At 34.1% G+C, this 116617-nt stretch overlaps 9 protein-coding genes, 1 non-coding gene and 1 pseudogene across 12 annotated transcripts; 8 read left to right on the top strand and 3 right to left on the bottom strand.

The window, feature by feature from the left end:
- The first annotated feature begins 289 nt into the window (after nucleotides 1–289).
- LOC145615252 (basic endochitinase-like) lies at nucleotides 290–2198 on the top strand. The gene is made up of 3 exons (XM_081670317.1): nucleotides 290–735; nucleotides 1415–1562; nucleotides 1711–2198. Exons 1-3 carry the CDS (start codon nucleotides 294–296, stop codon nucleotides 2078–2080), a joined length of 960 nt encoding a protein of 319 aa, XP_081526443.1. The 5' UTR covers nucleotides 290–293; the 3' UTR covers nucleotides 2081–2198.
- Nucleotides 2199–4030: 1832 nt separating this feature from the next.
- LOC145615072 (AP-4 complex subunit mu-like) lies at nucleotides 4031–11889 on the top strand. Of its 2 annotated transcripts, XM_081670147.1 has the most exons (13): nucleotides 4031–4220; nucleotides 6290–6384; nucleotides 7574–7777; nucleotides 8051–8167; nucleotides 8280–8408; nucleotides 8837–8963; nucleotides 9069–9172; nucleotides 9269–9373; nucleotides 10180–10274; nucleotides 10505–10592; nucleotides 10711–10771; nucleotides 10894–10967; nucleotides 11447–11889. In XM_081670147.1, the coding sequence occupies exons 1-13, from the start codon at nucleotides 4163–4165 to the stop codon at nucleotides 11543–11545; spliced, it is 1356 nt and encodes a 451-aa protein (XP_081526273.1). In that variant the 5' UTR covers nucleotides 4031–4162; the 3' UTR covers nucleotides 11546–11889. The 2 variants fall into 2 exon arrangements, with proteins under 2 accessions (XP_081526273.1, XP_081526274.1); XM_081670148.1 differs by lacking the exon at nucleotides 4031–4220 and having other exon boundaries at nucleotides 6290–6388.
- A 22723-nt stretch (nucleotides 11890–34612) lies between these two features.
- Nucleotides 34613–37767, top strand: LOC145615183 (putative E3 ubiquitin-protein ligase ARI8). Its single transcript, XM_081670254.1, has 6 exons — nucleotides 34613–34848; nucleotides 35341–35442; nucleotides 35525–35582; nucleotides 35703–35801; nucleotides 35887–35994; nucleotides 37189–37767. Exons 1-6 carry the CDS (start codon nucleotides 34748–34750, stop codon nucleotides 37477–37479), a joined length of 759 nt encoding a protein of 252 aa, XP_081526380.1. The 5' UTR covers nucleotides 34613–34747; the 3' UTR covers nucleotides 37480–37767.
- An 8487-nt stretch (nucleotides 37768–46254) lies between these two features.
- Nucleotides 46255–46417, top strand: LOC145615732 (U1 spliceosomal RNA). Its single transcript, XR_014107326.1, has one exon. It is a non-coding gene; the product is annotated as a U1 spliceosomal RNA (small nuclear RNA).
- Nucleotides 46418–55065: 8648 nt separating this feature from the next.
- LOC145615073 (AP-4 complex subunit mu-like) lies at nucleotides 55066–62226 on the top strand (annotated as a pseudogene). Its single transcript, XR_014107223.1, has 14 exons — nucleotides 55066–55221; nucleotides 56156–56250; nucleotides 57855–58058; nucleotides 58330–58446; nucleotides 58558–58686; nucleotides 58949–58950; nucleotides 59107–59231; nucleotides 59336–59436; nucleotides 59533–59648; nucleotides 60544–60638; nucleotides 60871–60958; nucleotides 61076–61136; nucleotides 61253–61326; nucleotides 61766–62226. The product of XR_014107223.1 is annotated as an AP-4 complex subunit mu-like (transcript).
- Nucleotides 62227–72411: 10185 nt separating this feature from the next.
- On the top strand, nucleotides 72412–73803 carry LOC145615107 (AT-hook motif nuclear-localized protein 17-like). Its single transcript, XM_081670182.1, has one exon. The coding sequence runs from the start codon at nucleotides 72607–72609 to the stop codon at nucleotides 73597–73599; it is 993 nt and encodes a 330-aa protein (XP_081526308.1). The 5' UTR covers nucleotides 72412–72606; the 3' UTR covers nucleotides 73600–73803.
- An 8371-nt stretch (nucleotides 73804–82174) lies between these two features.
- On the bottom strand, nucleotides 82175–90837 carry LOC145614237 (ubiquitin carboxyl-terminal hydrolase 17-like). The gene is made up of 11 exons (XM_081669253.1): nucleotides 90196–90837; nucleotides 87615–88911; nucleotides 87441–87529; nucleotides 85773–85858; nucleotides 85485–85647; nucleotides 85273–85393; nucleotides 85011–85168; nucleotides 84546–84630; nucleotides 84227–84439; nucleotides 83810–83871; nucleotides 82175–83101 (listed from the first exon to the last, which is right to left on the bottom strand). The coding sequence occupies exons 1-11, from the start codon at nucleotides 90486–90488 to the stop codon at nucleotides 82366–82368; spliced, it is 3303 nt and encodes a 1100-aa protein (XP_081525379.1). The 5' UTR covers nucleotides 90489–90837; the 3' UTR covers nucleotides 82175–82365.
- A 10856-nt stretch (nucleotides 90838–101693) lies between these two features.
- On the top strand, nucleotides 101694–105325 carry LOC145614871 (universal stress protein PHOS34-like). The gene is made up of 5 exons (XM_081669939.1): nucleotides 101694–102007; nucleotides 102106–102206; nucleotides 103778–103896; nucleotides 104077–104171; nucleotides 105011–105325. Exons 1-5 carry the CDS (start codon nucleotides 101812–101814, stop codon nucleotides 105025–105027), a joined length of 528 nt encoding a protein of 175 aa, XP_081526065.1. The 5' UTR covers nucleotides 101694–101811; the 3' UTR covers nucleotides 105028–105325.
- A 225-nt stretch (nucleotides 105326–105550) lies between these two features.
- Nucleotides 105551–107374, bottom strand: LOC145615719 (pentatricopeptide repeat-containing protein At4g15720-like). Its single transcript, XM_081670770.1, has one exon. The coding sequence runs from the start codon at nucleotides 107372–107374 to the stop codon at nucleotides 105551–105553; it is 1824 nt and encodes a 607-aa protein (XP_081526896.1).
- A 3332-nt stretch (nucleotides 107375–110706) lies between these two features.
- On the top strand, nucleotides 110707–112344 carry LOC145614770 (aspartyl protease AED3-like). Its single transcript, XM_081669833.1, has one exon. It carries the CDS (start codon nucleotides 110764–110766, stop codon nucleotides 112084–112086), a length of 1323 nt encoding a protein of 440 aa, XP_081525959.1. The 5' UTR covers nucleotides 110707–110763; the 3' UTR covers nucleotides 112087–112344.
- A 475-nt stretch (nucleotides 112345–112819) lies between these two features.
- Nucleotides 112820–114079, bottom strand: LOC145613611 (uncharacterized). Its single transcript, XM_081668708.1, has one exon. The coding sequence runs from the start codon at nucleotides 114077–114079 to the stop codon at nucleotides 112820–112822; it is 1260 nt and encodes a 419-aa protein (XP_081524834.1).
- Nucleotides 114080–116617: the final 2538 nt, after the last annotated feature.

Below are 116617 nucleotides of genomic sequence, written 5' to 3' on the forward strand. Positions count from 1 at the left end.
ATTATCATATTAGTGTCCACTTGACTACATATTCGTAGACTTTTGTTTAAAATTGTACAACGGTGTTACTTGTATATTTGAATAATGGCCCCATAATGAATGACATAACTTGTACGAACTTCCACAAACAAGATAATATAATTTGTAGCTTGATTAATTACAGAGTATTTAGCAGCCACTCAAGCCTGACTATTTCAAGTTTTCAACACATCATAATTAATCAAAGAAAATTTGATAGCTTGCCCTATATAACACCCTTCCAATTTCACCAAAATCGCGCACATTTTTACACAATGAACACGAAATTCTACGTAAAATGTGTTCTCATTTTCTTGCCTTGCTTCCTAGGAATAATATCAGCTGAGCAATGTGGTAGACAAGCCAGTGGTGCACTATGCCCCAACGGCCTTTGTTGTAGCCAATACGGGTGGTGCGGGACTACTTCCGATTATTGTGGCACTGGCTGTCAAAGCCAGTGTACCCCAGGCGGTCCTAGTCCCACCCCACCAACACCCCCAGCCTCTGGGGATGTTGGATCGATCATTACCCCTGCCCTTTTTGATCAAATGCTTAAACACCGTAATGAAAATAGCTGCCCTGGTCGCGGGTTTTACACCTATAATGCTTTCATCGCTGCTGCCCGTTCTTTCAATGGGTTTGGCACCACTGGAGATGCTACTACTCGCAAAAGAGAGCTTGCTGCTTTCTTGGCTCAAACCTCTCATGAGACTACTGGTTAGTCATTTAATGTGATTCATTGCTCATAATTTTAAAAGTTTCTTAATTTTATGATCTAACCAACACAAAAAGGACTCTATATTAATGAATTCGTAGTCATACCTTATGCCGAGATCTTTAAAATCATATGTGGTCTATTATTTAGGAATATTAATACTCCGTAATATTATTTTCCGCTGTCGGTGGAGCAAAATACAAAAGATTATTGTACTATATCACTCTATAAAACTGTAATCAATTGAAATTAAAAAAAAAAGTGACATTTAATTGTAGTAGTAATGGTTTTTATCTTGGTCATCAGATCAATTGCTTGAGTAAATGAGTAATGCTAGTAGTTTTTATTATTCACAAAGAACCATATTTTTCTAACCAAGTTGTATACAAATTCAAATGTTTCTTTTTTTATTTTTTATTTTTTTTTTTTTTTTTTTTTTTGGTGAAGACAAATTCAAATGTTCAATTGACACAATTAACACAAATAAATGATGATTAAGTATTGAGTGGGTAAGATTGATAATGAAAAGTTTATGAAGAAATATACATTGTCTATTTGTCTTGTATACTTTAACATATACAGAGTATAAATGTCGCGTACCAAATAAATTAATGTATTCTCATGTGAAGTGTTAAACCGTTTATAATAAACACAATTTTATTGGGTGCATTTTACTTGTAGGAGGATGGGCTACCGCACCAGATGGCCCATATTCGTGGGGTTACTGTTTTCTCCGAGAACAAGGCAACCCACCAGCTTATTGTGACCCTGGTTACCCATGTCCGGCGGGTAAAATGTACTACGGTCGAGGCCCCATCCAATTAACCCAGTAAGTGCTAGCTTTGTTTATGTTGCAACAAAAGAAGAAACACTGTAACTACACCTCCGTTAATTTTTAGTTGCAATAAAGAAATTTTTTATATTGATTTTTTTTAAGTAATTGAGTGGTCGCTTATATTGTTGCATGACTTGTGCAGCAACTACAACTATGATCTAGCAGGTAAAGCAATAAAAGTCGACCTTATAAACAACCCGGATTTAGTAGCCACTGATGCGACCATATCATTCAAGACGGCAGTATGGTTTTGGATGACAGCACAAGGCAACAAGCCCTCGTGCCACAATGTCATCGTTGGAGGATGGAACCCATCAGCAGCGGACCAGGCTGCAGGCCGTGTACCAGGTTATGGCGTGATTACTAATATCATTAATGGTGGGATCGAATGTGGTAAAGGTCAAAATCCTAAGGTGGAGGATCGTATTGGGTTTTATAAGAGGTATTGTGATATCTTGGGAGTAAGCTATGGAAACAACTTAGACTGCTACTCCCAACGACCCTTTGCTTAATAACCCGGAGAAAATATAGTTATACATATGGTATACTAAGAACATGTAATAAAATCATGACAAAATAAAGTAGGTTTATGGTATACAAAGAACATGTAATAACATCATGACAAAATAAAGTTGGTTTTTACTTGTTACTTTCAGTGTAATAAAAATTCTGTTCTGTTGCAAAGACTTGCAAGTTGCAACTAATCCTTACAGTACCTTGGGGTACCTTGCTAGCATCTTGCTGTTGAGCTAACATGGCGCTATGGTGCCACGAGGTGGTTGTGGGGCCCGGGGCGCCATGTTGAACCAAGTTAGAAAGATAAGATGTGATAGCTTCATCGGTTCATCCTACTCTAATTTACATGTAAACAACCCTAGCTATTCTAATGAACAACTTTCTAACATTGCCAACCATCTATCATCTTCACACAAAATGGTACTTCATCCTTCCATTTTATTTGCTCAAGTTTCACCTTGGTTTGTCCATTTGAATTTTTTCACATCATAAGTGGATATACAAGATCATTACTACACTCTTAGATTCATTGTAATGGTTCATATTAATTTTATCCCTCGTTTACTTCAACTATCTTTTAATCAATATACTCTGTAGTCTGCACTAACAAAATTTCAATATAAGGCAAACGAAAAGGGACTCAAGGCGTAATTGATAAGTAATCCCTCCACCCTCTTTTGTTTGTGGTTTACCTCATTAGGGGTGAAGTATATTTTTACTTTTAAATTGGAAAGAGTCAATAAGAGAGAAAAGTGGTGTTATCAAGTGTGGTAGAATGGATATGACAGTAAAATTGTGGTCTCTTGTGATCATGTCCATATGTAAGTGCATGACAAACTTTGAGGAGAAAAATTGTGAGGGTAAACTAACCAGAACCTTTATCTTTGTCATGGATCTAGCCCCTCCAAAAAAACTCAACAATTAAGAATTACTCCTACGACTTGTTTGGTTGACAAACAAATTTATGGGAATTTAGAATTTCTAGGAAATGAATATATGCACACTTGTTTGGTTGTCAATAATGTAGGAATTGGAACTTCCTAGGAAGTTCTACTTCCCACAAAATGGAGGAATTCACTTACCAAGTCCCCCCTGGGTAAGTGGAACTTTCCATGGGAAGTAGAAATTCCTACCTCCAACCAAACAAGTTTTGGGAATTCCTAGGAATTATAACTTCATAGGAATTGAGATTTCATGGGAAATTCTACTTCCTACATCCAAACAAACAAGGCCGTACAAACATTATGAGACAAAGGAGTAGTTGGTTGAAATTTCAAGAAGCGAGAGTACATATTATATTATATGCTATGGAGTATACTATATATGAATAAAGGATAATGTAATGAAAAACAAGTTAATAAAAGTGAGATTCAATAGTGATTTTTATGCATAAAAGCATAAGTAATGCTAATAACACGGGGTATTATCAGATCTCAAAAACTACTCGTAATTTAAGAAATTAAATTTAGGGCTTGTTCACTTCAGCTTAATTTCAGTTTAGTTCTCAGCTCAGTTCATTTCAGTTCATAATTTCCTTCTCTCATAAAATATTCAGTTTAGTTCTTAATTTCCTTCTCTCATAAAATATTCAATTCAGTTCAGCTCAGCTCCAATCAGTACAGTTCAGTAAATTAAACAGGCCCTTAGAGTTGACAATCTCTAACATGACACGACACACATGATTGAAATCAGCATGACACAACACATGAAGTTACTAAGAAAAAACATGAAATTGACACGACACAACATAAAACCAACCCGAATATGACAAATTTAGCAAAAGTGGTTAAATTATACAATCGTCCGACATTTTACATAATTTAAGATAGATTTTGTGAACAACACGAATTTGACCCGAGACTTAACACGAACACGACGCAATTACTTTTTACCAGCTCCCGTTCTACACCTTTTCCTTTGCACATCTCACTCCCGAGTGCAAACAAATTTACTTCGTCTTACGTAAAGTCCCAAAACCCAAATAAGACGAGGGGAAGAACAAGCTCATCAAATTACAGTCTTTAACAGCAGATACCAAATTACAAGAATTCAGATTGTTGAGATTCAAAGCGACGATAATGATCTCACAGTTCTTCGTTCTCTCTCAACGTGGCGATAACATCGTCTTCCGAGATTGTAAGTTTTTCTCTCCTCTTCTAGATCTGTTAATCACTCGATTACAGTCAATTTCCATTGAATTTAATCTAAGATCTGTGATTTAATTGTTAATTTTTGTGTTATATCATTGTCAATTTCTATGACCTAATCGATTTCTGGTAGGTTCTGATGGTTGTTAATTTTGATTGATGTAATCCGAATTTTTGATGAATTGTAATTGATATTGATTTCTGCATTTACGGAATTGTTATTTATATTGTGGTTAAGCTGATTAATTGAGTTAAGAAAAGTTGCTCGAATTTGGTTGATCAGTCTGTTGTTCAATTGATTAGTCAGGTTATTCAGATTTAGCTGATAGATTTCAGTGTGATGTGGTGAGAAACTTCCTTTTGTCATGCATTGTACGTATTGTGATGAGAAAAGTTGATTTCGGATGATTGTATCGAGGTTTCGGAGAGTCCGTAGTAAATGGTGATTAGTGAAAGATTATTTGGGTTTTATTTTGTGCGTAATGAATTGATGTTGATGATCAAAGGCTCTTTGTGATCATTCATAATAGATCAAGTTTTAAACTTGTGCACTTAAGGCCATACTTTGACAAAGGTTTGAACTTTAGCGCTTCTTGAGAGATAATAGTAGATTAGGTAATGAGAAGTTTGGGAACATAGTGTCTCTACATCTGCTCACTCCCCCTTGTGATCTAGGTATTTAGAAATTCTCGATACACTTACATCCTGAAGTTAATTATCACTCCGTACTTTCTTTCATGATTTATTTGGTGAGTTTAAAACGACAGGAGTTGGTTTAATTTTGTGGAATATATAGGGTTAGGTTTGTATCAGTCTTTGAAATACATAAGTAACATTTATGCACTTAGCCTTTTGGTCTTACCAACCAACAAGTTTATCAGTTTATTCATTTCTGTGGAATACGGATGCCTTGTGTGGCTTGGGATGATAGTTCTATTTTTTCTATTGCTTAGCTTCTTTATTTATCTCCTTGGAAGACAGCCTTTGTAATTTCTCATCATTCGTATTCTTTTTCACTTTTATCCCTATCCATTTTCTTAGGTTGAAGGTGTTTAACAGTCACTTATGGGAGAGATGGAGGGTGAAACCTTTATTGGGATGGAGAGAGTGTATACATAGACAAGAAAATGTACACATCAGTCAATGTAATTTAGAGACTCAAATAGCAAACTCAACCTAGTACCCATTGAATTGCATAAGGAAATATGTTATTAACTAAGAAACATGCTCTCTTATGGAATTGATGCTACTATGGTTGGTAAAGTATCATGTGTCTGCATTCATTGCATGTCTTGGATTTGTAGAGCATGCACTGTGCTTGGTTACTATTGTTGGAATGGTAATATTTATACCACAAGTTTCTTTCTATATATTTTTTTTCTTTGGTCAAGTGTAATCTGCAACCTAGATTTGAGGGCCTCTTCTTGCTTTATAAATAAAATTATTCTTCTGAGACTTGGAGTAGTTCATCTTATTTGTCTCTTTTTCCATGGCTCCAACTGGCCAACTTCAAATCTCATGCTTGGTAATGGCTATAATCCCCTAATTCCTAAATTTGGCAGTAAATTTCTTCCAGTGCTTAGTTTTGTTAATTCTATAATGGCTCACCAAATGTACTGTTTTCTCAGCCTTCCCCTGTCTTCAGGTATCATCACAGAGACACAGATGTTAAGAAAAGTTTTAGGACGGGGCATTCGCATGTTCAAGAGAAAAAGTAATAAGAGAAAGTTTTATAAAGAGAAAAAAATTGTATCGAGGTTTCGGAGAGTCATTAGTAAATGGTGATTAGTGAAAGATTTATTTGCGTTTTATTTTATGCGTAATGAGTTGATGTTAATGATCAGAGGCTCTTTCTGATCATTCATAAAGGATCAAGTTTTACACTTGTGCACTTAAGGCCATGATTTGGCAAAGGTTTGAACTTGGGCTAATTAAGTCTGCCTAATTGTAACTGATACTGTTACTGTGCTGTGATTATGGCATGCAAAAGAACCTTTGTTTGCCAATTCTTGGGGATATATATATTGATGTTGTGCTTTCATATTTATGTTTGTACAGATCGTGGGGATGTGCCAAAGGGAAGTACTGAGATCTTCTTCCGTAAAGTTAAGTTTTGGAAGGAAGATGGCGAAGAGGAGGCACCTCCTGTCTTTGTAGGTATTCTTTTTCTCCTTCTCTCCCCTCCCCCAGTAATAACTTGATTTTGTGAAAAACTATGGTGCATCAAATAGAGGGTGTCTAGTTTTGGTTGGGACATTTTTTGGTGCTCTACACACACACACACACACACACACACACACACAGCTGTATAAGTAGTACAGTATAATGTGCCAAATTGAGCTAGTCCAGTATAATTGCAAGGTAAGACTAGTAAATCGACTCTTTAGGTATGAAACGTCACATACGTATATACATGCATATTGTATCATTCTTCCAGGCTGATAGGGCCCCCTATCAATCAGCTACCTGTAATTTTTACTGATTACCAGCTAGCACCTTATATATCTACTTTTCAATTATGGCACAATATTACCTTGCTCATGTCTGTTTATACTTTATACAATTAACTCAAGATAGGAACATATCATATTTAAAAGGATTAATGAATCAGTCTCCATCTATCTTGTTCTCCATTTACCTCTTTATTCCGTTCACATCTCATTCCAATAATCCTAACCAATTTGTTATAAGTAGGATGTTCTTTTCCATGAGCATGCATGAAGCTGTAATTTAGCTCTTGTTTTAAACGAACTGTAACACCCCGTCCATTTAGGAGCTAGAGACGCTAGTGGAAATAACGTCAGGACGAAAATGTCACTTGAATAAAATACTTTAGAACACAATTTAACGCTATAAAATAGATTAAAGCTAGTCCACTAAACAACCGGAAGGGGAGATAGGGATTTATTTATATCCAAAGACTTAGAGTACTCATAACAACTGTTGAGGCAGAACAACCTTAATTGGAAACCAAAGTTTAACATAATTTCACATAATAACCACTAGGTAGTAAGTCTTCCTATCACCCTCGTAGAAGTCATCCACTATAACTAAGAGTAGGGTTTGGGAGAACTGCTAGTTACTCCCCAATGACTGTGGATTATTCATGTTTATAAGCCCTTTTCTTTAGTAGAGATCCAATTCCACAGTGAAAATTACTTTTCAGTGCTTAGTGCATTGCTATATGATTGTGTGTAAAATCCCTCAATCCACCCCTCTTTGCTTTCCTGCCTTTCATGTCTCACTGGTATCATTAGTTTTGATGTTGGCATTGAATTAACTATTTTTATTCATTATATTAAGGAAATCTTATCTTATCTCGTCCTATGATACTGTCAACAGAATGTAGATGGAGTGAATTACTTCCATGTGAAGATTGTTGGACTACTATTTGTGGCAACCACCAGAGCTAATGTATCGCCTTCTCTTATAATGGAACTCCTTCAGCGTATTGCCCGTGTGACTAAGGATTACCTTGGGATTCTAAGTGAAGAATCTCTAAGAAGAAATTTTGTGCTTGTTTATGAGTTGCTTGATGAAGTCATAGTAAGTATTCCTTACACTTCTTCCTGTTTCCACCTCGACACAACCTCATGATATGCTAAATAATCTTTTGCAAAATTTCTGTGGATGAATATGCAAAAAGTTCACATCTTTTCCTATTTTTCTTTTGGTTTAATTGAGATTTTGATCTTTTTGGCGTGTACTGGAAGTGCCTTAACCATAATATATTGTTTATAAAGATACGGGGGTAATTACATGAAAAGCTGTTAACAGCCACGTGCTTCTATGCATCTGAATCATTCTCTCACTGTACAGGATTTTGGCTATGTGCAAACAACATCCACAGAAGTATTGAAGTCCTATATATTCAATGAACCAATTGTGGTTGATGCTGCACGGGTTCCTGCACTTGGTCCTGCTTCCATTTTCATGGTATGGGGTTAATCATAGTGTCATGTCTTTTAAAAACGAATTTTGTTCTTTCCGTTGCAAATTATTTTGTAGTCCACTATTTGTTGCTTATTATACGTTTTAATGTTTGTAGCAAGGGAACAAAAGAATGCCTGGCACTGCTGTGACGAAGTCTGTGGTTGCAAATGAGCCTGGAGGTAGGAAGAGAGAAGAAATTTTTGTTGATATCATTGAGAAGATAAGTGTAACCTTCAGTTCTAGTGTAAGCACTTAAACCCTATTTGATCTATATTTTTTTATATAGAATTGTGTGCCTTTTAGCTTCTAAAATTTCATAATTTTTCGAGTTCCATGAAATGATAAAGAAGTTTAAAAGATACTTGAGGCTGCTAGTTTGCAACTTTGCATGTAGATCAGCACAAATTTGCGGTGTGCTAAATTCCCAATTTAGAAATGTGAGTGCTAACAAAAGGCTCAAATATGCTCTGGTATTTTGCTACCTTGTTTTCCATATTTTTCTATTGGGAGGAAGGGCTTCTAGATTCATAGGCAGTCTTTTTGTCATTGTAAAGTTGGCATTATACTAATCCGTCATAATTGATACACATACTACATTTGTTGAAAGCTTTCACCTGCTCTTATTTTTGGCTTACATGTTTTTAAGTTTAAACTGCAATGTTGGCTTTGCAGGGATATATATTAACTTCAGAAATTGACGGGACAATTCAGATGAAAAGTTACCTTACGGGTAATCCAGAAATTAAATTAGCTTTAAATGAGGATGTATCAATTGGAAGAGGTGGAAGTTCAGCATATGGTAATTATGAGTTTCTTTGAATTTTAATTTGTGAAGTTGTGGCAAGTGTATCTCACGTAATAAGTTTAATATGCTAAAAGCCCTCCTTTTTTCATTGTTTTACAGGATATGGTAATTCTGTTGGTTCTGGTACAGTGATACTTGATGATTGCAACTTCCACGAATCTGTGCACCTTGATAATTTCGATTTAGACAGAACTTTAAGTCTGGTTAGTGAATTTTGAAGGATTTGTGCAGCTTTATTTCTAATTTTGTTTTGAATCTCATTCTACCAGGGTATTATAATTATACACTTATGTATGTAGGTACCTTCAGATGGTGAATTCTCAGTTATGAATTATCGTATGACACAGGAGTTCAAACCTCCCTTTCGTGTCAATGCTTTGATTGAAGAAGCTGGAGCCCTCAAGGTGGTGTATAGTATTCGTTTCTGAGTGAAATATCTATTATATCCCTTCTCCTCTGAGATGATAACTCAGTCTCCTTCATTTTTGGCTGTGAGTTGAATGTTTAAATGATCATGGTTGTAATTGCATCTCTAAGTTTTGAATCTTGGAGAAGGGAACTGCAGTAGAACCACCAATGGCTGATCTTAAGATAGCATGGTTCTATGCATGTTATTGATATTTTTTGTATGAAAAGGTTTACAAAAATTGTTATTCTGCATATGTGCCTGTATATGTGAGTGGGTCAGTAGCTGTGCATTTTTCCCAGAAATGACAATCTAGTTTCATTCTTCGAGATGTTGATTGTTTGGCTGTCTTGCTTCTTCAGAATATTTCTTATGACATTAGATTTAGTTTTGCGCCACTATTTTTGTGTGGTGGAGATGCTGAATATCCATCCATACTAGGTTCTTTTTTCTTGAATGTCTGAATGCTGATGCTTGTGTATGGAACTACTATGGATATATTTTTCAATTTTTTTATGTCCTGTTCATACAGAAAAGACAAAATGCTTGACATGTGGTTCAGTTGTATTTGTTGGCAGATTTACAAAGTGGTGAAAGTTATTGTTCATAGTCTATGTCATTCTTATCCTCTATTTTTTAGGTCGTTTCCTCTAACTTGAAGAGATGGAGGATTGTCTTTACATCTGCTGTCGTGTGATCATCATCTGCTTCATATTTGTATTGTCATGTAACAAGTGTGCCTTGCATGATAAGTTATATTGTCATTGTATTATCTGACAATCGCCTTCTTCATTTCTTGAATAGGCTGAAGTAATTATCAAGATACGTGCTGAATTTCCTTCTAGTGCCACTGCAAACACTATTCTAGTTCAAATGCCTTTGCCAAGTTATACCTCAAGGTAGCACTGTTGCTTTGATCCTGACTTGCACAGAACTATGCATTATTTCAGATAGTGTTTTTCTTTTTTAATTAAATGACCTAATATCTGAATCCCAGTTACTGCTCTTTACAAGCTTACCTCATTTACATAACTACGAAACTGTTGGGCATGCCATGCGATGACCAAATTAGACCTTGTATGATTTCAAAGACTTTGCCTGAGTGTTTGGTGGTTTGAATACTTTTCAGAGTTAGCTTTGATGTGGAACCTGGTGCTATAGGGCAGATGGCTGATTTCAAGGAAGCTAACAAGAGATTGGAATGGAGTCTAAAGAAGGTGAAGCTATTTCCTTAATTCCTTGTCCACATAATTGTGGGCTGCAGCAATTGAAAGTTGCAATATATAGAACAGTTATTTAAACCTTTTCCAGTTGCTAATCAAATATTGTCAACAGATTGTTGGTGGAGCTGAGCATACATTACGTGCAAAACTGACATTTTCACAGGAATCACACGGTAGGAAATTTTCCTTTTTAGTTGCTTTCTCTATGTATTTGAATGGTCTCATTTCTTTTAAGATTATGCTGTATATATACTAGTATATGCAAATATGATAAGTTGCCATCCTTTCATTTCAGGGAACCTAACAAAGGAGGCTGGACCTGTCAGTATGAATTTCACAATTCCAATGTACAATGCTTCTAGACTACAGGTAACACTTTTGCTCATGTGTTTGCGAGTTCTTTCCATGGAACTTTTAATTAAGGCCTTTTCTGCTGTGCTTTTAATTGTTGATTGGCCTTGCTGTTGGTTTCTATAATTCTATAATATGTGACTGATGCTGCTTCTGGGGTAGCAAAGATTTATCCTTTTTGTTCAATTGCTCCACATTGATTTTCACATTAGCCAATATCGTTGAATACCGACTTCTATATAATGTTGATGATGTGAAATTATACATTGAAACAAACTCGATACATAATAACGTTTTTAAAATAACTGGTGAAATTTGGGTATGTGAATACTGAATAGAAGTCAGAAGGGAACAGCTAAAAAAAACCATTCCAGCTTTAGGTCCAATAACAGGCCAGTTGAAGGGCCTTTTGATACTCTTGCAATGTTATTTGGTTTGATTGGATTTAATTTTTTTTTGTTTTCCTGTTCTAATTGTTTCCCTTAATTGTTACTCAGGTAAAATACCTGCAGATTGCAAAGAAATCAAAAACCTACAATCCCTACCGCTGGGTAAGATATGTTACCCAGGCCAATTCCTACGTGGCTCGTATGTGATCAATAGGTGTTCAATGTTCGTAAGTCAACTACGCTGAAACTTCCGGTCTGAAGGCTCATCCACTTGCACCTGATGCCTTTGTTGCTTGCCTTCAAAGTCAAGAAAAGAGCTGAGCTAGTTTAGAAAACTTATATCAAGTACGTTGTCTTTAGAAAAGTTGTTTCTTTGTAATACATTGTACATGTTTTTGTGTTTGGAGTTGAAAGCTCATGGAATTCTTATTTTCCATTTCAATTCAAAATGTCTGCATCTTCATCAGATACCTTGATATGATATTGCTCTTGGAATTTTTCACAAGTAGCTCAAAATAATATTGGAATTTTCTGAGAGTTGAAATGCTAAATCCGTTGGCAGATTAATGCATCATCACCATTTGACCTGATTCCTTGTTTCAATATGTGGGTTAGCAGTCACCAAGTATTCATGAATCTTCCCAATATATATCTTGTTCAGTTGTTTGTCTAGAGTAAGTATGTAGGCAGGTTGCCAAGCCATATCATAGCATAGACTTGCAATACGTTGCTATCCATATGATAATTTTGTGCTTTATCAAGTGCGCAGCATGTCAAACCTCTGCTTCTGTAAACAACCAGTAAACAACCAGCTAATAGTACCTTGTATTTGGGCTACAAGAAATCTGCAAGTAACAAGATTTATCGAGTCGAAATTATACTAAATTGACATTTGCTGCTTGTAGAAAGTGATACTGTTTGGCTATTAGGTTTTTAATCTGTATAAATTGGCATCAGTAAAATTGCACCAATTGGAGGTTTAGGTTGATATGCCTATTTTGAGAGTGAATTTGTTCCATCCTAATAACCCTAATTAATCTCCGAGCAACAACAAAATACAAAAGTTGATGCAATTTTCTAAAATAAATTATTTATTTTTTTTTTCAGAATTTCATGTTACATTTTTGTTAGGTAACTTCACCTTTAATTTGGTTTTCAATTTTAATTTTTACCCTGAAGGTTAATGCAATCTATCTAAACGTAACCATTTTGTGTATCAAACAATTAACATGATATAATGATATATTGTGCAATATGTTGGAATTTATGTTATTGGTATCGAATTTTGTTGCTGATAATGGTTGTGATTTGCATAGCAATTTAGTAGCAGATGTGCCGAATTGCCGATAATTGCATGTGATTAATTTGGACTATTTTGAGTGAGTTGTAAGCAAATTTGGATATGCTAGGAAAGACTACATTTGTTAGAAGACATCTTCTTCGTGAATTTGAGAAGAAATTTGAAATTAAGTTTTGTCAGTTGTAATTTGATTATTGAGGTGAATAATTTGATGGTTTAGAGTGTTTTGATTGTACAACCACTTTTGGTGTAGAAGTTCTTCCATTGGATTTCCATATTTTTCCCTCCATTGAAATTATGTATAACAAAAAATAACCATCACTACGCAGCAACTGTAAAAGGAATAAGTCAATTACTAACAACTAAATAATACGAACGCCCACAACATTGAACAATGCAGATCTTATCACAAAATGATATTTAAATTTTATCATTTACTTATGTAATACTAATTTTCAATCTCATTGTAGAACACCTAAGATGGAAATGAATGAATGATAAAGACAAGTCATTTTGTTTGTTTCGGGATGAGTCTCTTACGTACAAGGTAATCTTCCACTTCCAATCTTAAACTCTGAGTACCTCATATTGTATTTTCGATCTGAAATGATTGTTTGGAATTTAATGATTATTATTTTCTAATTAATTGTTTATTTTTAATCAACTTTGAGTTTTTAAATTTTTAATAATTCATAATTGATTTTGGTTGCAGAGAGATTATTGTAATCAATAATGGCTAAAGGTAGATCATTTCAGCAGATTCTTAAGAAGAAGTTCCAATATCGTTCCACTGTAGCTATAAAAAAAATTGTTGATGTATATATTTAAAATCATTTGTTGATTAATACGGGATTTTTGAATTACTTAATGTACTTAACAACTAGCTTAGCTTTCTCTCACTTTTATCAGAGCAAATTTAATATCAAGAACAATGAAATAAGAAAAATAATTGTAATATATATAGGAAGGACTTATTGATGTATAATTTAATCAACGAATATTAATTTTATACCATTGTTAAATAACCATTACAAGTTTGTAAACTCTGAGGTCCGATTATGTAACACCCCAATAATTCTCCCTTTTCCAAACCACTTCCTTTAAATAAAATAGACGTTAAGGCTTTATCAAAGTATTGCAGCGGAAAATCAAACTTAAGTCTTTAAAATAACATAGTTTAGAAAGCGAATAAGTCAAAGCTTACAAATTGGAACCATGTAAGACCCTTATTTAAAACCAAACCAATATTAAAAATCCAAAACATAAACAAAATAGCAAAATATAAATAAGTTCAACACAAGAATCGAATACTCTCAACCACGCCAAACCCTTGACAATGCGTATGTCAAAATCCCGAACTTCACATCATCAAGATAACCTGTGTGATACTGCTCCCCAATAATACAAGTGTAATAATTGGATCATCACAGGGTCATTGAAAGGCGAAGGCCATGACAAAAAAAAAGACACATATAAAAGCACGCAATCAGCAAAGGTGAGTACATACAAGCTACAACGTACCAAACCTAGCATGCTCAATTAATTAAAGCAAATAAACATACAATGTGAATACAATAATCAAGACTCCACACTTAAACAATTCAATTGACTCAACATACTTACTAACTAATTCCAAACACTTGACTCTATATTTAATTTAATTAATTTAGTTTGGAGTAAGCAATAGACCAGGCTGTCCAATCCACCAAATCATTTTGGTCCCAAATGACCATTTGAAATAAAAGTTTAGCGCGATGCAAGAATGGGCGCGACTCCATTCTCACAAAGTTAGTCTAGGATCCCATCTAACTTTCATTATAAAATAAAATGTAAATACCAAAAGAGAAGAGGACATGTTGATCAAACAAGCCTCGAAAAGCCACGGGCTACCACCGTGTACCCCAACCCATAATTGTCAATACTCTAGAAGTGCACGCTTTCCAGAGTTTTATTGCTCATCCATGTTTCACTTTACGTGATTAGAATTTTAATTAATAGTCGACTCATTCAAGAAGACCATACATAACAATCATACATCAATTCATTTTTAATCTTATTTAGGACAATGGTGATCACATCACAAATTGACCTTTAATTCCATTAAACTTCCAAATTATCCAAAATTGTTGAACATAGTCAACCCACCTAGCCATTTCGGCTTAATCCACCTTTACTCAACATACTAACAAGTTATGATTGAGTAATAAATAAATAAATAATAACCTTGTGGAATAATTAGTAAGTTCATTCCACTTAAACCATTCAATTCCAATCCTTTAATAATCCAAATGTGGTTAACAAACCAATCCAATAAAATATGTTTGTATCAACATTCCATACAAACAATTAATCCAATATAATTCAACACACTTGCATCCATAACTCCATACAAGAATAATTAATTCACCAAAATATGCCTCATAACATAAATACATGAATTAATTAAATATATAACCAAACAATTTCCATCCAAGTGTTCCCTAATCATGAAACTAAGTTCTTTCCTTTTGGTACCTAAACATGATACTACTTGCAACGAAGTAGACATGTACGTACCTCGTATAAACAATCCTTTGAGCCACTTTTAATCACTTAAAAGTCTCCTAAGTAATAATCACTTCCTAGAAAACAACCAACAACAATAAATTAATACTTAACCAAAATTCCAGCAATATAAATTAGATTAAAATTGCTTAAAACTTTATCAAAAACATGTTTTTATGCTTAACTAATGATTAGAAATTGACTAGGAACAAAAGCCCCAAATTAATTAGTCATAAGAACCCTAAAATCCCAATTTAAATAAATTGAAACCCTAGGTTTTAAAATTATAAAATCTGAAAATTATAACATAAACAAAATCTGAAATTTATAAGTTTAAGCTATCAAAAACATGATTTTAATACTAAAAATATAATCTTTATACTACAAAATCAAAACCCAAAACAATTATATGAAGATTAAGCAAAAGTATGAAAGCAAAGGAGGAATAAGGGGAGGGAGAACAGCAGCCACGTGGCTGCTGCTGGAGCACCGGCGGTCAGGGGTGGCGGCGACCGGCGGCTGGAGGTGGTGTGGCAGCAGGCGGAGTTGGTGGTTCAACAATGGTGGTGAGTCAAAACTCACATAAAGAGAAGGAAAAAGAAAGAAAGAAAAAGAAAAGAAAAAAAAAGGAAAAGAAGAGAAAAAAATAAGGGGAAAGGAAATAAAGGAAAAATAAAATAAAGAAAATAAAGAGGAGGAAAAATAACACTAACCTTTTGTGTGGGAAAAATTTGGGGATGTATGAGGTATTTATAGGAGAGAGAGTGGTGTAGGGTTAGTTTTAAGGTTGAGCCTCATAAAATTAATGGGCCAATTAGATAAATGAAATGGACTAGCTTTGTTTAATATGTATGACATAAATGTAGAATGGACAATTAAAAATCCTTTTAGAACAAAATCAATCATCAACCCAAAAATAATTTGGAACTTTAAAACTTAAATCTCGGAAAAACACATATAAATATTATAAATAAAATAAAAATTCATTTATAATATATTTATAAATATGGGGGATTACAGATTACATAACTTTCCTATAATGGCTAATTATGAAGGAGTTATGTCTTCGATAAGTGCAATTACTAGATATATCATAGGATCACAGTTATGGAGATAATAAGTTCATACTATAAGGTTGCCAATGTCTGTTGCTAGATATGACAATTGGACTTTGGGCTTGTCAAATGGTCCAAAGCCTTATAGGATGGATCCTACAAGGTCACACACTAGAGTATTGAGTTAAACAAGTTAGAGACCCATTATTGGGCCTCATGAGTATATGACACACCTTATGTTTGGGCTTGGATTGTAAGTAGAGTTCAATTAGGATTTGGACATGGTTTTATTTCTAGATATGATCTATAAATATAAACCATGCCTAGGGTTGCAAGATAGAACAATTGACACACTGTGAATTGTCAGACAAGCAACCAAGAAATCCCAAACCCTAATTCTCTCTCACTTTCGGCCCTCCCTTTCTCCTCCCTTATTCCGTGCGTCTCCCCTCCATTGGTGGTGCGTGTGGTGGTGCGTGGGTGGTCTTGTGGTGTGCTCGTGACTCTAATCTCCGTAGAAGGTTGATTGAAGCGTTCGGTCACAACTAACTAGCATTAGTGGAGGTTTAATCCGTGCTCGTGGACTAAGTAGAGGAATCACACGTGGGGTTCTTTGTCTCCCCTGTTCTTGCTCGATCACTAGTGGAATCACGTTTCAAAGGTATAATTCTTACTTCTTTATGTGTTATGCATGAGATCCTTGGTTTGGTGCTATGTGAATATGATTCATGTAAATTCCGCATTTAGTACCTATAATCTCCTACAGTGGTATCAGTTAGCCTCTTGCATTTACATATATTGAGTAATAATTCTTTGATAATCCACAATTTTAATTCAATTAGGAGGGAGAATAATTTAATTATGGGTCAATTGTTATTTTAAATATGATTTAACAATATAGAATCATTAAAGGTGTTTAATTTGCTCCATATATTTTTTTTTAAGAACCCTAAAGCCCCAAAATTTCGAATTTGATGGTTATGAACCCTAATTTTCGATTTTAATTGTTAAATTTATATAATATAATCTATTTTTCATATTAAAAATTGTTTTGATATGATTGATTAATTAATTCATGAAAAATTGGTTTTATATGAATTGGGGATTATTTTATATGAAAAGCCCTAAATTAATTAAAATGGAGATTTTGATTAATTTTTTCTGAAATTATGCATAAAGGAGTTTGTGTTTAATTATAATTAGATCACTAAAATTAATTTTGCAAAAGTTGTGAAATTAATTTAACTCAAAAAAAAAAAGGGATTAAAGCTTGAAGGAGCAGCCACGGCTGGGTGGCAGAACAGCCACGGTGGCTGCTCCGGTGGTCGGAAAGGGCGTAGGGGCAGCGCAGGTGGTCGGTGAGGGCAGGAGCAGAGCTGAACCTGCAACTGTTGCACGTTTTCAGCTCTGCTCGAGCTGATAGGGGAGCTGGGCAGCAGCCTGGTGCGCCGCTGTGGCTAGGCGGTTGCCTGGCTGCGGCGGGCAGCTGCTGCGGTGGCTGGGCTTCGGCCTGGCTGCTGCAGTGGCTGTGACGTGGCTGGGCAGCAGCTCAGTCACGCAGCTCTGTTTTTCATTTTAAAAAAAAATTTATTTTATTTTTTTGGATAAATCAGATTTCAAAAAAAAAAAAAAAAGGATAAGTTTAATTTTTGAAAAGATAATTAACAAAATTAAAGTTGTTATTTTTGTTAAGTTTGGATAATTATGGAGCAAAAGATTCTATTTGGATAATAATTGATTAAATAATGTGATTATCTCATAATTATTTATGGATAATAATTGATTTAAAATATGTGATTGGTTAGTAATTAGGATAGAATTTCCTAAATTATTTAGGATAATCATGGAAAATAAATATGATTTATCTTCCATAATTCAAATAAGATTTGATTCTATCTCATACCTAAATTAAAATATATGATATTTTATGGTTGGTCATGAATAATATATGATATTATCTAATTACAGTAATTAATTAATTAAAATATGAGATATTTATAGCCATGTTTCCTTTATTGTGAACATTCGATGTTGTAGTTTAGGAAAGCATGATGAGTGATTTATTATATGGCACTTTATAATATATGATATTGTTTATTGCTATATATAGACTAGTATGGCCCATAGATTCTAAATACGATCTGCGCATCGTGATGTATTTTTGTAATCTAAATACGGTCTGCGTACCGTTGAGTATTTTTGTAATTTATTTTATTTTATTTAAGTAGTAGATAGAGTAGAATAAAATTACAGGTTGCAATTAATCCAAAAGCCAATGAAGTGAAGGCCCAATGGAGCAAGATGGATGAGATCCATGAAGGTTCAAGTGGGAGCATTTTGCTTTATTAGTTTTTCTTAGGATTAAGGGGCCATACTATGTCATGTTTTATTGCATTAGTAGATTATGCATGTTTAGGTTTATTTATGTTGCTTGATGATGCGCTAGAGTTCACTATATAATCACAACATAATAAATCTAGATCCCAGTAATATTGAGGCAGCTTTTCCAATTAAAAACCCGATGAAACCTTTGACATTTGTGATGGGTCATGCCAAAGCTGGGCATCATAATTTTCATTGGGGAGTGGGGGTAGGACAAATTCTACACTTTTAATTGGTTATACTCAACAGGGTTACCTAAAGACAAAGTTTAGAACCTTGAAGCTAAGGGTAATAATTATACATGTGATGATTAATTATTCAACCAAGAATTACAAGAGTTGTAATCAGTAAAGAGTTTACTCACCTTGAAAATGTAATGGTTGATGGCAGGGCCAAAGTCCGGTTAATTATTGCACAAATAAAGGATCTTGGAATCATTTTATTCAATAGGGATCATTTAAATATTGAATGAATGCTTTAAAGTTACCAATAAATTCTAAAAATTACTTATGGTACTTTAAATTTATTAAACATAATTATTGAATTTTGCCTCGTTTTGTTTTTGTTTGTAGATGAATAACTTATATGACAACACAGATTTACCAATGAAACTCAATTTAAGGTTAAATCTCAGAAACTACAGGCAATGGGAGGGCGAATTGAGAAATGTTCTCACAAGCCACAAGCTTGAAGCTCGTCTATATGTACCCATTGAGAATAAGTGTGCTCTTGGTCAGGATCCTGAAATGCATGCGAAATTAGTTTTGGATGCACAAAGGGTCAAGTTCCTAATACTGGAATCTATTCCAAACTGTTGGTATAATAGGTTCAAACGGTATGAGGTGACCAACTTGTATCAATGTCTTCGTGCTATCTGTAGAGGTGGCATGGGGGCATTGGGTAGTGGAGGTGTCAACGATCCAAATGTAAGAGAGATTGTTAACTCGATCCCTCAGATTTACTATTCCTGGGCTGACAGTTTAAGGTATGAGACTTACAGGATTCATGGTAAGATAATGGCAAAGAAACTCTTACCTGGTCAGTCAGTGAGGAACCATGTCAATGAATTGGTTGATATGATCAACCAAATGGATGTCCTCGGGAAACCGATCGATGATGATTCTGCGCGTGACATTATTTTGTTCTCACTCCATGCTGGTTTTGACATTGTAAGACTCTCTCATAATGATGAGGGATCATCAGCAAATTTGATCAATATCTTACTTAACCATGCTGAGGAGTACCTGATAAGGAGAGATTGCCAGTGCTTCTTTTGTGGTGGATGGCAAGCCCATACACCAGGGTGTCCCCATTACACACCAGTGAAAACAGAAGGTAAGGAGTTACTTGATGTTTTTGTTGTAGAGATTAATCTTACTTCATCTTTCACTTGGGTATTCGATACCGGTTGTGGTGCTCATATCGTTAATGACGTGCAGGGCTTGAAAGGAAGTAGGAAGCTAGATCCAGGGGAAGTAACACTTCGAGTAGGAAATGGAGCAAAAGTTGTTGCACTTGCTATTGGGAGTTATCATTTGAGACTTCCTTCTGGACTAATTTTAGTACTTAATAACTGTTATTTTGTTCCCAACATTACTAAAAACATTATTTTAGTTCCAATTTTAGATACTGAAGGTTTTTCATTTGAAATAAGAGACAAACGTTGTTTTATTTCGAAAGAAAATATGTTATATGCTAATGCTAAGTTAATCAATGGCTTGTATGTTTTAGAATATGCAACTCATGTCTACAACATAGATCATAAAAAGCAGAAAACAGATGGTTCAAACCCAACTTATCTATGGCATTGTAGGCTTGGACATATTAACCAAAAGCGCATCCAGAAATTACATAAGGATGGACTCCTTTCTTCTTTTGATTATGAATCATTTGAAAACTGTGAGTCATGCTTGCTTGGGAAAATGACTAAGTCACCCTTCACGGGTATAGGTGAAAGAGCTAGTGACCTTTTGGGACTCATACATACAGATGTATGTGGACCAATGAGTTCAAAAGCTAGGGGTGGGTTTAGCTACTTCATTACTTTTACTGATGATTTAAGTAGATATGGCTACATTTACTTAATGAAGAACAAGTCGGAAGCCTTTGAAAAGTTCAAAGAATTCCAGAATGAAGTACAAAACTAGCTTGGGAAAACAATTAAGGCATTACGATCTGATCGTGGTGGCGAATATTTAACCCAAGAATTTGATGAACATCTGATTAATTGTGGAATACTTTCACAATTAACCCCTCCAGGGACACCTCAATTAAATGGAGTGTTAGAAAGGAGAAATAGGACTCTACTAGATATGGTTAGGTCCATGATGAGCTTTACTGATCTTCACATATCCTTTTGGGGATACGCATTAGAAGCAGCTGCGAATATACTAAACAGAAGCCCATCCAAAGCAGTTGAGAAGACACCATATGAGTTATGGACTGGAAGAGTTCCAAAATTGTCTTATCTCAAGATTTGGGGGTGTGAAGTCTATGTAAAACGTTTACAAAATCAGACAAGTGTTTCTTTGTGGGTTATCCTAAAGAAACAAAAGGGTATTACTTCTACAATCGCGAAGATAACAAAGTGTTTGTTGCTCGCGATGGTGTCTTTCTAGAAAAGGAATTCCTCTCTAGAAAGCCAAGTGGGAGTAAAGTGGTTCTCGAAGAAATTCGAGACGAGCAACAAATGGATGTGGATAACACCACGTCAGAGGCGAGGGCACATGAAACGATTAATCATGCGTCGGAGCAAGCTAATTCCACCAGCGAGACTCCTATCGTCCCACTTGAATCTAATTCATGCGAAAATCTTCAAGAAGTTGGAGAGAAAATTTCTACTGTTGCTCCTACCCCACGTAGGTCTATCAGAATCAGAAACAAACAGTTTGTCGAGGTTCTGTTAACTGAGGATTCTGAAATCTTCTTATTGGAGAATGAGGAGCCCACAACCTACAAGCAAGCTTTGGTGAGCCCCAACTCAGATAAATGGCTTGAAGCCATGAAATCCGAAATGGAGTCGATGTCTGAAAATAAAGTGTGGACCCTAGTAGACTTGCCTAACAGCCTAATGGGGTAAAACCCATTGGTTGCAAATGGGTCTACAAGATTAAAACAGACAAGGATGGAAATGCCTACATCTATAAAGCAAGACTAGTTGCAAAAGGGTACAGACAGATTCATGGTATTGACTATGATGAAACTTTTTCCCCAGTAGCAATGCTTAAGTCCATTCGGATTCTTCTAGCGATTGCCGCATTTTTCGATTACGAAATTTGGCAGATGGATGTCAAAACCGCCTTCTTGAATGGGTTCTTGACGGAGGAAGTGTATATGACACAACCTGAGGGTTTTGAAGATCCAGAAAATCCTAGAAAGGTATGCAAGCTTGAGAAATCCATTTATGGATTAAAGCAGGCATCCAGGAGTTGGAATCTTCGTTTTGATGAAGCAATCAAAAGGTTTGATTTTATCAAAAGTGAAGAGGAACCTTGTGTATACAAGAAGTCTAGTGGGAGCAGCATAGTTTTCTTAGTCTTGTATGTGGATGACATACTTCTCATGGGAAATGACATACCAATGCTTGAATCAGTCAAGGAATGGTTGAAAAGTTGTTTTTCCATGAAAGACTTAGGAGAGGCCGAATACATATTGGGGATCAAAATCCATCGAGACAGGTCTCGAAGGATGATTGGATTAAGTCAAGAGACTTATATTGATAAGGTTCTTGATAGGTTCTCCATGAAAGACTCTAAGAGAGGATTTCTCCCCATGTCTCATTGAAGGAATTATGTCTTCGATAAGTGCAATTACTAGATATATCAAGGATCACTATTATGGAGATAATAAGTTCATTCTATAGGGTCGTCAATATCTGGTGCTAGATATGATAATTGATCTTTGGGTTAGTTAAATAGCCCAAAGCCTTATAGAATGGATCCTATGAGGTCACACAACAAGGGTATTGGGTTAAACAAGTAAGAGGCCCATGAATGGGCCTCATGAGATTATGACATACCATGTAGAGTGTTGGGCTAGAGTAGTGTGTTTAGGATAAGGGTTTTGGGCTTTTGACATGGGCTCTTATTTAGAGATGAGATCTATAAATAAGATCCATGCCTAGGGTTTGTAGTAAGCAGTCATAATTCACACACTGTGAATTTTGACATCAAGGCAACCAATCCCAAAACCCTAAAACACTCTCCTCACTCACGACCCTCTTCTCTCCCCTTCACGTCCGTACGTGCGGTGCCCCTCATGGTGGCTCGTGGTGTTCGTCGTGGTGGTTCATGGTTAGCTCATGTCTCTCTTCTCCGTTGAAGGTTGATTGAAGCGTTCAATCATGACTAACTAGCATTAGTGGAGGTTTAACTTGTGCCCGTGGACCAAGTAGAGGAATCACGCTTGGGGTTCTTTATCTCCCTTTGTTCTTGCTCGATCGCACGTGGAATCACGCTTCAAAGGTACAATTATTTGTTCTTTATGTGTTATGCATTAGATCCTTGGATTAGGTACCGTATGAATATGATTCATGTTATTTCCGCTGCGTAGTACCTATAAATCCCTACACTCATGGCATCACTCTCAGTAAATCTCAGTGCCCTAAAACGGCAGAGGAGATGAGAAGAATGAGTGATAAACCTTATGCTTCGGCAATTGGATCAATCATGTATGCCATGATATGTACAAGGCCGGATGTTGCATATGCTCTAAGCATGTGTAGCAGGTTTCAGGCAAATCCAGGAGAAGCACACTGGATAGCTGCCAAGAACATCCTTAAGTACTTGAGAAGAACTAAAGAGATGTTTCTAGTGTATGGTGGCGAAAAGGAATTGGTTGTCACAGGTTATACGGATGCGAGTTTCCAAACAGACAGAGATGACTTTAGATCTATCATAGGAGTTATGTCTTCGATAAGTGCAATTACTAGATATATCATAGGATCACAGTTATGGAGATAATAAGTTCATACTATAAGGTTGCCAATGTCTGTTGCTAGATATGACAATTGGACTTTGGGCTTGTCAAATGGTCCAAAGCCTTATAGGATGGATCCTACAAGGTCACACACTAGAGTATTAGGTTAAACAAGTTAGAGACCCATTATTGGGCCTCATGAGTATATGACACACCTTATGTTTGGGCTTGGATTGTAAGTAGAGTTCAATTAGGATTTGGACATGGTTTTATTTCTAGATATGATCTATAAATATAAACCATGCCTAGGGTTGCAAGATAGAACAATTGACACACTGTGAATTGTCAGACAAGCAACCAAGAAATCCCAAACCCTAATTCTCTCTCACTTTCGGCCCTCCCTTTCTCCTCCCTTATTCCGTGCGTCTCCCCTCCATTGGTGGTGCGTGTGGTGGTGCGTGGGTGGTCTTGTGGTGTGCTCGTGACTCTAATCTCCGTAGAAGGTTGATTGAAGCGTTCGGTCACAACTAACTAGCATTAGTGGAGGTTTAATCCGTGCTCGTGGACTAAGTAGAGGAATCACACGTGGGGTTCTTTGCCTCCCTTGTTCTTGCTCGATCACTAGTGGAATCACGCTTCAAAGGTATAATTCTTACTTCTTTATGTGTTATGCATGAGATCCTTGGTTTGGTGCTATGTGAATATGATTCATGTAAATTCCGCATTTAGTACCTATAATCTCCTACAAATTATACCGCGCGCATCCGTGCGTGTGCTGTAACACCCCTAAATCTCCCTCTACGGAAATAATTGTATAATACGTATAATTATACCGTAGAGATAGATTTAGGCGTGTTACCGCAGCGTGATTACGCAAGACTACTTAACTTACTAAAAATACTCTGCAACGGAAACTTCAATACTCTTTTTTATTATTAATAACCATAATAGTAACCAATGTTATGAGTATTCAAAAGTAAATACAAAGACCAAAAATTCCTAAATAGTGAAACCAAATCCCGAGACTGCAATGCATCATTCATTGACTCCAACCTAAAAATAAGCAACACTGCTTACCATTACGGTAAACAGGGCGAACCAAAACAAACAAGAAGTACGAGTTAGCTAGCAAAATATGCTAAGTAAGATAAGTGCAAGATAATTAAACTCAATTTATTCGCAAACATGCTTTAAAACCAATTTCCAATAATTAATCCAATAAATCCAAACTCATGGTTTAAACCAATTCTCAATAATTCCAATATCAATAATCAATAAAACCAAATCCAATTATTTTAAAATCAATTCCTCATATTAAAACCAATTCCTCTCCCAAGTGTGCACACCCCCCAAGCTAGTCTCCTTATGTTACAAGGCTATTCTTGAGAAAAAACCCGGTCATGCAAAGTCCAAGCCCTTATCAATAAACCAAATCCGCATAGTGGGATTACCAACATGCTTATAAAGCATAAATAATAATAAATCCGCGATTCAATAAATCCTCTTTTAAATCCAATAATTCAACCTTTAATAATAATCCAAACTCCTTTTTAATAAATTCAACATGCTTTTAAAATCAATCCTTTTTAAACATGAATAATAAATTAATTAATCAAAACATGTTATAAAAATCAATACTCCAATTTAGTTATTAAAACCAATCCTTTAAACATACTTCTAATTCACAAACCATAATTCAATTCAATTAACATAAATCATTCAAACATGTTCATTCAAATCGATCACTTTCAAGGTATCTAGCCACTTCACGTATCTTGATCCTTGCTTAGCAAAACATACCAAAAGAACCTCATGAATCTTAATTGAACACACCCTACAAATAAATATTACCTTAATCAATATAAGGTTAACAAATAATTAAAAACTCGGCCCCAACTATATGTACATGAACCTTTTAATTAATTTCTCATAAACATCATAAAAATATGATTTTATATAATTAAAACTACTCATAATAATTTTTTTGAATTCCCCATAATAATATTAATAATAATAATTGAATAAGAGAAGAGAAGAAGAAAAGATAAGAAACCAAGGAAAAGAGAAGAATTGGATTTGCGTAGGAAATAATAGGCAGAACTTACAAAGGCTATAACCCCTTTGATATAGCTTTGAATTGGGTGATTCTTGAGTCTAACCTCAAGGACTTTTCGAGAGGAACAACTTTGTGTGAAACGTTAATACCCCAAAAACTGACCAGAAGTGCCCAAAAATTGGCTTCAAAGATAAACGGGATGATTTGTGTAAAATTGAGGAGAAAAAAAGAAGAGAATTGGTGTGAAGAATGTGAGAGGTATGAAGGGGTATTTATAGGCTAGTATGAGCATGAATTATGGTAGGAAAATGTAGGAAAAATTATGGTAATTAGGGTGTAAGAGATTACTTGGAGAAGTGAGTAAAGAATTAAGGAAAGTTTGGATATTAAGGTGATTGTATATACTTGAATATGGAATGTATGTATTTCATGAAAAATAATAAGGAAATTAGAATTACTTGGGAAATAATCAAGAGGAACAAAAGGCAAGAGAATATGATGATTGGATACTAAAAAGATGGAGAATTAGAATTAAGGAAAATAGGAGATTCCCTTACTGGTATTTAGGAAGATTTTGCTCGGTTTAAGGAATAAAAATAATTGTGTAAATAATTTAGAATAATTAAATAATTAATTAAATACCAATTATTCACCAATAATTAACTAAGAAAATCAGATTTTCTATGCATAGAAAATCCGAATTTCCTAGCTAAATAAATGGGAATTTTCGCCATTTAATATAATAAATAAAATATAATTTTGATTTGATTAAAATATCCGAAATATGTAAATAATCCGGTTTTTAAGATAAGATAAATGGATAATAAATCTTATCCAAAATAATGATTAGTTTTCAAAATGCTTTTGGCGCCAAAAAAATATTAATTTGGCTCCAAATAATAAATTTACTAAAATACCCTGTTTATAAAATACTTCTTAACTAATTAATTAGAAAATACGTATGAAAATACGGGGTATTACATGTGCTCTCCTAGTAAAAAAAAAAAAGAGGTAATTTTAGATTTTAACACCACACAAACGCGAAAATTGATTTAAACACCCAAAAAAAATGGCTTTTAACACCAGACAAATTTCCAAAGATTTGGTATTACCACCACTTAACTGATTCTGTTGAGGAATCCGTCAAGTGAGTCCATAACGACACGTGTCGTGTTATTATTGGCCAAAAAATTAATTTTTTTTTTAAAAAAGAAAAACCTAAACTACCCAGCCACCACCACCATGCCACCACCGTCTTCCCCCAACTCACCACTTCCCTCCCCGAACCCACCACCGGCGTCGCACCACCATCCCTAACCACCTGAACCCTTCCCCTCCCTTCCCCGCAACCGCGTAGCCCCCAAAACCCTCGTCCCCCCCAAAACGGCCAAGAATCTGGCCTTAAAAGGTCGAAATCGGCCGGTTAAGGCCACTGAGCCCCAAAACCTGCCGATTTCGGCCATTTGTGGCCAGATTTGTGGTCGTGGTGGGATCTAAATACATTGGGCCCGTTATAGCCACATGCAAAAATTTGTGGATTAGGAATGAGCGGTGCCCGGTTAATATGCGTTATTAACAATGTTTGTCAATATAGTGGCAAAATCGCAATTATAAGGGGTTTGTTGTATTATTTTAATATTTTCTCAGTTTCCTGGTGTAGGGAATATTTCAAGCATCATGATCCCAAACTTGAACCCCACTGTGATCATACACTTAAGTATGGTGGCGTTCCAACGGGAAGGAAAAGAGAGCAAAAGAGTCGCCAACAAGTTTTAGGAACTTGTAAACCCAAAAGACAATCCAAAAGATTCATCAACTCCATAAGGTCTTGAACCAAACAGGGTCCGGGGATGAGGGTACGAATCCAATCTACAAAAGAAAGGACCCGCCCTATAAAAATAGGCCTCTACTTTGTTCTGCTCGTATTCATGTGCGCTTTTCGAATAACATACAAACATTATATCACTACTAGAAAACTGCTGTTTTCCGACGGAAAAAATCCCTTGAAAACACGTTGTTTTCCGTCGGAAAAGCAGTTTCCGACGGAATTCCGTCGGAAAACGTCGTCGGAAAACCCTTTGTAGGAAAATCAGCCTTTTCCGTCGGAATTTCCGTCGGAAACACTTTTCCGACGAAAATTCCGACGGAATCCTTTCGTCGGAATGCATTTTTGGGCACTAGCAAAGTCCGTCGGAAATCTCCGACGAACACAAATCCGTCGGAAACTGATTTAAAGAAATTAAAAAAAAAACACGCCACGCCACCAGGGGCGCGGCGCATCACCACCTCAGAACACCACCAACCCTTAGCCCAAACCGCCACTCCCTAAACTAACCAAGATCCATCCACCACCACCACCACCACCAAACCCTAACCCAGACCCACCCAAATCACCCACTTATCATCATCAAACCCTAACCCAGATTCACCAACCACCACCACCGCACCGTAACCCAGATTCACCAACCACCACCACCGCACCGTAACCCAGATTCACCAACCACCACCACCACACCCTAACCCAGATTCACCAACCACCACCACCGCACCCTAACCCAGATTCACCAACCACTTGAAAATCTACCCACCTAACCATAACCCACACAAACAAGCCCAGATCTACCACCCCACCCTTACAAATTCGGCCAAACCCCCAACCTAAGCAAACCACCCCACCACCCACCTAAAAACCACCACTGTGGCCACCGAAAACAATCGTTGCCACCAAAAATTAACAAAAAAAATTAAGGAAAAAATTAAATATCCTTAACCATTACCCACAAAACCTAAACTCCAACAACAACCACCTTCCACCACCAGAAATTGTAAAAAAAATCTGATAAAACAACAAAAAAAAAACAAAATTGAAAAAAAAGATACATACCTTAATTTGACCACACATAACCTTGAAATTGGGTTTAAAAGGCCAAATTCGACCATAAAAACTCTAGATCTAGAGTTTTCATGGTCGAATTTGACCCAAAAACCTTTGTTTTAGGCATGAATAGAGAGGATAAGGGCGAAAAAATGAATATTGTTGTTGATGTTGATGCCGGTGATGGTGGTGTTGATGTCAGTGTTGCTAGTGTTGTTCGTTGTTGATGTTGGTGGTTAATGTTGGATATGGTGGGAGATTTAAGGGGAAAGTAGAGTAGAGAAGAACGAGAGAGAATTGAAGGAGCAGGAGAGGGAGCAGCGAAGGAGAGGAGAGATAAAGAGAAGAAAGGGAGACTGAAGAGAAGAGAGGGAGAAGCGTTGAGGAGAGAGAGAGGAGAAATAAAGAGAACAGGGATAATGAAGAGAGAAGGGGAGTAGGGTGCGGCGAGAGAAGAGAGAGAAAGGGTAGCTGAAATGAAGGGTAATGGGTTAGGGTTAGCTATTTATACAAAGTTTTATTTTCTTAAAATAAATTTAGTCAGATGCTTTTTGTGACGAAAAAATCCGTCGGAAATTTCCGACGGATTAAAATCCGTCGGAAATTATTTTGTTTCCGACGGATTTTTCCGTTGGAATATACTTTCCTACGAAAATTCCGTCGGAACTGTTTGAAATCCGTCGGAAATTTCCGACGGAACAAAATTCCGTCGGAAATTTCCGACGGAATAAAATTTCGTCGGAAATTTCCCAGTTTGCGACTGATTTTGGGCCCGTCGGAGAGATTCCGTCGGAAATCGGCCTATTTCTAGTAGTGTATTGAACCTACCCTGTTTATCTATGTTGGTTTAATATTAATGCACAAATAAGACTATTATTGGCGATCACTTGAGTTAAAATCACATTAGCCTAAACCAAATTATTAATTATCTTATTAGGCGTGATTTCAAGTACAAATTCCCTTTAACAAGCATAAAAGGTGTGATCAAGCAATAACAATATAAAATATAAATAATATATCAAGCAACATAATAATAAATCAATAACAATAATGATGATAATAGCATGATAAGGCATAATAAAGCTTAATAATAATAGCAAGATCCTAGGCATGATACTAACAAGATTAATAACAAATCCTAGCATGTCACTAAACAATAAAGATCAAAGCTTTAAACCCAACATGGTACTAACATGATATTAGAAAGAGTAAAAGCACCCTAAACATGATACTAGAAAACATAAAATAACATCCTAACATGATACTAGGAATTGAAAATCCTAACATGATACTAGGAATCATAAAACAATAATAAGCATGCTTTCTACATTGTGAAAGAAATAGAGAGTAAGCTAATCTACTTACTTTGAAGCCTCGTACCTCTTTCTAATAACAAAATACACAAGTTAGTAAACTTCAATGAAAATCAATAAAGAATAATTAAAGAATCAAATTAAATCAAATTAAATAAAGTTTTGACTAGTTTTGGACCAAACCCTCAGAAATTATCAAACCTTGCACGTCTAGGGCGAAGGCAACTTCGAACTTGGCTAGGTGTTTCTAAATCTTGTGAATGCGGAATATTGTATGTAAAAAGGTAGTTTAGAAAGAGAGAGAGAGTAATTAAGAATTAAGTAATTCTTGATGAGAGTTGATTGAGAATTGATGAGAGTTGAGAATTTGAGAGTGAGGGATAGATCAAGTGGTTAAAGCTTCACTCCCGATTTCAGGAGATCCTGGGATCGATTCTCACCCCGCCCTTGTGACTCTCTAAACACCAAAAAAAAAAAAAAAAAATTGATGAGAGTTGATTGAGAAAATTGATGAAAGTTGATGAGAATTCATGAATAAAAAATGGAGATAAGACCTCTATTTATAAGAAAAAAGAGAAGGTCGAATAATAAGAAAAGAAATACGAATTCAAATCGAAATAAAACCCATAGACAGCAGTTTTTGCGAATTTTATTTTTATCATATCTTTTGATCCAGAAGTCCAAATAAGTCATATAATATGTCGTTGGAAAGCGCTTGAAGTCTACTTTCCAATGCAATTAGAATCAGATTAAAATATTTTGTAGATAAAAAGATATGGATGAAATAGTAAAACGGTGTCAGTTTTGGATAGAGTTTCGTATTCTTTTCATATCTTTTTCGTTATAGCTCGGAATTAATATTATAATATATCATTGGAAAGATAATTTCAAGATCTATCCAACCATATAAAATTTAGATAAAAAAATATGAGGTACGAAAATAATATCTGACTGTCTTTAAACATGTTTAAATCCGAATAGAATTAGGAAAGTTTTAAAAAAGGAATGTTTATATTCAAATCAAATTCCATGCTCTTATCTTTTCAAAAAAGGATAATTAAGATATTTTAGAAACTTATAGAAGATTCTAATCAATCTTAATTAGTTTAGGAATAGGATTAAACCGTTGGACCCTCCACATGATCATTGGGTCGTAGGTAAAATCCGGTTTGGGCCCAGTTTATTATTTTGGCCATAACTTCCTCATTATTCATCGAAATTGGGCTTATAATATATCGTTGGAAAGGTCTTTTCAAACCCCATCCAACTAAACCATTATTGGACCCTTATCATGGACCAAAATAAACTGAATTGGACGTTTTCATAAAATAGAGTGGGTTTTCGAAAACAGAAAGAAGGATTTTAATAAAAACTAACCGCAACACTTGACTTTTCACACTTTCACCTTATTCGATTATGGTTCGACGTGACAGGTATTCATCACTGGGTTTGGTTTTGGGGAGACACAAATGGGTGTCTAAACCTGGTGAGGTGGTACTTAACTTGGACATTAGTCAAAGGTTAACTCTCATTTTGAATCCCGTTTTGACTCATCCATACCCACCTCGTAAAACCGTTATTGTTGTCTTCAATCTCCATTTTTGTCAGAGCTCTAGTTCTTCAATGAGTTCAATCTCCAGCAAATTTTCAGAGGACGAGATGGAAATTCAAGGGTGTAGTCTTCCGATCGAGATTGTCGGAGCTTATTTGGTGCAGAGTGCTGTTAGCGCTGCAGGTAATTTACAGATAGATTCTCCATTGAGCAATTAAAACACGTAATTAGCGACTATATTGCCACAATAGCATGCCAAATTACAGAGATAACTAGTTTAACTTAACAACTCAATCAACAAATGTATACGCAATCACAAAAATTTATCATGTAAATCGCATATCATGACGATACACGAAATTTAACACAGAATATAATGTAGGATGAAACACAAACCAGTGGAAACCCTTGCTGAACTTGCAGACGCCAATCCTTCGATTTTTCAAAATACAATTGACCACCGGTATTGAGTTACCTCGAATTTGATTGCGCAAGAACTGGTTCACTCAGAAGACAAAATACCTCGGAATCGCAGTTCGAGGTTTTGTGAGAAGTCATTGAATTATTATGAACGGGAAATCTCGAAAACGGGGGATATCCAAAGTACGGAGCTCATTCTATTTAGAATAGACGGCCGTTTGTAGCAGTTAACGCTTGTATTTACGGTAGACATCTTTACCCCTGTGACTTACGCGGAAATGACCACCGTACCCCCATATAAATGCGGCTGGTTAATATTGCCATATTAACGAGTATTTTCTCATTAGGAATTATTCGAGCTTCCCTCAATTCATAAGCCTTATGAACGAATTTTGTTCATAAGATGGCATTTTCGAAAATATTGTAACATATGTCATTATTTTATTATTATCCCTCTTTGTAGCTGACATGGCACTTAACTAGGAAAATTTTGGCCGTTAGAGCGTGGGTAACAACACTCCAATTCCCAGTTTATATTTTGGCCGATACGCCGGAAAATAAACCAGCACCAAGGATGAAAAACTTGGATTTGTCTAACATTTCCCAGTTTATATCTGCCGGAATGTGGATTTCTTCCTTTGATTCTTCCTCTGCTGTGCCTAAACTCATCTTGTTGATTTTTCCAATTCTGGTAACTTTACAAACTACCCAGAATTTCTATTTTTTTGGGATTTTTTTTCTTTTTTTTGAGGGGATTTATATACAAAAATCAACAAAATCAAACCCAGAAAGGTAATCTAAAAAAACTACCCAGAAAACCTGAAAAAAATGGTTTAATTACAGGGGTTTAAATTTATACAGGGGAATTTGTTAGATTAATCGAACTGACAAAAAAAATTAATTAAATTTAACGGGAAGCTAGGGATTTTTCGCGTTTTCTAACCCAGATTTTAGAGCGAAATAAAAGAACAGGGAAAAGATCTAGCATTATTTTCCTGTAAAAATAAAATAAAATAAACAATCAATAAATTTGTCTGTTTTTACCAAAATTTAAGATGGAAATTAAAGAAAACAATCTCCAAAAATAAGAAAATTTTCCCATAAAACAAAATTAACACTTTTTTTTTAATTTGATGGTATAAATATAAACCCAGAAAAAGGGGTGAAAGAGAGAGGAAAAGGTGAGTTGTGAAGGGCAGAAATGGTGGGAGGAGTAGAAAGTTATTGAAGCTGGGTGGCAACGGGGTGGAAATTAATAACGGGATAAAAAAAATCCATAAACTAACGTCGCTACCCCTCAAAAAAAAAAAAAAACTAACGGCGCTATGTTGAAGCTAAGAGCCAGGTTTGACATTGACCACTTTACCCTTACTATTCTTGCGGAAAAGACGTGATTACCCTTTTCGTTCATAAGGCTTATGAACGAGGATTTTCTCCATTATTCATCATTACTAGAATGCGACTCTCACCGAATCTGTTCTTGCCTTGCTCAAGTCGTTGGTCTTCAAACAAACCTCTCGTGACGTTTGGTCTTGTCTTCAACCAAATTTCTCTCAATAATCGCTTGCTAATGCTAGTAATCTTTGCTTCCAACCTCTCTCCGGAAATCAATCTATTTCTCAATATCTTCAACATGCCAAAATCTTGTAGATTCATTGGCTGCTATCAACCAAGGTTCAAAGAAAGGGTGGGCCATTGATAAAGAATCGATTCCAAACCACAATGCTAGCAGATGGTGGGCCTCCGCTTTTATTTTCATTAATGAAACCTGCCATGCCAGTTATTATGGACTCAAATCATAAGGTAATGCCAATTCACTTACTTGGAACAAGTCAGGAAAAAAAATGAGGATTTTTCAAGCTGTTCAAAAGAAAAAAAAAGACGTGGATGGCATTATGACTGGGGTGTCAGTTAGAAAGATTCTTACAATGTTCGTTCAATCAAGCAGCATTCTTCTTTTTCTTAACTGGTCGATCAAGGATCTCCTTTATCCGGTTCAATGGAAATAAGAAGGTTTAACCCTAAGGTAAGAAACGATCGAGTATCGAACTACCTTAAACCTGCTAAACAACATCTTTCTCTCCGAACAATTAAAGGATATTGCTCTCCTAGAGAGCGTTTAAACCAATGTTAAAGAGCGAGTGCACCCGTGCAAAATGCACGGGATATATATTTTATAGAAAGATAGAATTACAAAGATCTAATAACAAAAAAATATTTTAAATACATGAAGTTGTTTGTGATATAGTAACTTTATTAGTGTTATAAGGGTTAACTGTTCAGTGCTATTGTTTTTATCTCGCCAGTGTTATAAGGGTTATGCGTTCGTTTTGTGTTATAAAGGGTTTCTACGTCAATATTATAGGGAATAAAAAACGTGTTGTTACATAAAAAACATTATGTATGTATCTTTTGTTTCGATGATTATTGATTTAATAATTAGGTAGTTAATTGATTTTAAAAAATATAATAAACAATTGGAAGAATTTTTAAAAGGAAAATAGTGCAACTTATAGTAGCAGATTACTAAATATAAAAAAAAAAAAAAAAATACACATAATTTGGAAAAAAAATGTGCAATTATTTTTTAAAAAGAAATTGGGTAATATAATAAAATGCTAAGTTCGTAGTTTTTTTGGGGTAGTGTGTGTTATTAGGAAAAATAATAGTGGAAGTTTTTTTTGGGGGTCTTTTTTTTTTATTTTAAAAAAATGATGGGTGGAAGTTTTTTGGAGAAAAAAAAAAAAAAAAAAAAAAATGAGAATTGAGGGATTGGGTTTTGGAGTGATGTGGTGAGAAATTGTTAAAATGACTCTTTTATATACTACGTATTAGATTTCACTTACTACGTAAATATTTCTCCCTTTTCTTACTCACTCCATTTTCTCTCTCTAATTACTCTTTATTTCTTTCTCTTCTCGCTCGATTTCTCTCTCTTCTCGCTCGATTTCTCTTCTAATTCGCTCGATTTCTCTTACTGCTCTTTCAATTTGTCATGGAAGATACCTGTGTTCTTTGTCACCGTCAACATTGGGCTATAAGATGCGATCTTTATGCGCGTTGGATTACTGAACAATCCGCGGTCAAGCTATTCAGGTAATTTTTCTTTAGGGTTTTATACAGATTTGATATAATTGATGTGATTTCTCACAATTTAGGGTTATACGGTTATGTAATATTTGTAATTGGGTCACGTTCTTGATAATTTGATGTGATTTCTCTGTTATTATTAGGGTTATTTGATTAACATTTGATTTATTGTTATTTGATTTGATTAGGAATTTAGGGTTTTATACATTTGTAATTGGGTCACGTTCTTGATAAATTGATGTGATTTCTGTGTTTAAATTAGTGCGATTTGATTAACACCTGATAATTTGATTTGTTTTTATTTCTCACATTTTGTAGTAATTTAGGTTTTATAATAATTGTAATTGGGTCCATTTTCTTGAAATTTTTATTAATCTTATTAAATTGTTTGATATCTCACCTTCTGTAAATTAGGTTTTTATCATATTTGAATTGGGGGAAATCCATTAATTTGATTAACATTACAATTAATCATTCGTTTTTGATATTAATTGTTAGGGATGAGGCTTTCATTTGTCGTTGTCCTAGATGCTTTTCAGTGATACCAGGATCATACAGTAGAGCACTACTTTGTGCTGCCTGCAATTATTCATTTTGCAGGTTAGTTGATTTTGAATATTTGTTTATTTTTTTTCAATTTTTTTATTAATTTTTTTATTAATTTTTTTTATTCATTTTTTAGCGTGTGTAAAGAAGAATGGGCCCTATACAAAGATCATACCATCTGTAATCAGAACATGGTATGTATTATATATCTATATATATATATATATATATATATATATATTAGTTTCCTAGGTTCTTTCAATATCAAGTTTAGTGTATTTTAATAAGTTGAATAATTACTCTTGGTTTTGTAGGCATATGAGAGTGATGCAGATAAAGAATGGAAGCAACTGATTAAAATTTTTTTGAAGATCTATGCTCAATGTGATGAAAGAATGTGCATGTGTGATAAGGTTAACATATTCATTATGAAATATGTTTTAGTCATGTTTTAATCATTATTTTTAATTTAATAATTTTCTTTTATTTGATAAACAGTTTGCTGAAGAAATTTTGGTGGACATAAATCGTCTTCAGGATTTACCTCTGCCTTTGCAATGCTTATACGAGAACCAGTTACACATCATAAAGACTGCTTTGACTGTGGTACCCTTTTATCTTCTTTGATTATATAGTATATCTTGAAGGCGCAATTGATTTATTCATAATACTAAATCAGTTATATTATCATGACATTCATAGTTGTGCCCATTAGGATAATGTGAACTAGACTCAGATTTCCATACACTCACACAAAAGATGTGAAAATATAATTCTGAATCATGTATTTAACTTTGGAGCTTCTGCATACCCTTCCTGCCTCAATGCTTTCAGGCATCATAAACATTGTTCTTTAAGTTGTTGTGAGTTATTTAGCAAGAAAGACCTTATCAAATTGTTATTCCTGCCTGCTCCTTTCCTGTGTTAGCAATTGTTACTTTGTTCCTGGAAAGTTTTATAAATGCAAATAATATTGTGAAAGCCTTGGTTGAATTGATAGGTATAATGCACCATAGGATTACCCCTAACCACCTTCATTCTATGTCTTCTTTTTTTCATGGATTTGAAGTTTGAAATGATATTGCTGATTTCACTATTCTATTTGGTGAGTACATGGACACTAAAGCTGGTAATTTTGAAATTGTAAATGTGAGCTTTGACGTGTTAGCTACTTAGACTAGAAGTTAGTGTGTTGCAGAATATGGCTTTTGATTTCTTCAACCTTTGGAAGGAAAATATGGTTCTTTGATCTACCCAATTACAGAGGGAGATATCTAGTCAAAGTTTATATATGTTTGTCGTAAATTGAGGGTGGAAATAACTGATGATGCAATAGTCTCATGATACTTTATATAACCAATGCCGCTTAGATGCTCCTGAAGTTGCTTTAAGCAGTGAGTTTTTTAGCACATAATCAAAGAGTGTTAGAGCCTGCCCCTTTGCTGTTCTAACAATCACCCTCTTGAAATATGTTTTCTGGTTTTGGTCTGTCAGTGTTAGAAAATGTTACTTTGATCAAACTTTAATTTAAAATTAAGAGAGAATAAAGAAAAGGAAGATTGGGGTTATTTGTTGTGGTGGTTGAGAGAGTAGGTTAGGAGTGGGCTGTGGGGGAAATAGGGAAATTATTGTTTGTTAACGAAACATGGATCTTTGCACAAACGCTGCTGCTGCTGCTCTTGCAGGACCCTTTTGCTACCTGTATGTACTTGTTTGGTTTTCTCAATGAGTTTTTGGGGGTTTTGACTCTTTACAGTTTATGGTCTTATATTTCTTATTTCAATTTTTATATTAATGCAGGCAGGAAATGCTTCCACGTCCCTTAAGTATTCCTATGTACACACATACTACAGCCCTCAAAATGAGAGTCTGAACGCAACACAGGAGCTTTTGGCCACTTACATTGTTGAGATAATAAGACTTGTACAGGGGGTCAGAAAAATTGATCTTACTGCAGATAATTTTGCCGAGACATTGGTGACATTGGAAGCTAGATCACGATTGATAGAGGCAGAATGGAATAAGTTGTTGCTGATGGTGAAGCCTGATGTTGTCATTCATTACCCTGCTATCACAAATGAAGCTTGTTGACATTCCTCATGTTGTAATTGAAGAGCCTGTAGATATTCAGTGCCTCTGTGCATTTTAAATTCTTTCATTGGTTTAACCAAACTATTTGGTTAGAATTGTTTACCACAGTGTAGTGTAGTTAGTGCCTCATACATTCTAAAATTGTTGGCTTGTTGGATAAAGATGTCCTGCTTTTTGGTCTGTTTGTAATTAGAGATAGAAATTAGCAGCTTCATTATTTGATACTATCATACTACTGCTCTATAACATGTTTTGCATGAATCTTGAATGAAATGTACCTAATTCATTCCTTAGTTATGTTGTGGGTGTTTTATTATATTGTTTAATTCACAAGTGGGTAATGTGATTTTAGTTGTGAGTGTACACCTGAGTATAAATCAGGTTTATATTCATTTAATTCACTTATAACTCGTTTAATAAATGGGTTAGTCTATCTCAATAACTCATTTACTCTGTTATGTTATGTTGTATCAACCTGATTTATTATAGGTGACAAACTTTTTTAATTAGTCTATTAAAGAATCTATATCTATACTATAATACTTGTAAGTCGTAACAACAAATTTTCATTGCGCTCTATTTGTTATGGGAAAGTATCAAGTATGTACTCTGTACTCTGCTATGTATGTTATACAGAGTACAAGTATTTTGTCATTTTTGTTTCATACTCCTAGCAATTTCTTATAAATACTTCGTACCGCATTAAACCATGCTTGACACCTTCGTACATAACCTTAATGCCTCACTGTCAAAACCTTTGATTGTCCTTATTTTATCTGACCTAACTTCTTCCCCCGCAACAAGGTAACTCACTGAGTGAACTCAGCAGCACACATTGCCATCCTGCAATGCAACAGCCATTGCTGCCACGTGGCGGAATTCCATTGGAAAATACCACCGTCATGCCATTCCCTAGCGAGGCCTTCCAAAGGGAGGTTTGATAGGTACCTGTACTTACATATCAATGGGCATAAGAGATATTTCGCATGAAATTTAGAGAGAGAAAATGATTTGAAATGGATTTTTTTTTTTAATATATATATATGTGGGGTAGGGGAAGTTATTTCTAATTTACCCCAGTTACTGCGGTTAGTGGGGGGGGTGAGTGGGAGCAGTTACTGATTTGTGGTGTGAAACGATGTGTTTTGATGGGGGTGTAGGTATTGGTACCTACACTTGGGTGTAGTATATACCGATTACCATTGGTTGCACCCAACAACGATGTGGGCCTTGATGGCATGGTTATAAACTTGGCTAGCCTATTGGTAATTATTTATGCCTAGACTCTAGTCTAGGCATCTTTCCCTACACCCCTCCCTAAACACATCGTATAGCATCCCTTTCCCCAAATACCCACTTTCACATAATCTGCTCATACAGTAATTGTATTATATACCCCAAACAAAAAAAAAAAAAAAATCAAACCACTATTCTCATTTCACTTTCTCTCTCCTCACCCATATTCTACATTTTCTCTCTACACCATTTTTGCAATTTCAAATCAGAAAATTTCTACGTATTTGTGACAAATTATATAAAAAAAAATGTTCAATTATTACAGAATTCAGCAAATCAAGGTTGAAATTCGAAAGAGTAAGTGATTTTGTTCAGATTTTGTCCGAAAAAAAGAGTATAAACCCTTTAATAATTTTTTGTTGCAATTGTGTTACAACAACATCACCAAAGCTTGAAACATGGAAACAGAGTATGAACTATTGCAATTTAGTAATTTTTACTAATTTTCATTTGAAAACTAATAATCTAAACAAATACAGAGTTTTTTTTTTAGTATGAAATATATTTTTTTATATTATTATTATTTTTATTTTTATTTTTAAAATTTTTTGCAGTACGAAGGAATAGTTTCAGAGAAGAACATCAAAGAATATGGAGAAAAATAAGCATTAATTAAGTTAGTTCGTAGTGGGGCTTTTTTTTTTTAATTTTTTGTATATATGTTCATTTGTATTTTGATAAATGTTCATTTATGGAGTATATATTACTACACATAGTCATTGTAATAATGTTCATTCTTATTCAAAGTTTGGAGTGGAAAATCATTTTGATGAATGTTCATACTTATTTTGGTGGATGTTTGATTATATAAATTTATATGGTTTTTTACAAATTAATATACGATTATTAGAATTTTGATAAATATTGATATTTGCTTTCATCTTAATATTTCATGCTCAATTCAATTTTGAGTTTCAATATATTTCATGCTCAGTAGTATGTCTTTCCTCATATGGATATATGGTAAATGACATATTGATAGCTTCTAGAATTATTCACGTATATATTTCATATTCATTGATTGATATCTTTCATAGGCATTTTTAAACTAATGCATGTTCATTTATATATTAATAGATGTTCATTTCCATATTCAATTACGTAAATATGTTCATTAATGTATTAATAGTTGTTCATTTCCATATTAATGGATGGTCATTTCCACACTTATATATGTTCATTTATATATATACTGAAAAATGTTCATTTCCAGATCAATCATTTAATTGTTATTCTATTCATATATTCATATGAAACCTGGTTCATTTCAACACTTACTGTTGATCAAATCTAACTAATAATCCATTTGTATTTTTTTTCTTCTAATAATTAAACAAAGAATCGTGGATATAGGATAGTGAGTTAGACCACGCAATAGCAAGATAACAAACCTTTTTTATATGCATAATGAATCATCTATTCGCCTCTTACTCTTTCCAACTCTAAATATCTAATTCCAATACCTACATTTCATAAGAATAATCTTCTAGAAATGAACATATGTATCTAATAACAACAATGTTCAATGATAATAACACATTTAATCAATTAAAGTAAAGTTACCATAGAGTATATATAAATGAATGAACATTTATCTTTACATAATTGAACATTATAATGCCACAACATAATAACAAATAACACAATGTGTTCATAAGCTAAAATGTATGTGAGCAACAACAAAACAATGATGATCATTAAAATTCACATGTACAACATATATATATTCAAATACAACTACAATAAACATATAATATACTACGTAACACTAATATAGACATAAATGAACATTTACTATTATAGAAGTGAGCATTGTGTTCATATAATATGCACATTAATACTAGTAAAAAATATAAATGATAAAATTATAAACATCTATAAAATGTTCATATAAGACACACATTACTGGAAAAAATAGAATATTAAAATGGAAATTAAATAAGAGCAATAACTAGAATTGAACAATCAAATAATAAAATTACAATCAAAATTATAAATATAAGAGCAATAACACAAAATAACAATAATGCAACTCAGCTTAACACCGCGATCGATGAGTAGGTAGGAAATCGAATAGAAGAACAATTACAACCAAAACTATATATGAATCAAATCATCATAAGCATTACAATCAAACAATAACAATCGAAAAACATATTTTTATCAAGATTAAAATCATTACAACCAAAACTATGAAATCAAATCATTGTAATCAAACAATAAAAAAAAAAAAAATAAAAAAAAAAAAAACAGAGCATTACCAAAAAAAAAAGAAAAAAAAAATGATTAATTAGCATTTACGCTATAAATTACTCACATGGATCCTTATAGGAATTGAGAAGCAACTAAGCAAGAAATCTTTATAAAAGAACAGCTTGAAAAATAGAAAAATGATAACAAAAAAAAAAAGGGAGACAGAAAATGAAATCTCTTAAGAAGAGGAGAGAGAAAAAAAAATAATGGCTTGAATGGAAAGTAAAGTAGGATGAAGATAAAAAAAATTGCAAAAGATATTAAGGACAAACAACGTAGTTTAGCAGGGGGTGTAGGGATAAGTGCATGAACTACAGTCTAGGGAAAAAGGCTGGGACCGTGACGAACCCGTATGGAAACGGGTACTACCAAGGCCCAAAAGAGGCTCTACTTGAGGCTGCAACAGCTTGTCCAGGGGTGTATGGGAAAGGTGCTTACCCAGGGCCGGAGTATGCTGGTAATTTACTCGTGGACTCATCTACTGGAGCAAGTTATAATGCGAATGGTATTAACAAAAGGAAATATTTGGTGACTGCTTTGTATTTTTCTAGTACCTCATCTTGCTCAACTTTGGTGGGACAAATTGAGAATTTTGAAAGTCGTACAGAGTATATAATACGGAGAAGTACTGATATGACTTCCGAGTTAAATTTGTTATCTTCTAAAAAAATTGTATAATAAGCTGTATAATGTATGGTTGGTGCACCCGGGTGCACCATGCGCATGGTGCACCCGGAAAGAACATTTGGAATATTTAAAAGAACATGGGCGAAAAAAAGAACATTATAGATAATTATAAAGAACGTGAGCATAATATGTTCTTTAAGTTTGATTATTATGTTCTTTAATGTATGTACATTACACACACACACACACACACAAAATTCAATCACCCGAGTAACCAGGAAAAAGAACATGTTCTTTAATATATTATCGTGTTCTTTTTGTAAAGACTTTATGTTCTTTGGCTAGTGGTGATCAAAGTTAGACCAACCCGGCCCGATTTTGGACGGGTTTAGGGCAGAAATTTTTTCGCCCCACAAATCTGGTCAGGCCCGTAAATTTAATTTTTTGGGCAAGTTTGGGAATGCGTTTTTACGCATTTTAGTTGATTTTTTTTTACTCAGCCCGAATATCCTGCACTACCGGAACACTTTGGGCAGATTTGGGCACAAAAACTTTGGCCCGACCCGAGAAGTGAGCTGCTTATTTAACCTTGGCCCGACCCGCCCAATGGTCACCTCTATTTGTCGAACACAAACATGTTCTTTTTTGTCAAATATAATGTTCTTTTTCAAACACGATTAACCACCCGAGTAACCATGAAAAATAACATGTTCTTTTTGTAAAGATTTTATGTTCTTTGTAATGTCATGTTCTTGTCAAACACAAACATGTTCTTTTGTCAAACAAAAAGTATGTTCTTTTTCAAACACTAGCATGTTCTTTTTTTTTGCCCATGTTCTTTAAAATTTGTCTAATGTTCTTTCCGGGTGCACCATGCACATGGTGCACCCGGGTGCACTATACTATTTTCATAAGCTGTATTAAGTATCACTGTAATTTGGTTTTTTAGCGTGAATATAAATAAAATAATAAATTAAAATCCAAACTCTATTCTCAATCTTTGTAAGAGTACAACTTATGCCCAATCAATTACTCATTCCATGATGAGATCATGTGGTCAAGACTGTGATCATATAAAATTCCACCTATATATATTACGAGTATTGAATTTAGCTATATGAAAGCCAGTTTGATTTCTTAATGTGTATTTATAAAATTACTATTTTGATATGTTTGTATAATTTTTTTTTTTTTTTTCTATCCTATCATGAGTCTTAAGCAATGCCCAATGACTTCCTTGCCTCTTCAGATAATTGGTTACGGAGTAATTGCTTTCTTTCTATAGTGACACATAATTTAAGAATTCATAGTAAAAAAAGGTACAGTATAAAGAAAACAAATATTCAAAAAAAAAAAAAAAAAAAATTCAAAAAAAAAAAAAAAGAAAACAATGAAAAAGCTACGGTTTGCGGGAAAAATTAAAAAGGGATCGAGGGAGTACAAATATCTCGTCCGTTGCAAATTGACATGAATGAGTCAAATAAAGATAAAATCACAACACGATGGTAAAGGTAAATACGTAGAACGTAGAAACTGAAGTTTGTATGAATTGAGCTCTTTACAAAGCCAACACCAATAAGGCAATTATGAATAATGTTTATCACTTGTCATCAAAGTAGAACCATGTAAAACTTGGGCCATAATGAATTTCCTTTTGTAAATAAACATTTTTATTTTCAGTTGACATAAGGAAACTTAGTCCCTCTTCATTTCACCTTATTTTTGCTGAACTGAAATTATTTTTATTGATTTTCTATTATAATTCTTCTTTAAAGTTACTGATTTTTACTTAAATTGAAATTATTTTTTACTAAACTATAATTATTTTTACTAAATTAAAATTATTTTACCGAGTATTATTTTTTTATGGAAAATTTGTCAGAAAAAACCTTTTAAATGCCTCATTTTGCAAAAAAAAAAAACCTTTTAAAGTATTCTTTGATAAAAAAAAACCACCACGATTATTTTTTTTGTTGAATGAAACCTGAGCCTTCTTTTCCGACATTGACTAACACTTTCAGGCATTGACTCACTTCTTTAACTTCGTTCTTGCTGTCACTTTCTTTGATAATTGCACTCCCCCTATTACTTGTTCACTTTGTTTTCCCTCCAATGTATTTCCTCTCTATTCTCTCTCTCCTTTCCTCCATGAATGCTCTACAACACTATCACATCAAATTGGGTTTTTTCTATCCCTCTCTCAACTCACCATAAATACTGATCAACAAGTACTTGAAGTAAGTGTTAACTAATTAGTTCTATACTCGAAATTCGCCCAAAAAAATTGGGGTTTTATGTAGACAAGCAAACGAACTCATTTGACGAAGGAAGACGGCGCTTGGACGCAAAACAACATTTCCCCAATTACGTAGTGAAGTACAAACCCAGCTATATTTTTCATTTGCTCAATCCGTGTATAAATTGTTAGGTTTTATATATCACCAAAAATTGACATAAAAACAAACATAATTAACCTAATTGTTGTTGGTTGTTTGATGATTTTGAGTTATGATGGGTTAAATAATACATGAAAATTGGTTTGCATTGCTGAAAATTTTGTTTGGAATTGTGAAATTGTTGCCCTAGATTGTTGAACTTCTGGAAATTTGTTTTTGTTGGTGTAAGAATGAGGGAAAAAACGTAAATGTGGGTTGCAAGTAGGAAAATAAGTGAGTCAACGCCTGAAAGTATTAGTCAATGCCGGAAAAGAAGGCTCAGGTTTCATTCAACAAAAAAAATGATCATGGTGGTTTTTTTTAACAAAGAATGCTTTAAAAGATTTTTTCTTGCAAAATGAGGCATTTAAAAGGTTTTTTCTGACAAATTTTCCTTTTTTTATACATACTTTTAACAAGAAGCTGAAAGAATTTAGTCCTGTACTTTTTGGTGCAAAATCTGATAACAGTGTACTACATTGTGCATACATGAAAGATGACGCGAGTGTCAAATGTGCCATGTTTAGGTCATTAATTAGTAAGGTGTACAGGTGCCATTCAAATACACCTTCAAGTGTAGTGAAGTTTTTACACGGGCAACAACAAAAAAAGGATGTACGTGGAGGAATGAATATGAGTTGGTGGTCTAGCTGCCGTTGTAAATGCTTAAAATTATGAATTTGGACCTCTATTTCATGAACTAACCCGGGAAGGCTCATTCTCATCTCTATGGTCAACGCCTGTTTATTTAGCTTATCCTACCTTTTGTAATTAAGGTTTAGCTTCATTTAATAGGCATTTTACCGTAGTCATAATTTGAAGAAAAAATAAAACATTAGAAAATCCTCATCAGAAAAGAGTTGAATCATGTATCAATAGTGGAATTTTGTTAAGAAGTCCTTGTAAAAGTTCTTAGGAAGAAGTGGACGTTGGTAAATAAGTACTCATATCAATATAAAGTTTAAGAATACCAACTTCTTTATGTGTTTTACTAATATTTAATATATATTTTAATCAAAATCAAAAAATTATATTTTTAAGGTTAAATTAGTATTTTGTCATATATACTAAATTTAACCGTGTCAAATATTAATGATTAAAGTTGTGCATTATCATATACTAGTATGTGACACTCAAAGTATTGTGATTATTTTGAATTGAAATAGAGAGAGTATGAACAAAACAAACACTTAGGCCTTGTTTGGTTGGCTAAATATTTTGTGGGAAGTCAAAATTATCATGAATTTCAATTTCAACCTTTTGTTTGGTTGACACAAAAAAGTGAAAATGGGGGCAATGAAAACTCATGAAAATTTTGACTTCCATCAAACATGGAAATTCACCTACTTTTATTTAAGCCCCCCTTATAAGTTGAAATTCTCATGGAAATTTACATCCTCAATTCTTAACCAAACAAATTGGTTGAATTTCCATGACTTTGACCATGGAATTCATTTTCCACAAATTGAAATTTCATGGAAATTTACACTTGCCTAATGAACCAAACGCCCCCTTAATTTGTAGACGAAAAGTAATCATCAAAGCTGTCATGTAGATATACTCGTATTGATGTAAGCCATTTATAATGGCATACTGGAATAGCAGGATCCAGATTGCTGCTAAGTGCTAACCCATTAATGAAACGTTTACCTCACCACCTACTAGCTAACCAGCTAAGCGTGTTGGCAGCATGAAACCATCCTCAAGTAAACCTGATCCTAGCTGCATTATATTAGAGCTGCTTCAGCTGGCCTTTTTTTTCTTCAACTGATCTCTAACTTTTTCCTTTTTTTTTGGGTCCATGTCACTTTCACTACTTCAATGCCATTAAAAATAACCCGGTATTGTTAATAATAAAAATTACTTTATTAATGATATTGTTAATGATATAAAGCCAAATTTCATTCTTTTAAGCTCTTATTACAACGACGATAATAATAATAATAATAATAATAATAATAATAATAATAATAATAATAATAATAATAATATTGGTGCTCGTGCAGCTGCTCACATCTTCACTAGGATCGGATTCGCTATAGCTAGAGGGGTGGGGGGCCCAAAATGTATTTCGGTTCCCCACCAATTTCTTGTAAATTCATAGAATTTGTAGATTTTTTGATGTAATAATAATAATAATAATAATAATAATAATAATAATTATATACTTACCTAGACGGGGGTCCATGGCCGATTAAGAAGGCTCATGGCCTAAGTCGATGACCTTCATTACACTTAGAAGGCACATCAGCCTAAGATCTCCCCAATGTGGGAGAGTCTACGTCATAATTTGTGATAGTGGGGGCCTGCGGCCGCGCGGCCCCTGTTTTTAATTAGGATTGGGAGCCCAGATTGTATCTCGACTTCCCACTAATTTTCTATAGCTTGTATAACTTTGTATATTTTTGAGATATAATAATAATAATAATAATAATAATAATAATTATAATAAATAATAAATAAATAATAATAATAATAATAATAATAAACAATAAATAATAAATAATAATAATAATTTATTTTTCATAAATATTTTAATATGTATATTTGTCTATATACAAATGTATAATAATAAATAATCAATAAATGATCAAATATCACTAATCCGTAGTTAAAAATCACTAATTAATAAGTTCAGCTCAGTTCAGTCAATGAGAACTGGCCCAACTAGGCTACTACTGCACTATTAGTAGCATTACGTTATTTCTTCACTTCTTTCTTCCTAGCAACTTCCTTTACTAATATTCTTATTCTTAACACACCTATATACCATCCTCCTTTACCATATTCTTCATCCCTGAACTCTTTAATTTCATTCTACCTTACTATCTTACCGAAACATTTTAACTAAAAAGTGACATTTTAGATTATATCCATGGCATCCTTTCACCTCAAAATTTTGTACCTTGCTCTTTTTCTTTCCCTCATTGGCTTTTCCTTGGCGGCAAGGCAGCTCGGTGACCCGACTGAGCCGATGACCTTCCAATACCATAAGGGTCCTCTAGCTCCTTAATGGTAAAATTACGATAAACCTTATATGGTATGGTCAATTCAAACCCGCCCAACGTGCTATTATCTCTGACTTTATCCACCTCCCTATCATCCTCCCAACATGAAGCCCAACCATAAGTTGCCACATGGTGGAATTCCATTGGCAAGTATCATCGCCTCGCCGATCCCAAGAAGCCTACTTCCACTCTCTCCCTTTCCCTAGGCAAGCAAATCATAGATGAGACATATCCCCTAGGCAAGTCCCTAACCAACACAATATCGATCTCTGCTTCAAGTGTGTCCATAGCTCGCTTGCAATATCAAAATCCTCTATGGTTGAACGCAGATTGTCCTCAAGAGTGTTAGTGATCCAAGAAACTAACATCGAGTGCACCGCAACCCAATACTTTTTCTTCTTAGGATCTGTCAAAGGTTCCGTAATCGAACCATCAATAAACCCAAATTTCCACTTTGCAATTAGAGACCTTCGAATTGCTTTTGCCCATTCGTCATAGTTCACTGCCCCCTTTAGTTTGATCGGAGTTATCACGTCCCAGGGTGATCACTTGATCCAAGGTGATACTCAATGTCAATTTGGGGTGGAGTTGAATCATCACTGTTTTTTGTCATGATTAACACACAAATCTCACGCTGATAATCTCAAGCGTGGAAAAAAAAAATTTGTGATTTTTTTTTTCCTTTTTGGAACCCTAAACCTTGGCTCTTGATACCATGTCAAATTAATGTGTAATTCTCTTACCCTTCTCATTCACATCTCAAGAATATATATAATTACACTTACACAAGATATTCCGGCCTAAATCCTAACCCTAACATAATTAGGAATAAGATAAAATATTAACATAATTAGAAAATCCAAAGATATTATACAATATTTCCTAATCTTATCTTAATAGACAACTATGTTAGTTAGGCCCTGTTCTTTTGAGCTTCTGGGCAGGGCAGAGCAGAGCATAGCAGATTTCAGCAGAGCAGAGCAAAGCAGAGCAGATTTCAGCAGAGCAGAGTAAAGCAAAGCAGAGCAGAGCAGCTCTAAAGAACGGAGCCTTACTTAATTAATTTGTTTGTTCATGTTATTTTTAATAATGTACTTGGAAATAAAAATGTGCCAACATTCATCCTCACACTCTTCTTGAATGCTCAACAAAGGGAAGGAGTTCAAACCTTTATTAGTAGTTCATTGATCGAGAATATCAATACTAATCTTAGTAATCTATTAAAATACGTACCTAAAAGCGTCGATCTGACACGTAGTCCCTATTTACATAATACCAATAACTAGACATTATTAGGATGTTTGTCAGAGACCGCTTATAAAACAAGAAATACAATGTGATCATCTCCTTTTATTATTAATCATCGCCGTCCTCAAACAAGCACCAACTAACTGATTAAGATTAGTACTCCCTCCGTCCCTAAATTACATTCCTCCTTTCTATTTTTGGTATTTCAAAATTACATTCCTCCTTTCTATTTTTGATAAGTTTTTTTTAGTAAATCAACTCTCTTTTTCTGTTTTATATTTAATGTTTTCTCACTCATAATCCTTGTGTCAAATTACAATGAATATGATTGGTTAAAAATTTTCAATTAGAGCATGTGATTGGTTCTTTTTTTTTTTGCAAAGGATTGATGACATGTCATGAGTAATAACTAATCTATATTTGTACTTCCCATTGCATTATCTAATTATTGTTATTTGTCTTATTCTTCCCTCCTTAATTTCCGTGTAAATTTCCAAACAGGAATGTAATTTAGGGACGGAGGGAGTAATTAATTATGTTTAATTTGATCATAAGATTTTTCAGCTGAAACTTGCATTGGGAGAGCAAAGTAAAGTGATATCCCAAATTCCCAACAACATCAAGCCCGGCCCCACTCTTTAACTGTGAATAGATCGATTCATAATCACATTTGATAATTAAATTGACATCCAAAGTATACATGGTAAAATTTACTCAGGGCCTCCGTCTCCAAATAATAGTCAATGAGACTACTGACTTTTATTTAGGGATAAAAGGTAGCAACAAAAGTTACGTCTTTTTAAATATTTATAATTGAAGAACTGAGGACCATTGAATTTAGAAGAGGAGAAGTTGAGTTTTGCATCAAGTTCAATTTTAACAAAAATTAGTTTAAATAATAAACACATAATAACCAATTCAAATCTATTAACTAATACTAAAACAAAAGTTTGCTTAAATCATGCCTTTCCCAAATTGTACACATGTCACTCTCAAATAAAAAAATTTCCCGCCAATTGGCTTTGATGATGTCATTAATTTTTTTTTTATTTTTTTATTTTTTCATATGTTTTATCCTTTGTCCCTATCGACTCCAAAAGTATATTAATTAATATTTCAATGTTCAAAAGCGTTCATTGTGATATATATAAATTTTCAAAAAAAAAATACTCCCTCCGTTCCACAATGATGAATCTGTTTAAAATCTTTGATTTTTTTTTTAAAAAAGATAGAATCTTCTAAATTTCTCTTAATTTGTAAGAACAAATATATATAGGCCCTGTTCTCTTCACCTTAAAAAAAAATAATATTAAGTAAAAATAATTTCAGTTCAGTAAAAATAAGTTCAGTTCAGTAAAATTAATTTCAGTTCAGTAATAATAATTTTAATTCAGTAAAAATAAGTTTAGTTCAGTAAAATTCAGTTTTCTTAAAGAAGAATTATAATAGAAAATCTAGTAAAAATAATTTATGTTCAGCAAAAATAATTTCAGTTCAGTAAAATTAATTTAAGTTCAGCAAAAATAATTTCAGTTCAGTAAAAATAATTTCAGTTCAGCAAAATTAAGGTGAAGAGAACAGGGCCATAGTCATGTGGGATTAGTTTGATTCGTTTTGGTGAGTAGATTATTAATATCTAAGTTTTATAATTTTTGCTAGTATGAGATTAAAGATATATGTAGTCAAAATGGGTAAAAATTTGCATCGATTTACGAAGTAGGAACATTATTTTGAAATGAAGGGAGTAACACGTTTAGGTAAGTTCATAGAATTACTCCCTCCGTCCCCAAATGATAGTCCCTTATGGTCTATTTTTAGTCCCAAATTGATAGCCCCATTTGCTTTTTTCAAGTACCATTAATATCAATTTTTCATCAAAATTTCCTCCAATTACAACAATATTTGTGCAAATTTAACTTTCCCATGTAAATTTTGTTTTTAAATGTACTTTTATTACTTTCTCTCTCTACTATTTTACATACCCAGTGTAAATTTATATTTCCAATGTAATGTTACTACTTTTATTTAAGTTTCTTAATTCCCGTGATTTTTGCCCATAAGGGACTATCATTTGGGGACAGAGGGAGTAGAAAGAAAAGACCTTAATAATCTCATCAATAAGGGACGAATATGAGTCAAGAAGATTTATAAATTAAAAATTCAATAAATGCCTTAGAATTGCCGACAAGCAATATAATGTCAAGGAGATAAGGATGATTTAAGCGAAAAACATCTCTCAAGTCTCAACCATCGTCGTTGGGTCATTTTGAATTTATTTTGTGTTTCATGTAATTTTTAATTTTGCTCTCTTTCCTTACTCTAATCTCAAATCTTGTGGCGCAAGGAAATTTTTTGATATTATACGGTGGTTGAAAAAATAGTCAAATAATTCTAATTAATAAATCTTGGTAAATTATGTATGAAATATGTGATGACGCTATGATTAACCACGGACAAACCTTTTACAAAATATATATTTTTTTAAACTTAATGAAGACTCAATCACAATACATAATAATAAAAGAAATATTAATCGATATAGAATAATACTGCGTACAATAATAATGCCTAAATCAGCCTAAATCACAAAAGAAACCCGGTTATTCCTTGAAGAATTACAAGTCTTGTAGTCTCAAATTGAGACGATCTATGCCCAAAAAATAATGACTAGGAAGTTCAGGAGGCCCCATATAAGTTCGGCAATGAGGACATACTGGATTTTGATAAGCCATTTAAGAATGCAAGGCTCGTGAAACATATGCTTGCACTTGCACCCCAATTTTACGATCGATTCAAGGGATTCTTCAATTCCAAATAAGCTTACTAATAAGCTCTCGTCGTTAATATTTGGAACGAAATAAGTCTTTTGAAACTCCCTATTTAACAATCCTTCAAAACAAATTGCACAAGTTTTATCTATATCATTGATGTCCGGCAATTTATTCCAATAAACAAATTCTTGGTAATGACGGGAGGTGCCGTCGTACAACCACGGCTTCAAGCACTTCAACGATACCTCCTCTTTTTCGGTGATAACCCTTGAAATACCTTCGAAAGCCAGTATGGTTCTGCGATAAGCATAGTTACCGGCGGTGATCCACGCACTAAACTCGTCCGCGTCACAAAGTCTGTCGCCAATTAAATTGATAAAAGTAATGTTATAATCATATATTATCTCAACATCATCATCTTGTTGAGTTTTGATGAGCTCCTGTATTTGATCCCTTGCCTCGCTGTTTATACGTTCTACCTCTGACTTCAAATTTATCATTTTAGGATACTTCTTGCCTTTATATAAATAAGTATTGGACAGAAACCTTATTATATCAAGCTTGCAACAATCACAAAAAGGGTTAGCATAGAGGTACTTCTTGCTATGCAAATAGCGTAAACTCACTAATTGTTCACCATTCTTTATATGATGAACTAAGCGTTCATGGTTCTCAAAAATTAATTGAACTTTGATTTTCTTTGAACAACTACGAAAAATACGCGGATGATCGCAAGGTATTTTAATACCTGAATCACTGTGCGATACAAATTGAAACGACATTATTATAGCGAATAGTAATTATTTGGTTTTAGACTTTTAGGATCTGATCGATGGTGTGTTTATATAGAAAGAAAAAAAAAAAAAAAAAAAAATTAGTTCGTTTAAGCCGGATAGAATTAGGATAGAGCTGATGCAAAGTTTATCATTATCATTACACGGTTTATATAATTTTATCTTAGATATCACTCGTATATACAAGAACATAATTTTTTTTTTACAAGGCAAGAATATAATATAGTATTATTGGAGATATTATTATCATAATTAGAGTATTGTAATCCCGTGCATTTATTTTAAATTTTTTGATTTTTTTTTTCTTTTCTAAAAATTTATGAATGTTATGAAATATTGTGTAGATGACCATTATACTCCTTATATCATTCCGGAATATTCTAGATATAGGGGTTTATTCAATTCTTATCTAAACATATTTGTGGATGTCATCTTGTACCATTTTAAAACTTTTTGAATTTTAGGATTTATTATTCTCTAAGCAAACTCTATCAATTGTATTGTATACATATGTATACCTCCATCATATAAAATACAAGGAGATTAATATTGATCATGGGTTCTGAACTTTTAATAATGAAATCACTGCACACATTTCAAGAATGTCATATCATTCCAAATCCTCATTCATTAATTTGGGACTAGAACAACGAGTCTCACGGTATTAATAATTTGGAATGTTAATGGTAGTGCCGCATTATTTAATTACAAAGAACTATTAAATTTCGGTTTGCATTGGTTTGTTTATCTTGAATCATCTTTCTCATCTATCCATAATATAATAGATTAAATGGGCTATGCTAGCAGTTGCGGACAGAAAAAAAAAATAATTATTCATTTCCAATAATGGATGACGTCGACTACATGAACTAATGCAATCAGTAATCGACGATCAGGCTGATTTTTATGGAGAGAAAGGTCCGGATTCTAGTTATGCTTGACAACCTAAATAAGGGACTTGTGTTTGATATCAGGAAAGTTCATTCTCAACTATCATTGGTAGCGTTAATTTAAAACTTTACATAATATGTTTATATTGTTTCCCAAATTTTCGTAATTTTATTATTCTGGAGTTCAATGAGCAATTTGGGGATATTTGGATTAGATGCAAAAAATAACTAATTAGTTACTGCATGTGTCTCATGGTATGAGTTTTGTTTTGACTATAAGTTTTTTTTTTCATTTTTTTATTTTTAGTATTATTATTTTTTTTTATCTTAAAGGGTATTTAGAACTATTAATGATGTTTATTTATAAAGGTAATGTTTTCATGAACTTGTAGTACATATATTTGCTAGATTTTTGGTATTACTTTTCCTATCTCTAAATGAGTTCGGTTATTTAATTTCTCCATGCTTGATAGCAAATATGAATGGTTTAGCAATTATTTACTCATATAATTTCTTTGTGAAATCCTATGTCTAATGTCTTGAACGTTTGTAAATTGTACGAAGTAAACCTAAGGCACATGTGAAAATATTTATAATTTATGTATTGAATTATGTTGTTGTAGACTCTCAAATCCAGTGATGATACTTTTCACGTTGCTTGATTATCGAATGAAATGAAGTGTGAAAAGTCTTGTGATGTGTTTGTTTTGATAAAATCTTTCTTCCTGTTTTTGAATATCTTCTCTATTTTATGAAAATAGTCATTCCAATTTAGTTTGGTCTATGATAATGGTCCATTAATAGTATAGTTGGGTTGGGCTCGTAAAGTGCTTTCCAATGAATAATTTATTAGCCAAAATCCCTAGACATCACCTTCGCTGAGTTCAACCCCTCCCCACCTTTCCACCTTAGCCGAAAACCCCTTCGTCGGCAGCCCAAACCCTCTCTTACAAGTCGCCACCGCTCAACTTGCCAAAAACCACCACCACGAAACCCCAAAACACCAAAATCGAAACCCTAGATTTTGGTTTTAGGGTTTTGGCCTTCGTGGTGGTTCAATGGGATGGAGATGGCATCGGGACGGGGCGAATTTGTTCGCCGACGCGAGGGAGGGGGTTTCGGCATCGGCCGGTGTTTAGGGGAGGGTTATGAGGGAGATAGGGGGTTTTTCAAGGTGATGCTAGCACGGTGGTTAAAGTAGGGGTTTTTGAGGGAGATGCGGGGAGCCCCGCATGACAGTTTAGGGGAAGGGGAAGAGCGCCGGCGGAGGTCCTGGTCGGGTTCCACACCGCCGAGGGGGTTCTGGTAGGGGTGTCGTTGGTGGTGGCTAGCTGGGGGAATGTTGGTGGTGGCTGGTTTTTTTTCGATAATTAATTAAATTATTATTTTAAAATTAAATTATTTAGAAGGGAACAAATCACAAGTGACACATGGCATTATTAACCTTAATGACTAACGATGTTAACGTCCGTTAGTCATTAATGGCATGTTGTGACATTAATGGTATATGGTGTATTAGAAAGTTTTCGATAGTATATGGTGAATTAAGCTTTAACTCTGTGGTATTTGGTGAAAAATCCGTATGAATAAAGGATAACGTAATGAAAATTAAAACGAGTTAATAAATATCATGGATTTTATGCATAAAAGCATAAGTAATGCGAAGTACAAAGTAAATTATTACTATTCATATAATAACACGGGGTATTATCAGATCTCAAAAACTACTCGTAATTTAAGAAATTAAATTTAGGGCTTGTTCACTTCAGCTTAATTTCAGTTTAGTTCTCAGCTCAGTTCATTTCAGTTCATAATTTCCTTCTCTCATAAAATATTCAGTTTAGTTCCTAATTTCCTTCTCTCATAAAATATTCAATTCAGTTCAGCTCAGCTCCAATCAGTACAGTTCAGTAAATTAAACAGGCCCTTAGAGTTGACAATCTCTAACATGACACGACACACATGATTGAAATCAGCATGACACAACACATGAAGTTACTAAGAAAAAACATGAAATTGACACGACACAACATAAAACCAACCCGAATATGACAAATTTAGCAAAAGTGGTTAAATTATACAATCGTTCGACATTTTACATAATTTAAGATAGATTTTGTGAACAACACGAATTTGACCCGAGACCAAACACGAACACGACGCAATTACTTTTTACCAGCTCCCGTTCTACACCTTTTCCTTTGCACATCTCACTCCCGAGTGCAAACAAATTTACTTCGTCTTACGTAAAGTCCCAAAACCCAAATAAGACGAGGGGAAGAACAAGCTCATCAAATTACAGTCTTTAACTGCAGATACCAAATTACAAGAATTCAGATTGTTGAGATTCAAAGCGACGATAATGATCTCACAGTTCTTCGTTCTCTCTCAACGTGGCGATAACATCGTCTTCCGAGATTGTAAGTTTTTCTCTCCTCTTCTAGATCTGTTAATCACTCGATTACAGTCAATTTCCATTGAATTTATTTGTTAATTTTTGTGTTATATCAATGCCAATTTCTACGACCTAATCGATTTCTGGTAGATTTTGATGGTGTTGATTTTGATTGATGTAATCCGAATTTTTGATGAATTGTAATTGATATTGATTTTTGCATTTATAGAATTGTTAATTATATTGTGGTTAAGCTGATTAAATGAGTTATTCTATATTGTTTGATGAAAAGAATTGCTCGAATTTGTTTGATCAGTCTGTTGTTCAATTGATTAGTCATGTGATTCAGATTAGCTGATAGATTTCAGTGTGATGTGGTGAGAAGCGTCCTTTTGTCATGCATTGTGTGTATTGTGATGCGAGAAGTTGATTTTGGATGATTGTATCGAGGTTTCGGAGAGTCGTTATTTAATGGAGATTAGTGAAAGATTATTGGGGTTTTATTTCATGCGTAATGAGTTGGTGTTAGTGATCAGTCTGTTGTTCAATTGATTAGTCAGTGATTCAGATTTAGCTAATAGATTTCAGTGTGATGTGGTGAGAAACGTCTTTTTGTCATGCATTGTACGTATTGTGATGAGAGAAGTTGATTTTGGATGATTGTATGGAGGTTTTGAATAGTCGTTAGTATAGTATATTGTGGTTAGTGAAAGATTATTTTGGGTTTTATTTTTTTGCATAATGAGTTGATGTCAATGATCAGAGGATCTTTTTGATCATTCATAAAGGATCAAGTTTTACACTTGTTGGCAAAGGTTTGAACTTGGGTTAATTAAGTCTGCCTAGTTGTAACTGATACTGTTACTCTGCTGTGATTATGGCATGCAAAAGAACCTTTGTTTGCCAATTCTTGCAGATATATATATTGATGTTGTGCTTTCATATTTATGTTTACACAGATCGTGGGGATGTGCCAAAGGGAAGTACTGAGATCTTCTTCCGTAAAGTTAAATTTTGGAAGGAAGATGGCAAAGAGGAGGCACCTCCTGTCTTTGTAGGTATTCTTTTTCTCCTTCTCTCCCCTCCCCCAATAATAATTTGATTTTGTGAAAATTATGTTGCATCAAATAGAGGGTGTCTAGTTTTGTTTGGATTTTTTTTTTTGTACTCTACACACACACACACACATAGCTGTATAAGTAGTATAGCTGTATAAGTAGTACAGTATAATGTGCCAAATTGAGCTAGTCCATTATAATTGCAAGGTAAGACCTTGGTTTTAAAAAGCGCGCCTCAGCCCGGCTCTGGGAAATGGGCTTTAGCTAGTCGAGGCTCAAACACCTACGGAAGGCGCGCGCCTCGTGCGCCTCAAAGCGCCTTGGGTAAGGTGCGCCTCAAGGAAAATAACTAAGGTTTAAGTTATAATTTGAAGAATGGTGGACGTTTTTTTCAAATTCAGACTGCCTTAGGTTTGCATGTATCATTATTTAATTTATAATGAATCTTTTTAATTGGTATCAAGTACAATCAAAGTAAAATCTAATTTGAAATAAATATATAAATACATGCGCCTTGCATACAAAAGGTGCGCGCCTTTGCCTTGCGCCTAGGCTGCAAGGACCATTTGCGCCTTGGTGCGCCTTGCGCCTTTTAAAACTAAGGGTAAGACTAGTAATTCTTTGACTCATTTGGCATGAACGTCACATACGTATATACGTGCATATTGTATCATTCTTCCAGGCTGATAGCGTGATAGGGCCCCCGATCAATCAGCTACCAATATTCTTTACTGATTACCAGCTAGCACCTTATATATCACTTATAAATTGTGGCACAATATTACCTTGCTCATGTCTGTTTATACTTCATACAATTAACTCAAGATAGGAACAGATCATATTTTAAATGATTAATGAATCAGTCTCCATCTCTCTTGTTCTCCATGTACCTCTTTACTCCGGTCACATCTCATTCCAATAATCCTAACCATTTTGTTACAAGTAGGATGCTCTTTCCCATGCTTGTTTGAGCATGCATGAAGCTGTATTTTAGCTCTTGTTTTAAACAAACTGTAACACCCCGTCCATTTAGAACTAGAGACGCTAGCGGAATAACGTTAGGACGAAAATGTCACTTGAATAAAATACTTTAGAACACAATTTAACGCTATAAAATAAATTAAAGCTAGTCCACTAAACAACCGAAACGGGAGATAGGGATTTACTTATATCCAAAGACTTAAAGTACTCATAGCAACTGTTAAGGCCGAACAACCTTAATTGGAAACCAAAGTTTAACATAATTTCAGATAATTACCACTAGGTAGTAAGTCTTCCTATCACCCTCGTAGAAGTCATCCACTGTAACTATGAGTAGGGTTTGGGAGAACTGCTAGTTACTCCCCAATGAGTGTGGATTATTCATGTTTATAAGCCCTTTTCTTTAGTTGAGATCCAATTCCACAGTGAAAATTACTTTTTAGTGCTTAGTGCATTGCTATATAATTGTGTGTAAAATCCCTCAATCCACCCCTCTTTGTTTTCCTGCCTTTCATGTCTCACTGCTATTATCTGTTTTCAGATTGGCATTAAATAAACTATTTTTATTCATTATATTAAGGAAATCTTATCTCAACTCGTCCTATGATACTGTCAACAGAATGTAGATGGAGTGAATTATTTCCATGTGAAGATTGTTGGACTACTATTTCTGGCAACCACCAGAGCTAATGTATCACCATCTCTTATAATGGAACTCCTTCAGCGTATTGCATGTGTGACTAAAAATTACCTTGGGATTCTAAGTGAAGAATCTCTAAGAAGAAATTTTGTGCTTGTTTATGAGTTGCTTGATGAAGTCATAGTAAGTATTCCTTACACTTCTTCCTGTTTCCAACTCGACACAACCTCATGATATGCTAAATTATTTTTTGCGAAATTTCTGTGGATGAATATGCAAAAAGTTCACATTTTTCCTAATTTCCTTTGGGTTTATTGAGATTTTGATCTTTTTGACGTGTACTGGAAGTGCAATAGCCATAATACCTTGTTTATTAAGATATGGGGTTAATTTCATGAAAAGCTGTTAACAGCCATGTGCTTCTATGTATCTGAATCATCATCTCACTGTACAGGATTTTGGCTATGTGCAAACAATATCCACAGAAGTACTGAAGTCCTATATATTCAATGAACCAATTGTGGTTGATGCTGCACGGGTTCCTGCACTTGGTCCTGCTTCCATTTTCATGGTATGGGGTTACTCATAGTGTCATATCTTTTAAAAATGAAGTTTTTCTTTCTGTTGCTAACTATTTGCTAGTCCACTATTTGTTGCTTATTATAAGTTTTATTGTTTGTAGCAAGGGAACAAAAGAATGCCTGGCACTGCTGTGACGAAGTCTGTGGTTGCAAATGAGCCTGGAGGTAGGAAGAGAGAAGAAATTTTTGTTGATATCATTGAGAAGATAAGTGTAACCTTCAGTTCCAGTGTAAGCACTTAACCCTATTTGATCTATGTGTGTGTGTGCGCCTTTTAGCCTCTAAAGTTTCACAATATTTCGAGTTCCATAAAATGATAAATAAGTTAAAAAGATACTTGCTGCTAGCTTGCATGTAGATCAGCACAAATTTGGGGTGTGCTTAATTCCCAATTTAGAAATGTGAAGTGCTAACAAAAGGCTCAAGTATGTTCTGGGTTTTTGCTACCTTGTTTTCCATATCTTTCTATTGTGAAAAAAGAAAATAGAGAAGGGGTTGGGGGGGGGGGGGGGGGGGGGGGGTTCATTGTAAAGTTGGCATTATCTAAGCCATCATAATTGATACACATACTACATTTGTTGAAAGCTTTCACCTGCTCTTTTTTTTTTTGGCCATGGATTTAAGTTTAAACTGCAATGTTTGCTTTGCAGGGATATATTAACTTCAGAAATTGACGGGACAATTCAGATGAAAAGTTACCTAACGGGTAATCCAGAAATTAAATTAGCTTTAAATGAGGATGTTTCAATTGGAAGAGGTGGAAGTTCAGCATATGGTAATATGAGTTTCTTTGAATTTTAATTTGTGAAGTTGTGGCAGATGTATCTCACTTAATAACTTAAATATGCTAAAAGCCCTCCTTTTTTCATTATTTTACAGGATATGGTAATTCTGTTGGTTCTGGTACAGTGATACTTGATGATTGCAACTTCCATGAATCTGTGCACCTTGATAATTTCGATTTAGACGGAACTTTAAGTCTGGTTAGTGAAATTTGAAGTATCTGTGCAGCTTTATTTCTAGTTTTGTTTTGAATCTCATTCTACCAGGGTATTATAATTATACACTGATATTTGTTGGTACCTTCAAATGGTGAATTCTCAGTTATGAATTATCGTATGACACAGGAGTTCAAACCTCCCTTCTGTACTCCTGTGTCAATGCTTTGATTGAAGAAGCTGGAGCCCTCAAGGTGGTGTATGCTATTCTTTCGTTTCTTAGTGAAATATCTATAATATCCTTTCTCCTCTGACATGATAACTCAGTCTCCTTCCTTTTTGGCTGTGAGTTGAATGTTTAAATGATCATGGTTGTAATTGCACCTTTAAGTTTTGAATCTTGGAGAAGAGAACTGCAGTAGAACCACCAATGGCTGATCTTGAGATAGCATGGTTCTATGCATGTTATTGATGTTTCTATGAAATGAATTTTTATATGAAAAGGTATACAAAAATTGTTATTCTGCATATGTGCCTGTATAGTGCTGTTAGTGGGTCAGCAGCTGTGCATTTTTTCCCCAGAAATGACAATCCAGTTTCATTCCTTGTGATGTTGATTGATTGGCTGTCTTGCTTCTTCAGAATATTTCTCATGACATTAGGTTTAGGTTTGTGCCACTATTTTTGTGTGGTGGAGATGTTGAATATCCATCCAGTTTATTGAATTTATCATGTTTTGTACTAGGTTTTTTTTTATTATTATTTTTTTCCCTTGAGAGTGTGATTGCTGATGCTTGTGTATGGATATATTTTTCAATTTTTTTTTTTTTTTTTTTTTTTTTTTTTTTTTTTTTTTTTTTGTGTCCTGTTCATACAGAAAAGACAGAATTCTTGACATGTGTGGTTCAGTTGTATTTGTTGGTAGATTTGTGAAGTGGTGAGAGTTCTTGTTCATAACCTATATCATTCTTATCTTCTATTTTTTAGCTCGTTTCCTCTAACTTGAATGGATGGAGGATTGTCTTTACATCATCTGTTGTGTGATTATCATCTGCTTCATATTTGTATTCCCGTGTAACAAGTGTGCCTTGTATGATAAGTTATATTTTCATTGTATTATCTGATGTTTGCTTTCTTCATTTCTTGAAGGCTGAAGTAATTATCAAAATACGTGCTGAATTTCCTTCTAGTGCCACTGCAAACACTATTCTAGTTCAAACGCCTTTGCCAAGTTATACCTCAAGGTAGCACTGTTGCTTTGATCCTGACTTGAACAGAACTATGCATTATTTTAGATAGCTTTTTTTCTTTTTGATTAAATGACCTAATTTCTGAAGCCCAGTTACTGGTCTTTATAAACTTACCTCATTTACATAATTACGAAACTGTTGGGCATGCCATGCGATTTTCAAATTAGACCTTGTATAATTTCAAAGACTCTGCCTGAGTGTGTTTGGTGGTTTGACTACTTTTCAGAGTTAGCTTTGATGTGGAACCTGGTGCTATAGGACAGATGGCTGATTTCAAGGAAGCTAACAAGAGATTGGAATGGAGTCTAAAGAAGGTGAAGCTATTTCCTTTATTTCCTTGTCCACATAATTGGAATGCCGCAAATTGAAAGTTGCAATATATGGAACATTTATCTAAACCTTGCCAGTTGCTAAATAAATAATGTCAACAGATTGTTGGTGGAGCTGAGCATACATTACGTGCTAAACTGACATTTTCACAGGAATCACACGGTAGGAAATTCTCCTTTTTAGTTTTTTTCTCTGTGTATTTAAATAGTCTTATTTCTTCTAAGATTATACTTTATAAATTATATCAAATTTGATAAGTTGCCATCCTTTCATTTCAGGGAACCTAACAAAGGAGGCTGGACCTGTCAGTATGAATTTCACAATTCCAATGTACAATGCTTCTAGACTACAGGTAACACTTTTTGCTCATGTGTTAGCGAGTTCTTTCCATGGAACATTAATCATAGGCCTTTTCTGTTATGCTTTAATTGTTGGTTGGCCATGCTGTTGGTTTCTACTTTCTAAGATGTGTGACTGATGCTGCTTATGAGGTGGCAAAGATTTTTCCTTATTGTTTAATTGCTCCACATTGATTTTCACATTTGCCAATATCCTTGAATATCTACTTCTATATAATGTTGGTGATTTGAAATTATACATGAGGAAAACGCATATTAACGTTTGTAAAATAACTGGTGAAATTGGGGTATGTAAATACTGAATAGAAGCCATAAGGGAACAACTAAAAAAAACCATCTCAGCTTTAGGTCCAATAATGGGCCAGTTGATGGGCCTTTTGATACTTTAGGTCCAATTTCCTGTTCTAATTGTTTCCCTTAATTGTTACTCAGGTAAAATACCTGCAGATTGCAAAGAAATCAAAAACCTACAATCCCTACCGCTGGGTAAGATATGTTACCCAGGCCAATTCCTACGTGGCTCGTATGTGATCAATAGGTGTTCAATGTTTGAAAGTCAACTACGCTGAAACTTCCGGTCTGAAGGCTCATCCACTTGCACCTGATGCCTTTGTTGCTTGCCTTCAAAGTCAAGAAAAGAGCTGCAGCTAGCTTAGAAGACTTATATCAAGTACGTTGTCTTTAGAAAAGTTGTTTCTTTGTAAGACATTGTACATGTTTTTGTGTTTGGAGTTGAAAGCTCATGGAATTCTTATTTTTCATTTCAATTCAAAATGTCTGCATCTTCATCAGATACCTTGATATGATATTGCTCTTGGAATTTTTCACAAGTAGCTCAAAATAATATTGGAATTTTCTGAGAGTTGAAATGTTAAATCGGTCGGCAGATTAATGCATCATCACCATTTGACCTAATTCCTTGTTTCAATATGTGGGTTAGCAGTCACCAAGTATTCATGAATCTTTCCAATATATATCTTGTTCAGTTGTTTGTCTAGCGTAAGTATGTAGGCAGGTTGCCAAGCCATATCATAGCAAAGACTTGCAATACATTCGCAAGTCGCTATCCATATGATAATTTTGTGCTTTATCAAGTGCGCAGCATGTCAAGCCTCTGCTTCTGTAAACTACCAGCTAATAGTACCTTGTATTTGGGCTACAAGAAATCTGCAAGTAACAAGATATATCTAGTCGAAATTATACTTAACTAGATGAAGCCCGTGCGATGCACGGCTTGTTTGAATTTTTTAAAACAATTTTTTTTTGTATTTATGTGCTAAAATTTCTTATATATTTAGATAAAATTGCTAATCTCAAAAGATAATATTTTGTATTTAATTGATTTAAATTTTAAAATCTCATTCGTCAATTTTGCTTACGTGACATTTGAATTATTTAATTGTAAAATAAATTAATAATTTCTTATTTAATTGGATACAACTTAAATTTATAATCCTACATGGGGCATTAAGAAAATTAAATCTAACTCCCCTTTATAAATATATATATATATATATATATATATATATATATATATATATATATATATATATATATATATATATATATATATATATATATATATATATATATATTGTTATATATGTATATATATATATTGTTATATAATATATGTATTAGTGGATGTCCATTATATCCCTAGGATTATTCAGGAATATTCTAGATATTATTATTCCACAAAACCCTAGTTGTATCTCATGTATAAATATATGTATACTCCCACATATTATTGAATACGAGTATCGATCTATTCTCTCTCCTACTTTCTTCTCTTTCTCTTTAATTTTATAACACGTTATCAGCACCAATACTCTCCATGAGTTTGATAACAATATCAACATTGTCATTTTTCAAAATATAGAATTTGAAGGGCTAGATATTTGAATACGTTGTATGTAAGTTCTTCGGGAACTTTTTTTATGCATGATTCATAACATGCTATTGAATCGTCATCATATAAGCTTTCATCACAATTATAAGCCCATCGAAATATATATAAATTTCTTCTTGTAAGCCTTCATCATAATTATAAACTCGTCATACCACAAACATTCACATATAACACAATTGTTGTATAGAACTAATTAGAATTTATGATAAAATCATGAACAAAATACATATGTGATGAGTAATGCATCAAACTACATCCTATTACAATGAGTAATGCATAAATCTAAAACTCAAACATAAAGGACTCAAAATGTAAACACAGTACAGTGTGATTTTAGAAATCCATTTTCAAATTGGACTACTAGTCCATGATAAACTTTTGATTTATTATCTTAGTTTCATGTCGACATCAAAATGGACATATATTTCTGATCCCTTATTCACAAGTCCATTCATTCTGCATATGCATATTATGTATCGGTTCCATCATATACCAGTATCATATAATTCCTCAAGATACAATTTAATTTGCATGCTATTTTGCAATGATATCTTAATACATTTCTTATTGGTACCATCATAACTTTCTTACATCATAGGCCATCTATTGTAATACTGTTCAAGATTGACATTTGCTGCTTGTAGAAAGTGATACTGTTTGGCTATTAGGTTTTTAATCTGTATAAATTGGTATCAGTAAAATTGCACCAATTGGAGGTTTAGGTTGATATGCCTATTTTTGAGGGTGAAAAATGTTCCATCCTTATAACCCGAAATAATCTCCGAGCAACAACAAAACAAAAGTTGATGCAATTTTCTAAAATAAATAAATTATTTTTTTTCAGAATTTCATGTTACATTTTTGTTAGGTAACTTCAGCTTTAAATTGGTTGTCAATTTTAATTTTTACCCTAAAGGTTAATGCAATCTATCTAGACGCAACCATTTTATGTATTAAACAATCTATGGTGGGTGAAACTTCATTTTGGTCTCTATGTTGAACAATCTTACATTAGATTTATTTAGGGTGTTAGAGGACCAACTCAACCAAAAGAGATTCGAACTCGTGACCTTTATGTCACGCTGACTCTCGATACCATGTTAGTGGACCAACTCAACCAAAAACTTAAGTTAATGGTTGAGACCCAGGAATATGTTTTACTCTATCATAGAGTATCTCCATCTAAACGAAGTTATACCACGCCACATTAACGTGAGCCATTAGGTTTCAAAATGACCTTTTTTCACTTGGGCGTAGACTAAGCTATTCATTCAAATCATTTCAAGCAATTCAATTTGACTAATTTTTGACAATAATGAATCAATGATAAAACAAAAGTTAATCCAACCATTACAAATTTATTGCCTTATTGTGTTGTCATTTTACAATTTAATGGAAGACTTTAACTCTTAAGTGGTATGTGGAAAAATTTGTGGCCACTTAAGTTCGAGAATTTCCCTTCTTTTTTCCTTGAAGTCTTTCATTTCTAGTCTTGAGCAATCGGAGAAGCACGTATTTTCAAGAATGAGAAGAGAAGGTTAACTAATAAAATACCACAAAATTTTCCAAATTTCTTTGATATTGAATCATTAAGTAAAATAAAATGTTAATATTTTAAAATTAGGTCATTTACAACTTGTGAAAGCTATAAGTACAAATTTTTGAAACAATAAGGATTGGATCAACCAACATCCATTATCCCCTAAATGACAAAAAATTACTCATATTAGTCTAATCCAATTTAGACAAAGAATAAAGGAAAATTTGATTCTAATAATCCAACCTTTCGCCGATGTTAATATATTAATCCAACCTTTCAATTACAGCTGATTAATCCCACCTTTACACCCCATTCTATTTTATCAGGCCCAACAGTTCATCCACCTTCTATAATAGGTTGCCAGTCCACGTGTCGTGCCATGATTGGTCTAAAAATATTTTTTTTTTATTTTTTTAAAAATCTTTTTACTTTTTTTTTTTCACATTCATTTCCTCTTTCCTGTTTCCCCTCTCATTCCTTTCTCCCTACTCTACCCTCTTCCCTGCCCCTCAACTTCATGAAAGCCGACACACTCTCAACCACCCCAACCACCTTTACCGCCTGTCCCAAACTACAGTAGCCACCCTACTAGTCTACTACCCTTCCCTACTTCCCTTGCCACCCCAATCACCAACCACGACCAAAATCTCCCCTCGCCCCTCTTTATATTTCGGCGAAAATCCAAAACCCCCCACCTAGTTTTCCTTTTCAGTTTCTATGGGAAGGATTTCAGATTTCAAGGGTTTAAATGGGTGGGGTTTCAGGTTTCAAGGGTTTCGGTGGGTGGGGTTTCGGGTTTCAAGGGTCTTGACCAGTAGGCCGGAAAAGGGAGGTTAGGGGGAAGGGGAGAGAGTGGCCGAAAGTTTTTATTGGGTTTTCGAAGGAAGGTCTGGCCGGAACAGGGGAAAGAGAGGGGAAGGGGGACTTTGGCTGGAAAAAGAAGTTTAGGGGGCGGGAAAGGAACCGGACAGAATTGGTTGGGTTGCTGGGCAATTTAGGCTGCCAGAATCCATGGGCGGTGGGTCATTGGTGGTTGCTGAATTTTATTTTTATTTCTTTTTAAATTCTTTTTGTTTTGTTAAAAATTGAAAAAAAAAAAATTTACATAAAGAACAGGTAACCGGTCAAGTTGGCCTAATAGAATAAGATGACCCCTAAAGGTGGGATTAATCAAGAATAATCAAAAGGTGGGATTAATAGAATAAGACCGGTGAAAGGTGGGATTATTAGAATCAAATTTTCCAAGGATAAAAGAAAGACAAAACATATATCATCAAATAAATTTCTTAGTCTAATTAAAGCAATATTGCCCAATCAAAAGATGATTTGATTAATAATGGTGAATTATTCAATAATTAATGATTGATGTAAAGCAATCAAATCATAAAGTTACCATTTACTCTATAGTTTTAACTTTTACTAATCACGTAAAATTTGAATTAATGGTAGATTGGTAGTGACCACTACTACAACTTGCTCAAAGTTGGTATCTCTTCTGACTTTCAGAGTATAACACGTCAATAAAGCTTATTCCTTTTATTTTCCAATCTTCATTTCCACCAATTCTTTACTTTCACCATAAGCTAGATGAAACTTTTTTACCATTTTAGTCAACATAATACACCTTCCACTGCCAAATATGGCATGTATGTTCATTGTATAAATGCTTCCCTTGTGATTAAAGTGTTACTGTTATTGATGATATATTCATATAGTGTTGAGGAAAGCATGCATGTCAATAGCCACTCTTTTATCTTATTATAATTTCTGCTCTTTTGATTTTATGTAATGTAAAATTGCCCACGTTGGAGGGGTTTGGTAAAGAGATTATTAGGACAAAGTCCAACATTAGCTGATTGACCACTAAATAAGCTAATTTGAAGTGTTTGGTGAAGATCTGTTTTTAAGAGTTTTTTCTGCCAAATACGATCTTTTCAATTTTAATTAGGTAATTTAAAATACCCCCATTTAATCTAAAATCATACATCTACAATCTACCCTAAAATTAGCTTATTGGTCATAAAACATACTAGAATTGTTTTTTTTTTTTGTAATCATTTACTTTTATACAAAGCAACTACTACAAACAGTTAGTCAAATTAGTTAATACAATCGGTTAGCCAAAAGTAGCTAACATAATTTGTTTCAGCTTTTAGGTTTTCACCTAACACAACCATTATATTCACCTCATTTTACATATTTCAGAAAAAATAATTTCTACGCAGTAGTAGCATAAACAAATTAAGAATAAATACTTTTGATTGGGTTAATAAAAATTACTTACTTTTAGTTTACAACTAATTTAAGTTAAATCAAATAAGTTTGATTAAGTTCTCAAATATTTAGATAAGTTTGGATTTAAGGATCATTGGCGGCTTAGTTGTGCCTTGTCGTTTTCATCTTGTTATTACAAAAGAATTTGAAACAATGTTTATTAATTTATGGGTTAAACATATTAACGCTAGTATTATTAACTCTTTAAAACTAATTATATTATATTATTCTTTAGTGTGTTTATCCTAAAGAATAATATAAAAAGAATTTGAAACAATTGCTTGCTTATTTATGAATTCAAAGTGACTATATTGGTGGAAATTAGTTCGTACTAAGTAATAAAATAATTTCTTATCAAATATAAGTACTTCTTTAACTTCATAACTCAATTAGATCGATTAAGGGCTTAGGGCCTGTTCACTCCAGCTTAATTTCAGTTCAGTTCAGCTTCAATCAGTTCAGTTTAGTTCAGTTCCTAATTTCCTTCTCTCGTAATATATTCATTTAAGCTCTATTCAGTTCAATTCAGCTCTAACCAGTTCAGTTCAGTTCAATTCAGCTCTAATCAGTTCAATTCAGTTCAAATCAATTCAATAAATGTGAACATGTCCTTAGTTTGACTGATTATTATTTTCATAGAAGAGAGGATCCTAGCTTATCCTTTTGTCTAAATCAAGTTCTCAAATTGTGACTTCTCTGAAAAGTTCACTACTTGCGAATCAATATGTGATATCTTGTATAACAAAATTACTATACTAATAAGATAACAAAATTGGACACTTTGCCGAAATCCTTGACAAAGACTAATCCCATGCATCACCTAATTAATGAGATTATCATGCGTTTGCCCACCACTCGATACTTGGAAGTTATTCCAAGTAACTTACTAATCATAATCTTTGCTAGAGCGATTAGTACATATAGCATGAGCCAATTATTTAAGAGCAACCGAGCTAAACTTCTGGAAAGATTAATGGCCACATATTTGTCTCTTATTTTTTATATCATAAGTTCGTAACCCCATACACTCCAAGAGTAATTTAACTAAATTTGAAGAGTACGCATAAATTTTGCATAAGACGTATAAAATACATGTGTCAATTTTGTAGGGTTTTAAAAACCGCAGTCAGTTATTCCTCTCGCCTGTATATATCATTGTGAAAAAATCGAACAACTATTTTATTAGGGCTTTATTTTACTCTTAATACTACATAAGAATATTTTAGGGTTAATTAATAAACTCTTTCTCAGTGAGAGTTGGTGTGCATGTGTATAGGGGAGTATATATGTTCAATCCACATATTGTCCTAGCCTTAGCCCTTTATTGAATAAATAAAGAAAAGAAAAAAAGAATAAATAAAGAAAAATTAAATAACTCGTACTTCCTATCTCCCAAATTCTAGAAGCTTCGTTTTTATTAGGTTGGACCCATTAGAGGTGATCTAACTACAAGTAAAACCTCCACATCAAAAAATTTGTTATATTACTTGGTATTAAATTCGGAGTAACGAACAAGTATGTAGTGGGTCATATATTAGATAGAATGATAGATTAAGCTAGTTAATATGGAGCAAATAGTTAATTAACATAATGTATGCACATTGTAAATGAAAAACATTCTAAAGTAAGAAATGATTAAACTTTGTGACTTTTGGAGATAATTTAGCCCAAAAAAACATGTGATGCACGTAAGCAAAGCATGGAATTGAACCACCACCATCTTAGCACATGCCTATTCTTATTGTCAAAGGCATTCAACTCCCATTTTGGGTTTCTTCAAACATAAATAAACGGCACCACAAGTATTAGGTGAATCTTCTTAAAAATTTTAAGGTTGATTTGGTGTATATTAAAATCTTATCTCATATAAATTAATTAGCTATTATATTAGCAAGCTTATAAGTAAGGGTATCTTTGTATCTTTTGAGTTTTAGGGTCTGTTCTCTTCATATTGTTTTTAGTTCAGTTCTTAAACTCCTTCTCTTATATAATATTCAGATTAATTCAGTTCAACTCAGTTTAGTTAATCAGAACAGACCCTTAATAGATAAAGTAGGGTGTTAAATACTTGGAGTTTTATAATCCGATCCAATCAAATGTTCTCAACACCTAAATATTCTAAATAATGTACTTGAATCTAATAAGTAATTTACTATGCTAGGTTATGTTACATTACATTAGTTAACTTTTCTATCAATAATTTATGCATTGACTTTCGAAAAATATTTCTAAATCTTAGAATACATTATTATAAATTCGGCTCAAATAAAGGTATACAACTCATGTATTCACTTAGATAATTAAAAAAATCACTTTATCCTACGATTCACCGTCTCGGCTTGACATATTTTCAGGAAGTTATAAAAAAGGTGCGAGAAATGGGAGATGAAATTAGCTGACAAATAGACACTGACAAAATTGTCGTTAATATTTAAGGTTTATCCTATTTAATGTCATCATTGACTCTGATTAAATAATTGTATAATTGATTAGTATATGACTGAGGGTAATTGGTAAAAATACAATTTGTAAATAAATAAATAATTGTATAATTGTTTTAGTATGCAATATTATATGTATACACGTACAATTTAGTAATTTGTGGTTGGTGCACCCGGGTGCACCATGCTCATGGTGCACCCAAAAGAACATTTAGTATATTAAAAAGAACATGGGTAAAAAATGAACATGTTTTTATTTTCTTGCAACTGCAAATCCATCACTCTGTTCCCCTGCAATTTCTCACTCCTCTTTCTCTTCCTATCACTCTCTTTCTTGCTGCCAATTTTTACTCTCCTTTACACCATCATTTTCATTTAAGAATTTCAATGAATTTGGGTAAAAATCATTTCCAAAGTACTCATTTTCTCTCTCCATAACTTTTCTCTTTTATCTTTTTCTATTTTTCAAAAATATTTCAAAATAGCAAAATTGTTCATCTTCAAAGTGAAACCCAAGAAAAAAATTGAACTTATTTCAACAATTCAACCTTCAAACTTAAACAAATGGTGGATTCAAGTAAAATGTAAGTATAAATTTTATACATGCAAATTGTTTTTCGTCAATAATTTTAAAGACAAAGTGTTTAATTTTGTGAATTTGGGGTTTTTTTTTTTTAAAAAAAAGAAATAATTAAAGCTAAAATACAAGTTGTTCAAAAAAGAACAATTAGAGGAGAAAGAAGAATAGTAATGAATTGAAGACAACTGGAAGATAATAAAGCAAGGTTAATTTTTCAAACACTAGTTTGTTCTTTTTCAAACACTAACATGTTCTTTTAATTCCATGTTCTTTAAAATATGCCTATTGTTCTTTTCGGAGGTCATGTTCTTTGTCAAACACAAACATGTTCTTTTGTTGAACGCTATTATGCATGTTCTTTTTCAAATACTAGCATGTTCTTTTTCAAACACTGGCTTGTTCTTTTTCAAACACTAACATGTTCTTTTTATTCCATGTTCTTTAAAATATGTCTAATGTTCTTTTCGGAGGGCCATGTTCTTTGTCAAACACAAACATGTTCTTGTGTTGAACACTATTATGCATGTTCTTTTCCAAATACTAGCATGTTCTTTTTCAAACACTCGTATGTTCTTTTTTTTCCTCATGTTCTTTAAAATAAGCCTAATGTTCTTTCCGGGTGCACCATGTGCATGGTGCACCCGGGTGCACTATACTATTTTCAACAATTTAGTTATGGTAAATGCATGATAGCAAGTGATTATCAATAATCAACTAGCTAGGAAGGATGATCGAGCAAGTAAAGAAACTACAAATGTACGAGAACTCAACGGATATAGCATGAGAATTCGAGTTTTATGAGAAAATCAACCAATTAAGTTATACTAGGCTACTAGCCATGAAGTTATAGTGAGGATGAATAAATGAGCTGAGTGATTACAAAGCTCTCGAGATATGACTTACTATAGTATTCGTGCTTTTAACGATTGTAGATACTAACTTGTACATTTTAATGTGTTTGATATGTGTGAACGACATGTAAATGGTAAGCTAAATTATATACGTTGTTTAAGAACTAGATCCACATGAATAAGTCAAGTATTGCAACAACCTAATTGAAAATCAAGCAAAATCTGATCTCCTCGACCTTAGTTGAATTTGATGCTCATACGTGCTAACATAAGCATTAGTTAATTGTGCTTTTCCACGAACAATTGAACTAGTTGCTCATGTGTGCTAATTATAATCATTAGTGTGCTTCTCTATGCACCAATGAGTCTAATCTATAGAATCACATAGTTATTGTTCCATGTAACCTTGAACCATCTCCACAATATTTGGTACATGCCTGATGGCATAATAAATTTCGACGAATTCTAATAAAGTTTTATATATAATGCTTTTGCGATAGCAATACAAGAGTGGGGATAAAGGTAAGGGAGAGGACATTGGAAGGTTATAAAAGTTAATGGAGAATTAAAGATCTAATAAAATTTATAATGTCATGTCATTGGACGCACCCAATACTAAAACTTATATTCCCTCTGTCCCTAATTGTTTGTTCAACTTTTCTTTTTAAGGTTTCCCCAAAAGATTGCCCCATACTATTTTTAGCATGTTTTCCCACTTGTACTCTCTATATCTCTCTCCTCATTGATGTTTGTGTCAAACTGTCAACCCATGTGCACCATTTTTTTGCCCAAAGCCTTAATAAAGTGAATTTATGGTTTAGGGAAAACAATTAGGGACAGAGGGAGCACTATCGGTCTGTCATACATCTATATTTGCCCAACATTAAAGTTAGTGGTACCCTATCCACCCACTTAATTCAAATACGTAGAAGTATACTAGTATTGTTTCATGTATTCAGACAATGACTAGAATCGTATATTAACCAACTATCTAATTTTCAACTACTCAAATAGGTATTACATTTTGAGTAATCAATCAAACAAGCATTACATTTCTAGTAATCAATCAAACAAGCCAAGTAAACCAATGAACACATCATACCCATTTGCCAAAGCCCAAAGGTAATGTAAGGGCCTGTTCTCTTACGTTGAAATTCAATTCAGCTCTTTTTTTTTATAAAATATTCATTTCAGTTCAGTTCAGCTCAATTCAATCAATGAGAACATGCCCTAAATCCTTAAATAAGGCAACGTCTTGCACTCGAATTCAAACACACACTAGAAGAGTCACGCCCACACAACACACCACTCTTTCTGTCACCTTCCCTGTCTGTATCTATGCTCTCTTCTGGACCCCACCACACCACCCCCCCTTAACCCCTTCTTTCTAACCAGCGGCGCCTCCTTTACTTTGTTTCAAAGCTCACCCACCTCCTTCTTTCTCTCTCCTCTTCATTTCCTCCCTTATTTTAACCTTCTTCATCTCCATATTATTCACCCCCCCAAAAAAAACTAAAAAAAATTCAATCTTTCTTTAACCCTCTTAAAACCCATTTCATAATTTAATAAAAAAAAAACACCCCCAAATCCCAATTTTTTTATATTATCCATTAATTTCACAAAAAAATATTGAGTATCCATCTCCATCAAACAAACAAAAAAAAATCATAAAAAAATGAAAGGAGAATATGTAGAAGAAGAAAATGATATCAACAACAACACTAATACTCAAAATAATGCTCACAATATGTTTGCAAAATTCTCTCACCACCCCAAATTCCACCCCCCTCCTCCTCCTCCTCACCACCATCAACACCAACACCACTTTCCTCCACCACATCTCCACCCCTCTCACCACCCTTTCTCCGAAGAATCCGACTCCGCTACAACAGTTACTCATCAAACTCTACAAGAATCTATTCCCAAGAAACCTAAAATCGTACCACCCCAACCTCAAACAACCACCACTACTACTAGCAATGAAGATGGTGGGACCATCGAAGTTTCCCGCCGTCCACGTGGCAGACCACCCGGCTCCAAGAACAAACCAAAACCCCCCGTTGTCATAACCCGTGAACCCGACCCTGCCATGTCACCTTACATTCTCGAACTTCCCAGTGGCGCTGACGTCATCGAATCACTCACGCGCTTCACGCGCCGCCGAGGCGTCGGCCTTTGCGTTTTAACCGCTTCTGGGGCGGTCGCGAATGTTACTCTTAAACAGCCCTCCACAACAACCCCAGGTGGGACCGTCACCTTTCACGGGAGATTCGATATTTTGTCTCTTTCTGCAGTTGTTGTCAATACGGTGCCGTTTCATGGTGCAAGTGGTGGGGGATTCACGATATCGTTGGCGGGTCCACAAGGGCAGATTGTGGGTGGCAAGGTGGTAGGCACACTAACCTGTTCTGGGACGGTTTATGTTATAGCCGCATCATTTAACAATCCATCTTATTGTCGGCTGCCTCTTGACGAACAAGAGGGGCAGCCGAATCAAGGACAAGGGAATGAAGAGGAGAATTCTGCCGTATCGGGTGGCGGAGATGGTGGTGGGACAATGAGTTTGTATAGTGGTCATTTGGGTAATGCTCCAACGACTTCTGCGGCGGGTGCAGGTGCAGGTGATGTTATTTGGGCTACTCCTACTGCTGTTAGACCAAATTACTAATGTGAGAATCAAATTAAAAGTTCGGTATATTTTATGTTACTTTATGTTGATTATTGTTACTACTACTGCAACTTCTTCATCATGGTTTCATGTAATAGGTTAGTTTTTGTTTTTATTTTGTGGGTTTTATTTAGTGAATTTTTTTTTTTTAGGAATTTGTTGTTGTGTTTAAAATGATGGATGAAATTTGAAAACTTGAAAACCCACTTTGTTTGGTAGATTATGTTAATGTGATTTTCTTAATTTTCATCTTGTTTTGTTTAGATAGGAGTGGAGTTTTACTAGATTAGTATGTATTTAGTATTGCATGTTTTTGAATGTTGAAATTTGTAATGAAAATGAAAACAAAATTATTATATTTAGGAATTGGTTAATGAAATTTGCAACCTTGCTTGATCTTCAAACAAATCAAATTCGAGGCAAAAATTGTATACAAAGGGTGTATGGTGCAAACATGTTTAGTCACCTTAAATCACATCTTCTCGAATTTTATGTGATTTAGCCATTTAGTACAGCTAACTTTTATTATATGCTAGTACAATACTGTCAATACACCCATTTATACAAGGCTTAATAGTGACTTCGTTATAGTTAATGTTGATTTAAGGTTTGAAATTGTGAGATTATGCTAATCAAATACTTTACTTTGCATAACTTTGCTAGTTGAATTCTTCTTTTATCACATTTTCTGTTTGTGGTTATTCAAACATAGCTCAAAGGTATGTTAGGGTACGTATGTTTGTACTGGGATTCTGCCTTGTGATATTTTTTTCCTCCTTTTGCTTTAAGAACTGTTTGACATGACATAAAAACTCTTAAAAGTAATCCTATGTTTTCATCTTTGGAATATAGTATTAATTTAATTAACTTGATCCCTTTTCCTTTATAATTAATCAACTTAATTTATCTCTTTAATCCCACTTTTCAACTCAATTATTTAAATTATTATTGTACTTGTATAACTTGATCAATGATCATGCCTCAAATAATGCAAATAAAACATTACACTATGTCCGTCTCTAAATGTTGTTCCTACTTTAGATTTCTTTTAACGAGTTACAATATTAATTATCGACAAAACAAGATTGAAGTAATTGCTCTATTTCATTGGTTTAAGGATAGTATATGGCAATTCAAATATGCATTAAAGCCTGAGAAAATTTTTAAAAAGTGAAAGAAGAGAGAGAAAAATAAGTGTTAAGGAGAGTGAAGAAGATGGCAGTGCTTTGAAGAAAGAGTTAAGAGGAATAGAGTGGTAAAAGAAAAGTGATGGTGTGATAATTCTGACTTTCTGATATGAATTTAAGCATGCATTTGCAGACCTTACATATTTCAGAGACTATCTTTAGCTCTCTTGCTTTAACCTTGTTGTGAATTGTATTGCATCATGTTTCATGTAATTTGTTGTTTGTACAAGTACACATTAAAGTGTAGGAACTAGGAACTAGTTTTATTTTTTGCAGTCTTAGAACGTGACTTGAGCTAGGGCTTCTTTTTTTTTTGTGCCAGCCCGATCTTTCTCTATATATTGTACATTTTTGGGACTATTACCTGTGTCGGATATTTGACACTCTGATAAAAGTACGGTTGTTACACATCTTAAAACATTCAGGGTAGCTAGAAATAGAAAAGTTGTGACGAAGTATGAAGTAGTCGAGTTTGTCACTCGGACATGTATTAACACGAATTATCAAGTTGTCCGAGAGTTGAGCCTTGAGTTAAGGTGAGTTTTCTTTGGAAATGGTGGGATATTGATTTGATGGGTCTTAAAAATCTTTCAGAATTGCTATTGGAGGCTTTATTTATTTAACTCAATTTACTTGTTCAGTTGTTCACCTTTCTTTTTCTTCATTATAGCCTATTCTCGGTTAATTTGTACTTTGCTTTGTCTTTTTCATTCATTACTCCTTTTCTTAAATTGGGTAAAAGACTGTTTGAGGTTCATCCCTTGAGTGTTACTCTCTTTCACTTCTAAGTTAGCTATAAGTTCGATAAAATTGTACCAATACTAGTCTTTAATAGTAATAAGGTACATTAAGATAGGATAATTATTACTCCATTTGTACTCATTCTATTGTAATTATCTCTTAAGTCAATAAGTCACATATAGTACTAATGTACTATGCATTGTGTGCCTTGTTTACTTCCAAAACACTCGTCGCGTCTTTAGTTAAACCTAGTTTATATGCTGCCTAGAATAGAATCATTATCTTGATATTACTAATAAATTAGATATACCCTAATATGTTTGAATGTTTGTCAATCTTGTTCATAGTATGATTACATTTAGTCTATATAAGTGTACTGCATATAATTGATGTGTTTGGAGAATTTAAGTCTATTCATTAACATATTGTGTTACGTAAGCTAGAATAGTTGGTAAAGTCTTGGTGGTTGGATTTAGGAATTAATACAGTAACTCGTAAGAGAATTTTAAAGTACTTTATTTTAATTTATCTAGCATAAGGCATGGTCTAGGTATACCCGAGAACAAAATAGACACGAAGCGGAATATTGTCCATAAGCTATAGTGATGGTTCTGGAAAGGTCATGGGACTATTGTATGGATGGGGAGTAGTGAATGGGGAATTTGGGACATGACATAAATGATGGAAATGGTGCACCGAATGCTCCCAACTTTGAAGATGACCCCATTCCCTATCCCATCCCATCTCATCTCATCTTTGCATCAATTTTGTTGTTTTCTTGAATATCTCGAGAAGCATCTGTTTTTGTCTCTAAATTTACCTTTCTTTTGTGAATAAATTTTTTAGTACATTCTTTCTTTTATGGGGAATTTTCTTTATTATTCTACAAATGTCATGAGTATAATTTTTACTTGTTTTGGTAAATTCACTTTTTCAATACATGATTATTACTAGTAAGAAGTTTGTCTTTTAATTTGTTTAGGGAAATTGGTTGGATTAACATGTATGTAAAATAGATGATGCTAATTATTAATGACATTTTTGTTAAATCGTGTGTTTATGTGCTTACTTGATGTATTAGTTTGACGAGGATTAATTATTAGTAATTAAGATGTACTAATAATTGTGCTTGTTATTGTTTTTGAATCCCTTTGGCTAATTATGCTACGTAGGTGATTAGACAGATCAAGATCAACCATGGCTTAATTTGTGGTAGAAATCTGCTATGCCTTCTCATCTTATTCCTCTACACTTGTACGAGGTGTATCTGTCACGACACCGCTTAATCCTACAAGTATAACCTAACTTCTCTCTTCCTAGCTAGTCCCTCGATCCCCTTCGTTCCCTCGCACGTCGCATTCCACTGCCATGTAATGTTTGAGCTTTAATGGATCGGCGTTGTGGTGGTGTGGAAAGGGGCTGTGGTGTAGTGGTGGTGGGGAATGAGGTAGGGTGGAAGGATAGTGTGTATTTAAGGTTAAATTAGGGAAAAGCTAGATCACCTAGGTTTCACCATGCATTTGATTTTGAACATACACAAATTTCCCTTATACTAATACAATTATACCAATAAAAGGTCTTGTTTGGGTAATTAGTTGTTAGCTTGTTGATATAGCTAATTATATTAACTGATTAGACTAGCTGGTTAAATAGCTAATGTACTATTGATTATTAGTTGTTTTAGTGTCTTTAATACTCAAAAAGCTCTTTAATAAGCTATTTACCACACACCTAAATTAGCTTTTTAAAATGGTCAAACATCTAATAGTGCTCAATAAGCAAAAAGCTTTTAAAAATTGAAAGCTGAAAGCTGAAAGCTGAAAGCTGAAACTGATTGAGTTAGCTGATTTTGACTAACTTATTGTATTAACTGATTTGACTAACTTATTGTATTAACTGATTTTATAAAAGTGTTTGGTAAATAGCCGATAGTTTAAAGGTGAATGAGTATGTGAAATGACCAATAAGCTAATTGCAAGGTAGGTAGTTTAGATATGATTTTAAATTAAATGAGGTTATAAGTGTCATTTCACAATAATTAATGAATAAGCTAATTGAAAAAGCTCTTAAAATGAGCTTTTTTGTTGAGCCCATGAACAACCCACATGTGAGCATTCTTCTTGTCTCACACTAAACACTAAAAGGGGGAGTGTAGTGGTAATAAAATCCCACATTGAAAGAATTCAAGAGTACCACCACAATATAAGGCTAAGGGGCTACTCCCTTCATTGTTATATGGTTTTGAGGTGGAACCTCCTTAGTCTTGTAAAGTGGTGGACTTGCACTCTCCCGTGACGGGTGTGGCCCAGACCCGTATCTAACATTTTTCAAAAAGAGCTTATTTAGTGAAATAAGCTCTTTCAATAAGCTTACTACCAAACACTTGTATTAGCTTGTTTGACTAGTCAATCAGTTAAAGTTAGTCAAATAAGTTAATATACTCCCAATAAGCTTACTACTAAACAAGGCCAACATCTTTAACAAACAAGGCCAAAACATGCTATAGGTGACGTTAGAATTACTTCCGTAAGTCCCATTCAAAATAGGACTTTTTTTTTCATTTCAAGATATAATCTACATCGCAACACCGCATGCCATTATTGATGTATAATTATGAGTTCAGTGAAAAAATTCATGCGTTGCGTTACTTTTCTTAAAATACCAATGTAACTTACCCATCGTAAATAATTCTATACTCCATCCGTAATTTTTTTAAGTACGTAAAACATTTCTTCTGGACATGCATATATGTCTATGCTAACTGCTAAGTTTTAACCAATAATATCTTTATTTATTAATAAGGAAAAATTATAGCAATTAAATATTAATAAACTATTCATTAAAACGATCCCAACAAATATTCACTAAAGTATATACTTCGTATTTTCTTATGTATGAATCACTAACATTAGTCAAAGTAGGTTAGATGAATAGAAAAAGTCAAAATATTAAGGTAGTATAACTTAAACGACACTTAATATAGATTAAAAACAGTACAGTAGCTCGATTGCAGTCGAGTATGACGGAAGGAAACAACAAGATTGACTAAAAACATATGGACAAAAGAAACACAATAATTAGTAGAGATTGATATAGTGTGTAACTGAAAATGATGGGGATTTGGTGCAATCCCTAAAGACTTATAATTTGTATTCAAGATGATTTCTGCTTTCTCATTAGTCATACATAGCCGAAAAGTGGACTCAATAACATTTTTTTAAAAATGTTCATATTTCATACTTCAATTTTCTTTTTTACAAATTTAAACTTTATAAGCATGCATATTTGTATATTCATTCATGTTGAATATGGTACAGATCTAGATTTTGGACCCTCCAGCAAAGTGTTGGTGCTTTTTACTACAACTTCGACAATTAAAGGACTTGTGTTATGCGGCTGTGTTATTACATACGTAATTTTCCTGTGAAGCTTTGATCCCAAATGATTATGATATAAAATTATTAATACATACTTTATTTCTTTCATACATATATTATGTATAATCTGTTTTTGGATTTATCATTTCAGTTTTATAACAATTATAATGTAACGAAACTCTCTAAATATATCTAAACCATATGCCCATACTTATTTGAGGAAAGTAAACATCTTCGATCTTTTATGTTGGAAATACTCGTATATGTACTTTATGAATTTAATATTATGGAAATTTTCGAAGTGTCTTATCTAGCTAATTTGGAATTATGGGTAAGTCAATTTTGTGGTGTCATTTTGATTTTCGTCCAACTACTTAAACATGTGTACTATCCGCATGTTGCAATGTATGAAGAACGGAGGAAGTTGTAAACCATTTGTAAATGATAATAACAATCATAACAGTTAATATTGGTACAAATTAGTCTCCACAAAGTTCCAAGAAGCTTTGAAAAAAAAAGAAGAGTAATGTAGCTTCAATGGTAGATGGCGGATAATAAGGGTAGTTGAACACATATCCGTCAAACTAAGTTGAAATGACCCAAAGTACAACGAACCTGGCTTAATCTCGTGTACCCAAAGTCAATTCATGCATCGTTATATATTCAGATTATAATCCAGATCACATCAGCTTTATTTTATTAACTTGATGTTATGTGATTGTTACTAGCTACTTCGTATGTATTAGTGTATAATCAAATTTAAGGATGTGACGATTAGATTTGTTTCATAGTAGAGGATCTTTTACCAAAACGGCTAGTTTGACAAAAGTATTTACCAAAACGGCTAACTATAAAATTTAATTCCCAAACTAGGTTGAGCAGCTTTTTCAAAACAAACTATTGAACTTTAATAAGCTCTATAAATTATCTATTTTCTCAAACGCCAGAAGTAGCTTATTATGTGGTCAAGCGTTAAATCGTCTTGTTGCTCCCAAACCTACGAATGTACGAAGTACAATCTCTTCCATCATCAATAATGTATGTGAGAGTAAAGTAGTGATCAATTATATTTTTAAGCAAATTATATATAAATTGTGGGACAGCGGGAATAATAGTAAACTTACCGAGTGATGGGTCTCCATGAAACCACACATAATTATTTTTTTAAAAAAAAACTATTAAAAAAAATTATACCTGTGCAATCGTTGAGGATTTGAGGAATGTAGGGAACATAAAATTGGTGATACAGAGGAATGTTTTGTTTTTGTTTTGTTTATTGTTTATTCACCTACAAGCTCTTTTCTTGTTACTTTATCTATGTAAAATAATTTTCGACACAAGTTATATATAGAGGCCTACTAAAAGTTGCTATACAATCACATAAAGAGTAACATTACAATTAAATGATATCAAGTTTTAACACTAGTTGAATTTAAAGGTTGGTGTTTCTAAATTTATATTTTTCAAACTGTACTAAGCCGAAAATTTAGCCAAGTTAAGCAAGCGTCTAACAGGAATTAAGATTTTTTATCAAAAAATAATGTTAGGAGAACATAACCTACCAAAACGAGCAAGTGTATCATCATTTTCTATCAATTAAACAACCGCCTTAGCATATCACCAAATCCAATCTAAATCAAGACATTGTAAATAATTCCTCTTCCGCTTAAGTTTGATAATTAAAAGAAATGGTGTATAGCCCGTGCTACTTCGTGACAACTAAATCCGAACAAATTCCAATTCTCGAAGACCTTATACTAAGTTGGGTTGGGGTCCTTAGGGAACATGGCAGTGAAAATAATTTTATTCATTAAGGCCCACACCCAACAACATATAGAAGAAGTACATGGTGTGCACACAATCTTGTACAATCAAGTTTGTTTATGAGGGTCCAAACATGAAAGAGGAGGCATGGGCTTATATTAGAAGCAATCATAAACTTAAAAACTACAAGTATAAAAGAAGGACTTCTTATCCACAAATGAATAATAGGGTGTTACCCTACAAATTAAGGGGTACCCCACAAAAATTGGGATAGTTGTCGTGGAGGAGCTGACCTTCATTTTTTCTTGGATTGAATTCAATGGTTTTGACGATTTGTACCTGTTATCCAAGTGGCTTAATGGGGACCTCTTACCATACCTTTTCTTTCGTCGGCAGTGTTTGTAGGGTTGTTTTCGCCAACGGTTTTGGAACTGACTTTTCACCGTTTTATTCTTGGTTACATTTTTTTTTGGTTCATTGTTCAAAGTTCAAACCTTAGGTTTAAAATTATGGGGTCATTGGGTGTTAGGGTAGTTTATTGACTATCTAGGTGGTTAATCCACATACACTTGTAAAGTCGTAAATATTGACAATAGTTAAAGTGGTAGTACTAATAAAATGTATTCGGCTACATATAGATTAAATTGTCGTCTCTAAAAATTATTTATGTGAATCTTTCTCCTTTACTCATTCGGAGAGAACGAGGGCATTTTGCTTACTACAGAAAGCAAGATGCCCTACTAGTTTTCTTTCACAAGAGCCCTTACTCTAAGCATCTGAACTATCCAAGGGTTAGTCTTTAGCTTAGAATTGATCACCACAAAGCAGCTTTAGCTTCCCTAAGCTCTTAGATTACCATATACTTGTAAAGCACAAATTCTGTGTATACTTTGCAGAAGGTTTCATCTTAGAATCATTTTTTTGCCATAGACAAAAGTAACACGAAAAGTAGGCAAGTACAACTCGCTTTATATTACTATCACATCAACCATACGAATCAGGCAAGTAGGAAAATTCCTAGCTATGTGATTTGATCAAATGCAAGGGGAATGTAATGGAGCTGTGACGTGTATGACTACTACATTGTTGTTACTAAGCACAACCAGGACACATTTTCTTGTGTCTTGACTTAGTCTTGGGAGTGGTCGGCCTGGTACAACACGACACGAGCACAGCCAATTCAAAAGCATGGCTCAGTGCTGAGAATGATGCATACTCAACAAGCTTGACTATGACGATGCTTCAAGGAAGCCAGTTGCAAAAGAAGGGCACTTTTTTTTCCAATCAGTTTGTAACTAAAAACAAATGAGACTATAGTCAACTGAATAGACCACCAGAGGCCAAAGCCAAAGTGCCAAACTATGAATTACAGTAAATAAAAACAGATTCATAGAGACATTTAACAATATCCTAATCACGGGATAGCAAAAAAGTTACTAGTTGTCTAGAGTTTTTCAATGTAAAGTTGCAAGAATCTGAGACAATCTGGGCTATCCGAAAGTAAGATTTGGTACAAGTGAGATTTAAATTTCCATTTTTCTTTATACCTTCTCATTAAATACAAATGTAACAACTTACATACATACAATATTTCCGACCCCCTTCCCCGCAAAAGATCAAGAAAAAAATGATGGGGGAAAAGGAATACTACCATTAATCACTTATTTCCCAACTCTTAACATTATATGATGGAATACTTAATCTGTTCTATTCCTCCAAGATCGTCTCAGATATACACCAGATTTTCCATTATCCAAAGGGTTAGCTCGTCCTAATTTCTCGGCATCAGCCTCTCTACTACTAATATTTACTAGCTTCCTAACTTGCTGGCCACTACTACTAATACTACTACTACTGTTAGAATGCAAAAATGGAACTCCACCCACTGAACCTGAATCCTCAGCTCTAGAAGCCTCATGAGGCGCTTTTGCCCAAGAATGGTCCTCTGTTGAAACTGAATGAGCATTGTCACCGGGAAGTGCAGAAGCATACCTCTCTGAATTGGAAAGGGGTGAATGCTTTGAGTACTGAGGAGAAGATGAGGAGGAAGAGGAAGAAGAGGTGTCTGAATCTGAAGAATGTCTAAAAAAGGCATTGTAACCAAAAATATACTCAGAAAAGTCATCGGCACTGATAGACTCCCTGTTGCTATCGGTGCTACTTGAGACTTCATCGGAGTGACTAAACAGGGATGAATTATCACTGGAAGAGTCAAAATCAAGAATATTTCGCACTGGTGCGATGCTTATTCCATCTTGACGTATGTAACCAATATCAGGACTGCGATTGGCATGCGCTGGTGGATCTCTCTGTCTTGAAGCCGAACTCTTCACATTGTTCCGAGAAGCATCAACCTCTGGAATTTTAATCTTACTTGGCAGATCACGAGAGACTATAGCACTTCTAATAGATCTTGGAGCACGCGGTGAGATTCTGCAAATCAGTATAAAATCTTAAGATCACGAAGAGTAAACCAGAGATATCAATGAAAAAGCATTGTAACTGGTATGTAAACAATTGGCTTTACTAGAACCCAAATTTTACAAGGACTAGAATAACAGCATTTAATTTCATCCAAAATAATAAAACACACCACATTTAACGCATTTGATTTATTGATTCAGCATTGTGCACAGGAATTTAAAAAAATACTACAAAAATATAATGACTCAAGTACATCTATGGCTCCATTAAATAAAATTAGAAAATCAAATGTAGTTGAAAAGATAAATGATGTCAAAATAGCCACTTATGACCACCAAAAAGGGAGCTCAATGATATCGAAATATGCCTCCCTCCATGACGAACCCATGATATGAATGCATTCCGTTATCAACTACATTTACCCCTGTACTGAATAGGGTTTTTTTTACCCCCCAAATTTGGCATATAAATTAGAATGTCATATTTCTTAGTAGAACACATAAATAGAACAGTAAAGTAGACATCGATCAAATTCAAATAATCAAGCAGTTGATTCAGCAAAATTCTATGCAGGCCAGCCACCTTCAACAATTTAAAGTAAGAGCTCCCAGAGTAAATAGCTAAATGACATTACAAGAAGTAGACCAGTCCCCAACCTCCAAGGACCACAGTCCACAAATAACCAATGTTTCTAAAAGCTGATATAATAAATAATACCTTGAGTAGAAGAGCATGTATGCTCCCTTGTTTAGCACTCTCTCAAGTTCCACAGCCTTTACCTGTTCAAGCAAGGTCCATGTCAATAAAAGCTTCAAGGCTTCAAAAGATAGTGTTAAAAGATCATTACAGATGCCCTAATTAAATAGCATGTGAAGTCAACATACAACAAGTTAACACTCAACAAGTACTTGGCAGTTAAATCGCAATATCACAGGCATATAGTTTGCGAGTTTTCTGAATGTACTAAGCTAACAGCGGAGAATTCTAATGGCTCATAACAAATCAAAGGTCCACTTTACGACATTCATACTTTCTAGCTCTCACTCCCCTTCAACAGACACAAGGCAACAAAGTTTCAGTATAATACACCTGCATGATAATTATGCAACTTAAATAAAATTTAACGAACCATACCGTGCTATCATCAATCTTGTACCACTTGTTTTGTGCGTTTCGAACATAACATACATAGTGACCCGAAAAGGAAGAATTCATAATGTCCAAATGAACGACGACCCCATAGAGTCTGTATATTGGCGATTTGTCACTTCCTCCCCTCATATATGGAGCTAGGTTTAAAATCTCTGGGAATCGAATAGTCTTATTGAGCTTGCCAAACTTCCCAGACTGAAATTTTAAAAAATATAAGATATTAAAAGAAAGATAGAGTTAAAATAAAAATAGCATGTGAGAGAAAAACATAAAAAAATCTCATTCTATAATTCCAAATTACCTGAAACCTCTTCAGTGCAATGGTGAGGATATTAGGAGCCTCTAGTATATTTAGTTTCTTCTTAGCTTTCTCATAAGATTTGCATCTGCAAAAAGAAAGGAACATAATCAGGAAGTTATTTTGCAATTAATCAGCAAAGAAAGAAGTTTAAATGTCTCATTTACCATTCTAGAATAACACGGAAACTACACCGTATATATATATATATATATCAGACATGTATAGAGTATAGTATAAGCAAAGCTAATACTTTTAAATTATAGCTCTATAACTGAGGAGACAACATTCATATGATGGATACATGGAATACAAAAATACTTGGCTTCCCAACCTATCATTCATAATGTTTAATAGTCAAAAGAAACTAAGGAAAAAAGCATGATACGCCCATTTTGTACTCTACAAACAGACTGCCAGATTCCATAGATATAAAGTAATTGTACCCGCATTGAGAAAAGAACCAACCTGCCACAGTGGTACTTATTTTCCCCATCAAGAGGCTCAGTTCCAGTAAATTGTCGCAAGGCATCTTCCAAAGTCTCTATATCTCCTCCAATCTCCACAGTAAGATCCATCATTCTATCCTGTTTCTCTGATTTACCACGACACCTTGCACATTTTATCTGCAGGGGAGGGGCGGGTGCAAAAAAAGGCAACAACTTTAAAACACAATATCAACTGTGTTATTATTTTAACCACAAAATTGTATTGGAAAGTTATATCCTACCTTTGAACGAAGATAACCGCCAAAAGTAAGCCCTAAGAGAGTTGTTTCTTCATGTAACGAGCCAGAAGCATTCACACCAGCTTCTTGAAGGCATGTAGATTGCATCGTGTCAATAGCATACCTATCATATCAAAACCATTAATTGGTCAAAAATTCGATAGAAAAGATTCATTCGAAAGGCAAGATAAACATATATCTCGAAAACAACCAACCTTAAAAACTCATGTGCATCTTCTTCCCTCCCATTAGAAAGATGGCTTCCTATCTTCTGAATTTGGGATAGTATACTTATAGGAGAAAGTGGAGAACCCCCTTCCTTTGCCTTTAAGATCAGCCTTTCAAACTCACATGTGAAACACCAGTGTTTCTTTGCGCCTATCATGTAAAGAAAATCAGATTAATAAAAAAAGAAATTAAGTTCAAAGAAAACAACACATACAATAGATGGTAAGCATTGTTGAAAAATAATCCAACAAGTAAGCATTGTGTAAGGAACTTACATGTTTTAGAATGGAGCCCTTGAAGAAGATAAGCAGTGAGTGGTGGGGTAAATGCCAAGCATTGAAGGATTACATTGGCATAACAGCTATACAGAGAGGGAAAAAATCACATCAGAACTATTATCAATTCCAATAAAGATTTTAAAACAAAAATAACAATAAATATATATTCAAAAAAATTAAAAAAAGATAAAGTCAGCTATCATTGTTAATTTGTTATCCTGAAGCAAGCAGCTCTTCTTACAAGTGACGCTACACTGAGTCAATGACAGGCTGACAGCCCTTAACCCCCCTCACATAGACTTAAACTTATACCAGAAAGTTACAACAAACAAGATCCTGAAACTATTATGCAGGCTCACAACCTATATCCTTCATCCTTAATTTCCTCTACTTCATTTGTCTACAACACCAAGCGCACCAGATTACAATTGTCTCCTTCCAACGAATCCATAGTTACATATCTGTCGCTTATTGCATTCGTACTATAGATACTACACCTCCAATCCAGATCTAGCAGCGCAAACAAGGTGCTACCATTACCACATCCCTATGTACTCTTTCTCCCATAAATATCTATCTGCCATCCAGAATCCATTTATAATACATCTACATTTCGTTCCTTCTCTCACAAAGCAGTTTTAGCCATAGATTCCAGAAATCATATTGCATAATGTTAAGTATGATAAACTCAAACAGCTATCCAAGCACCGTCAATTGATTATACACAATTCAGACTCTTCAGAGTTCACATGAGCAGGAAGAGGAGTATGCAGTATGTTTAGGGTTTGAGTGAGGTGGAAAAAATGCCAAATAGGTGCAAGGTGCAACTGACAACAACAGATTACCAATAAGGCCATACATTAAGAAAATTAATACAAATTTGATTTGCAAAGATAAATAAATTTTTTTTTTTTTTAAACATTTTGCATCCCAAACCTTCTCTGCCATAGGTTTTCATCATATAACATGCTAATAAGCCCTCCTTTGGCCCCGCACAAAACAGGGTTCATGAAATCAATCACTGACAGCTTATCTTATGCCTGTTTTTACCTTAATCTCCCTGTAAACTTAACATTTCACCTTGATTTTCTATACCTTCTTACACACTATCAAACTTTCTACTAATGATACTTCAATGAGCATATGTGAAACTTCCTGCACCAACTTTTTTGGCTACATAGTGTGACTAAAGAGTCAAGAGAGTCATATTAATATCCAATGATTCAAAACCAACAAAAATTTCCACGACTTTTAATTGTTAATGATGACTACTCAGCTAAGTGTGATATCCAGATAATACATCGTAAATGTCTCTCCATCACAAATTGTTAGTTGTTGGTTCACTAGAACTTAAAATGAACGACTAAGGTTAATATTCTAAGTTTGTAAACACTTCCTAGTCTCTATAACAATTTATATAAGCCTTTTAGATCAGTGCAACTGATGTCTTTGATAATGGCAATCTATATATAAAACCAAATACAGAGTATTTCTCAGTCTTACATTTTTATCCTACATCTGTTCACCTAGTTCGCCAAACAATATTTCAATGTTCTAAGCCTGTGTAGTCTCATGTTTGTAGTCTTAATTACATGTGCACATAACCATGCAACACGAAGGAGAAGGAGAAGGAGAAGAAGAGAATGAAAATGATCATGTAATCACCTGTTCCCACAATTTATTAGGCCACATGGACGAAGCTCCACTTTGTTCCAATGATAAAGCTTAACGAATGACTCATATGGGAAAACAGCCTGCAAAATCAACAAGTTCATCCACTAAACAACATCACATAATCACATTGGGCAAAAAAAAAAATGGCAAGAACTGCACACCAACCTTCTCAGTTTTTCCTTCAACATCATCACTTTGCTTCACCGTCTTTGGAGCTCTAAATTGCTCTACAACTTTTAGCACTGACGTTTTCAAGCCAGAAGAAGCACTCGGGGCAGGTCTGGCTACCTGAGAAGGCATGGCAACATTTGCAGCAGCTTTAACAGGCTTTATAACTGGAACAATAGGCTCCTTCATTCCGGATGGAGTACCATTAATAGATTTTGGCGACAATCCAGCTTTCTTTGACATTGGCGGTTGCAGAACATCCTTGGAGTTTCTGTCCAGATCATTTGTCTTCTCTGAAACACAGAATGGCAGGGCACTGCCTTTCAAATTTTCAGCTCCAACTTCTACAGACTTTACCAAATCTTTGTCATTCTTCATTGTCTTAACCCTAGCGGCAGGTTCCTTAGAGCCAATGAATGTAGAGCTCAGATTCTTTGAGGGATCTCCAGAACCATTTTCTGCCAAAGCGGGCTCAGCAACAAGCTTACCAGTGCTTGAAATTCCAGGACGGGTATCAGTTGATGTTTTTGGTCCTTTCGAGAGTATATCTGATGAAAAATCACCTAATCCCGCAGAATTTGGTTTGGCATCAGTGCTTTGCATGTACTTCTTAGTTCTGCAATAATCAAGAGAACCCTCCCAGAAACCAGATGTGGCTACTGAAGGCTTAGCTAAGTTCTTGTCAGAGCGATTGATGCTTAAACCTGAAGAGCCACTTAATTTACCCGATTCTTCTTCCTTGGGTTCACTGGAAGCATACATATTACCATTGGATGATACTCCTGAAGAAGATTTTTCCTCCAGTGTCTTAATTGGCTCCAACTTCCTATCACTTGACACTGTCTCAAGGTTGTCAAGCGTGGAGCAAGAATCAGATGAATCAGAATTAAGATCATGTATACTATCAGTATCTGAGATGGAATCATCAATGCACATGCCATCACTAGAAGAAGATACATGAAGCTGAGATACTTCTGAGGTGCCACGAAGCTCTACTTGAGACACTGGTTCATCTTCTGGCAAAGAATGATGAGCTGCATTCTTGTTATCCTTCACAGACAAATCTGGTGTAAAATATGCAGGGGAGGTGAATCCAGGTTTTTCTTTTGCAGCTTGAACTTGTTCCTCATATTGTATTCCACCATTCACAGTAATTGGAACACCGCCATCAGAGTAAAGTTGATTATCGCCCACAAAACTAACTTCATCATCACTGAACTCAGAATTGTTCACTGATGGACGACATTCATCCTTATGACCTTGTCTCCAATGAACTATTTGACACTTGCCAGAGCTGAAATGATCAAACTGATAAGTGGATGTAGCAATATAGAGTTTATTAAAGAACTTCAAGAATTTTCTACTTTTTTCTTTGATTTTTCAAAATAAGAATTTTCTACTTTTCTTAGATTATTCAAAATGAATTGCAGCATCAACATATATACATACATAACAAATTACCAACAAATATATATTTACAAGAAGCCAGCTTATACCAACGAGTGAACTAAATTCAGTAAAAAGCAACACTAATTAATTAGCCGTTTCGGCTCTTCCCAACCAAACCCCAGCCCATCCATCATAGTCATGTCAAGCTAAATAAAGAGAGTCCTAATCTATAACATCAACCATATGCACATACCGCAAAATCTTGTAGAATAATCATAACATGATTCACCACCTTTGTATAACTACGAGATAAGGTCAAATCAACTAACATGTTACCTAATTAATTAGATTGGGCCAAAAAGGCAAAATTTATCAATTCGTTAGCATAAATCGCCTTTTTCTGTTCATAGTTTAGGGCCACATTAGGTAACAACATTGTTCACCACTTAGAAGGAAAAGGACTGGATTTGCGAAGGTCATAGCCAACTGTGAATGGCGGAAAGAGTAATGAGGAGGAAGATAAGAAAGAGACAAAGAGGAATGAGGATGGAGAGAAGAATGATAATAATGAGGTTGCGCCTCATAATTCTGCTGCTGCTTATCAAAGCCATCCTCTTAATTCTGCTGCTGTTAATGCTCCTAAGGGTGGTGCGAAAGATGATCCTTCAATAAGACTCTTTGCTAACAGGAATCAGTCCAATATCCAATCGATGCAAACTAACACGAAAATCTCAATACCTTCAAATCCAAATGACCGAATCACTTACTTTTGACAAAAACTAAAAACTCCACTGACAAATGAACCTTCCTTTATCCCCAATAAACTTCAATATTACTCATTGTTAACCAGTAATCAGTCCACTACCCAATTGATGTTTAATAACACCCAAATCTCAACATCCTTCAAACCCAAATCGCTTTCTAACTGCGAAAACCCGCTGTCAAACAGACTAAAATGCCCTCATTACCCCCAACCCACTAATTCTCACAATTAGATTCACTGAATCATCCAGTTCAATCATCAATCGCAACCCTGAACAAATTCTAACAAATTTTATCCATTTATCCAGTAATTTCTTCAATTTCCAACCAAAAAAGTCCAATATTATCAAATTGACCCAAAATTCAACCATCAAAAATACAAAAATTCAACAAAATTGACCAAAAAAATAACAAAAATCAAACATACCAGTAATTGACTGACTTGCATCTAGCACATCGATTAGGTGTCGGGGTAAAACAAACAGCACAAAGGCGTTGAACCGGTATCGAAACCGAAGAACTAGTATAATTATACCCAAAATTAGCCTCAATCTCAGCTCGAGCAGCCTCTTCAGATGCCAAAACAAGCAATCGATTGATCTCCTGCTGCCTAGCCACCGCAATCCGCCATTTTCGCCGGAGAACGAAGAATACCACCGGAAAAACCCCAAAAATGAAGAACACAGCAACGCGAAACCCTAGATCCCCGGGAAAGAGCATTTATGCACTAAAATTAATAAAATTAATGACATCACAATCACATAGCTTCGAAAAACCCTAGAAATTTTCCCCCAATTTCTTCCTCGATTCCCGAAATTCATAAACCACTTCACCAAAATGAAATTGATAAATTCAACACCATAATCTTCAACAATGAAGATGAAATTGCAGGAATTTGCAAAGCTTGCATGCAGATTAAACGACTTAATGGAATGTCGTTTGGAGTGAAGAGAGAGAAAATTAGGAGAGAGAAAGTTAGAGAGAGCGTGTGTTTATGTTGTTGTATGATTCTTTCTTCGTTTAGTTTGTTTTTGGTGTTTTTTTTTTTTTTTTTTTTTTGTCTGAAATTTTTTAGATCGGAAATTTAGGGTTATTTTTTCTTTTTCTTATTCTTTCTTTTTCTAGTACTAAGTCTTAGTAGTATTTTTAATTTTTTTGCTTTTTTGAAATTGTGAGAGGTAAGGAATTTTTGGTTTAGTAGAAGAGGTGTTGGGAAACGTGAGCTTATCAAATATTCGAACCGGGTTTATTTTATCATTTGGAGGCTTGGAGAAGGGTTTATTTTGTCTTGGTATTGGACTATTTGGGCATGTAATGTAACCCAATCATAGAGGATACTTCATTTTTTAATTTATTTTTTTCAATACCGTGTATACAGTACAGAGAGCCACAAAGGTCAGAAGGGTTTAATGCAGATGAGGTGTGAATTGAGACGTTGGTACCAAACTACCAATTGTCAAATATTTTTCCCAATAATGGTAGTGTGGCGTTTTTAAAGGAAATTTCAATGTGTCAATTGATAAACAGTTTGTATGGTGTGTGTTTATACGGAATACTACGCGCAATTTAAGATTTGAGTGTGTTGGAAAAACGATTTGCATGGTATGAAAGATTTAAATGATGGGGAATTGAATATTGAAGTATTGATTGAAAGGTGCTCATATTTTGTTTCCTAATTAATTTTTAGATATCGATTTGATTATTTTTTTTTTTTCATTACCATACACCATTAATTTAGAATCTAGTCATCATTATCGTATGCTAAGCATGCAATAGAAAATATTTGTTTGTACTATGTAATAAAAAGTGGAGGATGACATATCTTTTATCTTTAGTTTCTTTGAAATTTAAAATTTTACTATCTTTAATTTCTTTGAAATTGAATTTCACTATTTAGTTAAGTATATGATATGTTTATGGAAACAATTTACTTTCCTTTTAAATACCATATCAACCAAATCATTAACACGAGGAAATTTAAGAGATCATGCACGTAATACTAACAAGCTAAGCACAATACTACGATAAGTCGATAACATGTATATTATTGTGACAACCTACTAACATATTTGTGTCATCATGGTAAAAACTTTTTGTATCTAACACCTGATTTTGTAAGGGTATAGTTTTAGACATTATGTACAATTCTGTGTGTGTATATATATATATATATATATATATATCAAAGCATGTATACCCTATATGAAAGTGTAATTTTGAAGTCTGTATGTATTTTCCAATTATCAATATTCACATAAATCAATTAGTCATTAATAAAATTTTAAATTACTGTCTACTTCATATGTAGCTTAGCTAATCAAGGCATTCAATCCAACAATAGGCTTGAACCTTTTGCCTATTGACTATGTAATACAAAATGTCCATAAATCATATACAAGGGGCAAAGACTATTAACACTTCATCACAAAGCCAACCTAGTATTCTTATTTTTTATTTTTAGAAAATTGACATACAAGACACAAGAGTAGTATATTGCGCGGTTGCGCCTATTAAAGACAAATTTTCAGTGTTAAGCCAATTGATTGCTACCTCGCTCCCTAAAGATTGTCCCAATTTTCCCCCTCCATTTTCTTTATGAATGTAGGTTGTTTATAGTTTAGTATACATCTTGCACTAAATAATCGATTATAACTTAATAAATTTATGATAAAATCACACGTCAATCAATGTTAACAATACTTAATAATCGTAATTTTTAATAATTTCCTTTTAAATTGCAACCCTAATCTTACGATTTCATTTATATATTCTTTTCCTATTAATAGAATTAGAATCGTGCATTTGTGCATACACTAAAACAATACGTAGTATGGGTCAAATGTGGAGGAACAAATCAAAAAGGAAACCGGGGCAATCTATAAGACATAGAAGAGTATTTCCTATTTGCTCCTATAATCCAAATTCCAATATTATTGGTGCATGATGTAACCTATTTCCGGGTCAAACCGGACTGCAAAACCCGGTTCATTAATTCCCTAAAACAGTAAATTTCTTGCACGCGGTTTGACTGATTTTTACGGCATGTAGGAAAAATGTACTTTGTTGTATGGTAGTTGTGAGAATAACTGACTTTAGAGTTGCAAATTGCAAAAAGAGATAGAGATTGTGAGTAATAAACGGTCAAGATTTGATATAATTTTGGAAACAAATTAAAAGAAGATGAAGAGTCATTCTCATACTCCTACTTATACTATGATGATGCATGTGAAAATAATCCCTAAGTAAGGTAATTGTCACCTTTCAGAAAGAAATTTAGACCATTGAATTTTCATGATATAAACAGTAATATGATATGATAATAATGTAAGGTAAGGTTGAGTATTGGTAAATTAATTTGGTGGCATCTAGATAACTTTAGTTTAGTCAAATTCAACATCATCTACCGTTGTATATGTGTAGGATTGTATGATATCTTAATATCTATCCGATTAATTAGGTATGTAAAAAAGAGTAGGCAGTAAAAGTATGATTATTGATGGTATATGTGAAAACCTAACTGATTAGGTGCATTTTAGGAACGATCTTGCTCACGAGCGTCCCGGGGCGTTAGATAAGAAATAATTATATTGATTGAAATAGTATTAAGTTAGGAATGCATGACAAAATCACGCGTTGTTCGGTGTATATGTTAGTTTTACTATAATATTCCACTTTTAGTTCTCTTATCTAACGTCCTGGGGGCGTTCATTAGCTTTTACCTAGGAATAATAAGTAAAAAACAAAGCTTGTTTGAGATGTCTTACTATGAGATAAGGAGATTAGTGACGAATGTTTGGGGTTGATTTGCTTGTTAATGAGTGAAATTCAAACTTTTATCAGTGATAGACAGACAACTACTAAAAAAGATTGTTACACGTAGAATGTTCTTATTGATTACTAGAGGTTGGAAGTCTTGGAACAATTTTGAATGGAGAATTGTGTATACGGGGGTACTATTATTTTCATTGGATGATGATAATGTGTTAAGATTTGTGGCAATTAAATGCCACAATTTAATTTCAAGCTTAAATCTCTTTTTCATTCCCATTGTTAAAATCATGTTGACTTTTGCGCCTCTTATGAGGAAAATAAGGTAGTTACTTCATTGCAATGCAGACTCTTATAAACTTGTGCATTTACTATGACTTTGAAAATAAAAAGAAGTATACTCATCTATACCTAAGAATAGATAATTTTGTGAATATAACATTAATTTCAATTAAAACTAATGTGTGATCCACGCGACACCTCGGGTTGCTAGTTTGTAAATACTTCTTTAATTTGATAACAGTGTTCGATTGTTTGTATAGCTAGTGTACGGTTTGGGCATTGCCTCGAGTGTTACTGTATTTTTCACCTTATATGTATTGTTTTCTAATCTTGTGAATATAAATAAATTATATAACCTCTAATTTACTTAATAAATGAAAAAAATATATATAATGTTAATTATGTGAAATTAAAACACTAATAAAAGTTGACTGAGATGGTAAATGTATGACCTTTATGTGTTGGAGCTCAAGGCAAGTTTACATGGCACATATAATTTGGATAGTGACGTGGCATTGTAACATGGTGCATATACTTTGAACATGTAACATGTCACCGTTTCTCTGAAAGTACGCCTTCTAATATAAGTAGTAGTGTGTATCCCGGGCGATGCTCCGGGTTGCTAATTGTGTACTTCTTGCTTTAATTTAACAATTATGTTGGACTATTTGTGTAGTGGTCTGGGCATTGCCTTGAATGTCAACTTTATTTCTTTTATATGTATATATATTTTAATCTTGTGAAATATAAATGAATCATATTACCTCTAATTTACTTAATATAAGAAAGGAATATTAGAACATTATGTGAAACTTGAAAGATTAATAATAGTTTGTTGAGATGGTAAAAGTATTACTTATATATATTAGAGGTTATGGGTTCGAATCTTGTAGAAAACATATTTTATTTTGTTAAATAAATTGGCTAGCTTACGTTGCGCATATACGTTAGATGATGACATGGTATTGTGAGATAGGCACACATACTTTGAAGAGTGTCACGTGGCACTGTTCCTTTAAAATAAACGCCTTTTAATGTATAGTATAGATAGAGTTTTAATATATAGTATAGATTATAATTTCCATTGGCATTAGTTAATGCTTAATGGAAGACTAAGGGCTTGTTCTCTTCAGTGTAGTTTAGTTCAGTCCAGTTCCTAATTTCCTCCTCTCATAAAATATTCAGTTCAGTTCAGCTCAGTTCAATAAATTAGAATAGTCCTTGAGTGTGTAGTTGTGTACTGTGGCTAATATCCCTATCTTTAAAAAAATATTGTACTCCCTCCGTCCCTAAATTACATTCCTCTTTCTAGCATTTATTCCTCACATAATAGAGAGAAAGAGGAATGTAATTTAGGGACGGAGGGAGTATAAGATTACTCTTATGAATAGTATATTGTCTGTAACGCCCCGACTTTTAATTGGCGTTACCGGACCGTACTTAATGCGTCATTCGCAGCGGAAATTAATTAGCCATAGATAATTCTTTACTGATCATACGCAGCGGAATCAATCATATAGATAATCTCATAATCACCTGTGGGTTATGGGCCCATAAATAAACATACTCCTTAATTAGAAAACTCAACAATTAATACAACTCCAATCTTCCTTACTGTAATAAAAATAACCAATCTATCTCACCTTTCGATGATCCATAATACATAAGCATTGATTCTTAATCCCTCAACTATGTAGACTCCTTTAATTCTTTTGCCTTTGATATTAGCTTCGTATAGTTAGGTTCTGAAATAATATAATCATAAAATAAGATTAAAAATAAAATAGTCATACTGGGTAAAATATAAATTAAACTTTAATTAAGCTAATAAAATAAAATTAGAGTATAATAAATCAAGTTTTAAAATCTCGGGTATTACATTGTCGAATATATTTTTCAAAATGTGCATTTGCATGTTTACCTTCATTAATATGTATAAAATTTTTAATTAATTTTTGCCCTAATTGATGTTAATTGCTTTTTTTTTTTTCCGCCTTCGTCAATGTTAATTATTGTCTTTTTTTGCTATTTAATTAAAAGTGTGCGGACATTTATACCTCTACTGTAAAATATTTGTATTCATGTTTTCACTCAGTTTTACTACTTGTATGCATCATGCGCGTTAGCTACCCTAATTAGAGTAAGGGTTTCACTGTTTCAGACATTTGGTTTAGTAGCTGACAAAGTTTGAATTTGTTAAAGATATATATTTCAAAATTAAGGGTAAATTTTGTTTTCTTTCTTTTTCTAAGGTAGATGAAAAACTTATTTTAAAGTATTTAATTAAAATAATAGAATGCATTCATTAGAATAGAGACTATAATATGTACTGTGCATGCAAGTGATGCAACCCCAAATCCCTTGCCTGCATATAATAAGCATCAAATAGAAAATGCATAAGGAAATCACACATATATTGATATTTTTATGTTTGATTCATAGTCCTTACGTCCTGCAAATATAAATATAATGGTACAGGCGTATCTGTGTATGCATAGTGCTCAATGTACATACATTGAACATTGGCTCTGTCTTTAAAGAACATTAAGACTAACTCCAATCAAGACAAAAGCTACAAGTAAGAAGATGTTATGTAGCTATGTTCATTGAAGTTGATTTTCGTATTCTTTGAAGTTAGGCTTAGTATTCAATGTAACATTGTGCATACACATCCACCATTTAATTATTGTCATAATAATATGCCTTTGGGTATCCTAAAATACAAATTAGATTACATACCATTGAGCACCGGCTAAAAGTGTAAATAAAAAAGTTGTCTTATGAATATGTTAAGAAGTTGTCTATTATAATCGAAACTCTTGAATACACCACCATACCTAATAAGCGCGACTATTATGATTGGAATTCTTAAATACGCCATTGCCTAAAGGTTTGGTCGTGCAAATTTAGGTAATTGTAAGAATCTGAAAAAACAAAATGACAATATTGTGGTAAGCATCCGTTTATAGCTTCGAAAGGTTATAATTGAGAGCAAAGAAGAAGAAAGAAAAGGCATTATTAGAAAAAATAGTGGAGTAGATGTTATGTTAGATGTAGATTGATAGACATTTGAGACCTATGACAACCATAATTAATTGGACGAAAACTTAGTCCTAGTCATGTGCCTATTATTTTAGCCTTTTTAGTGAGTTGATGACTAGATTTACATCTAAATTGGGTGAGAATTTTTGCATCAATGAATTTGGGTTAGGGGGTGGTGGACTGGTGGTAGTGGTGGTGGAATTTGGAATAATAGTAGCTTCCTCTAAGAATGGACCATTTCCTCACAATTGAGATAAAAAAATCAAGAAATATTATCACATCTACTTTGATCCAAAATATAAAAAAAATTGCACTTTTTTTTTATCTATTTTTTATTTTTTTTGAAATGAAACATAACAATTGTTTTAAATTGAAAACGATAATTTACATCATATCAAATTATATTTTATTTTTTGTTTAATATCACCATCCATAATAATGTTATATATTTGTTCATGCATGTCAAGACAAAATGCTATACATCATCTATTGTATCCTTATTATTTGCAATACCAATGCAATTATTTTATTTTAACAACATTTTATAATACACTAAGACAATTTTTAGACCGGACACAAATTTCTCATAAACTATATCTATATATCGAACATAAATTATTGTAAGATATTGACTTGGACCACAAGTTATTAGAGCCATTACTCAATCCACACTATTTAATTTAGGAAACTGAATATATGTTCTTTTCAACTAATCTGAACTTATTGTGTGAATTTTAATTCAAGCTAATTTAAGCTAACATGACTACTATTGACTATACATGCAATTAATCACAAGCATAATTGTCCTTCTCTACATGTCTAATTTGGTTATTCAATAAAATATGATTCTCTTTGTCATTTAAATTTATACTCCGTATAATAGTCCACAGGATTAATTTGTTGCTTTATACCAAAGCGAGCAAAAACTCGTTTCGCAGGACCACTCACACCATCACACGTATATTAGGAAATTATTGCAAAACTTCTTAGAAATTTGTATGACTAAAAAAATAATATTGTAACATATATAAATAGAACAACAACCTCTTATAAAATTGTCATATTCTTGGAAGAGAGGAAATGAAAAGCTTTGTCCGTAGGAAAGGCATAACGCATAATAGTATAGTTAGGAGAAAGAATGAAAACGACTACGGCTACTTTACTTGCCATGTTAAGCTTATTCGTTTCCTAACCCCTTAAATACGCCACTTTATTTGTTGTACTTAATTTTATTTCTAATTATACTTCTATTTGGGGAAGATGATGGTTTGTTGAAGAAAAACTTTCTATTTTTGGTCGTAAAGAAGGACTTTTTTATTGCTTCCTATTTTTTTATTTGTCAAGTTTCTTAACTTCGTTTAAATGGCCCTTCGTTTGCTACCTCTTTGTTTTTTGTCTTTTCGCCTTTTTTGTCTTTTAGTATGTATAAATTTTATATGTAGTAGAAATTAAAATATTTGCGTACACAATACTTTTTTATTTGTTCTTTGTTTATGATTAATTATATTATATGGAGTTTCAAGTTATTGGGATCAAAGTACACAACTTTAACGACAAATATATTAATTATCTTTAACAAAAAAACAAAAGTAAATTACTATGTAATATTTTATATTTATATATTGAAATCATTCTAACACAAAGTTACATGGTTATATAATTTTTTTTTTTTTAGCGTAAAAATAAGAAAATTTAGGCAAGGACTCAAGGAGAAGTGCATACAAATAGCTTAGAAGTCTCAATAATATAATTAATAAAGAACAGATAAAGTTATATATTGTAAATCATATTGTACTCCAAATGAGAACAATACATTTGACCATAGGAAAATGGTTGGAGAATTTGTAAATTAAAGAGAGTGTATTCCCACCAATTTATATTAAGGTTGACAAATTAACTAATTTTGATTATAATGATCTAACTTACGAGTATCTAAGTATGATTAAATTAGATAGTGGAGTAAGGTAGACATTTTCTTTTAACAATTTTTGAGTGAAATTAACGGCATATACATCAAACTACATTGTACGGAGTACTGTACTACATACCCCCCCCACACCCCCCCAAACATTATTGACTATATACATGATACATCACAACCAATGATATATACCAGTATATATTTTTAAATAATTTCTTTTAAATAGATTAACCTTATTACTTATCCATTTAATTTTTTTGTCCGGGACTTTAAATAATTTTCTTGTTCGGTCTGCCTAGCACAATAATAACAATCACATAAAAATTTAATATTCTGCATGAAACATGACATGAGCTAAATTAGTTGCGGTTTGAATAGAAAATCATATTGTGAACATGAGAAACGTATTAATCGATACACAATAAGAATGCTCGAAGTTGATAGACTGAAAAGGATATTGTGAACATGAGAAACGTATTAATAGATTTACTAGTTAAAAGAAAAAAAAAAAACACACACACACAATTTTATAAAGTAAGCTTTTTTATTTTATGATTGAAAAGGTGGCAAGAAAAGAACCTCTTAGTAATAAGATTTGCTATATTACTTTAATATTAGGTTATGTAAGGAAGCCCATAATATGTAGTACTACAGATCACAGAAGCATAAACTGCAATGCCAATGATAATCCATTTTGCAAATTGCTTGCTGCATGCAGGTTTTATTTGTTTATTAATTAATGAGATTGTTTATTATATATTTATATTATGAACTTTATAACATTAGAGATGCTTTCTTCTTGAAAAAATCTCTTCAATTATAATGTCTTCTCTACATTCCATCACTGATGATTACAGATGAGAATATACGTAACTTAGCGAGTTAGTAGAATACGCTAGGAAGCTATACCCCTTACATTCCTCTAGGATCTTCATATTTACACTAGCTTAAGTGTTATTTGCAACGTTTATACAGTATTAATATTTATGGTTTCATCATTATTAATAAAAAAAAATTACTACCTCCATTACTTTTTAAATGCAACAAACGGGGTGTTTTTTGTGAGATATAAAAAGTTCCTTTGTTGCAACTAAAACTAACAGAGGTAGTAATTAAAATCAACTTGAGTTACATGTGATACAAGAATGCGATGAATGAAAATACACGTTGTAATGAACTATACAAGATTCATGCAATACTGTATATACTTGGATTTTCAAAAATAGTCAAAATTTTGAAAATTTAATCTTATAAAAATAGTAAGTTAATAAATAATACTACCTCCGTCCCTAAAAGTTCGACCTTTTTGGCCTAATTTTATTCCCAAAATGATCGACCTATTTGCATTAAAATTTCCACCCATTTACAATAATATTTGTGCAAAATAGGCTTTCACATTTTGTTTCCTTTCAATATACTTCGTACTTTTACTTCTTTTTATTTAACATTCTTAAAACCTGCAAAATTAACCAAAAAAGTTATTCTTTCGGAGACGGAGGGAGTATACAAATCGAGTTTCCGTACATTCATAAAATAGTAATATCGCCACTATTTACCTAATAAGCCAAGGCAAAATGTAACTCGATTGTTTGGATTTGACTTGTAGGTTAGCTGCGAATATTATGTTCCTTCAAAATTTGGATGTTATAAGGAATCAATCTCACATGCTCCATGCCATCATTTTTGGACTACTCGTATTGATCCACACATAATTATTTCAATTGGTCCCAAATACGAATCTATAGATTTAAATATCTCCAAGCTTTGTATTATAATCGACAAAATCAACCCAAAATTTTATTGAAGTTGTGTTGTCTACTTGTCTTGCATATTTTTTCTTCTTCTTCTTCCTTGTTTTTTCTTGGGCTTGTTAACTTTGGGCTCGCTTTTCCTTGGTGGGTTCATGAGCCCATTAAGAATGGGCTATATTGGGCTCTCCTGTAATTCCCTTCACGAATTGTAATGACTGGGCTAGGCCCAGGTACATTTGGTTTCCTTACATGGACCTAATAAGATGACAAACACAACAACTACAAAACAAAAACATGATTTAAAGCCGACATGAATGGAAATATTGCATATGAATGCGCCAAAATGGAATCAAGTCTACGTTTAGTTCATATGATCACTTGATACGAGTATATTTTTTCTGTATTGGTTAATATACATATACAATTAAAATTTAGTCAAATCAAATAATCACGTTAGATCGAAATGGATAGGTATAAATTAGATCATATAAGCAAAATAAGATAATCTAAACATAGCCTATGGACTTGTTCAGATAAACTAAACTGAGCTGAACTGAACTGAATAGAGTTGAAATGAATTGTTTATGAGAGAAGGAAATTAAAAACTAAACTGAACTAAAATTAAGCTGAAATGAACGGGCCCTAAGTCTAAGCTTATTAGTTTTTTTTATTAAATACTTCGCATATCATAATGAGTTAATGACCTATATAGTAGATGTGAATCCCATTTATTTAGTCATGATAGTCGGTACTTAGTTGAAATCTTAAAGATGGAAGGTTTGAGACCTAGTTTGACTTGAGTTTTCTTTGTTAAAATATACTTAATATAGCACGAATTATTAACGAGTTCACCTCACCTACAAGCCAATCAGACTACAAACCGAACGACCCAATAGCCACCTCAATGAATATATGATGATCTCATAGATCTTGGTAGTATCTTGAAACAAGAAGAAACCACATGAGTGGATGACATATAGGCGGCAAACCACTAATAGTAAACAAAACAATCTCCTAAACTTTGATTAATCATCCAAACATCGCCAGCTGTTGGCGTACTCAAAAGACATTTACCTTTTTAATCACATTTCTAAACATTAATTTATGATGACATATTGACATGACCATATCTATCAACTGACCTTTCCACTGAGAATAAAGACACAATCTTTCCAAAAAAAAAAATATCACATTCAACTTTTTCTTTTTCATTCAATCAAAAAAAAAAGATTGGATTTTTATTTGGTTTTGCTGACAATTTTGTGTATTTGCGGCAGCCATGACTGGAACTCTAAAATGTGTGGTGGTCCCAGTAGATGGAAGCGAAGAGAGTATGAACGCCTTGAAATGGGCACTTGAAAACGTCACCGTTTTATCACCGGAAGATGGTGGATCTTTCGTTGTTCTTCATGTTCAATCTCCACCGTCCATTGCTGTCGGAATTAATCCTGGTTCTATCCCTTTTGGTGGTCCCAGTTAAGTTCTTCATAATTCCCATGATTTTGATTTTTCATTTTTTGATTTTTTTTGGTTTTAAAAGATTTTGATTTTTGATTTTTTTGGGTTGAAATAGGTATGGAAGTGCCAGCTTTTGCGGCGGCGGTTGAAGCTCATCAGAAGCGGATTACTGAAGCTATTATTAATCATGCTTTGGAGATTGTTTCCGAGAAAAATGTGAGTTTGATTTTTTCTTAATTTTGTTTTTGGGAATATGAATTGATTTGGGTTTTAGGGTTTTTCAAAAGTATGATCATTTTTTGAGAAAGATGGAGTGATTGAATGTGGAATGTAAAATTGTGGTTAAATTGTTGAAATTTGTGAGTTATGTGATGTGTTTTGAGGAAAAAGAACGAACCTTGGATTGATTGATGGGAAAACTTAGTTTGAGCTATAGTAGTGCAATTTATACTGATTAGGTACTTAATTTTTAGTTTTTGTTGTTACTTGGTGGACTTAGTTGAGTTGGAAACTTGGAAATCGTTGAGATTTTAATCAATTTTCGATGCTGGAGTGTGATTTCGTTCACGGTTCATGGTGTAATGTTATGATGAACGAGCGATGATTGATCATGTAATGAATATGGCTCCTTTAGTGGAGGTTTGGAGAGAAAGGTTGTTGATTGATCAATGGGTGTTGAAATTTGATTTTGCTGTAAGTGGTTTGGCTTTTGCTTGGTTATCCTAATCCAAGCAGCCTGCCTGCTGCATTTGCCAATTACGGTGCTATGGTTTTAGGAATTGTATTTGTATTCGGGGAGTTGCGTATTTAACTTTTTGCACGAGTTGCTAATTGTAAATCGCAAGAGATACCATAACCAAGTTACAGAAACAATTATCATACGGAGTAGTTTGCTTCATAGTTTTGCTCTGCCTTTTGGCGACATTCTACCCATGACTTGTCCACCTGAAATGTAGGCACCACTTGTTTTTTAAGGAAATTGATCGATCAAGCAGAATGACTTTTTTGCATTAATTGCTTGCCAATGTTGAGGTCTTGAAGACATTGGTTCAAGTGTGAAATTTCAATCCATATTCAGTCTAGTTCTGTCCATATTCCTGCTGAACTCATTATGGCTAAATACTCCATGTATTTGCTATCAGTGTATCACTATAGTGGTTTAAATTGAGAATGCTAGGGTAATAACAAGATATAAATTCTCGTCATTAGAGAGGTAATGTACTAACGTGAAGCTACTATGTGGATATGAACCTTGGCCGGTATAGAGTTGAGGTTGCTAAGCTACAAATATACTAATTCTTACGCCGCCCTCTGGGAGGAAAGAATTGAAGGCATAGTTGTTGATACTTGATAGCCATATGATTGTGTAATAAACTAACCTAAGGAGGTTAGGAGGGGCGTTATGGGTAGTCTAGGTATTATTAAGTTAATCGTCTCCTACAGTTGCTAGCTTGCACAAACCCCCGTTTTCATTATTTTTAATCAAAGATTCGATCTAATCTCTTTGTTTTCTGTATTATTTGTGTGTGCGAGAGTCCAGCAAGCATGAGTCCCCATAACAGAGTGATGTTCACTTCTAATTCCCTTCATCTTGCTTACCTGTGTGTCCCTGTCTTGAGCACAGCTTGTTTGATTCTATTTTATGCCAATTTACTGCAATTTACCTAATGTCATATCATGACCACACTGAAATTAATATCATTTTTTTATTTTATTTATTTTATTTTTTTAAAAAAAATTTATTTACCGTGGACTAAAGTTTTCTCTTGTTGGCAACTTTCTTTTAGGTGAATGCCAAAACCCATGTAGTTATTGGAGATCCAAAGGAAAAGATATGTGAAGTTGTTGATAAAATGCATGCTGATTTGCTGGTCATGGGTAACCGTGCGTTTGGTCCCATCAAAAGGTAATTTTCTAAAAACTAAGTGATATTCTCACTTGCTTCCTAATCAGGATATTAGCATTCAAAAGCATACATGTTTCTGTTTAAACTTTTAAGTTCGCCCAAAAAGTCATGACAATTTAGGCTTATACTTATCCAAGATTCCAAACTGCTGCTAATCTTGAGAACTTTTTGTTATGGCAGAATGTTTCTGGGAAGTGTGAGTAAGTATTGCAGCAATCACGCATCTTGCCCTGTTGTCATTGTAAAGAATAATCAAGTTGATGAAGCTTTACCAGGTATTTGCCAAGGCAGTGAGGACAGGCTTTAAATCATATGCCCTTCCCTAACTAACATACACACCATTATTTCTTCTTGTGGTATTTGAGCTCTTTTTTGTCTTGTAGCTTGTCGCTGCTCAACAAGATGTACTTAGGCATGCATATCTGTTTGTTTCGCCAATTTTCATCTAATTATTTATTTTTGCTTCCAGGCATAATGATAACTAACTACATTTGAAGCTTGTTGTGATTTTGGTGCTTGTATATTTCATTGCATTGGCGTCATTACCTGTATTAGCTAAGCTCCTAGCAGTAATTTTCTCGAAAAAGGCTAGTTTTCAGTCTGTTACTTTTCAGTGGTTTTGTAGTTGAGCAGCCTTGAGCTGCTGTCGCTTTTATAGTCTCATTAGTACATACATTGAGTTTACAAGAGCTCTGATTAGGTCTTTATCAGTTATATGCAAGATAAAACAATAGCTTTATAGCTGAACTGATGTTGCTATCAATTGTGTAAATGCTATAAAGTTTCTGGTGAACCCTCCGGCTTGGTTATTGTTTCTTTGTTTGATGTCAAATCTTGTTATACTAACAAGCTAACCAAAAACTTGTGGCACCTTTTATCGTTGGTTTCTATCCTTCTAGTATCATGTGTAAGTGTTAAACTCGGGTATTCTTGAAAAACAATTCCTTGTGTTTGTCCAAAGTGAGGTCTCAAGTGTGTCAGAGTTATCCAAAATGGGTACCGTACTTGAGGTGAATCGAAAAGTTCGAGTAACATAGGTTGCCCTATGTCCTCATGCGGTCATGCCAGATATTTGTGTGATTTTATCTTATTTATGGTCTTATCTCTTCTGCAGCATATGGTGAGAAATGACACACTTGCATGGTCTAACTGGGTTTGTTTCTTCTTCCCTTGACGAGTCGGTGGAATTGCTGGACTGTGTACTTTCTATGGCTGCTCTTGGACTTTTAGTGATGTTTTCTATTGTGAAGTTTGTCATTAATTGCGATGATTGAATAGATTGTTCGTGACTGGTCTAAGCTCTATGTCACTGGACTAAGGTTCCATACTATGTTTTTAATCCAATGGTGATTGTATTGTAGAAAATGATGAAGTATGTAATACTGTAACTTTGTATAGTATCGTCAGCGTTATCTTGTGGGAAATAAAATCGAGGCTTTGTTGCAATTATTTCTTCATAATCATTCTATTTGTTGTTGATGATAAACTACTGTGTCCTGTCTTTAACTTCTTCTCACTTTTAAATGACAAGAAGAATAAAGTTATTCGTATAGTAAGATTCATCTAATCATCTTAACTAGAAAAGGAAATGAGAAGTTTTTTCCGAAGAAGGTATTTCAAAACGAAATTTAAGATTGTAAAGAGTATCATTTTGTTACCAATAATCTTTGCAACTACAAGATCCATTTTTAAAATGATGAAATCTATTTACATCTCGAACTACAAAATCTCTCTCAACTATACTACTAATGAGCTTAAAAGCTTCATGGCAGTCTCCACACATCCTTAAATTTTTCATGATTCTAATAGTTTCTCCTTTAGGTATGCTTAATAAGCTAAAACCTAAGGCAAGCCTTTCACTATGTAAGTTCACTATTTCCTCTTTCGATTCGTCTTCTACATCAACAAACACCAACCCTTTGCTTCCTCCAACATAACCTCGTTCCTTCATCCTGTTCTCCAAGTCCTTCAACAATTCCAACACCTCTGTGCCTCTTGGGCATGATGAGACATCTCGAGCATAGAATACATAGACCGAATCTTTGATCTCGACCCAGCTGCAACCAGGCTCCTTTCTTACTCCTACGCGCTTCATTTCTGAACGAATACTCTGGGAGTCATCCCAGTTGCCAGTGAAAACATGAATGTTTGACATTGAGACATAAGCAGTGTCTACTTGTTGCTTAGCTTCTATTAACCACTTACTAGCTTCAGCTGCAACATCCAATCTTCCATGAAGCTTACTAGCAGAGAGAAGGGCGCCCCACAAGAGAGCACCTTCACTATCGCGTCTTAACTCTATGGTCTTTGCCAATCGGTAAGCTTCATCCAAACGGCCTCTTCTTCCGAGCATGTCAACAACACAAGTATAGTGCTTCACATCAGGGACAACACCGTGTTTTGCTTGCATCGAGTTCAAGAGCTCAAGGCCTCTGTCTACAAGTCCTGAATGGCTACAAGCATACAAGACACCAAGATATGTGACATCAGTTGGCTCTATTCCTTTGAGGATCATTTCTTCAAAGAGCTCAAGCGACACCTCTCCAAGCCCGTGCTTTGCAGCAGACATGATCATAGAAGTATACGATATAAGACAAGAATTAAGCATTCTCCTAAACACCTTAAGAGAGTATTCGAAACATCCACATTTAGCATACATATCAGCAAGTGCAGTAGCAACAACTTCATTTGATTCATGCCCTCTTTTAACTACTGCAGCATGTGTGATCTTTCCATATATCAGCCTTCCTAAGCTCGCGCACGCATTAACAACACTAGACAGCATATACTGATTCGGCGAATCATCTGCAACTCGGCTAAATTCCTTGAAAAGCTTCAGTGCTTCATACCCTTGAGCATTTTGTGCATAACCCACTATCATAGAAGTCCAAGGCACAACATTTCTCTCAACCATCAAATCGAAAACCTGTCTAGCAGACTCCAAATCGTTCGATTTCCCATACATGTCAACCAATGAAGCACAGACAATGAGGTTTGTCTGATAACCATATAACTCAACAAAAGCATGAACCAGTTTCCCTGCTTTTACATCAGCAAGAACAGAACAAGCATTTACGACAGTCGAAAGCGTATAGGCGTTAGGAAACACAATGTTTTTGGGCATTTTTGCAAAGAGCCAAACAGCCATATTAGGCTGTTTAGCAGCAGTATAACCGCCCATGAGTGACGTCCAAGAAATGGTGTTTGGTTCAAGAATTTCGTCGAACAGTTGGTGTGCATTATTAACATACTTACATCTAATGTATGCATTGATGAGATGATTGGTGTAGAAAATTTGATTTAAGAACCCAGATTTAAAAAGCTTAGAATGGGTTGATTGCACAAAATTTAAATCTTTAGAGAATTGAAATTGATTGATGATTTTTTGGGATTCAGTATGAAAAAATGACACTTTTTGTCGCAAAGAAAGGCGGGAAATGTTGATATTGAGAAGGTTTTGTTTTGGTGGCAACCTCATGTTATTATGATTAACGTAATGTTGTGCTATGCTTTGTATTGAACCTAACTAGCAAAATGTATGTTGGTGTAGGGTTGTTACAAGGCGAGAGAGTCCGGATTGGTGAATTCGTGCAAACATGTACTCGTAAAGGTATGATAAGCCTTAACATATGGGTTAATCATTAATGTATGTACTTCAAATAGTTAAGTAGTTTTTGGCTCGAGCGATGTTTCTTATACATTCAAAACAGTTGGAGACAAGATTGTTGAATTAAGAATAAAATTATAGACGAGTCTTGGATTCATTAACTCATTAAGCTATATTTACCTAATCATGTTGTATTCAACATAACATTAGAAGCTTATAAAATCATCTAAAATGAAATCTATTTATAATATATATCCAATTTCCAAAAATAACAAATACTTTGATTCATATTGATCACACTAATTTTTAATACCGTAAAAGTTATTAATTGATTTTCTTGTGTACAACAAAGAAACTTTTGCAAAACTTGGAAGTAGCATCTAAATATTGTATTTCATGTACGATAAGATCAGATGAGGTTGAAATGAATAAAATTGGAAATGTGAATATAATTCATAACAAGAAGACTTTTCCCTAAGCTATTACGTAATCAAATTTGAAGGGTGCTTATGAGAGATTTTTACATACACTTGAGTGTACTTAGAGGTAATAAACCAAGGGTAATTTCTGCCCATTTTATATTTAATATAGGGATATATATCCCCCACCGTTGTTTTTTTTTTTTTTTTTTTTTTTTTAATTAGGGTCAAGAAAGCAATAATATTTTACAGGCTCATGTAATACGAGTTACTTGAACAACACATGGCTTAAGTCCTTAACAATTAGTACTCCTATATCTTCAGACAATTTCAAACAAAATGCGTTTATTTATTTATTTATTTTATTTATTATTTATTTTTTTTAAAACAAAATTAGGTTTCATTATTTTTTAATATGATCCTAGTGCAAGATAGTTATAGATGCTCTGCGATTTTTATGGTTGACTATTTGGCCAAAAACAAGTTCAAATCTTAGTGTTAAAAAATATTTATCAAAGTAATTGATTTCATGGACCGCTATATAAGAATAATAAAGGAAGGAAACAAAAAATGAGTGGATCGATCACAAGAATAACATTGCAAGTCCGTGAAAAAGGTGACCCCTCAATCTCGTGGGTGGTTCTTGTTTAAGGACAAAACATATTTTCAGCTTCATTATTCCCACTTTCGAGCCTAACTCCAAAGTTGTCCATTTTGTTCACGAGTTGCACTTTTTCTCATTTTTATGTCCCCCCTTATGATTTAATTGCTCTTTTTGGTGTGTTTTAATAATTGATCTAATTGAATTGATCTATTATTGTTGATATTTATTCCTTATACAAAGTATGTTTTTTAAATTTGACCATTTAATACAAAAACAGTTATATAGTACATTTAGTTTAATGTGGTAAGAAATTCTACGTGAATTTAGCATACTATCGCCGGTCCAATTTACTCGCAACATAGGAATATTTTATGTCTCACAAATAATAACCCTTTGTTGCGAGTAAATTGGACCAGAGGTAGTATATATATTTGACATGCAAATTGATGTGCATATGATGTGAAAGGCCACGAAACTTAAGTATTCACATTTAGTCATATATAAAGATGACCATCCAATACGTCGTTTAGATAGATTTCCCTTTGCTATCTAATCAAATCCGGTGATGATTTATTTGGTTTCGATTAAATAAATTTTTATGTTAATTAGATGAATCATTTAGCCGTTAGAAAATAAAAACTCGAGTTTTGTTCAAGCAAAAGGCTAGGTGATCTCTATCTTCCAGAAAATGACCCTTGAGATCTGCTCCTCCAGCCGATGAGGATAACAACTAATTTTATCCCTCGTAGTACAAAGCAATACATAGTCAACATTATTCTGATTTTCGTACAAATTAAGATTATTTTACGTACATTAATATGCATACTTCACATAATCACATGTGATATAAAGAGCAAGGCATTTTGTTCTGGTTCAATGAAGTAGTAATAGTTGGTTGATTTATTACTTCAATTTGTCTCTATGTATTCTACTTGTACTAGTTACATGTTGCCTCCAAATAGTAGCTTTGTTACCATCTTTGCAGCCATAAAATTGTGCCTTTCTATTGGTCATCCTAATTATTTACTACCTCCGTTACATATTAGTTGCAACTTTTGCCATTTAGGGGTGCTACACATTAGTTGCAACTTTCCATTTTTTTCCTTTTGTAGTAAGTTTTTTTCAATGAAAGTACAACAATACCCTTACTAAAGAGTTCATAAACACAATTAGCTATCTAAATCAGATTTCATTATATTCCTAATCTAACTTATTTAACATAATAATATCACCCAATTAATTCAACCATCATCAAAAATCATCATCTCCCACGAAAAATCAGACCCATCTTTGCCGTCGCCGTCTCTAGATCAACCACCTTCAACGTCGTCGTTTCCAAAACAACCACTACCTTCAACGTCGTTGATGCTCATCACCACCATCAAAGTCGCCTCCTTCCTCCTCTTGTGTTCCTTTTTCTCTCTTCTTTTTTTTTTAGGAAAAAAAAATTCGTTTAGATCTGAAGGTTTAAGGGGTGGGTGGGCTAGTTTGGGGTGGCTCGAGGCGGTTTCTGGGCGAATTAGGGTGAGTGAGGGTGGTTTAGGGCTGGTTCAGGGTGAGTTTTGGGGCGATTTAGGTTGAATGTGGGTGGTTTTGGGGGTGATTGAGGGTGGTTGTTTTGTGGTGGTTTGCTCTAAGAGAGTACGGTTTCGAGATGGTTGAGGGTAGTTATTAGAGTTGGAGCTAAAATTGGAGTGGTTTCGGGGTGATTTCGGGGTTGTTCAGGTGGAGAGGGAGTGGTTTTACGGCGGTTCGGGTTGAGATTGGGTGGTTTCAGGGTGTGAGGTGGGTGGTTTCGGTGTGGTTGCTGATCACGGTGGTGGGATGGCTGCTGTGGCCGACGGTGGTGGGATGGCTGCTGTGGCCGACGGTGATGGGGTGGGTGTTGTTGATTGTAGTGGGTAATTTATTAATTACTTTCACTTTCTCTCTCCTACCTTGCTTAATTACTTAGTCTTTAATTCATTAATCCACTATTATGAAATTTTGTCTTAGAATCTGTGTCAAGCTGAAAGTTGCAACTAATATGTAACGGAGGTAGTATTTATATTTGGGTGTTCCAAAAAATGCTCATGCAATCATTCCACATAGTATAACTAATTCCGTATAATAATTATAGGGGCATTTTAGTGATTCCACATTTCTAAAACTCAATAAATATAGTTGTTCTCCCATGCACATTTTATCAATCATCTTATCCAAAACACAAGAAATCTAAAGAGTGAAAAAACATTGCCATGTTACTCATGGAGTACTTGGCTATTACATTCCTCTTTTTTGCCTTTCTCATCACAAACACTCAAGGCATTAAACCTTCATTATGCTCTTCTTCTAAATCTGACACGTCTGATCTGTCTATCTTCCACATTTATGGTGGTTGTTCACCCTTCAAGGACCATAAACCCAATTTATGGCCCAACACGATCCTTGACATGGCCGCAAAAGACCCTAAGAGGGTTGCATTTTTAGATAGTCTAGTAGCCCGAAAGACTTCTGCCCCTATAGCTTCGGGCCAACAAGTCCTTAATATAGGTAATTACTTGGTGCGAACCAAAATTGGGACTCCAGGCCAACTCATGTTCATGGTCTTGGACACGAGTTTGGATGCAGCATGGGTCCCTTGCTCGGGTTGTGTAGGGTGCTCCTCTAGTATATTCTCCCCCAACTCTTCCTCCACCTTCGGGTCCATGGGTTGTACTTCGGCTCAATGTAGCCAAGTCCGCGGGCCTATATCATGCCCTTCAGCCGGGTCCGGGGCATGTCAATTTAACCAATCCTATGGTGGAGATTCATCACTTTTAGCTACCCTCTCACATGACTCTTTGTCATTAGACAAAGATGTCATCCTTAACTATGCTTTTGGATGCATCAATGCTATCTCAGGCAACTCAATCCCACCACAAGGCTTATTGGGCTTGGGCCGTGGGCCCTTATCACTAATTTCCCAATCAAAATCCCTTTACAATGGAGTGTTCTCCTATTGCCTCCCTAGCTTCAAGTCCTACTATTTCTCCGGGTCACTCAAGCTCGGCCCAACGGGCCAACCTCGATCAATCAAAACCACCCCACTCCTCCAAAACCCACACCGTCCCTCACTCTACTACGTAAACCTAATTGCGGTTAGTGTGGGCCGGGTCCAAGTACCCATCCCCAAACAATACTTCACATTCGACCCAAACACCGGTGTCGGGACCATCATCGATTCCGGTACCCTCCTAACCCGGTTCGTAGCACCCGCTTACTACGCAATCCGGGATGAGTACAAAAAACAAGTCCAAGGACCATATAGCTCACTCGGGGCGTTCGATACTTGCTTCCCCGTGACACATGAGCAAGTGGCACCAACCGTAACCCTACATTTTGAAGGGATGGACTTAAAATTACCTATGGAAAACACATTGATCCATAGTAGTGCAGGCAACCTAGCTTGCCTAGCAATGGCTGCTAATAGCGCGAATTCTGTGATCAATATCATAGCAAGTTGGCAACAACAAAACCTTAGGATTCTCTATGATACCGCCAATTCTCGTCTAGGAATTGCTCGTGAACTTTGTAACTAAAATAACAATTAGTTGCTCTTAGTAAAAGAAATTTATAAAATTGTTAAAAGTGGTACTAAACTACAATTAATGTAACGCTATTACTCCCAAAAAAAGGGTGTATGATAAGAAATTTCCATTATTTTTTTTGTTTGTTTTGTTTTGCTTTTTGTTTTGTTCTTTTCATTTTAGGTAAAATCAAGTGTTGTGCATTGAAGATGGAAGAATTCTATCTTTTGTATTATTATACCATTTGATAATAAAGAGTACGTTTCTTTTTCTTTGTTTTCTTTCTTTATTTTTTTCATTTTTTGTTTTGTTTTGTTTTGTTATTTTTTTTTTTTTTTTTTTTGACAAGTGTTTTGTTTTGTTATAAACACTCAAATTCTATATGTTCATGTTATCATATGTACTTAAAATGTTCTACATAATGAGAGATAGAAACAAAATGATGATTAAATGATATGGTAAAAGCAATATTAATCTTAATTGTAAATAAATATGAGAGTTAGGCGAGTTACATATAATTACAATAATTCTGATTAATTTGAGTAGACTTGTGAGATGTACACTTGTGCCATATCATGAACAATTGATCGATTACATACTAGCACCATATATTTGCAAATATAATGAAAGAATTAAACACATTATTAATTACATTGATATGTTTTAAACCAAATGAACACAAAGCAATATAACATAGGTTAGATCATTGAGAAGAATAATGAATAATCATAATCTTGTCTAAACCTTACCCCCACCATTGGTGCACAGCAACACCAAAATCCCTTAACCTTCCATACAAAGCCAAGCATTCCCAATAAGCCCTTTTGCTACTACCGCCTTTTCCAATAGGCTTACACTCCAAGAAGAGCTCATCCACAAGCGCGATAGCCTTACTCTTTAGCATCTCCTCCACCACCTCGGCATCAGCCTTCATCACCACGTACTCCTCGGCCTTAACATTCCTCCACAACCAATCCGAGATCCCCATTTGTGTAGGTGGCCCTTCCCATGCATCGTCTGATTCCACCTCCGTCTCAGGGACAGTCTCAATCCTATACATGTCAAAGTCCTTGTTTCGAGTAGGGTAGTTTTGCTCGAACCAACGTGTTGATCCATGACCACCCCCTACATCAATGTACACTCTCCTAGAGTAACCCTCCAAAGAGTCATTCAATAAATCAGGAAGAAATTTTGTTTTCCTTAGGTATGCCTTAGACTTTCCTGTGGCTGATCGCGGTGGCTCTAAGAGGACATCCTCGAGGTTGCCTAGGACCGCCTTTTTTTCCTCCGACAAAAATTGTAATAACTTCCTTTGTGAGGCTGACCTCGATGACATAGTATTAGCATAGGCCACCTTCCTCATCGCGATAAATGTAGAATTGTTACACTTCCTAAAATAAACAATTTTGTAATTTGGTGGCACCTCAAATGACATCGATGGATCTCGACTAAGTTGGACCGCCATTACACCACCTATCTTTAGGGTTCGGTCTAGGAAGCCTTCAATTGCTCTTCCAAAGCAATCGGTGTAGGAGAAATCGAATGTATCATTGTGTATAGACTTGTATTTCGTGTCGGATGGTGATAATGTAAGGCTAAATTGAACCTTGTTCGTTGCCTCGATCACTTGTCCTTTGGTGTCACTAACAATGATGGATTTATCCTTTGTTGATTTCCATAATCCTTCATTAACAAGATCTTGGAAAACCAAGGCATTATTATGATCATTATTATTTGTGATCAACTTAATATAATTATTATTTTTGCTTGGTAAGACAATATTATCATATTCTCTAGCATTAGTTCCTCCACATACACCGGCTAATACCATGATTAGGAGGGCAAGTAGCAAAGCTTGAGCTAGGATTTTCATAAGCACCCTCGATTCTGAGTGTCGAATGATAACGAATAATCTAGACGAGTCTCCATGTAAGAAATGTACATTATTGTTGTGTTTGTTGTACGTGTAAGGTAACTCCATGTTCATGTTTTCGAGTTGTTGCATTGTTTTTTTAATTTTTTTTTTTTTTTTGTGTGTTTTCGATATGTATGTACGTTTGGTTGTTGTTTCGAGCACAAACGTGCTATAATGGTGGGGGGTTGGTGGGAGTAGGAGCTTGCTGATCAACGATGGCAGAATGATAGCTGACGAGACAAATACACAAGCGAAAAATTAAGATGTAGAAGGGTATAATCAATCAATCAATCAATCAAAGCAATAATGAAGAACAAAAAAAAGCATAAAAAGGCTTATTTTGTGATGAAAATGTAGGGAAAAAATAGCTAAAATTGCAAAGAATATATTAGGGTATGTATGTAACGTTTTTATAAAGAGATTAGAAAGAAAGAAATAAACCTAACGAGTACAGAACCTGGCTGCTGTATGATTTCCACCCACGAGAGATGCACAAGAATTATGTCCTTTATGTTTCAATATTAACAATTGTAAAATTCTTTCCACCTCCATTAAAACTCGTTAAGACGTACCCTTTCTTTAGGTGACCCAGTTTGATAGGTTTATCTGATCACGTTGACATGACTAATTACACGAAAAAAAACTATTTATGTTGAGAGATCGAACTCTTAGTTTTCGATCAATGAAACCCTTTAAGTGTTTTTGATTAGATGAAAAAATAGAAGATTTTGTGTCAGCAATTGAGGAAGAAAGAGCATTTGAGATGATGCATGATATTTTTTTTTTTCCCTATTTTTTATTTTATGTTTTGTTGTAATGCTTTTGTGTTTTAAGAGATATATTATGGTGTTAAAATTGGGGGTTAGATTTTGGTGAAGAGGATTTGAAGGTAAAACGGCTAATTTAGGATAAATTTGGGCAAAATAGTTGGAAACGAAATTTGGGGTGAGATAAATCTAGCAAAAGCAATTATTTCGGACATGCATGAAGTGCGTTGTATTCTTAATTAATTGCCAATTGCTATATTTTATTTTCATTTTTTAAATACATATATTTATCCACTACCCCTTTTCAATTTTTCTTTTAACATTCTACCATATAACACCTACGCTACAACTTAAACTTATTATATACTACATAGTAGCTATGGTAGAGAGAGAGAGTGACAGGCTAAAGTCGTATCACCTAATCAAAAATAATTACCTAAGTCCACTAGCTTATGCAGATAGGAAAGTAGGGTCGAATCCACAGGGAAACAAGTCTTTCTACTCCTAATTAATTATTATAATCTAAATTATTAAAGTAACCAATATTTTTGTGAATAAAAGTCTATACTACGAAGAATATAAGTAGGGAGAATAAAGGATAGAGAAAAATCAATGAATTAAATACCTAGGGCATAGGTTCACCAATAAATAGTACTCCAGGGTAAAACATAATAATCAATCATCAATGCATCAATTAACCAGATTATAAAGGGCTTTCGCTACGTATTACAATCACAGAATTAATCTACCGGTATTAAATCTCATCTCTCGAATCTCGACTTAACCATTTATAAATTAACCTGCCTATTGAAACTAGACCTAAACATCAATTCTCATCTCTCGAATCTCGAATTAATATTGTCAAACTCATGCATAAAAGATCAGGCCTAATCTAGTCACAGAGCATTAAATCAATCAATAGGAAATCAATTAAGCATTGATAATTAACAACAATAAATTACCCCTTCATATTATTCATGGATCCCCACAAACCCTAGAAAGAGAACTACTCAAGCATAATTAAATCTAAACTAATCAAAGCAATAAAAGAAGACATGATAGAAGAAAGAAAATAAATAACTGAAATTAAACCAAGAGTTGTAGAGAGAGAAACAAGAGAGAAAATAATACTAAGAGTTTAATTAAGAGGAGAGAGAGAAAAGTAAGAAAGAGAAAGAGAAAAGAAAACTAAATTAAAAACTGAAACTAAAACTAATTAATAAAATAAAACTAAACTAAAAGCAAACTAAAACTGCCTAATCTCCATCTTCCCTACGTAAATACTACTACCTCCTTTAATAGAAAAAGGAAGTCAACTCCCTAATCCCACTCAAACTCAAAGTATCATAAAATAATCAAAAGCTAAAGACAAAACTATCCTAAAAACAAATCTCAATCCTTTAGCAAAATAGAAATCCGACTTAAGCAAAGTAACTGGAGTGAGGCCCAAGGAATTTGAGCCCACTCGTTGATCTGATCATGCATTCATGCGGCATTCCTTGATGATTGGGCCCGCCTATTCACGCCCAGCAGCTGATGCTCGCCAATTTGAAGCCCAACAACTGATCTCTTGGGATTGGGCTCCATGTAGTAGCTTGTAACAACTTGGATTTTATCATTAATCTAGCCTTTAAATCCCAAATCAAACTCCTTTGACTAGGTCTTGGGCAATTAAACTACGGTTATAAAATACGATTAGACTCCAATATCTTCGTAGTTGTTTAATAAGCTCGGGAATTGTCATAAATCTGCAAGTTCCAACAAAATAATACCAACTCTACAAAAACACTAGAAAACGTATATTAGTAATAAAAATAGCTCCGTAGAGCTCAAATAAGCACAAATATGACCGTGGGACGGG

Source organism: Chenopodium album, chromosome 25, assembly GCF_948465745.1.
Source record: "Chenopodium album chromosome 25, dcCheAlbu1.1, whole genome shotgun sequence".
Taxonomy (NCBI): Eukaryota; Viridiplantae; Streptophyta; class Magnoliopsida; order Caryophyllales; family Amaranthaceae; genus Chenopodium; species Chenopodium album.

Coding starts and splice junctions, on each gene's coding strand:
- LOC145614237 (XM_081669253.1), bottom strand. CDS start 90,488: ATGCTCTTTCCCGGGGATCTAGGGTTTCGCGTTGCTGTGTTCTTCATT. Junction 83,872..84,226: donor ACAAGATTGATGATAGCACG/GTATGGTTCGTT, acceptor TTGCTTGAACAG/GTAAAGGCTGTGGAACTTGA. Junction 83,102..83,809: donor TACATGCTCTTCTACTCAAG/GTATTATTTATT, acceptor ACTGATTTGCAG/AATCTCACCGCGTGCTCCAA.
- LOC145615072 (XM_081670147.1), top strand. CDS start 4,163: ATGATCTCACAGTTCTTCGTTCTCTCTCAACGTGGCGATAACATCGTC. Junction 8,964..9,068: donor AGGTGGAAGTTCAGCATATG/GTAATTATGAGT, acceptor ATTGTTTTACAG/GATATGGTAATTCTGTTGGT. Junction 10,593..10,710: donor TGGAATGGAGTCTAAAGAAG/GTGAAGCTATTT, acceptor TATTGTCAACAG/ATTGTTGGTGGAGCTGAGCA.
- LOC145615719 (XM_081670770.1), bottom strand. CDS start 107,374: ATGAGGTTGCCACCAAAACAAAACCTTCTCAATATCAACATTTCCCGC.
- LOC145613611 (XM_081668708.1), bottom strand. CDS start 114,079: ATGCAACAACTCGAAAACATGAACATGGAGTTACCTTACACGTACAAC.
- LOC145615183 (XM_081670254.1), top strand. CDS start 34,748: ATGGAAGATACCTGTGTTCTTTGTCACCGTCAACATTGGGCTATAAGA. Junction 35,443..35,524: donor TGCAATTATTCATTTTGCAG/GTTAGTTGATTT, acceptor TTCATTTTTTAG/CGTGTGTAAAGAAGAATGGG. Junction 35,995..37,188: donor TAAAGACTGCTTTGACTGTG/GTACCCTTTTAT, acceptor ATATTAATGCAG/GCAGGAAATGCTTCCACGTC.
- LOC145615107 (XM_081670182.1), top strand. CDS start 72,607: ATGAAAGGAGAATATGTAGAAGAAGAAAATGATATCAACAACAACACT.
- LOC145614871 (XM_081669939.1), top strand. CDS start 101,812: ATGACTGGAACTCTAAAATGTGTGGTGGTCCCAGTAGATGGAAGCGAA. Junction 102,008..102,105: donor TATCCCTTTTGGTGGTCCCA/GTTAAGTTCTTC, acceptor GGGTTGAAATAG/GTATGGAAGTGCCAGCTTTT. Junction 103,897..104,076: donor GCGTTTGGTCCCATCAAAAG/GTAATTTTCTAA, acceptor TTGTTATGGCAG/AATGTTTCTGGGAAGTGTGA.
- LOC145615252 (XM_081670317.1), top strand. CDS start 294: ATGAACACGAAATTCTACGTAAAATGTGTTCTCATTTTCTTGCCTTGC. Junction 736..1,414: donor AACCTCTCATGAGACTACTG/GTTAGTCATTTA, acceptor TTTTACTTGTAG/GAGGATGGGCTACCGCACCA. Junction 1,563..1,710: donor GGCCCCATCCAATTAACCCA/GTAAGTGCTAGC, acceptor TGACTTGTGCAG/CAACTACAACTATGATCTAG.
- LOC145614770 (XM_081669833.1), top strand. CDS start 110,764: ATGTTACTCATGGAGTACTTGGCTATTACATTCCTCTTTTTTGCCTTT.